Consider the following 132,136-nt stretch of genomic DNA (forward strand, 5'->3'; position numbering starts at 1 on the left):
CTGGGTATCAACCAGGCTGGGATTCATTTCCAGTTTGGAATCCAAATTTGTGTTGGTGCTTGGATACCGTGGGACAAATAATTTTTGATGAAATGTATCAGAAATGTCATTAAGAGCCACATCCATGGGAAAAAGTCATCAGGTTGAATGACAATATTACTTCAGGGGAGAGGATTTTTGGTGGTTCCTCACCTTCCCTGCCAGCAGAAGGTGCTTGCAGGGTTCTCTTGCAGCTCTGCCAGGAACACAGAAGCTTCCAGAACCTCTTGGAACAGCTCTTGGAAGTCCAACCATCAAACCCCTTTTGCTTTTGCCTTAAAAGCTTTTGAGAGCTTCTCCTTGCTGCTGCTTCATCTCTTTTCTTCTGGGACCTCTTTTCTTCTCCCTGGTTTGCTCTGAACAAATGGTTCTTGATCTGAGGGGTCTGCACAGCCCTGCTTAACCTGCAGTGATGGGGAGAGCCCGAGCTCTTGCTGGTAAAAATAATGACAGGGACAGCTCTGATTTCCAGGTGTGCCAAATGGCAGCTTCCAGTGCTGGCCCTGACCTTGTCCCACAGGAATAAATGGGATGCACTGCTGATAATGGATGGGATTGGGGTTTGGGAGCTGACTGAGAGCCCTTCACTTTTATTGCCCGAGTTCTGCCGTGGCCTTCCCTCCCCAGCATTGTTTTACTGTGTTGACTGAGGAGCAAGATCATAAAAGCAGCAGTTAAACCCTGCATCCTCCTTCCTGATAAGACTTTATGGCCATTAATTTTCCACTTATTTCATTTTCCCAACTTGGCTGTGTTAATTTCCTGTAGGTTTTCTTTCATTCTCCCAACAACAAAAAAAGGTTCTTTTAAAGTGACAATGAGCATTGCCTTTAATTTGTGTTCATGAATTTTAAATTGACTCAATGCTTGCAGTATTTGAGATGTGCCAAGTGTATGGATTTTCCTCTATCCAAGGAATCATGAAGAAGCATTTCTTTGGGCAGAATATACTGATTGAAAATGCATTTTGATTATTTTTTTAAATTTATTTATGCTATTGCTTGGCTAAAAAGTGGGATTTGCAAAGCCTGGTACAGTTTCCCCATGAACATTTTATAAGGCCACTTAAGCCATGAAATATTATCTTTATCCTTGCCCTTGGCAAGGGCAGGGAGGGGAGGATGCAGGGGAATTCAGGAGACGTTCACATGCAGCAGGACTTGTGACTATAACTGGGCAAAGGGAGATCTCTCAAAGGCTTTATTCTGTCAAGTGACCCAGAAATGGGCAAGAGCACAGAAAGTGGATTTGTCAGAGGAAAAACTATGGGAGTAAGCTGGCAGCAAATATGGAAAAGGAGAAAAAACTAGGATGCAAAAGTCCTGGATGCAAGAGAGTGCAGGTAATCCAAAAGGCTGTTGGTGAGTTCCAAGATGAATTTGCAGCGTTCCCAGCTCTTGGCTGCCCATTTCAGTTGTTTGTAAAAGAGATTCCCAGCTATGGCTGGAGTTTTCAAAGGAGCCTGCTCTGGGCTGTCAGTGATGTTTGGAATATTAATTCCTGCAGCAGTTAACTCCAGAACCATTGGACTGTTTTGCTGTACAAACTCCCCTTTGCCAGGGAGCCTAAGAGGGAGAAAGGAACATCAGTGCCATGGAATATTTCATATTCCTGCCTGGCAGCCCTTGGGCTGATGAGAGGTGATGATTTTGTGCTTTGTGCTCTGAGCTGAGCACAGAAGGACCTTGGCCCAGAAGGGCTGGCGTTCCTGGAGCCAAGGCTGCAGTGGAATTTGGACACTGCAGTCCAAGAGTGAAGTTCTCCAAGCCCTGCCTCGTTAGTGAGGTGCCAGGCACAGCTGGGGTGAGTGCCAGCCCCTGCTCAGAAGCACTGCTGGTTCCTCCTTGGGAGGAGATCCCATGGGATCACTGACAGCCCTGTGGAACCTGGGAGGAGATCCCATGGGATCACTGACACCCCTGTGGAACTGGGGAGGAGATCCCATGGGATCACTGACACCCTGTGGAACCTGGGAGGAGATCCCATGGGATCACTGACACCCTGTGGAACCAGGGAGGAGATCCCATGGGATCACTGACAGCCCTGTGGAACCTGGGAGGAGATCCCATGGGATCACTGACACCCTGTGGAACTGGGGAGGAGATCCCATGGGATCACTGACACCCTGTGGAACTGGGGAGGAGATCCCATGGGATCACTGACACTGCTGTGGAACCGGGGAGGAGATCCCATGGGATCACTGACACTGCTGTGGAACCGGGGAGGAGATCCCATGGGATCACTGACACCCTGTGGAACTGGGGAGGAGATCCCATGGGATCACTGACACTGCTGTGGAACTGGGGAGGAGATCCCATGGGATCACTGACACCCTGTGGAACCTGGGAGGAGATCCCATGGGATCACTGACACTGCTGTGGAACCTGGGAGGAGATCCCATGGGATCACTGACACCCTGTGGAACAGCCCTGCTGTGGGCAGAGGGGTGGCAATGTGATGGCAGAGGCAGAACACACCCTGGATCTGGAGGTTCTCTTCAGCCCAGAGTGGCCTCTTCTAAATCGTGTGGAAAAAATGATCCCTGGGCTTGTTTCTGCTCTGGTTTGTTGGAGGTTTTGGAGCTGGCATTGGCAAATCCACCAGGTCAGCAGTGCCCTAGCAAGTGCTCTCTGCTGGGACAGCAGCAGTGACAGCAGGGAAGGGAACCTGCTGGCCAAGGGCACAAGGAATCCCTCCAGCTCACCTTCACCTGCCTCTGGATCAGCTCCATGGAGAAAGGGAACAGCCCCCAAAACTGCCAAGTCAACACTTTTCACAGGAAAAAAATTCACTTTGTAGGAAAAAATGTGCAGGAAGGTGTTGGCAAGGTCCTGACAAAACTGGTAGTCTTTCCTTAAATCCAGTTGAGCCATCAGACTGCCAAGGATTCCCAGCTGGGCCAACACTGATGGATTTTTCCAATTTTAAATCTCCTCCACTGCACAGAGGTAATGAAATTGGGCAGACACCACGAGATGGGCTGGCACAGGAGCAGGAAACTGGGAATGCAGTCAGAGTTTAATATCCTCCTTTTCACTCCTCCAACATTCTGACACTTCCACAAAGTTGCTCCCAATATCCATTCTCTTGGCATAATTCATGCAAATCACATGCAGGATTAAAGGTTGAGTAATTAACATGATCTAATTGCTGCAAAATAATAATAAAAACCTCCTTAATCATTTATTTCTATTGTAGCTGAGCCAAGAAAATCTCCATAAACAAGGCAAAAAAACCTCAGCCAGGGAACCTGGAAAACAGGAAGGGGATGGATTTTTTTCACTCTGAACATGGAGAAATCAGGCACAGCACGTTGGGTGACAGTTCCTATGGAAACCTTTTATAACTGAACAGCAGAACATTTGAAAGGCTCATAAATTTTTTGGGAATGTTTCTCTTGTGTTACCTCCTTTAGGCCAGTTTTCCATATTGAACACTTTTTTTTTTTCCATGTGTAACAAGTTTTTAAGGACAAAGTATTGTGGGGGGTGCTGGAAATTGCAGGCTGTGCTGGCAGGGAGAAATCATGGGCTGGTTTATCTTCTCCAAACAAATTGCTGGTGCCATGCCTGCTCCCTCCCAGTCCATCCCAGCTCCTCAGTCACTCCCAGCAAATTTCCTCCAGGTTTATGATTAGCCAGATCCAAGGAGCAGGAATGGAGAGGTATGGATTCACCCTATGGAATGCTTTCACCCCCAGCATGATGATTTCCCTGGTTTGTGGTGGTAAATGATTTTGTAATTCCCTGTGAATTGTCACTGACAGTTCCCAGTTCCTAGAAAATGGGTGCTTTTGGGGAATCTGAGACTGATTTATTTGGAATTCCCATTTGCAGCACATTCATGGGCTGGCCAATAAAAACACTCCTGGTAAGAATGTGGGGCTGGACCTGCTTTTGCCAGGAATCCAAGTAACATTTGGATGTTTTTTAATGCTAAAATTGCCAAAATGCACTTGGTTCCAATAAGTAATGACTAAATTTGAAGCTGAATGAGGAAAAATAAAGCCTGTGTGGGAAGAATGGTGATTTAAAGCAGGACATTGATTCAGGAGAAAGTGTTGCAGAGGTTCCCCTGTGAATATCTGGGCCATTTATTGAGAATTGTATTTGTTTGGTCTCATTTTCCTTTGTTCTCAGTTATTATTCAAGAACTTGTCTTTGCTTTGTGGCGTTTATTTTAATATTTACTATTTTTTTTGCTGCCTCTAAACACAAGCACACAGATCTGCTAATGATGCACGAGGCAACAAAGGTTTGAAATTCTGCTGCAGAGACCACAGGTCCCAAAATAGCCCATGACAGCAGAGGCCAGCAATGATTTCCTTGCAGGAGTTACTCACTGTGGAAGCTCCAGCTCTGAACTCTCCCACCTTTCCACTGTTTGCTTGCAGGACTCTGAGTTAGAGTGGAAGCAAGGAGAAGCTGCTCAGCAGGCTGATCCTGGGAGAATCCATCATTCCCAAACTCAGGAGCAGCACATTCAGAGCCAGCAGGTCCCACTGCAAATGTTTGGCAGAGTTTTTGTGCCTGGGTGGAAGAGCAGGAGTAAGAAACATCCCAAGTTTGGGCATGTCATGGAATGGTGCATGAAGAATGCCAGAAGTGTTGGAATTTGCAGGGAAAAAAGGACAAATTAACTCATTTTGGCACCTCTGGTGTATTTTGGATGCAGTGTGCATTGTGGGTGATCTGGGTGATCATCACCAAACGAATTATTGGTGTTGAAATGAAATCTGCAACTTCTGGATCCAAAACCTCAGTGTGTGAATGAAACAAAAGGAGCAGCTGGAGCAGGAAGAGCAGGGACAAAAGAGAGTGCCATGGATTGTGTGTTTGACATGAGGTGTGACGGTAAAATCCATTTATCTGATGGAATGTGCAGCAGCTGGTGGGTCCCACATCCCCCTGCAGGAAACATTGAATTGTTTGATTTCTATTTCATTAGGCTATCACTTACCTCAAATACCTGGCAATGTCAGGTGGGGCTTGTGTTCAAGAGATGTTCTCAGTCTTGGCTTTCACTTGATGTGCACAGATCTGAGTTTGTTTGTACTTTGGGATGTAGAATCCCAAAAAACCCCAAAATCCTGGACTGGTTTGTGTTGGGAGGGACCTTAAATCCCATTTCATTCCAGCCCTGCCATGAGCAGGGACTCCTTCAACCAGCCCAGCCTGGACAATTTTGCCTGACTGCACCTGTAATTCCAAAAAAATGTTTAAATTTACAATTACAATTCTAATTCATACTCATTCCATAAAAATTACAAAATATATATGGCTGGTATGATTCAAAGCTGCAGAAGCACAGGGAAATTTATCTTTTTAGGAGAGCTACAAATGCAACTGCTGGGGTTGAGTACATTACTCTTAATTAGCAGGGATATTTAATGAACTAAATTAAATTATTACAAGGTGGTTTATCAGTTGTGCAGCAGCACAACTGAAGTTACTGTTCTATTTTTTAATAATAGATTTAATTTAACAATGTTTTTTGCTTCTGCAGCAGTATTAAAACTCAATGAAAGTATTTTAGAAAATGGGAAACTGTTTAGATCAAAGCATAAACATGGAGGGTTTGGTTTGGAAGCTCCAGAAAAGGAGTCAAAGTCATATAAATATTTCATGGAAGCCTCTAATCAACAGGAGGAAACTCCTAAAGGAAATACCTGCATGCCTTGGCTCAGCCTCCTCTTCCTCCTGGAACAGCTCTGGTTTTGGGAGGCTGGGATCACCTGCACATGAACACTGGGGGGAAAAATGAATACTTTCACCTACAAAATACAATATTTTAAATATCTATCTCTAACCAAGAAAAAAAAGTATATTTCTCTGATATCCTATATATTCCTATTTCCTCAAGTTTCTCTGGAACTGTTTACTGCAGGAATTTTGTTTGTGCCATTAATACCAAGCTTCATTTCTGAATTCTTTCAGCAATGCACTTTAAATTTGAATGACTTCAATTCAGGGACAACTGCAACCCCTCAAAAATGACCAAAAAAAGGCAAATTTTGAGGAGACAATTGCTGTAGGTAGAATTAATGAGCACTGGTTACAGGTGAAGCAGTGTCCACCTTCAAAGTGGAAAATTAATGGTAAAATTAATTACTCTGCTTGAATTTCTTTATTAGCATAACTGTATTTTATGATGTTTGAGCAGATCCATAATTTCTGCTGTAATAGCTTGATCTGGTGATAATTTTTGAGGAGTTATTTCATGTTTCAGTATTCCTAGGAGAAAAGTGTTCCTTTTTTCATGATCCCAGAATTATTTACATCCCATAACCTATGAACCCTTCACACCTCTCATTTCCAATGATTTTATTAAAAAGAATGCAAATATTGGAAAAGAAGGAACATTACCTGTTTGAGAAACAATTAGTAAAAAGGAAGCCCTTGAACAGAAGCTTGTCAGCTGTCAATTTTTAAATAATAAACCAAAAATCCTTTTGATTACTTTTAGTTTAAAAGTTCATTTTAGAAATGAAAAAAGTCCAAGATACTTTGTGTTCTTAACTTGTTTTGGTTTGGGCTAAGGCAATTTCTAAAATAATTTATTTGGTGGAGTTTTTTAATCTGTAACTGATAATTAAAATGGCACCTTGAACCTAGTCAAGAATTATCCATCAGAATTAGATTTTCTTGATAAGAATTGTTGCAAACACCCAATTTAACTTCAAGTGTTCTTCCAATTTCCTTTTTAAGACTCTTTATGTTTCAGGTCTGGTTTCTCTGTTGCCTGTTCTTTGTGCTTGGCCTCGTGTCTAAAAATGGCTACAAAAATTTAAATTATTCTTCACTCATTTATAGCAATGATGACAACGTTAAGAGCTAAATTTACTGGGCTGTAAATGACATTGCAAGGGACTGTGCTAGAGGAAAAATGGATTTTCCAAAAGAACAACCTATTTTATTTTTTAAAATGGGTGCTGAGTGAAATGTTTATATGGACAGAGACCTCATGGAAGGGGAAATTTATTTTATAGTGACAATATGAAATATTGTCCTTCTGTTGTGATGCTGGGCTCCTTTTTATGGCAGGTCACAGCCCTGTGCCTGTCCCTGTGTCACCAGCACAGCAGCCCAGGTGCTGTTTTCCCCATTTGCATGGATTTTAATCAATTTGCCACATTCCTGGTGAGGAATAAACCTGGGACAAGATCACTCTGGGTCCCTGTGCCTGCTGATCTCCAGTGGAGTTCTTGGGTTCTCTTGGGATTTTAGGTTGGACTTGATGATCTCAGAGGTCCTTCCCAGCCTGATTCTGTGGGACCAGCTTTATTTTGTTGCTGTTCTCTATTTCAGAATTTCCCACTAAACTACTTTCCCACTTTCCCAGCCTAATTGATTCTGTGGGATCAGCTTTATTTTGTTGCTGTTCTGTATTTCAGCCTCTCCAGTGGATCTGTATCCAGGGAAGGGGGCAGTGATGGGGATTTGGGGAATGATTGCTGCTGGCCTTGGCTTCCATCAGGATGGATCCTGGGGCAATTCCCCTCACAAGAGAGCCCCCAGCTGTTCTCCAGAGCACTGAAATCCTTCCCAAAAATCTGTCTGGAGATAGGTTACTGAGGGATGAAGTGAGGAGAAGGGCCTGAGGGTGCTGGTGGACAATGAGCAATCCCTGAGCCAGCACAGTGTCCTGGGGGCACCTTCAGGAGGAGCATTCCCAGCAGGTCAGGGGTGATGCTGGAGAACAGCTGGGGCTCTCTTGTGAGGGGAATTGCCCCAGCATCCATCCCGATGGGGGCCAAGGCCAGGGCATCGTCCCTCTTCCTCACCCAGCAGCAATCATTCCCCAAATCTCCATCACTGCCACCTTTCCTGGGCACAGATCCAGCAGGTCAGGGGGGATCCTGCCCTGGGGACACCTCTGGGTGCTGTGCCCAGCCCTGGGGACACCTCTGGGTGCTGTGTCCAGCTCTGGATCCTCAGCACAGCAGGGACAGGAGCTCCTGGAGCTGAGCAAGGGCCTGGAGCATCTCGGTGCCCAGGAAAGGCTGAGGGAGCTGGGGCTACTCAGCCTGGAGAGGAGCCCCATTGAGAGGGACCTCAGCCCTGGGTGTCCCTGTGTGTCCCTGGCTGTCTGTCCCTGTCTGTCCCTGTCTGCAGGGAGGGGCAGAGCATGGCCCAGGTTCTGTCCCGGGCCCCAGCGCTGGCACCAGAGGAGCGGGCAGGAACCGACACCAGGGAGTTCCCCTGGACAGGAGGCAGAATTTCTTCACTGAAAGAAGGGTGACAGATTGTCCAGAGAGGCTCAGGAGTCTCCTCACTGGGGCTACTCCAGACCCGTCTGGACACAATCCTGTGCCATGTGCTCTGGGATGACCCTGTCTGAGCACGGCGCTCGGACCCGTTCTGTGAAATTGCCGCTGCGTCCCGTTCATCCCGCACACCCCCCGGACCTCCGTTACGGGCAGCGCCGAGCCCGCCCCCAGCCCGCTGGGCTGTCCCGTGTCGTTCCGGGGCTCGGCGGGCCGGGGTCGGGCAGCCGTGAGGGGCCGGGCCCGGGGGCTCCCTCAGGCTGCCCCGGGCGGGGCAGGGCGGGGGCGGCCCCAGCGCCGCGCTCCCCCCGCGGTCCCCGGCGCGCTGCAAGATGGCGGCGGGAGCCGAGCGCGGCGCGGCGCTGCCCGCGGAGCCGCCGCCGCTGAGCGCCGAGGAGGTGGCGAGGCGGCTGGCGAGCACCCGCCGCGAGCTGGGCAACCGCCGCAAGATCCTGCTGCGGAACCTGCCGGCCGAGAGCAGCAGCCAGGTACGGCCGCCAGCGCTGCCCGCAGCCGCCCGGCGGCGTGGCGCGCTCCCGCCCGCGCCTCAGGCGGGGGCCGGCAGCGGGGAGGGAGGCGCGGGGCAGCCCCGGGTCCCCCGCGGGGCTCGGCGGCCGCGGGGCGCTGCCTCCCCTCAGAGCCGCCCCTCACGGCGCCGGCTGCGTGGGGCGGCTTTGTTACCTGCGGAGAGCGGCTCCGGCTCGCCCGTCCACGCCTTCACCGGGGGCCACGCCGGGCTGGCCAGGCTGCACTCCCCGGGGAACGGCGGGGTCGCGGCTCGGGCCGTGAGGGAGCGAGCGGGGCTCGCTGTGGGGTGAGCGGGTAACGGGAGCGGGGCTGGAGAGGCGGCACCTGTGTGCGCACAGGTAGGGAGGGCACTGCAGCACAGCCGCTTTCCGTGCGAAATCTGGAAGAAAAAGCTTCCAGACTGGCTTTTTTTTTTTCATTATTATTGTGAGGTGAGCCAGACGTAGAGAGGGAAAGCGGTTTTCCGCAGTCTGACGGTGGTTTAGGAAAATTCCGCTCAAATTGCTGCTGTTGGTAGATGATCGCTGAACTCTTCAACCGAGTGCTGTGAGTCAGATGCTGAGGTGATTTAGCTGCACAGTCACTTCAGCAGCTCCAAGCACTCAACTTGATGCACGAGTATTTAAAAAAAAAAAAAAAAAACAAACTAGAAAAGTAACAGCGCCTTTTGTTCTGCTCTGCTGATGGTGTGCCTCCCCCCTGTGTGAAGCACAGGTGGTTTTAGTACCTGCGGCTGAGAGCAGCACGTGCAGACTCTCAGTTTCTGCATAGAAAGGGACTATTCATTTTGGAGAGGCTCTGGGGCGCTCGCAGTAACCCGAGCCGCAGCGCCCAGCTGGCCGCTGCACTTCGCGTTGTTTTGTTCTCTCTCGGCGTGTCTGGCCCGGCTCTAGCAGGTTAAAAGTTTGGAGCTGACAGCTTTGTTAGGGTGCTTTGGGCACCTCTGTTGATAGCGGCCCGATGAGCTGATCTACAGCAAACTCGCAGCTTGGCGAGCGCTGCTAATCTTCGTCTCTTCACGAAGCGGCGGTGTTGACAGAGAGGCTTTGCTGGTGTGTCACCAGATGCTCGCCCTGGATGGAGCACTCTGTGACACTGTGACACTCCGGGTGTGTCCCCTGCTCCCCCTGCATGGGCTCCCATGTGGGAATTCGCCTCTCAGGTTTGGCGGTGCTTGCTCAGCCCGTGTGAGCTACAGGGAAATACCAACGTTAAGGTCAAGTTTGGCAGCCACGGAGTCTTCTGGAAGTTTGCCTTTTTGTTTTGAGGGCTTCAAAGCAGCGCTTAGATGCCTTTTTCTCCTATGTGTCAGATTCTAATGTTGCCCTGGACACCGTGTACAGATCCTGAAGTGCACTTTATAAACTGTCATTTTTATTTTTAACGTTGATGAGCTGCTGGTGGTGGTAACAAAGGCAGAAGAACTGTGCTGTAGAGAGAAAGTTTCTGTCCTGGAGCAGTTTTGGAAAGAAGGGTGTTTGTGGTCAGGCATGTTAAGTCTACCTGTGTATTCGGCTTCAAAATTACTATGAAATTTAACTTCTTTTTTGTTGCCAGTTAACACCCATGGTAAACACGGGTTTGTCTTCTCCTTGCAGTAATTGGTGAGCCAAGTAAAATCAGATAAACTGTTTCTGACCTGGCCAGTTTTATTCACTGTCAAGAGGGAGATGAACATCACTGAAATGCAGCCAAGTCTCCCAAAATAGGTTTTCATAAATGTAACTATTCATCTCTGAGCGTTGGTGTGTTGGCTTTGCTGCCATTTGTTGTTAAGTGAAGAGTGAGGCCAAGATTTACCAAAATGGTTTTGAAATGAAAAATGATTGTTTTGCTGATAGAGAGAGAGATTGGTGGAGATACTCAGTTTTGCCAGAAAAGTAGGAAAAAACTAATTTTATTAATATGAAGTTACATAACGAATATGATTCCTCTACCAGTTGTAGCTACATATTAACTTTATTATTGTACTTGTAATCTTCAATTACCTTTGGAGCCCCACCTGTGTTAAACTAAATTTAAAAAAATAAATTACCCTTGGGGCCACAGAAGAAATGTCCCTTGGCCATGAGGTTTCTGAAGCAGAAACAGGTTTAGAAACCAGAGCTCACCCTGCAAATAGATGCCTGCAGGATCAGTGTTCCTTCAGGCAATTCCCTCACTACAGCCATGGAGAAAGGATTTTTTGTGGCAGATCTGTTTTCCATCTTCCCTGCTCTTGAGGGCAGAGTCTGCATTTGCTGTTCAGCTGGCAAGTCAGTGGATGCTGAACTCTTCAGAGCTGCCAGCTAGTTCCCAAATTCACCCTCATGGGATTCCTTCAGCACAGTACCAACGTGTGGTGTGGTAATGACCCAGCAATGGCCACAGGCTGCTGCTGGCCTTTGTAACTCTTCAGGGCTTTGGTACCTGCAGCAGTGACTGTGCCTTAAAGGCAGAATTCAGAGCTGGGGGATCATGGGAGGCTTCCCTGTCTCTGCATGGAGCTTCCCTGGGATACGTGCTTGGAGCAGGGGTCCACTCTGCTGCCTTGGCAGGTCCCACTGCTCCAGTTCTTGGTGCCAGAGGAGATATTTCATGTTTCATGTCATACAAATACTGGGATGTGTCCTGTGCTCTTGCAGCAGGCACTTAATGGCTTCATTAGGGCAGGGCAGGGATGTGGGATGTTCTGCACCAAGATCACCCCTGGGTGTCAGTCCTCTGAGGAGCAGCAGGCACTGGCTCTGTCCTGGTGGCACTAACAGCCTCTGATGTGGTGCTGTGGTCAGGCTGATGCTTGCAGAGCAGTCTCTGCCAGGAGACTTTAAAAGGAGCGTGGTTGTGGTGACGGCTTTCATCGTGATCCGCCTGGCGCTGCACCGGGGATCTCTTGGCTTGCCTTGTGTGTGCATCCCCCTGAGCCACATCCCTGATCCGTCATCCGCTCCAGCAGCAAGGAGCACGGCCCCCTGCGATGTTGTGAGAGCAGAAATTGCAACCAGAAGGTCCCAGAACAATCCTAAAGCTGTTCCCAGTGCTCTGCAGGAAGGGCACTGCTCTGAGCAGAGGGAGGGAAGGAAACACCACCTCCTTCTCTCCTTTTCTGCTAAAGAGATGCCAAGAACATCAGGATGACCGGAGTGGAAGTGAAGTTGTACCTCACTGAACAGGAAGTTTTGTTTTGAGTTTGTATTGGTTTTACCCCAGCCAGAAAATAAGCACCACACAGCCACTTTTTCACTTCTTCACTGCCCTGGTGCTGGGGAGAATCAGGGCAAAAGTAAAACTTGGGAGTTAAGAACAGTTTAACTATTGAAACAAAATAAAACATATCTAAAATTAGTATAACACTAATAAAACTAATATGAATTGTAATAATTAATAATTAATTTGTAGCCAGATCTCCAGTGTTCTGTGCCAAGATCAGCTGCCCAGCAAGGGCTGTTGGTTTTTTGCTTCCCCTTTTTGCAGAGAAGATGCTATGGAAGATGCAATTGCTGCCAGCCATTTTTGGGTTGATTGTGTTGATTATCCCTAAATGCAAGCATGTTGCAGCTCTACAAAATAAATCTGGTGGAGGGGATGCTCTACTTTAATGTAGAGCATGCAGCAAGTAGGGCTGGGTAATTATTTTTACACCCCGTGGTTCTGGGGTGGGACAGAATCAGAGAACAATGAAGCACTGAGATGTTGATCCAAACCTGCTGCAGTCCACCTGGGACAGGGATTTATTTGGCATTTTGGAACCTCGTGGACCCATCCAGTTTTCTCTCTGCTGTGTGTTCCTGGTCAAAAGCCAAATCCCTGCTTAGCATGGTGCTGTTTCTGGTGGGGTTGTGGCATTTTTCCCCCTTTCTCCCTGGATTAGCCATAATTTTCCCTGTTAGATGGAAAGCCTCTAATGAGGTGTGATGGTTTGAGGAAGTGCTCTCTCAAATCTGTTGGATGCCAGAGCTTTAAGTAGAGGGGCCTTTGTGTTCTCATTCCTCCTCTGTCACACTGCCTGAACATGAAAGGCACATTGTGGAGAGGGAGCTGCTCTCATGCCTTAAGATGGAATTTTAAATTTTTCTTTATTACTTTGCTTTTGCTTTGAGCTCTTGCTCTCTCAAGTTACTTCTTTCTATGTCTTTTCCCTCTTTCATTTAGCTCTCACACCATCCAGTATACCCAGGATGATGGAATTAATTTCCAGTCCCATAAAGATCCTCTTAGCAACACTCCCAAAAATCTCTGGAAGATCAGAGGAAAAAGTCTTTCATTCCATGAGAAATTGTTGTTTTCCTGTCTTCACATTTTCTTACATTACTTCACTAAGATCTTTGAGGGCTCTGATCTTACAAAAGTGAGAATCAATTCCCAAACACAGAGGTTTGCCCCAAAAGCAGTTTATGGCCTGGAATGAATGCATTTCGGGTTTCCTGGTTTGGGATTGTGGAGGTGAAGAGGGAATGAGCTGGGCAGGAGCTTTGGGACGCTCCCCAGTGCTCGCTGTTCCTGGCGGGTTTGAGCCCTGAGCCTCCAGCCTTGTCCCCCTGAGAACTCCTTACCTCAGCACTGCAAACCACCTGGGAACCGGGAGGGAAGAGCTGTGCTGAGCCCAGTGTCTGAAATGTAACTTTTTAGGGGATTTATCCAGCAATTAATGACATTTCGAGGCCCTCCTACCTCTCTGATCTCTGATGGTCAAAATTGCACTTTGCATCAGTCCTTTTGTTTTTTATTAACCTCTTGTTGGTGCTGAGTGCTGCACTTGCTCTCCAGCACAGCTCTGGGTTTTCCCTTTATATTATTTAAACTGTGTCCAAATTTTCTTCTTTACTACTTATTTATTTAATATCTGCAGTGAAATCCATGTGTCATGTCATGAACTCACATATTTAGCAGTCTAAAATCTGAATCAAACGAACACCCTGTTATATCATCTTGTAAATGCAAAGCTTTTTTTCTGAGAAGCTCTCATTTTCCTACCCTGCCTGCACAAATGGAACAAAGCCTTTTTCAGCTGGGAGATGATTTAAAACTTCTTGCTTAGCCAAGTAGCTACTTTAAACTTAATTGATTCTTATTTCAAGGATATTCATGTGAAGTTCAGGCCTTCAGCTGCTCAGTGAGAGCCAAGTTATGGACCAGGCTTGGAGAGTGTTTATATTGGAGACTTCCCTAAAGCTCACTGCAGACATCTGGCCAGGCACCCTCAGAATTGTTAAATATTCTCTTGCCAGAACAGCACAATTATTACATTTCATATCAAGTCTAGTTTTGCTTCCAGAGAGAGAACAGTGCTTAGATTTGGTGTGCTGTAGGCTTTATATACATTATTATTTATATCTTATGTATTGTTCCAGGTGAGTACTGAGAATTTCTTGGGTACTTTTCCCTTACACTGTGACAGTCTGGGTAGGACAAGCTGCCTTAATTAGAAATAAACCACTGAGCTTTGCTAATTTGATAAATGTGCCTGTGAATAAGTCCCTTTCTAATTTGTGTTTAAAACAATGCAGGTACTAAACACAAAGTTTGAGGTGCAGATCTCAAATTGATAATAAAAGCTGAAAACTCAGGTTGCCAGTTTTTCTACCCAAGAGAGGACAGGGCAAGAACTGTGGTATTTCATGACCACATTAACAATAGTAAATAATACACTTCTTTAAAGGATAAAGGGTAATTTCTCTTAAACTCCTTTATTAGATTTGATTTTGCTTTTCCTGCTAATTTGCACGTACAACCAATTATTTCCTAATTACAATTTTAATTTGTATTGATGACAAGATTATCTGCTTTAAAAGTTTTAAGGGGCTGTAGAGTGGCTATGCTTTATTGGTTATATTTCTGTTATTTTCTATATATTCTGTATATCTACATCTATCTGTCTATCCATTCTGTTATTTCTATATATTGGTTATATTTCTGTTATTTTCTATATATTCTATATATCTCTATCTATCTATCTGTCTGTCTATTTATCTATCTATCTATCTATCTTCTGTTATTTCTATATATTGGTTATATTTCTGTTATTTTCTATATATTCTATATATCTCTATCTATCTGTCTGTCTATTTATCTATCTATCTATCTATCTATCTATCTTCTGTTATTTCTATATATTGGTTATATTTCTGTTATTTTCTATATATTCTATATATCTCTATCTATCTATCTGTCTGTCTATTTATCTATCTATCTATCTATCTATCTTCTGTTATTTCTATATATTGGTTATATTTCTGTTATTTTCTATATATTGGTTATATTTCTGTTATTTTCTATATATTATCTATCTATCTATCTATCTATCTATCTATCTATCTATCTTCTGTTATTTCTATATATTGGTTATATTTCTGTTATTTTCTATATATTATCTATCTATCTATCTATCTATCTATCTATCTATCTATCTTCTGTTATTTCTATATATTGGTTATATTTCTGTTATTTTCTATATATTATCTATCTATCTATCTATCTATCTATCTATCTATCTATCTATCTATCTATCTATCTTCTGTTATTTCTCTATATTGGTTATATTTCTGTTCCAGGAGCACAAAATCCTGGAATGGTTTGGGTAACCAGCTGGGAGAAGCTGGGGGTGGACCACAGGCAGGGAATACAATGTTTAAACCAAGAGGGGATTACAGGGGAGGAGAACAACTTCAACAAACCAATGGGGCCTCGAAGGATACAAAATGGATGGAGAAGTTTCTAGAGAAAGGGGCAGGCTTGGGGAGGGATTGGTGTTCAGTGGGAGGAGGAACAGGGGAAGGTCTTTGGGAACCTGGACACCTAGGGCAGAACTGACAACACAGAGGGGAAGGAGCAACCCATTGAGAATAAAATGTGCCATAACAGTACAAAATAGGAGGGGCTGTACTGTAAAACTGCCTGCTAGGACTGAATTACAGTCAGAACCTCCCACCAGAGCAGGGGCGAGCAGCAGCAGTGGGAGCAGGCAGCTGCTGTTTGTTTGTGCCGTTCTCACGGAAACATCCCCGTGCTTACATTCCTCACAAGGGAGCGGGGTCACAGCAGAGATCTACCTGCCTTGGCTGACCCCAGAGCAAGCATTCCCTCCTGGCCCGGCCTGGGGAGCTGCAGAGATCTACCTGCCTTGGCTGACCCCAGAGCAAGCATTCCCTCCTGGCCTGGCCTGGGGAGCTGCAGAGGATCCACCTGCCTTGGCTGACCCCAGAGCAAGCATTCCCTCCTGGCCAGGCCTGGGGAGCTGCAGAGGATCCACCTGCCTTGGCTGACCCCAGAGCAAGCATTCCCTCCTGGCCAGGCCTGGGGAGCTGCAGAGGATCCACCTGCCTTGGCTGACCCCAGAGCAAGCATTCCCTCCTGCCCCGGCCTGGGGAGCTGCAGAGGATCCACCTGCCTTGGCTGACCCCAGAGCAAGCATTCCCTCCTGGCCCGGCCTGGGGAGCTGCAGAGGATCCACCTGCCTTGGCTGACCCCAGAGCAAGCATTCCCTCCTGCCCCGGCCTGGGGAGCTGCTTGGAGCACCAGGATCAGAGCTGTCGTTCCCATTGCTTCCTGACACCTCTGCCCTGAGCTGTGGGGAGTGAAACTGGGAACAGCAGCACAATGGGAGCTCTGTTCCTTCTTTTCCACCAGACCCGAGTGCTGGGAGATGCTGGAGGTGAAGTTTAGAGAGGTGCCTGGCTTAGCAAGCAGAGAAATCTCAGTGTAGCACACAGATATTTACAGCTGTTTAATGGAAAGGAATACACGTTTCCTTGGAGTTTGCAGGCTGTGTTTTATCTTTGTAAATCCTCACAAAATGTGTTTATGTGAGAAATGCTTTCACTGAAACAATGCCCAACCCCAGCTCCACAGGTGAAGGTCTCAGCCCTGCCAGGAGCCCACAAGCACCAGAACCTTCCTGGAAGAGCCCTTTGCACAAACCTGGCAGTGTTGGCAGCCCCCTGTGGGAGTTGGTGTTAAAACCTTTACCAGATTTCTATGCTTAAATCAGGCTTTATTTTAAATCTCCCTTACATTCTCATCAGTTTTTATATGAGATCTCATCATTATCCCCCAGACTTGTTCAGTAGGGGCTGTTTTCCTCTCAAAGTTTCAGGGGAATCATGTGGAATCATCTGATGCACAGATGACTTTCAGAAGAGTGTGCAGAGCTGTTTGAAATCCAACTTCCTGCTACCTAATCATCATAGAAAACTTGCAGTGGTGCTCTTGTAGAATAATACAGGAAATCAAAAGGGCAAATATGTCCCTCTTTTGCTGAGTGGGACAGAAACAAATTTTTGGAGTCTTCAGGGGCACAGCACAACAGAACTGCCAGAAGTGTACAGAAAGTGTCTTCTCAGTCTCTTGTGTCTGAGGCAGAACCATCTCATTGTTGTTTGAGAGGTGTCCACACTCTCATCCCCTGCCTGGCTGGAATTCTGGGCATATCTTGCATTTCAGAAACCCCATCCTTATCACACCTTATTAGAGGACGTGTGGTGGCTGCAGAAATGCTGCCATATTTTATTAATGCAGTATTTGACAGCTGTTAAACAGTGAAACCAGAGATTGGTGCTCTCCTGACTAAAAGGTGTGCACCTGATACCCCTCACAGAGAACCCAATTAACCTTTAGGCTCCATATATTCAGTTACCAAACTGGCAGCTCCCCTCAGCTGCTGGAAATCAGCTGCAATTCAACTTTCAGACAAAGCTGCTTGATTATTTTGCTTGCAGAAATCACCTTGCACTCTTGTGTATGGGATTTGTCCAGCTAAAATAATGTAAATATCCAGGTTATTACTCCTGGTTTTTCCTTGGGGTGGTGAGTGCTCAGCTCTGCTTTCTCATCCCTGAACTGACAATAATTTGTGGGGTTTTTGGGGGATGTGCACCTTGGTTTTTTGGAGATAGCTGTAGCAAACTCCTCTTAGACTTGCTCTCAGCCACCCCTCCTCTCTTCCCATTAATTAGTGAGAGCAAATAACACTCTTGGGGTTGATTCTCTGTTGAGCGGCTGTGCAGTAATTGATAGAGGATACTTTCCAGGGGGTGCTCTGGCCACAGTTATCTGCTGGGTGAAAGAATATCCATTATTAAGGGTGAAAATCTATTAAAGTGAACTTGAGCAGGACACCAAAGCAACTGTTGGGTTTTGGGGCAGCATTGTGCCCTCAGTAAGTTTGGTGATGTGATGCTGCCAGTGTTCCTTGTCCATGTGGCATTTTAGCTATGCCAGTTGTACTTCAGAGAAATGGAGAGGGTTTTGCTATTTAATGAGCTGTGATGTTATTTGTCTTTATCAAAAGGCAGTTACAGGACAGCCTTTTGTGTTTATGTCACCCCAGAGAATGAAAAGCAAATTAATCAAATTCTGCAAGCCAGTTTTTTATGGGAGATTAAAACATCGCTGCAGCAATGTGTAACCAACTCCTTTAAAAGCAAATATTTGATAGTGTTTCTATGGTGAAATTTTCTGTTTGTTGGGAAAGTTTTTGGTTTTGTTTGAAATGAGGATGAATTTATCCACTTGCTTGGTTTGGGGACTTATTTATGTGATGTTATTTGTACTCTTCCCTTGCAGGAAATCCATGACTTGTTTAAAGATTATGAAATCAAGTACTGTTATGTGGACAGGAATAAAAGAACAGGTGAGAACTTTAAATTTCATTTATTTCAGTTCTGTGAAGGACATCAAGTGCTGTGTGTGACATCATGGACTGTCACAGCTTGTCTGGCTCCCTCAGTGCCTTTTTTGTCACCTGCTGCTGAAGCCGGTGAAAGCTGGAAACTTTGTGGTGTTGATGTGATTTTTGGTCCCCTCTGGTCTCTCTCAGGAGCATTCCTCAGCTCTGTCCCTTTGGGACAGAGCTGACCCCAGCTGGCTGAATTCCTTTGGAAAACTGGCCCTGAGGCCTCTCTTGGGACAAACCCAAGGTGCCTGAGAGGAAAACCTGCCCAGCCCCATCTGCATTTGCAGTTTGCTCACATCAGGGAGCACTTCTGCCCTGCCAGGGTCACCCAGCGCTGTTGCAGGGTGTCCAGAGAGATCCCCATCCCTTGGGATCCTGGGACCCCATCTGGGTGACCCTGCTTGAGGAGCAGGAGGTCCCTGCCACCCTGATCCAGCATGGGACTGTGTGAAATGCCTGTGGACTGAAAAGCACAAAAAGAGATCTGTTAACCCCAAAGGGAGAGCTTGTGGATGTTGTCATCAAAGAGATTCCATGGAATCTGTGATGTGTGTATTCCACTTCAGTGGAATATTTAATTTACCAAAGAACGGTCTGCTAGTAGAATATTTAATTTGGTAAAGAGCAGTCTGCTAGTAGAATATTTAATTTTGTTCCCCAGATACAGAATTGGTTGGGTTCCAGGTAGTGAAGTTGTGAGCATTGCAACATAGTCACTTTTTGAGCTAATTGCTCATGATGTTCAATTGATAATTGAACAGATTTTAGGTATTATCTATAATAGATATATTTATTTGTTGGATCTTTGGGGTGAATCTGTGGTTTCAGGGGAGGGAGAGGTCTGCTAGTATAATATTTAATCTAGTAAAGAACAGTCTGCTAGTAGAATATTTAATTTTGTTCCCCAGATACAGAACTGTGTTGGGTTACAAGTAGTGAAGTTGTGAGCATTGCAACACAGTCACGGAGTTAATTTTAGTTAATCACTGCTCATGATGTTCAGTTGAGATTTTCGGTATTATCTATAACAGATACATTTACCTGTTGGATCTTTGGGTGAATCTGTGGTTCCAGGGGAGGGAGAGGTCTGCTAGTATAATATTTAATCTAGTAAAGAACAGTCTGCTAGTAGAATATTTAATTTTGTTCCCCAGATACAGAATTGGTTGGGTTCCAAGTAGTGAAGTTGTGAGCATCATAGCGTAGTCACTGAGTTAATCACTGCTCATGATGTTCGGTTGAGATTTTCGGTATTGTCTGTAACAGATACATTTACCTGCTGGATCTTTGGGTGAATCTGTGGTTCCAGGGGAGGGAAGGTGTGGCTGCAGCCCAGCTGGGGTGGGTGGCTGATGTCCCCGTGCTCGCTCTCTCCTGCAGCGTTTGTCACGCTGCTGAACGGGGAGCAGGCGCAGAGCGCCATCAGGAGGTTCCACCAGCACTGCCTGCGTGGCAAGGAGATCTCGGTGCAGCTGCAGCCCACGGATGCTCTGCTGTGCATCACCAACCTGCCCCCTTCCCTGGGCATCGAGGAGTTCGAGGAACTGGTGCGTGCCTATGGCAATGTGGAGCGCTGTTTCCTGGTGTACAGCGAGCTCACCGGCCGCTCCAAGGGCTACGGCTTCGTGGAGTACATGAAGAAGGACTCTGCTGCCAAGGCCAGGCTGGAGCTCCTGGGCAAGCAGCTGGAGGAGAGCACTCTGTTTGCACAGTGGATGGATGTGAACCAGCTCACCACAAACCTCATTCACTCCAAGTGCCTTTGTGTGGATAAACTGCAAAAAGACTGCGCTGATTCCAAGGAGCTGCTCCAGGCTTTCTCCCTGAAGTACAAACCTGTCTTCTGCCAGGTAGGCTGGCTTCCTGTCTGATGGAAAACCAGGGCTGGGATTGCAGCATTGCCTCACTTCACTCTTGCTGTCTTCCAGTTTATTTTTCCTATTTAATTTCCTATTTTTCTTATTTATTTTTATTTTCCTATTATTTTTCCTATCGACTGTTGTGCCATCTGCACAGTGATGGGAGCAGTGATGCTGAACTGCTCTGGGTGAGCAGTGTGATCCATGTTCTCTGGGAATTCTGGGATTTCTGAAGGATATCACTCCTGAACTGCTCTGGGTGAGCAGTGTGATCCATGTTCTCTGGGAATTCTGGGATTTCTGAAGGATATCACTCCTGAACTGCTCTGGGTGAGCAGTGTATCCATGTTCTCTGGGAATTCTGGGATTTCTGAAGGATATCACTCCTGAACTGCTCTGGGTGAGCAGTGTATCCATGTTCTCTGGGAATTCTGGGAATGCTGTAGGATATCATTCCAGCAGTGCTCTGGGAGTGCAGTGTGATCCATGTTTCTGGGAATTCTGCAGGAAATCACCACTCCAGTGAAATGCCAGCAAAATGTTTGGAGGACATCCCTCTATATAATTTATTGAAAATAATTTGGTTTTTGAGAGCTTTTGAAGTAAATATTACTGAAAGTTTTATTGCTCAAAGACAGCCAGAGTGTATGGATACCACAAGTGCAACAGTTCAGATGATGCAAAATGCATCATATAATTAATATATTAGTATTTAACATGTTTTTCCCTCACTGAGGAAGGCTTGGGTTCTTGGCTGTTGTCAGGGATGGAAGTGCCACATCTTTTGGAAAGCTGGGAAGCACAGAGGTGGTGGATCCTTGCAGAGGTTTCCTTCTCATCCCTGTGACTTGTGAGAGGAGGCCACAAATCAAAGTGGCACAGATAGACCACCATTGTAGTCACACAGATTTCAGTGGCAGGGCTGGTTTTGTGTTGGTTTTGTCCCTTGAGTCTCTGAAAGGCTGCTCAGGGCTCAGCCTGAGGGATGAGCACCCAGATTCCCAGCCCAGGGAGCAGAAATCCCTCAGGATCTGCAGCCTGACCTCCTGCAGGCTTTCCCTTCCTTAGGGCTCTTTCCAGCCCCAGCAGTCTGTACCTGGCCACAGGAAATCCTCACACTTGCCTGATCCAGATCCACCAGGAGATGAATAAACTGGAATTAACTCTTCCCATTCCTGCCTGTTTTGGTCTGGAGCCTGGGAATGTATCTGCCTTCAGCCTCACCTCACTGATGCCTGAACTAAGGAGTTTTAGCTCCCATTATTTTCCTCCTGTAAGAAGGTATTAAGTGCTGGACTCAAGTCTCCTGCCCAATCTTTGTTTCATTAGCTCAACAGATTGATCCCTTAAAGTCTTTTCCTTCAGGGCTTTTTTTTTTCCCAGCTGTCAGATAATCTGGGGTTGTTATCAGCTCCCCCAACATTTTTTCACCATCCTTTAAAAATTCTGAGCTTCAAAGAACAACAGACTTCTTGGGGAAAGATGAGTTTCACTGACTGGCAGTTAGAAGCACTCAAAAATTGACTTTTTACCTTTTAAATCATAATAAATCTTGGGTAATACTTGGTGTGCGTGAGGAGAGTGTCTGCATTAGGTCAGTTCCTATAAAATACAGGAGGGTGGAGGTAGGAAAAGAAATAGTTCAGATTTGATAGGTGAAAAAGGGAAGAGAATGGATGCTAATTAATTAGGGGTTTATGAGTGAGACAGCCTGAAAATTGAGGGCAAAGAAAGGAGGAGGAGGAGGAAGACCCAAGAAAAGGTGGAAAAAGCAAAGAGGGGGGATGTGATTGGTAGAGACAGAAAAACTGAGAGAACAGGGAAGCAGAAACCTCAGTTTGGGGAGAATTTCTACAGAGAATGACTGAGAAAAGTTGTTTTTTTCTGGAAACTTTAGTGCAGCTCTTGTGGTGCTGCCATGCCTTAGTTCTGCTGGGAGCTCATGCAATATTTCATCACAATCCTTTGCCCAAAATTCTTACCTCAACTCATGAAATAAACTTTGGGTTTTTTCATCTTACTGCAAAGTTACCTTTTTTTAAAAAATCATTTTGATTTCTCCTCTACTGACAACAGAAATGTTCTGTCAGGAGGAGCTGAAGCTAAATACTTGCACATGGATATTGGGAAAAATGTGTTTTGTCCTTTGTTTCAACAAAATGGACCAGAAAACCTCATTGCTTTCTTCTGTCAACTTTAAATTGTCACTAAAAGGTCTCCAGCCTGATCTGGAGAGGAGTAAAGAGCTTTTTTCAGTAGCTGTTTACTTGAGGAGTTGAAAAGTTCCTGAATTCTTTGCAAGGATATTGGTGGCTGCACTTGGGACATGTTAGGGGAGTTTTGAACTGTGTTTCATTGCAGCTGAAACTAAAATACAAATGTTCCATAGCTTTAATCCCTTCTTTTCAGCAGTACCTCAGGTCTTTGCTAAACTGGTATCAAAATAGGAAAATAAAATGTGTTTATGTATGAAATATCTGTTCTGCAGAGCTGTGCCCAGAAGCCAGGCAGTAAAGCTCTGACCACCCTCTTTTTCTTCCAAATCTTTGACATTTATATTTCAGTTGTCAGGGGAGGTTTGTGGGGCTGAGCTTGTTTTTATCCAGTGCAATCTGGAGGAGGTTTTGTCTCTTCCACACCAGAGCTGGTATCAGTTTATCATCCCCATTCATCTGGGGACTGGAGATTTTTGCCTAAGCTTCATCCCTCCCTTCCCAGCCTGTTTTTTTGTTTGATTTAAATCTGCTCATTCTCTCCCAAAGTCTGCACACAAAGGCCAGGGCAGTGTTTGCCACGTAAGCCCTTTTCCAGTCTGCTTGATTGATCAGTCTGGCATCTTCTCTTGGCATTCCCCACAGGCACAGCCTTCCCCTGCTCCCAAAAGGCACCAGATCCTGCTGGAATTTGCATTGTTGCATGTTTCAGCAGCTGTCATGCACCCTGGTGAGCAGCACTTGGAATATGGCAGCCTGAAAAAAATGAAGAAGAACGAGTTTATAATTACCCTGCAAAACAAAACTGGCTGTAGCATCCAGCTGTATTTACAGTTTGCTTCTCATTGCTGCTTTGTTGTTTGAGTGTGTGATAAATGCACTCCATGGCTGAGGTGGGAATGGAGGAGATAATGGAAAGGATGAGCAGGTAACATGGAGAGGTAACCATGAGACTGTAAACATGAATGCCAAATAGATGAAGATGTGATTTCCAACTTATTTCCAGTGTTTATAGAAAACAACCTCATCCTTTGGGGGAAATACTGACCTTGGTTGTGTCAGCTGTGCAGGATCTTGCAAGGGACAGGTGCAACATTGCAGGGCAGCTGCTGGAATTCCCATTTTCCATGGGGGCTGGGAGCTGTTACTGCTGGAATTCCCATTTTCCACAAGATTTGTTGTTGATGGAATTCCCATTTTCCATGGAGTGCTAGGACCTGTTATTGCTGGACTTGCCATTTCCCTGGCTCTGGAGCTGTTCCATTGCTGCAATTCCCCTTCCCCTGCCTCTGGAGCTGTTCCTTTGCTGCAATTCCCATTTCCCTGGGATCTGGAGCTGTTTTACTCCTGCAATTCCCATTCCCTGCCTCTGGAGCTGTTTTATTGCTGCAATCCCCCTTCCCCTGCCTCTGGAGCTGTTCCATTGCTGGAATTCCCATTCCCTGGTCTGGGAGCTGCTCCATTGCTGCAATTCCCCTTCCCCTGCCTCTGGAGCTGTTCTATTGCAGGAATTCCCATTCCCTGGGCTCTGGAGCTGCTCCCTTGCTGGAATTCCCATTCCCTGCCTCTGGAGCTGTTTTTACTCCTGCAATTCCCATTCCCTGGCTCTGGAGCTGTTCCTTTGCTGCAATTCCCATTTTCCATGGGCTCTGGAGCTATTTTACTCCTGCAATTCCCATTCCCTGGCTCTGGAGCTGTTTTATTGCTGCAGTTCCCATTTTCCATGGGCTCTGGAGCTGTTTTATTGCTGCAACTCCCATTCCCTGGCTCTGGAGCTGTTTTATTGCTGCAATTCCCATTTTCCATGGGCTCTGGAGCTGTTTTATTGCTGCAATTCCCATTCCCTGGCTCTGGAGCTGTTTTATTGCTGCAATTCCCATTTTCCATGGGCTCTGGAGCTGTTCCATTGCTGCAATTCCCATTCCCTGGCTCTGGAGCTGTTTTATTGCTGCAATTCCCATTTTCCATGGGCTCTGGAGCTGTTCCATTGCTGCAATTCCCATTCCCTGGCTCTGGAGCTGTTTTATTGCTGCAATTCCCATTTTCCATGGGCTCTGGAGCTGTTCCATTGCTGCAATTCCCATTCCCTGGCTCTGGAGCTGTTTTATTGCTGCAACTCCCATTCCCTGGCTCTGGAGCTGTTTTATTGCTGCAGTTCCCATTTTCCATGGGCTCTGGAGCTATTTTACTCCTGCAATTCCCATTCCCTGGCTCTGGAGCTGTTTTATTGCTGCAATTCCCATTTTCCATGGGCTCTGGAGCTGTTTTACTGCTGCAATTCCCATTCCCTGGCTCTGGAGCTGTTCCATTGCTGGAATTCCCATTCCCTGGCTCCTGAGCTGTTCCCTTGCAGTTTGCCCAGGACGAGGACGGCGGCAGCGGGGACTTTGCGGTGCTGGAGTACGAGAGCGCGGAGCAGGCGGAGAGCGTGCGGGGCGCCATGGACGGGGCCACCATCCACGGCAGGAGGCTCCAGGTGTCCTTCTGTGCCCCTGGAGCCCCGGGCAGGAGCACCCTGGCAGCCCTGATAGCAGCACAGAGGATGGTGAGATCCCTGGGAGGATATTTGGGATGGGCTCCTCACACCTGAGCTGGGAGAAGGAGCCGGGCTTGGGGAGCATTTTGGGGTTTATCAAAGCCAGCTTGGAGCACCTGGGACAGTGGGAGGTGTCCCTGCCATGGCAGGATGGGGTGGGATATAAGGTCCTTCCCAAGCCAAACCAGTCTGGAATTCCATGGGGTCAGCACTGTTGGATCTCTGCCCATGATAAAGAGCTTTAACCAACTCAAACCATTCTGGAATTCTGTGATTCTGTGGAGTCAGCACTGTTGGGTCTCTGCCCATGGTAAAGAGCTTTAACCAACCCAAACCATTCTGGAATTCTGTGATTCCGTGGGGTCAGCACTGTTGGATCCCTGCCCATGATAAAGGGCTTTAGCCAACCCAAACCAAACCATTCTGGAATTCTGTGATTCTGTGGAGTCAGCGCTGTTGGATCCTTGCCCATGGTAAAGAGCTTTAACCAACCCAAACCATTCTGGAATTCTGTGATTCCGTGGGTCAGTGCTGTTGGAACCCTGCCCATGGTAAAGGGCTTTACCCAACCCAAACCAAACCATTCTGGAATTCTGTGATTCTGTGAAGTCAACACTGTTGGATTCCTGCCCATGGTAAAGAGCTTTAACCAACCCAAACCATTCTGGAATTCTGTGTTCTGTGAAGTCAACACTGTTGGATTCCTGCCCATGGTAAAGAGCTTTAACCAACCCAAACCATTCTGGAATTCTGTGTTCTGTGAAGTCAACACTGTTGGATTCCTGCCCATGGTAGAGGGCTTTAACCAACCCAAACCATTCTGGAATTCCATATAATCAGCCCAGTTCAGGCTCCTTCCCAAGCAGAGATGGCCAGGAAGAAGATTAATAAATATCCATAAAATCACACAAAGTTGCACCCACGTAGCTCTGGGATTTATTAAATGTAATCTCCTGTAAGAGAAATCATCCCGGCTCAAAACAAAAGTGACTGGGAATGAGTCATTGGACGAGCTGAAACTTGGTTTCAAACAGAGAGGCAAGAATTTGTCAGCTTTAAGATAAATTTCAAGGCAGGAGAAATAGGTTCATTTCATGCTCGAGGTAGAAGAAAGCTCTTTACACCCACATGTCTTATCACATTGTTTCCTAGAAAATTGGATGTGATCAGTGTTCCATGGAGAGGCAGCAGAGTTCCCTCTCCTCAGCCTGCTCAGGCCACAGCTCTGTAAGATGATATGGTGCTCATGGCAACGTTCCTTATTCTCCACTACTGATAACTCTGGGGTTAAAGGAAAAAAAGAAATGTGCTTGAAATTTTGTTGGAATCGTTTGTTAGGTGTTTCATTTGAGGGGAAAAAAAGCAGGAAACAGGGAAGGAAATGGTTTTTCTGTGTCAGATGAAATGTGTACATTGCCATTGGAGTTTGAAATGTATTCATTGCTTTTTGTTGCTTCTGACACTTTTTCTCTCTTCATTGGAGATGAGGAACAATAGGAAAGGTTTGCTTCCAGAGCCAAATCCAGTGCAGATCATGAAAAGTTTTAATAATCCAGCAATGCTGCAGATGCTGCTGCAGCCCCAGCTGCGTGGCCACGCTGTTAAACCTGGTAAGCTGCTCTGAAATAATGCAAAACCAAGCCCTGTTCTCAGTGCTGCAAGACTCTTGCAGGGTAATCAAGTAGAAATAATATTTAAAATCTGTGCAGACCCTGTTTCAGTGTGTTTGTGCAGGTAATTTCACTTTTTATGAAAGCAAAAGCAAGAGGTGCTTTGCTACACTCTTGTGTGTGGGTAAAATTCAGTGTTCCTACAAATACCCTTGTATGAACTCTGTAGGCTCTGAATATTCATCTTAGAAATGGGTTTAGAAAGAAATGTCTTTTGCAAGGCTTGGTTAAACTTAAATCTGATTTTAGATCTGAATTTTGCAGCCTGAATCTTTCTCCTGTTGCCAATGTAAATCTTTATTCTTTTGGCTGCTGCCACAGCTGTGCAGAGTATTTATTATAGCATCAGCCAGAAACATTTCTGTGTTCTAATTAGGATGTGAATAAACATAAACCCTAATTAATCACAGTTCAAACGGTGAAAGTGCTCAGAGCAGGAACAGGTGATGGGGAGAGCTGAGAGTGTGGCTACAAAGAAACCCAGAAATGGGTGTGAAGTGACCACTTCAGGGCAGAAACACTCCAGCTAAATCTGAATTAAAAGCACTTCAGACAAAGCTGAGCCAGCAGTCAGCTCAGCAGTGAAACTCTCAGGTGTGGAGGAGCTCTCACATTCTGTAATTTTACATCAAAAGGTTTCATAACCTTTCCCAACCTAAACGAGTCCCTTGTTCCCTTGCAGTGACCTTTGTACAATTGGAAGTTATCTGGAAAGCAAATTAAAAACTGCAGGATAATTCTAAAGACTTTTACTTGCCTAATTTGTAAAATTCACCAATTTCTTGTGTGTTTCTTAAGCAGTTCTTGGAGCATCTGCAGGCTTACCTCACCTCATAAATTCAGCAGTTGGGCCACCTTTTTTGCAGCTGAATAAAGTTCATCAGGTATGTGACAAAAAAACTGTCATCAAAAGAAGTATCTGTGGAGAGATTCTAAAATTTTAAGGAATTTAAAGCTAAAATGAAGTGTTCTTATTTGAGCTCTAAGGAAAGCTATGAGATGGGGAAGCAGGCAGTGCTAACTGTCCAAAATGCAGTTATTTTATCTAAATTTTGGACTTAAAACCTGCCAATGTAGGCAAAACTTGTCATTACTGGCAGAAAAACCCTCTTTAAATGAGCTCTCAAGGAGCCTGGCACATCCCTTTCCCTAGGAGCAGCCCATCCACACTCCTGGAGGGACTTTATGGTTTATCTGATTCAAATCAATGAGTTCAGCAGCCTTGGCTTCATTTTCAAGCTTGCAGGGACCCAAATGTGCTGCATGTGCCATAAAAAAATAGAGATTTGCTGATGTTATTTCTTACTGATGAATCCCCCAAATTCTCCTGTAACTCCAGATGGGCACCAGAATTCCTGAGAGAAAATGGGAAGGATCTCTGGGATGGGTTTGTGCTAGAAACTGAGAGAGAGAAAATGCACCCACAGCCAGAATTTCTGCCTTGAGCTGAGCTGCTCTCAGGGGCCAAAAATTGAATTTAATATTCATGGTAGGGATTTACACAAATACCTACAAGGGACTGGAGTCCATCACTTGGCCTTATTATTTCTGATATTTCAGAAATTTCCATTTTAAAAATAAAATCCCTTCAGCATCAATTATTCCTGCAGCTCTTTGGACAAACACAGGCTTAGAGATCTTTAAAAAGACCCAACTAAAATGCAGAAATATTCCCTTTGTTATGTATATTGAGCTCTTCTGTTTTTTCTCTAAAAACTGGTAGGTTAATATGTTAAATTTAATAAATTCTGCTTAATTTTGCCCTATATAAAATATACATAATTATTTGGGTTTTTTTAAACTGAAATTACATTTTCAGTTGGTCTGTTTAAGTTCCTGCTGCTCTCTCTGCAGCCTGTACTTCCTTGGGAGGCACTGGGAGTGTTTGGTGCTCCCAGCTGGAGCCAGGGATGTTTTCCACAATTAACAGTGGGATTGATGATGATCCAAAGGTTTTTCCAGTGGTTTTTGCCTTGGGAGAGCTGCAGCCAAACAACTCTGTGTTTTCTCTGTCCAGAGATTTAAAAGTCTCATCTCCTTCTCTTCCTGGGAGCTTCCTGTCATTTCATGAGCTCCAAACCTGAATTTTAGAAGTATCTGATGATCCCAATTTCTTCTCTAAGGCACATTTTTCTCTTCTTGGTGGTTTGTTTTGGGGTGTTCTCTAAAGCCAGAGAACCAGGTCACTGTTTTATTTATTTGTTTGTTTATTTGTTTATTTATTTATTTTGAAATTCAGTGTTGTGACTGAAACCCCTCCCCAGTCACGCTGGTTTAGCTCCCTGCAGGTCTCAGGTTTCCCTTTTATATTCAGGGCTTTGTGAAGTAACAGAATGAGAATAAATATTTTAAAATAATCATTTAAAAAGGGTTCAACAGAGAGGATTTGAAAGTTATTCACACAGTAATTTTTCAACTTGAGGTATCCTGATTTTCAATTTGTTTCTCTTTATTTCTTTTAATTATAAATTATCCTGCCCCAAAATAATGCATTTTCAGCTTCCTCAGGGATGTTTTCCTCAGTCATCCAGCAATTTGTTAAATCTTGATTAATCCAGAGCCTTTCCCCTGAGGATTCTGACCAAACTGATTTTTCCACTCTTCTATTTCTGAAAGTTTTGCAATTGAGCCACTTTGCTTTGTTGCTGGAGCCAAGTTTAGAAGGAGCAGCCCCTGGCACTGGTGACAATAACCAGCCCTGCATCATTTCTCCTGGAAATCACTGAGACAATTCAAATAGATGCATAACTGATCTAGATATGGCCCGTCTTTGTTTGAAAAACCACATTTCTGAGCCCAGAAAATCATATTTTAGTCCAGAAGATCATATTTCAGTCATGAAGGGTTTTTTCTCTAAGGAATTCAAGCCTGCCACCCAGACACAGCCAGGGCTTGGAAATATTTGGGAGATGTTTTGCACTCTTCATCCCCTGGGTTTGGTGATAAAAACAATAAAGGGTGAACTTGGCATGATCACAATGTCCTGTCTGTTTATTTTAGTACAACAACCTATAGAATAACCTGCATTTTACTGGCAGATGATGCTGCCAGGCACTTCCAGGCCTGTAGCATAAATCATGATGTCTTTTAAGGTTTATTTTAAGCCTCAGAGCTGGCCAGAGCTCACAGTGTTGAATATACCAGTGCAGAGTCTGGAGAGGGTGCCCCAAAGTTATTAATTCAGTGGCTCAGTTCTGGTGGCAAACTGATCCAGAATATTCTGAATGAGCAATGTGAATATTTTATAGACTTGCCAATGTGCAGGCACTGTGATTTGTCAGGTTTTAATGCCTCTGGGGTAGGATTTCATGTAGATTGTTGTGGGGGGAAACATATCTGGGTATTTGGCTGAAGCAAAAGGAGTTCTGTGGAGGAAATTATTGTCCTTAACTCAAAATGTTTAATTTCTTCAAACAGTGCTGTGTGAAATGTTTCTGTGGCTGGCAGCTAACCCTTGTTTTACTCCTTTGTCAGAGCTCACTGCTGGGGAGCACGTCCAGCCTGCTGCTGCAGAGCCCTGCTCACCTGCCCCTGCCCCAGCAGCAGCTGCTGAAGATGGAGAACATGCAGGCAAACAGTGTAAGGCCATCCCTGCAGCTCTGCTCTCCCTGAGCACCCTCATCATCCCTAAAATAAATCATTTATAGCATCAGGTGCCTGTGATCTTAAAGTTCCCTTCCAACCCAACCCATTCATGGTTCTGTGATCCTTCAGCGGAGCTGAAGAGGGTTGAGAGTGTGGAAGTTGTAAAAAAGTAGCTGTGAGCAGATAATTTTAATGATTTACACAGTTTTCTCTTCTTCCTTTTAGAAACCAGGTTTGCTGGGAGAGCCTCCAGCAATGCTGCTGCAGACAGTGCTGGGCATAGGGGTGATGCCAGCAGTGAACTCAGGCCTGGCAGCACGAGGAGAAGCTCTCAAGTGTAAATGACATTTCATTTCATCCCACACCACTAGAAATGCCCAGCTTCACATTCTGCACCTGGATTTCTCCCTGTGTAGCAAAAGCAGCTGGTTAAATACTCTGCTGGCTCAGTTATTCCTTTTTTGGTACACTTGGAATATGCTTTTATTTAGACGTGGCATTTTTTGGGGTTTTTCAAAGCAGGTAAATGGGAGTTGCTGGAGAGGCACCACAAATTTGCTCTTTGCCTTCATTTTATTAAGAAATGAGTTTTAGCAGCCAGTCTGTGACAGGTGTCAATTTGGAATGCAAATTTCTGTGCCACTGATGCCCTCAATATTTATGAGGAAGGATCAGTTGGATCCTGGGGTGCTCACCTGGAGAGGAGAAGGCTCCAGGGAGAGCCCAGAGCCCCTGGCAGGGCCTGAAGGGGCTCCAGGAGAGCTGCAGAGGGGCTGGGGACAGGGATGGAGGGACAGGACACAGGGAATGGATTTAAGCTGGAAAAGGGGGGATTTAGGTGAGATATTGGGAAGGAATTTGTGATTGAGAGGGAGGAATAGAATTCCCAGAGCAGCTGTGGCTGCCCCTGGATCCCTGCAGTGCCAAGGCCAGGTTGGACACCCTGGGACAGTGGGAGGTGTCCCTGCCATGGCAATGGATGATCCTTAAGGTCGCTCCCAGCCCAAACCATTGCAGGATTTTCTGCTCTTGTTTCCTCCACTGCTCCCTGTGCTCTGCAATCCTGGCCTTGCTCTGAGCCATGGCAGTGACCAGGAGCAGGGAAAAGGCATCCAGGGAGGGCAGAAAGCTCCTCCAAATACCCAGGTTGTCATTTTGAAGAACATTTCCAGTTTTCAGTGAAAGAAATTCTTCCCAAAGCCAGCTGAGGTGGGGTTTCCCCCTGTGCTCCCATCCAGCATCCTCCAGGATGTTGTTCCCAGTTTTTCTTTGAAAATGCCAGGAAGCACTAAGAAAGTTATCACAGGGAATGTTTAGAAAAGTCAGAGTTTTATTGAATCAGCTTGAAATGGAGCTGTTTGCCTGTGGGATGGGGAAGGAACAAAAAGCAGTGCAGTAGATCTGGAATTGTTCTCCTCCACCCTCGTTAACCCCACAACAAACCCCTGTGTAATAAATCCCACGTAACAGCAAAGTTTCTCCATTTATGGCTGCCTGCAGCATCTAACCCAGCTCCCATTCCAGCAGCAGCAGCGGGGATGGGCGTGCTGCCATTCTTCCCAAACCAGCACATGGTCGGACAGGCCCTGCCCGGGCCCAACGCCGCCGCTGCGGACAAAGCCGAGCCAGCTCCGCCCTTCGCTGCGGCCCTGCCCGGCCTGCCCGGGGCGCTGCCACGGCCCGCCAAGGCTGCGGGGCAGGGCAAGGGCTGCGAGCCCGGCATCGGGGTAAGGGCGTGCTGCACACACACTGCTCCTCTCTCTTCTCTTCTCTTCTCTTCTCTTCTCTTCTCTTCTCTTCTCTTCTCTTCTCTTCTCTTCTCTTCTCTTCTCTTCTCTTCTCTTCTCTTCTCTTCTCTTCTCTTCTCTTCTCTTCTCTTCTCTTCTCTTTTCTCTTCCTCTCCTCTCCCTCTCATCTTCTTCTCTTCCTCTCCCGTCCTCTTCTCTTTCCCTTTCCTTTCCTTTCCTTTCCTTTCCTTTCCTTTCCTTTCCTTTCCTTTCCTTTCCTTTCCTTTCCTTTCCTTTCCTTTCCTTTCCTTTCCTTTCCTTTCCTTTCCTTTCCTTTCCTTTCCTTTCCTTTCCTTTCCTTTCCTTTCCTTTCCTTTCCTTTCCTTTCCTTTCCTTTCCTTTCCTTTCCTTTCCTTTCCTTTCCTTTCCTTTCCTTTCCTTTCCTTTCCTTTCCTTTCCTTTCCTTTCCCTCCTCTTCGTCCTTCCGCCACTTCCTTCCTCCCTTCCTTTCCCTCCTTCTCTCTTCTCCCCCTTCCCTCACCTTCCTCCTCCTTTCCTTTAACCCCTCCTGTGTCCCCCCTGTACAATTCCCTTTATTTTAACCCCTCCTGTGTCCCCCCTGTACAATTCCCTTTATTTTAACCCCTCCTGTGTCCCCCCTGTACAATTCCCTTTATTTTAACCCCTCCTGTGTCCCCCCTGTTCAATTCCCTTGCTCCCAGGAGCATCCTGGGGACACGTGGAGCTCTCAGCACTGGTGTTGATGGGGACAGAACAATGCTCTCTCTCCTTGGTGGTCCAGCTGAAGGAACAAAGCAGCTCCTCAGTGCTGCAGGGCTCTCTCCATGTGTCTGCCTCACAGGGCTGGATCGTGGAATTGAACATTTATCTCAGGGCACTGTCTCCTCTAAAGGGCAAACATTGAACTTGGGCTCGAATTTCGTGATTCATCAGGACCAGTTCTGGTGGTTGGGGCCTGTGGGTTTCCAGGTGCTTGTGTGTTTGTATATAAATTTTCCACTTTCAATTACCAGTTTTTAAAAATATTATTTATTCCCTCGAAGGTGAAGTGTGAGACGATGATGGAATGGGATTTAAGTGGTCTCATTCTTTCAGAATTTTTTTCTGCCCTTAAGAAAATTTACCTTTTTAATATATAAATCTAAAATAATTTAGAACAACGATAATATATAATATATATTATTTTCTTATAAAATAATAAATAATAATTTTAAAGTACATCAATACTTAAACATTTTGGGGAAACATGGGCTTAATTCATGATTGTCCTGACATTTGGCCTTTATTTTCTTGTGTCTCCAAGTGAAAAGATTTGATTTTGTCTTGGCCTTGTACTTAATGTTCACTCCCTGCATCTGGAATTGCTCGAGTGATTATTATTCCTTCACTTGCATATAAAAGGTTTTCTTTTGTTTGTTTGTTTTGTAATATCCTTTAGGAACTTGCAGTCTGAAGAGAAACATTCCTACAAAAACTATTTGGAAGAAAAAAGTGTAGTCAATGTGTCCAGATTGCTGAAATAAAATGGAACTTTTGAAGGATTGACTTCAAAAGTTTCATTTTATTTCAAAAGGGTTTTTTTCATAGGACTAAGCTTTTCCCAAGACCCTGCTAGGCCACTGAACTTTATTTCTGACCAGTTTTATATGAATTTAATGCAAACTGTCCATTTTTCAGACTCCCTTGAAGAAACAGACTTCTCTGCTTGGGGAGCCCCCAAAAGAAATCCGCCTGAGCACCAACCCCTACTTGAATTTGGCAAGTGTTTTGCCTGGCATCTGTCTGCCAGGTAAGCAAACATTCCATGGATTTCATTGCAAATTTCCACAGCCAGAGCATGGCAAACATTTCTCCTGTTTGCCTGGTAAATCCAGTGCCCACAGCATTTATCCTCAAGGGAATCTTGTAGTATCTCTCAAAACTGAAAGTCACTTATCCTGATGGTGCATTTGCAGAGGCTCACAGACTTCTAGAAGCCTTTCAATTATTAGTAGCACTGATAATTTGGGGCACAAATCTCAGTTTTAATCCTGGAATAGAACCTAATTGGTGTTTTTTACAAGCCAGGTGTTGATCCAAGCTCTGTTTTTGTGTTCCCAGCAGCAATTGCCAGCAAAGCCTCCAGTCCTCCACAGCAGACCAGCCTTGCAAACAGTGTCGTGGATGCTGCTGTGTCTCAGGGAACTGCACCACAACATGCAATGGAAAACTATTTCAGTTATTCCCAGCAGCCTGGGGAGTACCCACAGGTAGGAACAATCCCACAGCTCAGGGTTCTCCCAGAGCTGCTCCTTGTTTTCTCTGAGTGTTCTTCCTGAGTCTCTGCACTGACACTTTATCTGATCATTTCAGTGTCCAGAGCAGATTTAGCACAAAGAACATTCCCTGCTGAAAGCACAACCCTTGGAAAAATCGTTTCCTGAGAGCCTGAACTGTGGGCACTCACTAGAAATGACTTCTCAGCACTCTGCCTTGACTTTTGTCTCTCTTCAAAACCAGGGGTTTTTCTCCTTGCCTTCCCCAGAAGTTTTTAAGTCCTGAACTTTGGCTGGATCCCAGGCAGGGAGCTGCAGTTGCTGCACACTTGGGGATGTTTGCCAGCTGCTCTGAGGCGCAGGATGTGCTCGCCATGTGCAGATCAGAGCCTGGCCAGGAGCTGCAGGCCCTGCAGAGTGCTCAGTGCTCAGAGCCAGTTCCACAGGACACTGGCAGAGAACACCCCCAGATTTGCATTAACCATCCTGAGTCTGTGAAACTGTGGCTGTGGTCAGAGCTGAGAGCTGCCTCTCCCCAGGGACACACAGACTGTCCTGGGCTGCTGGCAGGGACAGCTGAGAGCCCACCCTCCTGGCAGCAAGGGTTTGGGGTGGGGAGGGGATCTCTGAAATAGAGAGAGCAGCCTGGCCACAGGGTGGGGGACAGGGTCACTGCACAGGGCTTTGCCAGGGGCCACACAGCCTTGGATCAGATCTGCTGCTAAAGGGGCTCCAGGAGAGCTGAGAAGGACTGGGGACAAGGCCTGGAGGGACAGGACAGGACAGGAAGTGGCTCCCACTGCCAGAGGGCAGGGATGGATGGGATAATGGGCAGGAATATCCTTGGGAGGGTGGGGTGCACAGAGAAGCTCCCATCCCTGGAGGTGTTCCCATAACAGGAATTGTTGTCCCTGCCTCTCTGCCAGGCCAGAGGTGCCTCCTGTGTGTTTTAAGCACTTACCATAATTTTAACTGTTTGATTTGAGCTTCACCACTGGTGCTGAGGGTGTTTTGGTGCTTCTGGGAGAGCTCTGGGCTGTGAGGATTGTAGGCAGGCATGGGAGAGGGTTTCTGCTCCTCTCTAGGAGGCTGTCCAGCAGTGGTACCAGCATTATGCTCAGGCACATCACTCTACCCAGGCCAGGGTGGATGGCTTAGAAAATGAAGCCTCTGAGGTGAGAAATAATTTCATTTTCTTGCTGTCTCCACTGGCTGTTGCTCCCATCAGCTTTTGGACACCTGCTTTGTGTGTTGGCACAGGAATGAGGGGCTGCAGAGGGCACTGCATGGGCACTGCTGCAGGGCAGCACCCCCAGAGTCACACCCAAAACTCCCCTCTCTAAAATCCCACCACCCAAAAGCATGGAATGCTCAGCAGTGGGTTAAAACACTCCCACCAGGAACAGCACACCATTCATGGCATTTCCCAGTGCTGAATCTCCCACATTGAAGGGCTGGTTCTTGCCCAAGCTGAGGGTTTTGTGAGCAAGGAGAAAGAAAGACACTTTTGAAAGGAATGAAACAAATTAAAGCATCATCCAAACCCCACATTTTGCTCCAGGAATTGCTGCACCCCCGAGCTGCTGTGAATTGCACCTGTGACTGAGGTATTTCCTTACCTGCTGAGAGCTCATCACAATAGCAGAAAAAAAAAGAATTATTAAACCTTTTTTCCTTCTACTTCATGGATCCCTTTCTGGATTCAGGAACCTGCAGGTGGATCTTTCCCAAACTACAGCACCTGCCTGCAGGTGGTGCCTTCCTTTTTGAGTGGAGCCTCGGGAGCGCAGGCGGGCTTGCAGCCTCCTCCAGCCAATCCCTTAAAGCAGGTGAGAGGAGGAGGAGCAGCGCCTGCAGCCGCTTCTGCTGCCCCCGGGTGGAGCCTGCCCTCTGCATCCCTGCTCCACACAGTTCCTGCAGTGGGAGAACAGCTTGGGCCAGCCCCAGAGCCCTGCAGAGCCTGAGCATCGGCTCCTCTCTGTGCCCCAAAGCCACGCGCAGAGCCAGGCTGGGGTTTTGGTGGCAAATCAAGTAGGAAGAGAGGAGGAGGAGGAGGTTGGCACTGGACTGAAATGGGGGTTTGCCTGACTTGCAGATGGTTTGCACTGGGATTGGATTTCTGAAGTAGGGAGAGCAGCTCAAAACTGCCTGGGAAGCAAATTAAAAAACACAGGATCAATCTTAAGTTTTAGGATGAAAACTAGTCCTTCTTCATAAGTTTAAATAGTATAAATAATAGTATAAATAGTATAGATAAAAATGTCCACGTTGCTAGCCACAAGTAGTTAGTTATTCAGTTAAAAATAAAGTATCATTTCTTTAAAAATCTTATAAAGAAAAAAATACAACTCAATTTTTAGTTCATTGAAATAAAGTACTACAAAACTCACAACTATAACATACAAACTATAACATAAATTATAATGTAAAGCTAGAACATAAATAAAAACTAATATCTCAGGATCTCTGCTGCTCAGAGTGACCCTGAGATGTGTTAGAAAGTCTCTTCTCCCAGGCCAGTGGTCAAAGAAGGAGTCAGAGCTCTTCAGTTCTCCGTCTCAAGGTTGTTTATTGTATCTTATCTATAAAATAATTGTTTTTCTCTCCTGTCCGGCCGAGGTCTGTTCAGCAGCACAGACAGAGGCACTCTGCCTGCCCCAGGGTGGTGTTATCTTTTTATGCTACAAACTACATGTGCAATATTTACCATAACTTCCCAATACCCATCACCTGTGTCAGACAGTGAGCTTCTACTCTAAACCAATCCCAAAGTGCCACCATCACAGCAGGAGATGGAGGCCAAGAAGAAGAAGGAGAAAGGCTGGACATGCCCAGATCCCTCCCTCTTGCCCCTGAACCCTCATTCTAAAAACCCAAAAAAAATTACTTTTCACCCTCTAATAAGTTTACTGTTACTCTACTTAAACTTTCGTGATTTTGTAATTCTTCATACAAGGTTGGTAATTGTTTTTCCAAGGGCTAAATCAAAGGCACAGGGTCTTGGGCTCTGTGCTGAGGTCTCTGAGCTCCCTGGGCAGGGGCTGGAGCCCTCCAGAGCAGCCAGAGGGATTTGGGGGTTCTGACACTAATGAACATCTAAGTTCAACCCTAGAATGGCAGCCAGTGAGCAGTGACAGTGCCGTTGTCGCCCGCAGGTGGCCCCCAAGCGCAGCTCCTCGTTCCTGGTGTCGTGCCCCGAGCCCGGCCCCGCGGAGCTGCCGGGCCCCGCTCGCTACGCGGAGTCCTCGCTGAAGAAGAAGCGCGTGTACTGAGCCACGGCCCCAGGCTGCCCGGGCAGCTGGGATCCCTCTGCAGGTATTGCCGCCTTAACTCCCCTCCAGGAGCTCCTGCTGAGCGGGGTGAGTGTCCCCGAGCAGCCACTGCAAGCACACAGGTGACACAGGGGGTGGCCGCTCTCGCTTGGACAGGAGGGGACAGTGCTGGCTTTGTCACCTGTGGACGGAGCACAGGACATGGGGAGCTGGGGCAGCTCCAGCTGAAAGCAATAAAAACCCAGAGGAAAGAAAGCTGTTCCTTTCTCCAGTCCTCAGCCTGAGGAAGTTAAAAGAGGAAGTCGTGATAGTAATTATTTTGTATTTTTTTAACTCAGAATGTGGGGGTTTTTTTCCAACTTTCCTTTTTCCAGGATTAAGAGCTCTGCATTTACAGCCTTTCAATTTTTAATATTTCTTCTTAATCCTGGAATGGAGCGATACCAAATGGATTCCCAGAGCCTCAGTGATGTTCTCAATAAATGCCTGTCCAAAGGGAGATGCTGTCCTGGGCTGCCTTGGAATATCCCCTGAGATTTGGAGAGCTGCTCCTTGGACAGTGGAAAATCTTTGTTTTTACAGCTTTCCCTTGGAGGAATTAATTCCCAGTGTGAGGCAGCCTCCTCCTTCCACAGGTGTGGGACAGCTCTTCCTGGGCCACCCCACGTTGTTTCCCACTTTTGAGTGTATTTTCCTTTTAAAGACTTTTTGTATTTTTAGCTTCTTACCAGCTCTGCCTCGAGCTGTTCTCTTCTGCCCTTGGAGCTGGAGATCAGCAATCCTTCCTTTTGAAAGCCCTCAGTGGCAGCAGATGAGGGCCAGCCCTCATTCCAAGGCTGTGCTCCCTGGAATCCTGCTGCAAATCCATCTGGACCGAGGTCACTGAGGCCAGGAGCCACCTCCTTCTCCCTTTTCTTTGCTAGAGAACACTGAAGCCATTTTTCAATACTGATTTTTTTAAATTAAAAGTCTTAAACTTTTGCCTTTCAAGCTTTGGGATGTGACCAGGATCCACATTTTCAAAGCTTAAAAAAATCCCAAGCAAATTCCCTCTTCCCTCAGCTGCTGGAAGTGCTCCACAAACAGGAGCCAGGAGCTTTTCTGGGATTCTGCCTGTATGTATTGATAAATTCACTTGTAATATTTTGTTTCAACTGTTTGTATATGCAACTTTCTCAACTTGTTACACTTTTCAATGAAAATAAATTGTTGGTACTTACTTCAAGTGGATTTTTTTGTGGGAGGAAAACAGCCCTGGACTCCTTTAATCAGGTAAAGTAGGAAAAGGTTTTAAAAGAACACCATACCTATGGAAATGCAATTTAAAAAACTTTTCCTCTGTTTAATGTATGATTAAAAAGGGAGGCACATGGAGAAAAAAAAATTTATTAGACTTGTTTGTATAAAGAGTAACAAAGTGCTTACAGATTAAATTCAGCTTCCTAAGTGACATACAGAAACAATAACACTGTAAAAATAAATCTGATCTCCTTGGAGCTCATAATTACCATTTTTATATATATTTATATATATATATATATATATATAGACCTCTTTCTGTTATTGCCAAAACTGGAGGATCTCTTCAGAGCATTTTCCAGCTCCAGGTGTGGTAGGAAACATGATGGCAGCAGAAGGTTCCAGTTAAATCACTCATGGGCTGAGTCAAAATGTTCCTTAAAAAAATGATTGGAGGGGTTCCCAGTGCCTGGGACAGCCCAGGGTGCCCAGGGCTTTTCCTTTAGGGTAATCCTGGGTGCCCAGGGCTTTTCCTTTAGGGTAATCCTGGGTGCCCAGGGCTTTTCCTTTAGGGTAATCCTGGGTGCCCAGGCCTTTTCCTTTGGGATAATCCTGGGTGCCCAGACCTTTTCCTTTGGGATAATCCTGGGTGCCCAGACCTTTTCCTTTAGGGTAATCCTGGATGCCCAGGCCTTTTCCTTTGGGATAATCCTGGGTGCCCAGGCCTTTTCCTTTAGGGTAATCCTGGGTGCCCAGACCTTTTCCTTTGGGATAATCCTGGGTGCCCAGGCCTTTTCCTTTAGGGTAATCCTGGGTGCCCAGGCCTTTTCCTTTGGGATAATCCTGGATGCCCAGACCTTTTCCTTTGGGATAATCCTGGGTGCCCAGGCCTTTTCCCTTTGGGATAATCCTGGGTGCCCAGGGCTTTTCCTTTGGGATAATCCTGGGTGCCCAGGGCTTTTCCTTTAGGGTAATCCTGGGTGCCCAGGCCTTTTCCTTTAGGGTAATCCTGTGTGCCCAGGGCTTTTCCTTTGGGATAATCCTGGATGCCCAGACCTTTTCCTTTGGGATAATCCTGGGTGCCCAGGCCTTTTCCCTTTGGGATAATCCTGGGTGCCCAGGGCTTTTCCTTTGGGATAATCCTGGGTGCCCAGGGCTTTTCCTTTAGGGTAATCCTGGGTGCCCAGGCCTTTTCCTTTAGGGTAATCCTGGGTGCCCAGACCTTTTCCTTTGGGATAATCCTGGGTGCCCAGGCCTTTTCCCTTTGGGATAATCCTGGGTGCCCAGGGCTTTTCCTTTGGGATAATCCTGGGTGCCCAGACCTTTTCCTTTGGGATAATCCTGTGTGCCCAGGCCTTTTCCTTTGGGATAATCCTGGGTGCCCAGGGCTTTTCCTTTAGGGTAATCCTGGGTGCCCAGGCCTTTTCCTTTGGGATAATCCTGGGTGCCCAGGCCTTTTCCTTTAGGGTAATCCTGTGTGCCCAGGCCTTTTCCTTTGGGATAATCCTGGGTGCCCAGGGCTTTTCCTTTGGGATAATCCCCTCCAGGTTCTGGGCATGGGCTGGGTTCCTTCCCAGCTCCAGGAATTCCTTCCCTCAGCTCCAGGGATGCACATTCACCCCTCCAGGGGTTCACCCAGGCTGGGGGCTCCAGGGGAAGAATGTGGGAGTTGGAGTTAGGAAAAGCAAATTATTTATCCCAAAATTTGGCTTCTCACTGAAATGCACAACAGTGCCCATGCCTCCACGCTGCTGGGGTGGTTTTTATGAACACTTTTCTTTAAATACCTGTAAGAGCTCAGGACTGGGGCCTGCTGAGTTTATAAAGAGCTGAAAATTTCACTTCCCCTGTATTTTTATGCCAAAGTTGTTTTGTTCGTTACTAGGATTTAAGTGCATGTGAAGGATATTTTGTCAGCCAACTTTATAATTATTAATTGAGCCCTTTTAGAGCCACTGGCTGAGGTTGGAGCTGAGAAATGCAGTGGATTTTCCCAGCTCACATCATCCAGCAGGGCAATTCCAATTGTGGCACAGCCAGAATCAGAGCAGGATAAAACTGCCCTGCAAGAACAGCAGCAAAGGGAGCTGGAGCTCATTTTGCCCAAACTTTTTAAATTCTTTTAATCCAACTCTTCAATCTGTTGGCAAAAGAATCCTTTATAACCACATCAGCCCAGCCAGAGTACAAATTACAGGAGTTAAAAAAAAAAAAAAAAGTAAGAGCCTTGGGCATAGAGAGGTTGCTGGGCATTTAAAGTCCTGACAGGATTAAAAAATTATTTACATTTTACTCATAATTGTTTCAAATCCTTGGATCAGGTTGTGGAAGGTGGTGCGCTCGTCGTGTTTGTAGATCCAGCACTTCCTCATCAGCTGATCCACCTGGCAACAGAACCAGGGACAGTTTTAAAGGCATCAAACATTTCTTTGGGTTTGCCAGTGAAAACAGTGGAGCAAAATCTCCCTGAATGAACAGAAACACCTCAGGTGCTGGGCAGGGTCAGCAGGGACCTGAGCAGGGGCTTTGGGCAGTTCCACCTGGGGAGCTGCACCCCAGGAATTGCCAAAATCAGGAGAATTCCCAAGGAATTTCCATGGACCCAGGTACTACAGCAAGTCCCTGCTCCCTCTGAAGGGACACCATGGACTTGGGAATGCTAATATCAAAAACATCTTAAAACAATGCTTGGAAACCTTGGCAGTGCCTTTCCCAGCACTCCTGAAGGTTCTCCTACCTGAGTGGCCAGGGAAGTGTCACCCCTCTGAGGCTGAACCTGTGTCCAGCAGGGACAGATGGACAGACCTTCCTTCCTCCATCCATCATCCATCCATCCATCCATCCATCCATCCATCCATCCATCCATCCATCCATCATCCATCCATCATCCATCCATCCATCCATCCATCCATCCATCCATCCATCATCCATCCATCCATCATCCATCCATCCATCATCCATCCATCCATCCATCCATCCATCCATCCATCCATCCATCCATCCATCATCCATCCATCCATCCATCATCCATCCATCAATCATCCATCCATCCATCATCCATCCATCCATCATCCATCCATCCATCCATCCATCCATCCATCCATCCATCCATCATCCATCCATCCATCCATCCATCCATCCATCCATCCATCATCCATCCATCCATCATCCATCCATCCATCCATCCATCCATCCATCATCCATCCATCCATCATCCATCATCCATCCATCCATCCATCCATCCATCCATCCATCAATCATCCATCCATCATCCATCCATCCATCCATCCATCCATCCATCCATCATCCATCCATCCATCCATCCATCCATCAAACATCCATCATCCATCCATCCATCCATCATCCGTCCATCCATCATCCGTCCATCCATCCATCCATCCATCCATCCATCATCCATCCATCCATCCATCATCCATCTATCCATCCATCATCCATCCATCCATCCATCCATCCATCCATCCATCATCCATCCATCCATCCATCCATCCATCCATCATCCATCCATCCATCCATCCATCATCCATCCATCCATCATCCATCCATCCATCATCCATCCATCATCCATCCATCCATCATCCATCCATCATCCATCCATCCATCCATCCATCCATCCATCCATCCATCATCCATCCATCATCCATCCATCCATCATCCATCCATCCATCCATCATCCATCCATCCATCCATCCATCCATCCATCCATCCATCATCCATCCATCCATCCATCCATCCATCATCCATCCATCCATCCATCATCAATCCATCCATCCATCCATCCATCCATCATCCATCCATCCATCATCCATCCATCCATCCATCATCCATCCATCCATCATCCATCCATCCATCATCCATCCATCCATCCATCCATCCATCATCCATCCATCCATCCATCATCCATCCATCCATCCATCCATCCATCCATCCATCCATCATCCATCCATCCATCCATCCATCCATCCATCCATCCATCCATCCATCATCCATCCATCCATCATCCATCTATCCATCCATCATCCATCCATCATCCATCCATCCATCCATCCATCCATCCATCCATCCATCCATCATCCATCCATCATCCATCCATCCATCCATCCATCCATCCATCCATCCATCCATCCCTCCATCCCTCCATCCCCATCCCTCCCTCACCTCCTCAGGACAGGTGGGTGGCCGTGGCAGTCTCTTGTCGTCCTGCAGGACCCTCACCAGCCGTGCCACCGTCATCTGTCCCTGTGTGGGGCCGATCATCTTCAGGAATTCCTGTGGGGACAGCGGGGTCAGCTGGGAGTGCCTGACCCTCTGCCAGGACAGGCCTGGGTGTTTCCCAGGGTAATCCTGGAGGAAGGTTCTCCCCAGGGAAGGGGTGGAAGGAGATGAGCGTTAAGGTCCCTCCCGCCCCAAATGAGCCCGCAATTCTGTGATTGTTGCTCTTGTTGCCCAAACCAGTAATCATTATTTTAAATGAAGGGATTGAAGCAGCCCTGGGAGCTGTTTCTGTCCCGGCAGGCACTCACGGCCATGGGGCTGCACTCGGAGTCGCAGTAGGTGAGGAGCTCATACAGCGTCACCCCGAAGGACCACACGTCGGAGGCGATGTAGAACTTGCTCTGCAGCAAACACTCCGGGGCGTACCTGGGGACACGAGGGGACAGCGTCACACCCGGGGACCCAGCCCTGCCCACACAGCCTGAGCAGCTCCAGAGACACAGCTGTGTTCGTGAGCCTTGCACATAAATTAAACAGTAATACATGAGGTGTGTTCCACAGTGAGGCACGGTGAAAGCAAGGAGACCCAACCCAAAATAGCGGGGAAATGTGAAGTGTGGGAAGAAATAAACAGCACAAGAGGTGAGTGAACAGTTCACCAGGTGCCTTTTCCTGGTGTATCTCCTGGTGTATCTTTACACCACAAGAGGCCTTTTATAAAACCAGGAGAACCCCGGGGAGTGCAGGAGCAGGGGGGTCCCTGTGCCCAGGCCGTACCAGAACACGGGGCTGTCGCGGTCATCCTTGACAGTGTAATATTCCTTGTCTGTCTCGATGGCCTTGGTGAGCCCAAAGTCCCCAATCTTCACCCTGTTCTCACTCTCCACCAGGACATTCCTCGCTGCCAGGTCACGGTGCACGTACTGACAGGAGCCCAGGTAGTCCATGCCCTGAGAGAGGAGAAAAGAAGCCTTTCATTTCCTTCTCCTTTATTCCTCCAGTACTTTAATCCCTTTTTCTCCAGTTACTGCTTCCTGACCGTGCTCTGCACTCTCATCTCCATCCCTTTAGACTTCACCTCGCTCCTTTCCTCTTGCCAGCACATTCCAAGTGCTGCCCTCCCTCCTGATCCTCATAACCTCCCACAGGAACATTTCAGAGTAAACTTTGGAACCTCCTCATCAGTCCCCAGCTGATCCTTGTGCCACTGGCACCCAATGCGTGGGAGAGATTGCTTTAGGATTCTGATCCTTGGGGACAGAGCAGGAGAATGGGTTTGTTGCTGATGTTCTCCATCCCCCTCACCCAGCTGATGGAGCTGCAGGCTCAGGCCCAGCTCACCTTGCAGATCTGAACTGCATATCTGAGCAGCTGCTTGAGATTGATCTTGTTCTTGTTCCGTGGGAGATACTCCTTCAGGCTCCCAGAGGGAAGGAATTCCATGATGAGTTTAATCCCACTTCCTCCTAGAAAACAGACCATGTTTGGTTTGCAGACCCTTCTCAACAGCTTTGGTACAAGCCCAGAGCACCAGCAGCATTTTAAACCTCCCACAGCTCATTCCCATCATCCATCCCTGAGCCAATGCACAGGGAAATCTGCTCCAGGCAGGACATTTATAAATTCTAAAGGAAAACCCATATAATTGTTAATATTCTGCAAGATTTACCATCTTCTGTGCAAATCCCCTTGTATTTGACGATGTTGTCATGATAAAGATTCCTCAGGATTTCAATTTCCTTCTTGAGGTCAGCGATGTGATTCCCTCCACTCTCTGGCTTCAGGGATTTCACTGCCACCTGCTCCCCGGTGTTGTCACCTTCTGGGTCATACCTGCACAGCTCCACCTTGCCAAAGTGGCCCTGGGAGGGAGAGAAAGGAGCCTCCTTGAGGACAACGCTCAGACAGCGACACCCAGGCACTGATTTGGGTGTCTGTGACACAGCAGGGGCTGTGGGGACAGCCAGGCACTGATCTGGGTGTGTGTGTGACACAGCAGGGAATGTGGGGACAGCCAGGCACTGATCTGGGTGTGTGTGACACAGCAGGGGCTGTGGGGACAGCCAGGCACTGATATGGGTGTGTGTGACACAGCAGGGGCTGTGGGGACAGCCAGGCACTGATCTGGGTGTCTGTGGGACACAGCAGGGGCTGTGGGGACAGCCAGGCACTGATCTGGGTGTGTGGGTGACACAGCAGGGGCTGTGGGGACAGCCAGGCACTGATTTGGGTGTGTGGGTGACACAGCAGGGGCTGTGGGGACAGCCAGGCACTGATCTGGGTGTGTGTGGGACACAGCAGGGGCTGTGGGGACAGCCAGGAGCACTGGCTGTGGTCTGGGGGTGACACTGCTCTTACCTCCCCCAAATCCCGGATCCTTTTCAAGAACCTCTTCTCAAAGAGCGTGGGATCCACCTCGGTGACGGGTTTCTTCTCCGAGACAATATCGGGATCTGGGGGGGGAAACGTCCCAGGTCAGATTCCTGCCTGGTCTGACACTCCAAGGCATCCTCGCTCCATTCCCACTGTCCCACCTTTCCCTCCTTAGATCCCACCTGCTTTGTGACAGGCAATTCTCCATCCCTCATGCCAGTCTGGATCTGCTTCCACACCCAGATTTCTCTGGGTGACCTTCCCACCCTGGAGCAGCTCCTCAGCTCCCACAAGGTTGGAAGGAGATGCTCCTCAAGGTCCCTCCAGCCCAGGATTCCATGATCCCTCCCTCAGTGTCCCAGGCCTTACTCTGCTCCTCCAGTTTGTTGATGTCCCTCATGATGGCCCTGAAGAAGGGTCTCTGGTGGGGGTCGTAGTTCATGCACTGCTTCATCAGGTCTGCCAGCTCCTTGCAGGACGGCGTGGCCAGCACAAAGTGCCCCTCGTAGAACCTCTCCTTCTGTGGGAGCAAACACACATCCCAGCAGTTTTAACTTCCACAGCTCCCACTTCTGAGCTGGGCACTGGCTGGGCTCCAGGATCTCTGAGGTCTCTTCTGACCTGAGCAGTTCTGTGATTCTACATCAGAGGATGTGACCATGAAATCCTTATTTCAGTGTGGGCATTGCCAAGGAAATCCCCCTGCTCAGCTGGAACTTGGATCTTTAGAGAATTCCTCTTGTGCTGGGTCTGGAGCAACCACTTAACCCATGAAGTGTTCAAAATGTGCTGAATTCACTTTCAGGAATCATTTCCTGCCAGGTTTTCCCAGTTATTTATGCACCAGGAAATGTTTGCCAAGGACACCCTGGGTGCTCCTCAGCCCTGGGAGGTCCCAGCTCCAGGGACAAGGCTGGGATGGGCATTCCCAGCCCTGCAGAGCTGTGGCCACAGGCAGGAAGGGCACAGCAAGAGGGACCCCAGTTCTTTAAACTGCACTGAACAGCAGCAGTGTCCCCTGGGAGACCCTTTGGAATCAATCCAAAAGAAACAAGAGATGTTTGGGAAAATCTCACTCAGCTTCTAACTGGACACAGGGATTAGAAATGCTGGGAGAACTGGGATTGTCCAGTCTGGAGAGGAGAAGGCTCCAGGGAGAGCCCAGAGCCCCTGCCAGGCCCTAAAGGGGCTCAGGAGAGCTGAGGGAGACTGGGGACAAGGGATGGAGGGACAGGACAAGGGGAAAACTGAAGGGCCCAAGAGGATGGACCCAAGTTTGTGTAACAGCTTTACCTCTGCTAAGGTCTTTTCTTTCAGAGGAGTTTCTCCATTATAGCAGATTTCCCACAGGGTTGTACCAAAGCTCCACTTGTCTGCAGCAATGCTGAGGTTCTTGGAATCTTCAACACACTCAGGAGCAATCCAGGGGATCCGCTCGACGCGCTCTGGGGTGAAAATCACAGGGAGAAAAACTCAATTATCCTTGTCTGAAATAAACTGGAGCTGCAGAACTTGTCCTGTTTCTTGATTCTCAAATTCCTGTTTGCAGAAGGATTTCACAGGCTCGTGCCTGGAGCCATCCACAAACAGATTCCTTCTGTCTCATCTCACTGGACACAACATTTTGTAAGAGAAACGAACGCTCTGAACAGCCACTGAGTATGTGCAGATCCATGAAAGATGATTCCTGATACACACAAATACAGTGTATTTGTATGAAATGCCATTCCTGGCCATACCTTGCCTGGAGAGCACTGTGATGGGGATTCCTGGGTCACTGAGCTTGATGAAGGGCCCATACTCGCTATCAATGCCCTCTCTGGCCAGCAGGATGTTCTTGGTGCACACATTGCCATGCACCAAATCCTTGTCCTCCTACACAAAAGCAGGGAAAGAACAGTGAGAGGGATGTGAGAGCTCCAGGATTTCCACACCACAGGGATCTCTAAAGTGCTCCAAGCTGAAATCCAAAATTAGAACAGGGAAGAAACTGGAGCTCTGCAAGTGCTCCAGGATATCCAGACCACAGGGGATCTCTGAAATATACTGAGCTGAAATCCAAAATTACACCTGGGAAGAAATTGGAGGAAGAGAAGGAAAGGAGCAGCAGGGAGATGGAATGTTCCCATTATAGGACTTTTCCTGATGGAGAAATGTATTCCCAGCTAGGCCCCAGTGCCTCTGCCAATGTGTCTCTTACCAGGTAGCTCAGGGCACTTGCAAGTTGTTTGGCCACTTTGAATTTCCATGGGGTTGTGAGAAGTTCACTTTTCTTATGCATGAACAGATCCAGAGGCCCACATTCAACAAACTCTTCCACCATGATATCTGCAGAGGAGGTGCAGAAAGTCAGTGCTGCAATGAGTTGTTTGGAGTAATGGAATTTGTGTTCACACCTCCCAACCCAATGGAAAATGTTGGAAAATGTTTTTATTTCACTTTGCCCAAGGTTTCTTTCAGTGCTCAGGGTCCAGATTAAAAGACTGAGGGGCTTTGTATGACAAATGAACATTAAACCTGCAACCAGGCATTCCAGAGGTGGAATTTTAATGCACAGAACAGCTCAGAAAAATCAGCAACAGGCTGCCCCGTGCTCTGGTACCAAAATTCCTTCAGCATGGCCCTGTTTAACGCCCACATGTAACTCCAATTCCTTTCCTGAGTCTGGAAGAGCTCAGGCTGGGGCATTAACCAATTTGTCTTTTAATTTTCTAAAGCTTTGCTCTCCTTCTGGTGCCCACCCCACAACATTAGGAATGCCTTGGCTTAGAGAACTCACATAAAGGTGTATTTATGGTATACATTTACATTTTTTATGTGCATATTTATATTTTACATGTATAAACAAAATGTATACATATAAATGTGTACATGCTTTATATGCATCAATATTACAAATATACATTTATTTCATACGAATGAATGTATATTTGCAGTAAATGTAATAAATTTAATTGTGCAAATTTCACGGGGTGCTTTGTATGCACACTGCCCCTGCCCCTCTGGCATTCCAGCCTTAGGGAAGGCTCAAACACAGAATTGGAAAGGGAAATTCATTGGGAGAATTATTTAGAGCTGCTCTGCTGTCCCAGCTCCACCCTGGGAAGTTCCTGAGGCAGCAGCTGCCAGCCATGTCCCTGTGTCCCTTCCACGTGCCATTCCCTGTCCCCATGTCCCTCCTAGGTGCCATTCCCTGTTCCCTCTAGGTGCTAGCCCTGTCCCCGTGTCCCTGGTAGGTGCCATCCCTGTCCCTGTGTCCCCCCCAGGTGCCATCCCTGTCCCCATGTCCCCAGCAGGTCCATCACTCACTCTCCAGGTCGCGCACGCAGACGCCGTGCAGGAGCACGATGTGTTTGTGGGACACCTGTCTCATCATGCTGGCTGTCTCAAAGAATGCCTGGGGAAAGGGCAGAAACACCTCCAGCTGCTGCTCCTGAGCTGCACCCGTGAGCCCAACCCACCCTGAGCAGCAGGAACAGCAGCACAGAGCCCTGGGTCAGGCACACACAGAACAGCAGCACAGACAGCCCTGGGTCAGGCACACACACACAGAACAGCAGCACAGACAGCCCTGGGTCAGCACAGACAGCCCTGGGTCAGCACACACACACACAGAACAACAGCACAGAGCCCTGGGTCAGGCACACACAGAACAGCAGCACAGACAGCCCTGGGTCAGCACACACAGAACAGCAGCACAGACAGCCCTGGGTCAGCACACACAGAACAGCAGCACAGACAGCCCTGGGTCAGGCACACACACACACACAGAACAGCAGCACAGACAGCCCTGGGTCAGCACAGACAGCCCTGGGTCAGGCACACACAGAACAGCAGCACTTTAGTTCTATCTCCATCAGGTATCTGAAAACAAACCTAGTTGTTTTCTAAATCAAAATAATACTTAAGTCACTTTAGCTTAATAATTTAACTGCATTAATATAATTACTGAATTTGTTTTTAAAGAGAACTTAGAAAATTGTTATTTAGACATAATTTTCCAATTCTCTAATTTAAAATTTATCAACTGTTACAGACTCTAAGATAACATACAATGCTTTAATACTTGATAATTATCTAATTTCACATGTGTTATCGATTATGTGTATTATCTAATTAATTCCTAATTACTATTAGTTTCTTCTTTATTACACATATTATTTTACTCTGACGTTTCTTTATACTTGTAATTAAAAATGTTAGTAATAACAACTTATGTCATTATCTCACATATCTCTATATAATTTATAAAACAAAATTAATCAATATTTTATGGCTTACATTAAAGAAAAGACAGACAAAAGAAAAAACTTGCCAAGGAAATGTCCCTGTGGCTGGGGTCCAGGACTTTGAGCAGGACTCGGATCTCTCTCTCGTTCTGATACCCCTCGTTCTCATCATCCTTGAGGCTGAGCATCCCTGAGTAAATCTGGGTCCTGGTGCCTCTCCCCAGGTGTTCTCCCTGAGACACAGCAGGGGTTTGTCAGGCAGGAAGCAACAAGATTTACACAAATATTTACTGGAATCTGCACTTCTTTCTGTCTGATCTGGCTACAGACTGAAATTGTTCCTGTGAGAAGCCAATGACTGGAGCTGCTTTTGTTCAGTGAGCTTGGGGCCTCCTGCAGGCTGCCCCAAAGCAGAGGCTGGGCAGAGCTCCAGAATAAAGCAGGGATTGATTCCAAGGATCTCCTCCATGGACCCACCTTGGGCAGCACCAGAGCCCAGCCAGGGCTGCACCCAAGATGAACCAAAATGGCCCCAAAATGCACGAGCGGGCACGGGCTCTGTCCCTGGGATCAGCTCTGCTCCATTTGCACCTTGCAGTTCATTGTCCCATTCCAGCTTTAGCCCAGGCAGTCCCACCCTGCTTGTTTTTCTCTCTCCAGCCCACGGGGTTTGTGCTCTGGGGCTGAGATTTGGGTCATTTGTCCTTGGTGCCCAGCTGGAGCAGGAATTGTTTTGTCTCCCTGCTCTGTGCACAGAGCTCAGCATCCCTGAATGTGAACCCAGACCCACACAGTCTGAAAAGAGAAAAGCCAAACCCTGAGGTATCAAGCTCTGAGCATCCTCCCCATGTGAATCCCTTGGATATTGCACCTCCACATCACCCAACAGGTTCCCTGGGATTGAGCACTCCCAGACTAAACAAAAGAATAAACAACAGCTGGGGCTCTTATTCACAAAGTGCTGCTGAGGTGATCTTTAATGTGTTTCCAAAAGTGAGAGGAAGTAATATTTCACTGCAAGGCTTTGTTTGGGGAAGCAATTTCCTCCAAAATAACATCCTGCCTTGGGATATTTTTGCAGGATGCTGACTGTAAACACCAACCCAAACCCAATCTCTGTCTGCAGTGATGCAACTAAAAAACCCCCAATATCTTTTTATTTCACAGAAGCAGCCAAGGGCATGACTTAAGAGCTCTTTTGGCAACATTAAATCTGATTTAAGTGTATTCAAGGCCCTGTGTGTTTGCTGAGGTTCATTCAGGTTCATGAATAAGTAACTACAAACAAGGGGAAATTTGAAAATTTGGGGTGGCTAAACACAGAATTCTGACTGCTCAGAGCTTTTGAATACTTCACCTTTTTTATTGTATAATATTGTCTCAAACCTCTGTTTCTCTGGTAAGTCAGGCTTTAAAAAATACACCCACAACAAGCCAGCTCTTAAGACTCCCTTTAAAACCCCTGTTTTCCATTAGAAAACTTAAATATCAATTTCATTTCCAGTGAAAGGCATCACTCCTGAGCTCCTCTTTGTCCACACAAAGCCATACAAGCAGCAGGATTCTGCCAGCAGAGGCCTAAATCCAAACAAATCAATAAAAACTAAATCAAGCTGCAGCTGCAGTTTGCTGAGGGGAGCTGGGAGGGGCAGCTGGGCTGGTTTGGGGTCCCTGCAGGGCTCAGGGACAGCCACACTCCTGCCTCCCAGGGCAGCTCAGCACCTGGGGATTTTGGATGAGTTAGAGATGGGACCTCTGAGCTGCTTCAGATGATGGGATTTATTTTTCTTATCTTCTCCACAGGCAGGAAGGGTGAGCTGGGCTCACATCTTCACTGCATGGCTCAGAGGGTCACAAGCCCTCCAGTCACGATCCTTTTAAGGGTTTATTAACCAATAAAACACTGCCCACAAGGATATTTATGCTTTTGACCCAATCCTCAAATATATGGTCCTATGGACTCCTGTGAGCTTTCTTAGCCAATCATGTTATAGCAAACCTGCAATAGCAAACCTGCATTCTAAACTCCTTGTTACACCTGTAACTACTTTTATTTTTCCTATATCTTAAACTGAACTTTCTTTTATTTAGCCTAACATGTCTCTGCTTTAAAAATACACATTTATTTCAAAAATCCACATTCTCCCTTCTGGCACCTCAGTTTGGGAGCCATTCCCAAGGTCTCAGGCCAAACCCTGGGTTTGATTCCAAGCTTTAGATGACCCCCCAAGGCTCTGGGGCTCCCTCGTGCCCCCCCAGGCTCCCACCTGCACGATCTCCTCCTTGCGGATGCGGTGGAAGCTCAGCTGCCCCATGGGATACACTGGCTGCCACTCCTGGGCCTTCTTGGTGGCCACCAGCAGGTTGGAGATTTCTGCAAGGCAGGGGCAGAAAATATCCTTAAAGCTTTCCAGAGAAACTGCATTCCCCCCTCCCAGTACCAACATGGATGGAACAGCATTAAAATCCCAAAAAAAAGGGAAGGAAAGAGAAACTTGGCCTTGATTTCTGCTCCTCATTTGACAGAGAAATCACTAAAGCACAGTTTCATGTTTATATTTAAATGCAGAGTTATTATCAGCCAGATCAGGGTGATTTTGAACAACTGAACAGTTTTTTCTGCACAAAGACTGAAAGAGAAAATACCTGTGCTGCACATGGGATAAAATGGAATAAAACATCCTCCATCCCCTCCTGCAGCAGGGCCATCTCCTCTGCAGCGTGCAAGGGGGAATCTCATTTCCTCTTCATCCCCTTCCAAACTCCCTCTACTCTGGCAAGCACCAGCAGTGCTCCCAGGGCACTGGGATTCAGCTGGGGATGGGGCATGAGCAGAAGGAACAGACTCAAAAATCCACTTCCCACTGCTGCAGGGCAGATGCACAAGTTCTGCACATGAATTCTGCCCTCCTGGCATTATTTACTGGGACTGGGGTGTGAGTGGGCATCTGGCCTTCCTCCTGCTGTGAGCAGAACCTGGCACTGGGGCTAAATCATCCTCTGGAATTCTGGAGTCACCAGGAACCACCACACCCTGCTTCAGTCCTGCATCCCCTGCACTTCTTTGTGAATATCGGATGAAATATTCAAAAAGAAGGAAAAAAAACCCACCAGGGAAGGGACAGAACAGGGAACATGCACTGAATCCTGCTGCAACCAAAGCCAGGGAGGAGCTGAAGTGGACAATCAACTCCCTGACCCATTTTATTTCATTTTATCCCAAATCCAGCCACCAAAATGAAATCAAAATATCAGAAGTGCAGCGTGCCCCTGCTCCAGAGCCTGACCCACGCTCTGGGTGCAGAGTGAGAGCTCAGGGACTCTCCCAAAGCCCAGAGCAGCAGGTGATTGATGTGGCTCAGTTATTCCCCTGCTCTAACAGGAAACCATTATCAGCTCAGCACAATCACCCCACTGTGCTTCCTCTGTCACCCCAAACCCAGTGCAAGGCTCAGAGTTCATAGCAAACAGCTCCAGAGAGGGCTGGCAGCGCCCAACAGCTGCCCCATTGTCCCTCAGATGGCACCTCACAGATGATTTCCTGCCACCAGGCTCTTCAGGACATCAGTTTAGGGACCAAAACCCTTCCCTGCTGCCTGGTGCAGATGAGTTATTGAACAGCAGCTCACAGGGAGAGCAAACCAGGAGATCCCAACCCTCTTTTCCCCTCCTCAAACCTGCTCACGGCATCTGACAAAAATCCTCCCCAGAGAAAGAAAAATCTTTAAATTTTTTTAAGAGCTTCACACCAGGATACAGCACTAAAAATACACTAAAGGAGTCTGGAGATTGATCCCTTGCAACAAGAAAACCCTGCAAGGTCAGGCTACCTCTGGGTCTGGGCTGGCAGCACCTCTTGAGGGTGAAGCTGATGTTGTCTGTGCGCAGGATCTGCCCCTTCAGGTGGTCCATGAGGTCTTTCAGGGATGCAAAGGATTTGTTGGAGCCATGGAGGAAGTACCCCCCCTTCTTCACCTCGATCTGGAAGTTCTTGTAGGGGCCTGAGTTATTCATCACCTGGGAGCGGAGGGAAAAGAAAGGAAATAGGATCACTGGAGTGAAGGAATTGTTTGTAAAGCCATCAAAGCTTCCCAAAACTTTGGCATCACTGCAGCTCATCCCCTGCTCCTAAGTCAAGGTTCTCTAATCAAACTGCAAGAGCAGAAAAAACCCTAAAATTCCTGGAATTTTCACTCCCAGGAAGGCTCAAAAAAAGAGCAACAACATAAAGATGCAATCAAAGCTCAAATTACAGCTTTTTTTTTCGTTTTTCTGCAGAGCCTGAGGTTATGCAGAAGCATTGCCTCTTCTGGAGAAATTTTCTCTTTGTTTGGTCAAGAATTGCAGAATCTGGAGCAGGGTTTCAAAATCTCAATTTAAAAATAGCAAAACTTCTCTCCCCCCCCAGACTGCTCAACGAGATTTCAGCTGCTGTTGAGATCCTCCAGTTTCACTGGGGAAGGGCTGAACTCCTGAACTTCCCCATCCCAGGAGCTCTCAGGATCTCCCCTCTGCAGCTTTGGGTCACCTCCCCCTTCCCCCTTTTCCAAGACAAAATTCCTTTCTCGTTTTACTGTTAAAACAGAGAGCTGATCATCTTTTTTTAAAAAAAAATCTACAGGAGATACACCCAGTATCAAATATCCCTTCCTGACTCACCACTGATTCCATGACCATTTTTTGCTAAGAAAAGGATTTATTTTGTTATTATTTATTATTTGTTATCTATTATTTACTACTTCATTTATTATGTATTATTTAATTTATTATTTATTATTATTCTTGTGTGAACACTTTAAATATCCTCCCAAAGCACCAAGCCAGCTGCAGGCTTCCAGCTGAGGATGGTGTGGGAATAAAATCCATGAAAGGAATTAAATCCATGCCCAGAAAGGCTCCAGGGAAGCTGAACCATGCTCAAGGCAAGGTGAAGTGACAAATTCTCCATGTCAGGAGTTTAAAATTCTCTATTTTCATCATGTCCCTGCACAGTCTGACTGGGAGGAATGGAGCTGCTCTGGATTTAATCAATCCCATTTGGAGAGAAGGCACAAAGGGCTGGGAGGAAAAGCCAATTCCCTGCCCGGAGCTCAGGGCGGGTGCCCTGAGGACAATCCCCCTCCCCAGGGAGGAGATTCCTGCTGGGAGCAGATCCCTGCCTGTACCTCTGAGCCCTCCAGGCAGGTGACAGTCATCAGGATGTGGTTGAAGTTGGTGCAGCTCCACCTCAGCACGTACATGCCCACCTCGTTGCCCTCCTGCCTCAGCTTGTTGATGGCATATTCCGTGCTGGAAGGGAATGGAGAGGGAGAAATACAGCAAGGAGCAGCCAAAATTCTCATTTTGGGGTGGGACAGGAGAGCAAACCTCTGTTTGGGGGGTAACAGCAACCTAGAAATATTGATTTTGTTATTAAAGTGGGATTTAAGGGTGCATGGCTCACATTGGGCTGCACAGAGCAAGGGAGGAAGGATTTGATAAAGGGAATTCTGCATCCAGCACTGTGCAGGTGAACTCCTGGATTTCTACAGTTTGTAGCTTAAATAAAGGGAATAAAGTGAATAAAGGGAATAAAGGGAAATAAAGGAAAATAAAGTGAATAAAGGGAATAAAGTGAATTAAAGGGAATAATAAATAACAATAAAGAGAATAATAATAAAATTTATAAAACAAATTAAAATAAATAAAATAATAAATAATAATCAAAATGTTCTCAATAAAGGGGAAAGCCATAAAGGTTGGAATTCTGCATCCAGCATTGTGCAGGTGAACTCCTGGATTTCTACAGTTTGTAGCTTAAATAAAGGGAATAAAGTGAATAAAGGGAATAAAGGGAAATAAAGGAAAATAAAGTGAATACAGGGAACAAAGTGAATTAAAGGGAATAATAAATAAATAACAATAAAGAGAATAATAATAAAATTTAAAAAACAAATTAAAATAAATAAAATAATAAATAATAATCAAAATGTTCTCAATAAAGGGGAAAGCCATAAAGGTTGGAATTCTGCATCCAGCATTGTGCAGGTGAACTCCTGGATTTCTACAGTTTGCAGCTTAAATAAAGGGAATAAAGTGAATAAAGGGAATAAAGTGAATAAAGTGAATAAAGGGAAATAAAGGAAAATAAAGGACAATAAAGGGAATAATAAATAAATAACAATAAAGGGGATAATAATAAAATAAAAATAAATAAAGAAAATGGATAAAATAATAAATAATAATCAAAATGTTCTCAATAAAGGGGAAAGCCATAAAGGTTGGAATTCTGCATCCAACACTGTGCAGGTGAACTCCTGGATTTCTACAGTTTGCAGCTTAAATAAAGGGAGTAAAGAGAATAAAGGGAATAAAGGAAATAAAGGGAATAATAAATAAATAAAAATAAAGGGAATAATAATAAAATAAAAATAATAAATAAAAAAAATAATAAGAATCAAAATTTTCCCAATAAAGGGAAAAGCCACAAAGGTGGGTGGAGGGAGGAGAATTCTTTTAGGTGTTTAAAAACCCAAGGCTTTGTTCATCCATCCAAAGACTCCTGGGGTGAGTGTAGAGACACTTCCACTCTCTATCTAGAACATTCCCATGTGTCCATGGAGAAAACTCTCAGAACACTCCTTTAGTGCAGAAACACTGAGTTTATAGATGAGAAAGAAAAGAAACACTCATTTTTTCCTTTAATAAAATGAAATTTTGGTAACCACCACTCACCCAAACCCAAATTTCCTCAGTGGATTCACCATGAGAGGAATTATCAAAAACAAAACCCCAAAATGCAGAAGGGACTGACCAGATGGGCCCAAAATGCAGAGGAACTGACCAGATGGGTCCATGAACCCCAAGATGAAGGAGGGACTAACCAGATGGGCCCAAAACCCCCAAAATGCAGGAATGACTGACCAGATGGGCCCAAAATGCAGAAGGGACTGACCAGATGGGCCCATGAACCCCAAGATGAAGGAGGGACTGACCAGATGGGCCCATAACCCCAAAATGCAGAAGGGACTGACCAGATGGGCCCATAACCCCAAAATGCAGAAGGGACTGACTACATGGATCCATAAACCCCAAAATGCAGGAGGGACTGACCAGATGGGCCCATAACCCCAAAACGAAGGAGGGACTGAGCAGATGGATCCATAAACCCCAAAATGCAGGAACGACTGACCAGATGGGCCCATAACCCCAAAATGCAGAGGGACTGACCAGATGGGCCCATAACCCCAAAATGAAGGAATGACTGACCAGATGGGCCCATAACCCCAAAGTGCACAGGGACTGACCAGATGGGCCCATAACCCCAAAATGCAGGAGGGACTGACCAGATGGGCCCAAAATGAAGGAATGACTGACCAGATGGGCCCATAACCCCAAAATGCAGAGGGACTGACCAGATGGGCCCATAACCCCAAAATGCAGAGGGACTGACCAGATGGGCCCATAACCCCAAAATGCAGGAGGGACTGACCAGATGGGCCCATAACCCCAAAATGAAGGAATGACTGACCAGATGGGCCCATAACCCCAAAGTGCACAGGGACTGACCAGATGGGCCCATAACCCCAAAATGCACAGGGACTGACCAGATGGGCCCGTAACCCCAAAATGAAGGAGGGACTGACCAGATGGGCCCAAAATGAAGGAATGACTGACCAGATGGGCCCATAACCCCAAAATGCAGAGGGACTGACCAGATGGGCCCATAACCCCAAAATGCAGGAGGGACTGACCAGATGGGGCCGTGGCAGCCGTTCTTGATGTTGTGCTGGATGAGGGGAGGAGCCACGTCCGTGCACAGGTAGTGGTGGGCGTCTGCAGTGAGCCTGAAGTAGCCATCGACCAGCGAGGTGAAGGACAGCGCCTCGGCGTGCGAGCCCAGCCGCAGCTCCTGCCGGCACAGCCACAGCCATCAGCACAGCTCCTCACGCACAATTCCGCTTTAAAACATTTAACATTTCCTCCCAAAACCTTGGGGATGTGTTGGACCAGCTCATCCCTTGCTCTTAAGTGAAGGCTCTTCAACTGAACGGCAACAAAGCAGAAAAAAGCCTAAAAGTCCTGGAATTTTCACTGCCAGGATGAGCAGCAACATAAAGATGCTATCATCCAACAAAAAAAGGTTTTTTTTAAAAAGTTCAAAAATATTTTATTCCATTATCAGTCTCGTTGAAGGGTGATACATAAGAGATGCAAAACTCTACACCTTTCTATCAGAATCTATTTCCTGGTTACAACACCTTATAAATGTTTTTATAAATTAACTTTTGCCACATAATGCTGCTAATACTTCTAACACCAATCACCTATATCTTTATGTATATTTTATTTATATTTAACACCTATCACCTATATTTTTACCTATATTTAACACCAATCACCTATATTTTTACCTATATTTACCTATATTTAACACCAATCACCTATATTTTTACCAATCACCTACATTTTTACCTATATTTACCTATATTTAACACCAATCACCTATATTTTTACCTATACTTTAACCTATATTTAACACCAATCACCTATATTTTTAGCAACATTTAACCTATACTTTTATCTATATTTAACACCAATCACGCATATTTTTGTCTATATTTTACCTATATTTTTACCTATATTTAACACCAATCACTTGTATTTTTACCTATATTTTTACCTACATTTAACACCAATCACCTATATTTTTACCTATACTTTAACCTATATTTAACACCAATCACCTATATTTTTAGCAACATTTAACCTATACTTTTATCTATATTTAACATCAATCACGTATATTTTTATCTAAATTTTACCTATATTTTTACCTATATTTAACACCAATCACTTGTATTTTTACCTATATTTTTACCTACATTTAACACCAATCACCTATATTTTAACCTATACTTTAACCTATATTTAACACCAATCATATATTTTTACCAACATTTTACTTATGTTTACTTATACTTTTATCTATATTTCACATCAATCATCTATATTTTTACCTATATTTTACCTATATTGAACAGAAATCACCTATATTTTACCTATATTTTTACTTATACTTAATACCAATCACCTATATTTTTTCCCCACATTCTCCTGCTACAATGCATTTTTCACAGCTCTAATTCTCTAAAATATCTGGTGTTTTTGCAAGGCCATCTTTTGAAACTTATTGAAACTTGTTTCTAGTTCATTCTCTCTCAACAATGCCATCTTTATTCTATGGCATTCCTAATCAGCACACTTTATCTCAGAGTTTGCACACAAATGTATAAAACTGTGGGAGCTTTCTGTCAGGTTTTGAAATCCTTTAAAATCCATTTTCCACGTCTCATCCTCTTTTTTGGTCTGTAAAAACTTTTTGATGGTCTCATTTATCATTGGCTGCACACAGTGAAGTGCACAAGGCACTATTACTGATATTAGTAATACACTATATTATAAAATATTGGTGTCAGGACACCAGGAATGCTGCAGCATCACTGGAATATTTGGATTAATGAGGAATATCCATCAGCCACTTCTGGCTACAGGAGGTTGGGATTTAGTGGCCATTCCCTGCCCTCCCTGTCCTGGCTCCACTGTCACAAATTCTGGAATTCCTCATGGAATTTGTGAGGGAAAATTCTGTGCCAGTGTGGACACAGCTGCATTCACCCACTTTGAGCACCATTTTTGCTGTGCCCAGTGTCAAGTCCAGCACATTTGGTGTTATTTACACTCAAAATGTCCCTCAATTGTCACCTCGTGCCCAACCCCAGCCTGGCTCCCCATGGAAGGGAAAGGATCCATCCAGGGAATTAAGTGATCCAGCAGGGAATTAAATTATCCAAAAGGGAATTAAGTGATCCACCTGGGAATTAAGTGATCCAGCAGGGAATTAAATGATCCAACAGGGAATTAAATGATCCAGAAGGGAATTAAATTATCCAAAAGGGAATTAAGTGATCCACCTGGGAATTAAGTGATCCACCAGAGAATTAAATGATCCAGCAGGGAATTAAATGATCCAGAAGGGAATTAAATTATCCAAAAGGGAATTAAGTGATCCACCTGGGAATTAAGTGATCCACCAGAGAATTAAATGATCCAGCAGGGAATTAAATGATCCAGAAGGGAATTAAATTATCCAAAAGGGAATTAAGTGATCCAGCAGGGAATTAGTTAAATGATCCAGCAGGAAATTAAATGATCCAGCAGGGAATTAAATGATCCAGAAGGGAATTAAATTATCCAAAAGGGAATTAAGTGATCCACCTGGGAATTAAGTGATCCAGCAGGGAATTAATTAAATGATCCAGCAGGAAATTAAATGATACAGCAGGGAATTAAATGATCCAGCAGGGAATTAAGTGATCCAGCAGGGAATTAAATGACCCAGCAGGGAATTAAATGATCTACCAGGGAATTAAATGATCCAACAGGGAATTAAATGATCCAGAAGGGAATTAAATTATCCAAAAGGGAATTAAGTGATCCACCTGGGAATTAAGTGATCCAGCAGGGAATTAATTAAATGATCCAGCAGGAAATTAAATGATACAGCAGGGAATTAAATGATCCAGCAGGGAATTAAGTGACCCAGCAGGGAATTAAATGATCTACCAGGGAATTAAATGATCCAGCAGGGAATGAAGTGACCCAGCAGGGAATTAATTCAATTAAATGTCCCAGCAGGGAATGAAGTGACCAGCAGGGACTCCAGCCCAGGCTCCAGGGAAGCTGAGGCAGCCCCAGTGAGGTGAAGGCACAGAGTCAGTGTGAGGGTTTGAAATGCTCCCCTGAGCCCTCCTGGCCATGCCCACCATCCTCTTGTTGTCCTGCTTGTTGATGCTGACTGTGGCCTCCTTGATGACGATGTGGGTGATCTCAGGGAAGTAGGAGAAGCTGTTCCACGTCTCCCGCAGTTTGTGCTTCTCCTCCTCCTTTTTGCCTTTGCCATCGGATTTCTTCTTCTTCTCTTTCTCTGTCTGGACAGGCTGCAAAGGTATTTGGGATAAAAGCTTCAGTTAAAATATGTTTAGCACAGTGGTGTTGCTCTAAAATAAAAATTCATTCTAGAATAGCAATATCAAATCTTTATTTCTTCTTCTTCTCTTTCTCTGTCTGGACAGGCTGCAAAGGTATTTGGGATAAAAGCTTCAGTTAAAACATGTTTAGCACAGTGGTTTTGCTCTAAAATAAAAATTCATTCTAGAATAGCAATATCAAATCTTTATTTCTTCTTCTTCTCTTTCTCTGTCTGGACAGGCTGCAAAGGTATTTGGGATAAAAGCTTCAGTTAAAACATGTTTAGCACAGTGGTTTTGCTCTAAAATAAAAATTCATTCTAGAATAGCAATATCAAATCTTTATTTCTTCTTCTTCTCTTTCTCTGTCTGGACAGGCTGCAAAGGTATTTGGGATAAAAGCTTCAGTTAAAACATGTTTAGCACAGTGGTGTTGCTCTAAAATAAAAATTCATTCTAGAATAGCAATATAAAATCTTTATTAGTTAGAATTATAGACAATGATTATTATATGAATTATAAAATTAATCTTAATTATAGAATAATAAAAATAATTATTTGTTAATTAGGTTTATATAGTTGTATAAATTATAAAATTAATCTAAATTATAGAATAATAATGTAAAATATATAATATAATGTATTGCAAGACAGTTACTCTAAACCAAAAATTCATTCTAGAACAATAATATAAATTAATTACTTATTAATTAGAATTTTAGAACAGAATTATTGTAAAAATTATAACATTTAACTCCATTATAGAGTATAAAATACAGAATATAATGTACTGTAATACATTTACTCGAAACCAAAAATTCATTCTAGAATAATGATATAAATTATTTATTAATTAGAATTCTAGAATAGAAATATTATAGAAATTATAAAAATAATATAAATTATAGAATAATAATATAAATATAATAACATGAAATATATAACATAATGTACTCTAATACATTTGCTCTATACCAAAAATTCATTCTAGAATAGTAATATTAATTATTTATTAGTTGGAATTATATAATAATTATATCAATTATAAAATTAATATATACAATAATAATATAAAATATAGTATGTAATGTATTGTAATACAATTACTCTAAACCAAAAATTCATTCTAGGATAGTAATACCAATTCACGATTTATTAGTTAAAATTATACAATAAAAGTATTATATAAATTATAAAATTAATGTATAGCATAATATAATTATTATAAAATTAATATTAATAATATATTAATAATATAATATATAGAATAGAATGTATTCTAATGCCTAGAATAAATGTATTTAATTCTGGGATGTTTTTCACGGGGTCTTTCATTTTCCTGGTAGAAGGGCTGCCCACAGAGGTTGTCCAGTGCTCAGTCCTGGATAAAATTCCTGAGCCTGGTCTGGTCTCCAAACTAAGCCTAAAAAGGGGTTGGGCTGGAACTCCCTGATCCTCTTCCAACCTGGACAATCCTGCAATCCTGTAAAAGCCCCTCCAACACAAAGCTGTGTCCGAAGCCCACAGGCACCTTTCAGCAGCTGTCCTGTCCCCAAATCCCCTGAACTGCCACTCCTCAGGGTACTCACACTTGGCTTGAGCCTCCACTGGATGCCGTTGTTCCCTGTCACCATCACCTCGTACTTCTCGTGGTCTCCACAGTTGAATTTATTCATCTCATTCTCAGCAAAGATCAGCAGGAACGAGGTCTCAAAGATCTCTGCCCCATAATACTTGGTCAGGACCTCCATGGTGGATAAATATTTCACCTTCAGGTCCCGGGGGGAGACGCTGTTGTTGCAGATGGTTTTGTTGTTGAACTCCTTGAGGAAATGCTTGAAAACGTTATTGATCCGAATCCTGGTCAGGAAATTCCTCTGCCTGATGGTCCTGTTCAGAGTCTCAGGGATATAATGCTTGTAACTGGGAGGAGAAGCAAGGGATTAAATTAAATTAAATTAAATTAAATTAAATTAAATTAAATTAAATTAAATTAAATTAAATTAAATTCCTCCTGGGAGAGCAGCAGAGGCAGCAGGGACAGAGGGTGGATCCCAGCTCACCTGATGTCCTTGGGGAGCTCTGGCAGCTTCACATTTTTCTTGATGGCATCGTGGGAGATGGCCAGGACAGCCATCCCCAGACACTCATTCTCTATCTCATGGACCTCCTGGTCGTTTTTGGGGTCTCGGATGGGTGCCAGGCCCTTCACTAGGTCATACTGGCCCTGAACAGAACAAAAAATCCCAAGTTACCCAGTTGGTCTTCCCCAGAGTTTGTCCCTGAGCCAGGAATTCATCCCAGGATCCTTGGGCAAGGAGAAGTTGGAAACTCCTGCCCTTCTTTTATACATCAGCCCACCAAAAATTCATTTTTTAAAAATGAACTACAGAAATCACCATCCTGGCCCCTTTTAGTACCTTCAATATTTATTTTCTGCTCCACAAAACCAACTTTGTGCCTCTGCTTTATCCCTGCCCTTCCCATCCAAAGCATGTCCTGGATTCATCTCCAAGCCAAGCCCTGCTCTGGGACAGCCTGGAAAGTGTTTGGTTATCAAAGAGCAAAGACATTTCTGTGCCTCATTGCTTTAATGTTTCCCTGGAATTCTCCTTCCTTGTGGTTCCCAGTGTGAAAATCCTGCAGGAATTCTACTCAGAACCAACAGTAAATGGGATTTCCTCTGTGCATTCAATTTGCTCTTTCATCAACCTGAATTTTCTCATTTTTTTTGGTGAGACCTGACAGCTTCTGGTTTGAAAAATCCTTTGGAAAGCACAAGAGGAGAGCAAAACTGCAGAGAGGTTATCAATCTTTATCACCACGGGGTTATCAGTAAATGTTTATCAATCTTTAACACCAACCAGTAAAAAAACCTCATTAAAAGGACCCAGCCCTGCCAGATTCCCTCTGCTGCTGCTCCTCTCCAGCCCCAGCTCTGGGCAAATGTCCCACAAAAGGTGACTGAGAGCATTTAGAAACACAAATAATTCACTTTAGAAGAAAATATCTATAAAAATAAAATCATTTCTGGGTTGGGAAAGAGGATTTACTCCTCCATGCAGCAAATCCTCTCCTCTCCACCAGGCAGCAGCAAAAAGAAAACCCTTCCAGTATTAACAGGATACATAATGTGTGTTTTAGGAGCCTTTTAAAGCAGAATCCCCCAGTTTTTATGGGACAAAAATCCCATAAAATTTTGATTTATGGGAATACAGCATCAGAGAGAATTCCAACCTGTGCAAACATGTATTCCAGGGAATTGGCATCCAGGATGGGGGTCCCCTCTGGGGCCAGCTTCTTGTCATAGGCCTTGGCCCTCCTGGGGGAGTGTCTCCACACCGAGGGCTCGCTCTCGCTCGTCCCGTGCCAGTTGGTGAAATAGTATCTGCCAAAAAAGCCAGAAACTTGAAAAATGCCTTGGGAAAAGCCTCCATTTCTACAAGATTATCTGGGTTTTGAGAAATAAAGCAGTTCAAAGCAAGAATTGGTCAAATTTCTGCCCAAATTTCAAGGTTAAGTAGTGCAACATTCCAGCACGTTCCTGGCCTGAGGAACTGGGGGAAAATATACAGTTATTATGAATTATTAGGGGTTTGTTTTTTTTTTTTTTTTTTTTTTTTTTTTGGTTAGAGAGATGGAGCACCTCTCCTGTGAGGAAATACAGATTTGGGAATGTTCACCTGGAGAGAAGGATCCAGGGAGAGCTCAGGGCCTGAAGGGGCTCCAGGAGAGCTGCAGAGGGACTGGGGACAGGGATGGAGGGACAGGACACAGGGAATGGCTCCCTGTGGGAATGGCTCCAGAGGGCAAGGATGGGTGGGACACTGAGAATTGGGAATTCCTGGCTGGGATGGAATCCCCAGATTTGCTGTGGCTGCCCCTGGATCCCTGGCAGTGCCCAAGGCCAGGCTGGAGCAGCCTGGGACAGTGGGAGGTGTCCCTGGGATGGGATGGGATGGGATGGGATGGGATGGGATGGGATGGGATGGGATGGGATGGGATGGGATGGGATTTAAGGTCCCTCCCAGTCCAAAGCAATTTGGGACTGACATTTATGAAGCCCCAAATCTCCAGTGTCAAGGCTGGAGGGGCCCAGCCTCAATGCAAAGTCAGGATCTTCAACAAAATAAAAAGAATATTTTTAGTTCAGCTCTTCTTAGGCAGGAACTCCAACCCAAAACTGAGCCAGAAACTCCTGACAAGAACCAGAGGAGCCTCCAGGACTGCTGGGGCTGAGGGCTGGAGAGCAGAGCAAAGCAAACCCTGCTGAAACCCAGAGGAAATGACTTTGCTTCCCTGTTCTCCTGCAGAAGAGGAGTCAGAATTAATAACTGCAATTCTTCTGTTATTTCCTGAAAACAATCATGGGCAAGGTCTGTGCATTGTTTGGGACTGAGAGGAGACTCTGCTCCTTTCCCTAATTAACTGCTCTGATTAACACCACAAGAACAATTGGGGCCCCATTGTCTGAGGGATGGGGAAATCAAGGGGAATCTTTTCCTTGGAAAGCTCCAGGGCTTCCTGGGAGACATTTTGGGGATTTCACTTCCACAACAGGAACAGGAACATGAATTTCCCCATTCCCAATGAGCTGGGGAGGGAATTGTGCCCCTGAGCCCCAGCCCTCCCTCAGAGCATCTTCCATCATCATTCATCATTGGCTTACATATCTCTATAAAATTTTACAAAATAAATTTAATCCATTTTTCATTATTGCATATAATATTCTAAATATAATATAATATAATATAATATAATATAATATTCTAAATATAATATAATATTCTAAATATAGTATAATATAATATTCTAAATATAATATAATATAATATTCTAAATATAATATAATATAATATAATATAATATAATATAATATAATATAATATAACTTATATAATGTTATATGATATTGTATTACATATTACATTATTTATTATATAATATCTTATTATAGATTATATTATTTATTATATTATATAATATTTTACTATCAAAACCCATTCTTTGCTTCCAAAATTTAAAAAAAATTCCTCCAATCCCTACAAAACCCATAAGTTTACCTGTATTTTAACAAATACAAAATCTAAGCACATTTCAATAAAAAATATAAAGCTGTCAAGTAACAAAAACACTAACCACTCCACAAACAAAAAATACACCCACACAAATACAGATTGCATAAAAATTACAACCCTTGTATTTCACCCACCTATATAGTTATATAAAATGTATATAATTTTATATAATTTTTTATAAAAGTTTATATACATTTGTAACTTTATTTATATAGTTTATAAATTTTATAAAAATTTATAAGCTTGAAGTTCCTTTATAAGGATAAAAATCAGTAGTATTATAATTTTTTTATAAAATAATAAGTAAATAAAATATAAAATTCAGTCAAATATGTATACAACAAATAATTAGCAATGTTATCAATACAGTATTCATAATTCAAACAAGAGGGGGAGATGTTAAAACTCTAAGTATTACAAATTTTAAACTTTCTTTACTAAGAAAACACAAATCCACAAAATACCACAAAAATACTACAGAAACCCACAAACTACTACAAAAATACTACAGAAATCCACAAAATACTACAGAAATACTACAGAAAGCCACAAAATACTACAGAAATACTACAGAAATCCACAAAATACTACAGAAATACTACAGAAATCCACAAAATGCTACAGAAATACTACAGAAATCCACAAAATGCTACAGAAATACTACAGAAATCCACAAAATGCTACAGAAATACTACAGAAATCCACAAAATACTACAGAAATACTATACAGATAATAGAAAAATACTGTGGAAATCCACAAAATACTACAAAAATACTACAGAGATCCACAAAATACTACAGAAATCCACAAAAATACTGCACAAACCCACAAAATCCCACAGTCTGCCTCCAAAACCCCTCCAGAAAGGAACTGGATCCCTTTCCCACAGCAAAACCCAAACCCACCCATGCAAGAGTTAAATTGTCCTCCTCTCTGAGCAATGACGCCAGGATATTACAAAATCCTGGGGTTTCTCATTTTTAAAAAAATGCAATAAATAGAACTTGAGGCAAGTGAGAAAACCACAGGGAACTCAGAGAGTTTCTGTGAAAAGTCCTTTTAAACATCACCAAAATGCAGCAGCATCTGGCACTGATTTAGGGCAGGGGAGGAGAAATTCACACAGAAAACAAAAAGTTCTCAGCAGAGGGAGAAAAGTCAAAGCCCCACAAACATCTCAGCCCAGGCACATTGTTCATTTTAGAGATTTCATTAAAAAGGACATGACAAAAACCTATCAATGTAGGCAAAAATAAAATTTCATTTCTGAATTGTCATGTACAGTTAATCCACTCCTCTATTTAAAAAAAAAAAAAAAAAACAAATTAAATTTTTTAAAAATTAAAATTTCCTTTTTGAATTATCATGTATATTTAACCCACTGTTCTATTTTAAAAAATTAAAAATTAAATTAAAAAATTAAATTTCATTTCTGAATTATGATGTACAGTTAATCCACTGCTCTATTAAAAAAAAACAAATTAAAAAAATTAAGTTTAACATTTAATTTTGTTTTTACAAATTCATTTCTGAATTATCATGTAGAGTTAATCTATTGCTCTTTTTTTATACTAAATTTTTTTTTAAATGAAAACATTTTAAAAATTTAAAAAATTCATTTCTGAATGATGATGTACAGTTAATCCATTGCTGTATTAAAAAATTTAAATAATTTTTAATTTTTTTTTAAATTCACTTCTGAATCATCATGTAGAGTTAATCCACTGCTCTATTAATTTTTTTAATTAATTTTTTAATTTAAAAATTTTAAAAATTTTTAAAATTCTTTTCTGAATGATCATGTACAGTTAATCCATCACTGCATTAAAAACATTTTAAAAATTTATTAATTTTTTTAAAAATTCATTTCTGAATGATCATGTACAGTTAATCCATCACTGTATTAAAAACATTTTAAACAATTTTTTAACTTTTTTTTTTTTTTAATTTCATTTCTGAATGCTCATGCACAGTTAATCCACTGCTCTGGAACACTTCAAATGGAAATTCATAAAAGCACTGACACAAACCCAGTGGTTTAGAGCCAATTTTTCAATTAACTTTGACCTTGCTCACTCCCAGCTTTGTGAAAACAACTTCTCGTGCTTTTCCAACTCTTTTTTTTCAAGATTAAACCCCAAAGATGCAAAGAAATCAGGAGATGTTTGAAGCTCCTGCTGCTCATGTCTCCTCTAAGCTGTGCAAACCCAGCTGCTGATTTTGGTGTTGCCTCCCTGCTTCTCCAGGGAGCTCAGAATGAATAAATCCCATTTTCCAGGTGTTTCCTTACCTCATGCGATAATGGAGCCTGAAGGATGACTTCTCCTCCACCTTGAAGACCTGGTTTGGTGCATACCAGAGCTTTTTGTTCTCATCATACAGAGCAAAGAGGTTGTGGCACAGAGGGGACACAGCTGGCACAAAAACACACAAATGGATGAATCACAAAGCTCCAGGGCACATCCACGCCCCAAAACACAAAAGCATAAAGCAAATATTGGATCATGAAAAGAAACTGATACTGGGATCAGCCTGAAACACATATTGGGGAGGAAAGGTTGAGGTGGAGCTGTCACCTGGGTTCAACCCATGGGGTTTGGGGTGGATTAAACAGAGAGTGCTGCTCTTAAAGTGATCCTCAAATCCTGATTTTGCCCAAAGTCTAAGCTCCAAAGAAATTACTTAAAACCTTCACTTTGTTCAGGTCACAGAAAAGAGAGTTTTACCAAACCCACAACTCTGTTCTCAATTTTATTTTGATAATAAATTCAACCCCCAGAGGTGAAAGGAGGTTTTGGCAAACCAGCAGAAAGCTTTGGTGGTTCCACAGAGAAAGCTTTGGTCTGTTCCAGCTAGGAACAGACTGTGACACCAACGGGCTGATCTGATTTAACTCTGCATTTACTCCATCCCAGATCTCTTTGGGATGGATGTTTCCTCCATCCCTGATCTGTTTGGGATGGATGGTTACTCCATCCCTGATCTGTTTGGGATGGATGTTTCCTCCATCCCAGATCTCTTTGGGATGGATGTTTCCTCCATCCCAGATCTCTTTGGGATGGATGGTTACTCCATCCCAGATCTCTTTGGGATGGATGCTTACTCCATCCCTGATCTGTTTAGGATGGATGTTTCCTCCATCCCAGATCTGCTGGAATTCCTTGTCCCAGCTCTGGAGCAGCTGCACCATCTGTGGGTTCACAGCCCCCAGAGAGCAGCTCCTGCACACCAACATAAATAGGTGGGTGTTAAATACCCCTCACTTCAATCTCTTAAAGAACAATATCAGCACTCCTTTGGTGAGGTTTGTCCTGCAGATTTCCATCACTTCACCCATTCCCATGGAAGAGGAGCAATTAGGCAAATGAGCTGAAGGGGATTTCAAGAATCAAAGAAAACATTTGAGACCTGCAGGAAAATTCCTGCCCAGTTCCCCCATTCTCACCCCACAGCAGCTGGGTAAGGTTTGGTGTTCCATGGGGAAAGAACCTCAGAACTGTAAATACAAAATCCCACTGGGCTGTGAGATCAAAGAGAGATGAAATCCACTTTTCCTGTGGAATTCCAGGTGTTTGCTGAGCCCCAGCCCAGAGGGAAGAGCACAGCACAGCCCTGCCACGTGAGGGATGCACACGAGGTCAGAGCAGCTCAGTGGGGATTTACTGGGACAGGGAGGCTCTTCCTTTGTCTGCCCCACAGAGGATGCCTGACTGGCTGCTGCCAGGCCCCTGGGAGCTGAAATGAACCCAAACACTCACAGCACTTCTGGGCAGCCTCAATGCACAGCTCCTCCGAGGTGAACTCCCCGCTGGAGTAACAGAGGGGGGCTTTGTCCTGCAGGTAGAAGAGGATTTCCAGCCCCTGGTGCTGAGCCTCCAGGTTGAGCTCATTTCTCTTGGTGCTCCTCATTTTTGCACAGAAAGCCATGGCTTTGCAATCTTCTTTTACGTTGAGATACTGGGAGTGCAGAGAAAAGAGCAAAGGGAAACGTGAGGGGAGTTGGGATTGTCAGGACACAAACCCATCACTGCTGGCTGGGCACCACCATCCTCCAAACCCTCAGGTGAGGATTTATCCAAAACCAGGTGAAAACAGGAAAAAAGAAATGTCAGTGATTATTCTGGTTCTGGGAACTGTGCTCCAAACCATTCCCTCCTCTTCTGGTGGTGCCACAGCTTTCCTGCAAGGTTTCTCTCCTCAAAGCAGAAATAACTTCACATCCTTCAGCACCACCTTGGCTGGAAAACAACACTTGAGCCTGAGTGATTTAAACAGCTCATTTGATGTTTCCTTCTTTAAAAAATCAGCTTCTATTTTTACAGCCCCTTAACAGCAAAATATTTCTCATTGTTTTCTCCCCTCTCACCCTTTGTGTTTGAAACTGCTGATGGTTTATGAGTCATGGTGTATTTTATAAGATTTATTGGCATTTATTTTTTATTACTACTTCTCTGTCTCTCCAGGAGGAAAGGGTAGCACTAAGTAGGTTTAATGCAACAGCTTTTAGATTGCCAAGGATGCACAACAGGGCAGCTCTGACTCAAAAGAAAATTGGTTTTCATACCCAGTGCTTAAATAGAAAGAGCAGAAAGTTATTTGAGTTATTTGGGTTCTTTGTTCTATGTTTTTCTAAGCTTTAAAAAGCCCAAACCACCAATTTTATAGTTTATAAAATTAATCCTCCCACCAAAAAAACAATAAAAAATGAACCCCCAAAGCCAACACACCTGCATTTATATGCCTGTGGGATCCTCTACACAACTGAAATGGGTCTTCACTCTCCCCAGGAGAAGCTTCACTCTCACTGAAAAAAAAAGGGAAAAATAAACATTATCAGGAATGGCTTTGTACAGCTGGAGGCACAAATGAAATGGTCAGGCTGATAAAATTCCACCTGCAATCCTAGGGAACAGATTAATAATAATAATTAATAATAATGAAAATTATGATGATGATGATGATGATGATGACGATGATGATGATGATAATAATAATAATAATAATAATAATAATAATAATAATAATAATAATAATAATATAACTGTAATAATAATAATAACTGTAATAATAATAGTAATATAATAATAATAACTGAGACTAATAATAATAATAATAATAGCCGTAATAATAATAGTAATATAATAATAATAGTAACTGAGACCTGGATCTGGCCTCAGCCAAGCCAGCCCCAGGAACCACCCAGGAGAGGAGTTTGGGCACACCCACTGATCCCTTCTGACACTTTGGGGGCACAGCCTGAGGAGCAACCAAAAGCCAGGGAAACCTTGGTTATTCCCTGGATTTCCCCCTGTTTTCAGTCTGGAATTGTTCTCCTCACAAGCCTCAGCTGTGACACCACAGGGACATTTGCCTCTGTGCTTCACCTCCTCCATGCCTTCATTCCTCACATTTTTCAGCAGATATTAATTCCAATTTCATCAGATATTAATTCCAATTCTCCCCTGCTCTCTGTTTTTCCCTGCCCTCCCAGATTATCATTTAAAATGTGCCCAAACTAAACCTGACAGTGCTGCTGCTTTGGGAACCCTCACCATCACTCATCTGAGGCTGAAGGTTCCTCCTCTTCCAGCCTCCCTCCCTCCTCCCCATCCCTGCCAAAATGTGTTTCACATAAATGGGTGTTTATTATTTTTGCTCCAGCAATGTGAGTTAATCTGACCTAGCAGACTTCAGCAAATATTGCTTTAAAAGCCTGAGGCTCAGTCTGGGAGACGTCAGACAGAGCCACACAACTTCCCTGGTGCTTGGGAAGAGCCAAAAAAAGCCTGATCCCATCCCAGAAAAAAAATTATATTGGAGAGCCTGGCACACATTCCCAATTAAGTTGCGTTTTTCTGCCATCTCTGCCACTTGAATGCTGAATTTGAGGTTCCAGACTCATTTTCTTGGCAATAATATGGGGAACAAGAAATTGAGAGTGTGATTTTTGGGATATGCCCACAAGCCAGGAATTATTTCTGAACAGCACCATAAAACTGAAATGCAAAAGGTGAAATATATTAATATGAATCAATATTATAATAATATTGTTTGCATAATAAATAATATTTATAAACATTTTATATTAATTTTATTTCCACACAGCACTGTAAAATTGAAATTAAAAAGGTGAAATATATTAATATCATTAAAATGAATTAATGTTATATTAATATTATTTATATAATAAATAATATTTATAAATAATTTTAATATTAATATTATTTCTGCACAGCACCATAAAACTGAAATGTAAAAGGTGAAATATATTAATAGGAATCAATATATTATTTATAAAATAAATAATATTTATAAATAATTTTAATATTAATATTATTTCTGCACAGCACCATAAAATTGAAATGTAAAACGTGAAATATATTAACCTGAATCTCATTAAAACCCCCTTTTAAATTACATATAACTGAAGCTCAATAGATTTTAATGTCTGTGTGGGCCTAATGTTAAAAAGATGGTCCAGATGTTTTAAGATGTGAGGGGGAATATAAAACCACTGCCTTTTACAGATCCATAAATCAAACTTCTTGTTTTTCAACAGGGCAGCTTTGCTTTGGTTAAAAGCTCCTCCTCTTGGTTTTAGTCACAGCAATTCCCAGAATGCTGAAACCTTAAAGTGCTGCTTCATTTACAAAACCTTCTGGGTTTGAACCAAACAAACCACCATCCAACCCATGATTTATTATTTCCTAATGGGCTTCCCAGACATTCCCTGCTCATTGTCAGGGATTCACCTTTCAAAAATGCATTTTCATCTTCCACAAAGGCTCCTTCGAGCCAGACAAATTCCTGCTCTGTCTGAGCATCCTTCTCCACACCTACACAGTCAAATGCTTCCTCTCTGAAAAGTGATTTTTATCCTTTGCCACTGTCTCAGAGCCCCACAATTGTTATTTGTGTATTTTTTGTCTCTTCCCTACCCCAAGGGATGTGCTCAGTCCCTGCTGCATTTGCTTTTTTCAGGCATATTTTAATTTCACTTCATTTCTGTTTCTCCCAGTGGAAGGAGCTCTTTGTGATGCATCCTTCAAAATATTTTTGGGAATGCAGGATGGCTTTTCTTGAGCTCCCACTCCCCCAGCAAAGGCTTTTCCTGCTTATTTAAAATCCTGAGCCACCCATGGCTGGCCAAGGGAAGCCAGGTGAGGAATTATACATTATCCAGAGCCCTCAAAAACTTCTGATATCACAAAGAAAAATGAAATAGGGGGAGGGAAGTCTAAAGGTAGGTTGTTAATTAGTTTGGCCATTAATATTAGGATATTTGAGAGAGAATAATATTTGGTAAAAACTCAAGTTCCTGGCTATGATTTGCTACTTTTGAAACCCAGCAGCTCCAGCATTTTTAAGGAAAAAACCAAATGTACAACAGTATTTGTTAAACACCACCTTTAGACTAAGAAAAGGCAGATGAAGAAATTAAATATTTTTGAAACTCTGTGCAGATCTCCCTTGGGCCAGAAGGATGCTGCTCCCCCAAGCCCACAGTTCACCATAACCCAGGATATCCTGGAAGCCAAATGCAAAGATGGAAGGTCCATTGCAGGGGCAAAAGTCCCTAAAATACGAATGCAGGAAAATCCCAGCTAAAATGTGACCAAGCCAAAACTCACTCTGAAGCATCATTTGCAAGTTCTTCCTCTTTTTTGCCATCTCAGCCAATCTAGTTTCAGGTTTCCTAACCTCTTAGAGACTGAAAATTTAGATACATGAGCACATGCTATTTGTTTTCCACAGGATTCTCTCACCAAATGAACATTTAATTTGTATTAATTATTTATTACTGTGTTTATTCCATGCTTTTACTCAGAGTGATCACATCACAGGCTGTTTATCCCAAACCAGAATTAACAATTCCCCTTGGGTTTTTCTGTGCAATCCATGCTGTGCTATGACTGATCCACGCTGTATAATTGTGTTTTAAAACAGGGCCAGGAGGGCACAGAATGGAAATTTTCACCAGGAGTGGTCCATGTGCAGTGAAGTTCTCAAGAACTGAAAACCGGCCAGCTTCACTAGTGTCACACTACTATTAACAGCTATTAAATATTTCCATTTTTAGCTCTCCAGCCCTGAAAGCAGAGGAGCCCAACTCCTGGTGTGCTCTGAGTGCTGCCCAAACCCAGCCCTGCCCTGCTGCACCCTGAGGACTGACCCTGCTCCTTTCCTGTGCCTTTCCAAGGCATTTTCAGCCACTTCTCTGAACTCCATGACGTGTCACCAATGTGGGAAAAGGTTTCCCAGCCCTCTCAGAGAGCTGGGTGTTCATTTCCCACCTTTATTGTTCTGCCTGCAATGGCTGGGGCAGATGCAGGAGGCACAAAAACACAAAATGCCATTTTTTTTCTGTATTACCTGCTCCTTCCAGCCTGGTTTTCCTTTGGATACAGACTGGGCTGCTATAATGGCCAATTTTTCATGGTTGGTCGGGTGGGAAGTGATGTTTAAAGGTCACACCCTGTCTGCAATGAGCAGAGGCATCTTCAGCTATGTTTTTATATCTTATAAATGTGTGCTTAATTCTCTTTCATCCCCAATTTCTGGTATAATAACTTTAAATGATACAATTCTTGGGGTTTACAACCAATTATTCTGTTTTTGTACAGTCAACCCCAAGCACTTCTCTGCTAAATCCAAATCAATTTCCTTGGAGGCAAAGGAAATTTATTTGGGTTTAGCAGGGAAGTTCAATTTCCATGAGGCAAAGAAAGCCTCAAGAAACCTTCACAGAAACCTTCCAACAACAACCTGATCTTTCTATAATTAAGTTTCAATTAGAGAATTAATTTAATTTGGTAAGTTTTTCCTCACAACTATCTAAAACCAGCTTTATTGCTCAGGCTGATGCTGACGGGGCTGAAGGGGCATTCCAGCGCTAAAGTGATTTACATGGACAATTTGTTTTTATTCCTGCCTGGGACGCGGCATTAATGATCCTTTTCCTTCCTTGATGTTCTCCTCTCTGCTCCCATGCCCAGGCAGCTTGGGGCTGAAGATGGGATGGGAATTCTCTGGAGAAGAGCCACGGCCCCTTCCCAGCAGAGCAGAGCAGGGCTCCGGGAAGCGCGGCCCCTTCCCGCTGATTCCAGCGTTTCCTGAGGGCACCTCAGTCAGACCTGTGCAAGAGCTTCCAGGGAAACCATCCTGACACACATCCCAGGGGTTCCTCACAGGAGAAAGTGTAAAGGGCTCTGCAGGGCTTCTTCCTGAGGCCTGACGTGGCACCGACCCCAGCAGGTCACTGCAGCAGGATGTGGCAGCGCTCTGGAGAAAAGTTAAACTTCCATGGGATGAAATTAATGGGAATGAGGCACTGGGAGCGGGAAGGGTCATGCACAGCAGCCCTGCTCACACACAGAGAGGAGGGCTCAGCACACCCCAGCCCTGCTCACACACCCCAGCCCTGCTCACACACCCCGGCCCTGCTCACACACACAGAGGAGGGCTCAGCACACCCCAGCCCTGCTCACACACCCCAGCCCTGCTCACACACACAGAGGAGGGCTCAGCACACCCCAGCCCTGCTCACACACCCCAGCCCTGCTCACACACACAGAGGAGGGCTCAGCACACCCCAGCCCTGCTCACACACCCCAGCCCTGCTCACACACTGCAGCAGCTCCAGAGCGTCAGTGCAGCACACACTCAGCAAGAGCTGGATCCAGGGAATGGCTCTGCCTTCTCCAAGAGAGCAGAACACGCTGCAGTCAGGGTGCAGATCCATGGAATGGGAAGAGTGGAGAAGAAGGGGGAATGGAAGAAAACCCACCCCAAAAGGAGCCATGTCTGTGCTGACTGGGAGACCAGAGCAGGCCAACATCACCACACAGATGGACACGGAGACACTGGAGCAGCCCCTCACAGGGTTTGTGTTCCCAGCCCCATGAGGCTGGAGAGGGGCTGAGAACACAAACCCTGTGAGGAAGCCCTGAGGGAGCTGGGGGGGCTCAGCCTGCAGAAAAGGAGACTCAGGGGTGCCCCCATCACTCTCACAGCTCCTGGAAGGTGCCCGTGCTCACCTGGGGCTGGGCTCTGTCTGCAGCAGCACTGACACAGCCAGAGCACACAGCCTCGAGCTGCACCAAGGGAAATACAGGCTGGAGAGCAGCAAAAGCTTTTCACAGAAAGGTGATAAAGCTCTGGAATGGCTGCCCGGGGAGGTGGTGCAGTCCCCATCCCTGGTGTGTTTAACAAAGCCTGGATGTGGCACTGGGTGCCAGGGGTGAGTTGGGGTGTGGGGCTGGGTTGGACTCAATGATCTTGGAGGTCTCTTCCAACCCAGTCATTCTGTGATTCTGTGAACTAACTCTGTGTGGACACAGCCAGGGCAGGCTGGAGCAGCTTTCCTAAGCAGCAAAAGCCACCAGGAAGGAGGTGAGGCAGTTTCATTGTCACACCTTCCACATGCAGGTCTGTAACTGGAGAATTCCTCCCCTCTTTAACCAGGAAGGAGCCAGAGAGGTCACTTCATCCTGTTCTCCTGAGCCTTAAGATCTCAGAGATCCCATCACGCTGAAATGAAGGATGAGGAAACCTCTGGGGACTTGTTATGCACCTACAGGCTCCCAGAGCTCCAGGTTCCCCTAAAAGCCAGGCTTTAATAAGCCAGAGTCCATCCCACCTCACCTTACTCATCGAACAGGATTAATTTACTCCATGTGTGCATGTGGAGAAGGGATGATCCCCAGGTCCCAGCTGTGCCATCCTGGCACCAGTTCCACTGGGTAATTCCTTAGACGATTCCATGTTGATTTTCTTAGTTTTTACAGAGATAAGGTAACTGAGAGGCATTTTAAAAGATTTTATTCCATTAACAGTCTTGAGGAATAGTGAGACACAAGAGATATAAAACTCTCAGTGTTTACATACAAATGTCCAAAACTGTATCAGCTTTCTTTCAAATTTTAGAAATTCTTTAAGAATCCATTTCCACAATTCCAAAGGAGCTGTGTGTACCCCACTGCTCCAAAACAACCTCCATGACCCACAGGTGCTCCTCAACAAGGGAATCCCACATTTCACCAGTTTTTAAGGAAAAAGCAAGCACACATTTATTACATCAGCACCCAGATTTCTGATGGTGCCTCAGATCTTGTAAGAAACAAACCAGAACAAGCAACCAGCTGAGGTCCAGCAAAGCCAAGGCTGGTGAGAAACGTTCTCAGGGTGTCCTTTCTGCAAATGAGGAGCGATGGAAGGAGCTGCTGACTTACCCAGGATATCAGTGCCAGCCCTGGCAATGCCCAGCTCTCCCCCATCCCACCCTAACAGAGCTGGAAGCAGTTCCTCCAAACCCCCCCAGCCCGAGCAGGTGAACTTCTCTCAGGCTTTGCTTTCTGAGAGTGTGAAACGTGCACAGGGGCTGGGCTGGGTGACCACAGAGCTTGCACAGGTCCCTCCTGCTGGCTCGTGGCCACCCAGCTCACAAACCACGCAGGGTCACTTCCCTCCTGCCCGGCCCCTTCCTGGACAGCAGCTCCAGATGCTCTTCCTGACCTTTTTCACTTTCATGTCTTAGCACGAAATGGAGACTCACAGCCTGGTTCCCTCCAGCCCTTCTTGGCTGGGCAGCACTAAGTGATCACTGTGAGCACAACTGCTCACCCCCTACAACACCCCCAGCACACAAGCACAGATTTGGGGTTGGAGGGACCTTACAGATCATCCCATTGCTGCCCCTGCCACCGTGCATGAGATCACCAGGGTCAGAGAAAGAACAAGCAACAGGGGAGGGCTTGCAGCAGCAAAATTCCTTTTGAACGGAGAAGAAAATTTCTCTAGGACAGCAGCACCATCCTGCACTGGAGCTGAGCTGCCCAAAGCTGTGAGGGCATCCCAGCTCCTCCCACACAGCAGGAATTCCTGAGGGCAAGACCAACCCCAGCTTTCCCTCAGAAGAACAAACTGAAACAGTGGCACCTCTTACACTCAACATCTCAAAATAAATGTCACCCACCTGCTGCCATTTAGGTCCCTCCCAAAGGCCTAAAGAGGTTCTGACTTTGTGGTCAACATCTCGTGTGAGAAGGGCAGGGCCCCCGAACCCCCAGATCTGGCAGTCATGTGCTTCCTGTGGTGGCTTTGCACCTCAGTAAGACTTTTTTGATGGTTTGCCTTTTTCTTTTTTTGTTTGGTTGGTTTTTTTCTTTTTTAAATGTGGTGAGAAGATATTGTTAAAGTTCATTCTGAAGGGATCAAAGTTTAAAACGAGGCCCAAACAACAGCAAACAAAACTTCACCAGTTTTGTTTACCTGTTAAGAGCAAACCACCAACCACCAAAAATATCCCCTAACCAATAAACATTCCTGCTATAACAGAGTTGAAAACCACGAAATTCCATAATAAACTTGGGATTTATTACTGACATCAAGAGAAATTAGATCTTCAAACCCCCTCTCTGTGCTCCTCTTTTATTAAGTTAAAATTCTGCTCTAATGCTGGTAGCCCTCATCTGTATTTAGTCACAAAGGTGCACAAGATATTGTGAGGCTCAATGGAAAATGGACAATATGAACTTTTCCAACCCAAAAACTTCCCAAGTGGAGTTATTGGGCTGCACTGGGTTGGTGTGCATAGAAAAAAATGTTTTCAGTTTAGAAAAGTGGGTGCAGAATGAGCAGCTCAAGCACTTCATGCTAAAAAATGGACAACCCAAGGAAAAACCAAATACCACTGAGACATGATTTTTAATATAAGTGGAAAATACAATTATTTATTACCCATCTGTTGGGATAAACACACACAGCAATTTCTCTTTATGATAATCTAATCACCAGAGAGCACCTGCACTCATGGCTGGCTGTAAAGACATTTATCCCCCTTGGTCAGGGGAAGGAAGTGGCACAGTTAATGGACTTGTCTGGACCAAAATGAGGTTTGCAAGTCCTGGGACTGAGAAGGGATCCTCCATCTGCATCTCAGCTCACCCCTTTAAACTGCAGGCTCAAATGTGGATGAGTGAGCCCTCCCCTAGGACATGCTTTGGTTTGCCTGCAATTACTTTTGTATTTTCAGGCTTTAAAGAATCCTCGTGTTGCCTACTCTGAATTCTCATATTGCCACCTTCAAAAAGAGGAGCTAAGGCCTAAATACCACCTGGAAAGATGACAAAGAAATGATGTGGTTCAGATCTCCCCTTAAATTGATTTTCTCTGATCCCAACTGCAACAAAGATTGGGAAAAAACCACTTTTAATTTCTCCCAGCTGAAGGCTCTTTTCTTCTCCAAAAATCACACACAAGGAAACTGGAAGAAAACACTTGAAACAGAAGAAGCCAATCAGTGAGAGCCCAACAAAGCCTTTAGAAAGTTGTCTCAGTAAACAACTCAAGCCCTGCCAAAAGCCAGGATGCTTGTGCTCCCTTCCGTGGCCAAAAGCAGAACTCTGGCTCCTCTGGGACACCAAGGACACTTTTCCCAAGGTTTTCTAAGGATTCTCCTGCAGAACATGAGCAGCCAGCTGCCAGCTGCTGCAGTTAAAGTCTTATCTAACAGCTGCTCTCTGCCTCGGCCGGAGGAACACCCTGTTGTTTGTCTGGTATCAGCTTTATCTCTGAGACAATCCCGTGTTTGAGCAGAGCTCTGCCACCAGCAGCAGGAAGGAACCTGCAAATCCAGTCCTGTCCTCCAGCACCACCCCAACAAACCTCAGTGCTTCCAGACACCCTCCACACCATTACAGGCTCTTTGTGCAACCACCCAAAGTTGTACCAATGGTTCTCAACCATGAACTTTCACTGCCAGTTTAGCTGAGAATGCTCCGCCACAATTCAGAGTTGGCTGGCGTGAGTCTCTGCCAACCACGAGCTGCAGCCCAGCATCACCCTGGCAAGCAACCCAAATATTTACCCTCCATTCATTCAACCCCTTGGACAAACACACCCCCACTATTTTTAACTAACTGCCTAAATAGGAGTCAACTTCACATATTTGCACCTGAGAATTGTGTCAACAGTGGTTCAAAGGTGGTGAGACGTGAGTGGCTTCAGAGTACAACGATGAGCAGTGGGACTTCCTTTCCTTTCCTTTCCTTTCCTTTCCTTTCCTTTCCTTTCCTTTCCTTTCCTTTCCTTTCCTTTCCTTTCCTTTCCTTTCCTTTCCTTTCCTTTCCTTTCCTTTCCTTTCCTTTCCTTTCCTTTCCTTTCCTCTCTCTTCTCCTGTAATGGATTTGAAACTTCATCCTGCATCTTGCACACTCCTCCTGTCACTGAGGGTTTGTCCCAGAATGCCCAAATTTGCCTTTGCATCCATCACAGACTCTGCCACACTTCACACCTGGCACAGATCTGACCCCAACAGCAACTCCAGCCTAGCACCAACAACTTTCCTGCCCTAGAAAGCCTCACACCTGTTCCAGGTTAACACTCCAAACAAACTCTTCTATGCACTTCTGGAAGGGCTGAATCATCCCATTTTTATTTACCATTCACTCGTTTCTCTCTTTTTAGGAAACATTTGCTTGTGCCATTTCTGCAGTGGCTGCCTGGTAACTCCAGGTCTTTGACTCCAGATTCATTGTCCTATCAGTCTTATACCATGCAGAAAAACTGAAAAAACCCAACTTTGAACATATAGTCTATATTTCAGAATTCAAAGTCAAAAATTATGAGAGGAATGTGAACTCTATCTGCATTCCCAGCACTGTCTGAGTGTTATGAAAACTGATGGGAGCTCAATTTCTTGCTTTGGCCAAGAGCAGTTTCATAAGAAAGTTAGGGGCCAGTTAATTTTTCAGTCCAGCTGTGATTTTATTCCAGCTCTCCAGAAGCCCAAAGCAGCAAACCCTGCCCAGCTGCAGCTCTGCCTCCCTGTCTCAGGGATGCAGGAGCATTTCCCTGCTGCTGGAGGGATCTCGGCCACACAGGCACAGGGAGATAACAGGAGTGATCCCAGCTGTCCCAGTTTATCCCCATCCAACCCTAGAGAGGCTGCCTGGCACAGGGGCTGGGCAGTGCTAAAGGATAAAGAAGGGATTTATTAAAAGCCCTCACAACCTGGGCAGTGCGAGAGCCTGGCTGGGATGATGCCTCAGGTTTGGCTTTTCTATTTTCACACTCTGTGCTGCTTTAGTGTGTGGGGCTGGGTTCACATTCAGGGATGCTGAGCTCTGTGCACAGAGCAGGGACACAAAACAATTCCTGCTCCAGCTGGGCACCAAGGACAAATGACCCAAATCTCAGCCCCGGAGCACAAACCCCGTGGGCTGGAGAGAGAAAAACAAGCAGGGTGGGACTGCCTGGGCTAAAGCTGCAATGGGACAATGAACTGCAAGGTGCAAATGGAGCAGAGCTGATCCCAGGGACAGAGCCCGTGCCCGCTCGTGCATTTTGGGGCCATTTTGGTTCATCTTGGGTGCAGCCCTGGCTGGGCTCTGGTGCTGCCCAAGGTGGGTCCATGGAGGAGATGCTGTGAATAAATCCCTGCTTTATTCTGGAACTCTGCTCTAGGGCAGCCTGCACAAGGTTGCACCCTAAGGATGGTGGGCACTGCCAACAGCAAAGTTGGTATTTGTTCATTCCATCGTGGCTAAAACCTTACAATGTTTCATTCACATATTCAACCATGGCCCTCTGGAGACAAAATTCCACCTGGTGAGGTCAATAAACACCTCTAGGCTCTACCAAGCTGCTCCTGCTGCTTTTAAAGTCCCATTAATCCCTGTAGGTGCAGAGGCAATGCTGTGAGCACCACACTGCAGCACTGCTGGAAACATCAAGCACGAGAATTATGCCCAGACCTTAAAAGCTCAGAAAAAACAGGACAGAAGACATCACTCCTAATTAATTAAAGGAGCTGCTGCCATGGAAAGTGGCTTTAAGAGCTTACTACAACTCTTAACTACCTTTCCTGTAAAGAGCTTAGTACAGTAAATGTGAGTAAGCAAATATTAAAAATAGCTAAGCTGGGCCACTGTTGCTCAATGGCTTTTAGCACTGACTCAGACAGGGGTGACTCATCCCCAGGCTCATCCCAAATCCCTCCTGCTCTATCTCTGTCCCCAGCAGCTCCTGCTCCACTCCCTGGACACCACTGGCCACTCTGAGGAGCTCCAGGACAGGAGGGGTCATGGAAACACCACGAAAAATTCACCAGGATTTGCTGCTCCTTCTTTCAGACTTCAAGTATCACTTTGGCAAAGATCATTCATGGGCTCATGCTGCTGAAATCCAGTATTAAAAAGGACTTAAAATTAGGGGTTGTCACGCTTAATTCACTCTCCAAAAGTTTAACAGGCAACTCCCAAACATTTGGCTTCAGAAAATAATTTCTGACCCTCTCCCCCTTAACTGCAGCCACCATGAACTACTGAGTTGCCCTCTAAAACATTGAATTCCTGAGTTACCCTCCAAAACATTGAATTCCTGAGTTACCCTCCAAAATATTGAATTCCTGAGTTACCCTCTAAAACATTGAATAACTGAGTTACCCTCCAAAACATTGAATAACTGAGTTACCCTCCAAAATATTGAATAACTGAGTTACCCTCCAAAATATTGAATAACTGAGTTACCCTCTAAAACATTGAATAACTGAGTTACCCTCCAAAATATTGAATTCCTGAGTTACCCTCTAAAACATTGAATTCTTGAGTTGCCCTCTAAAACACTGAATTCCTGAGTTGCCCTCTAAAACACTGAATTCCTGAGTTGCCCTCCCAGACCATGCCCAGAAATCCCAAAGCTGTCATCACAGACTTTCTGAATGCAGGATCTCTGCCCTTTATTGTTTGAACCCCACAAAAAATCAGAAAAACCCCTCTTTGTCTTATTTACAGGAACTGATGGTCACATAGAGGGAATTTCCACAGAGTTAAGTTGGTAATTTTTATACTTTGACTCTACATTTACCATGAAAACAGAGAACAGAAAAGCCTTTAAAAAAATCTTCATGACAGATGTAAAGTTTAATAAAGATTAATAAAGCTAATCAGCTATCAGTGGTATATAGACACTAGAGACAGCAATATGTGATCTTGTACACAAAGATTTTATGTACACAAGTAGGTCTCCAGAACTATTTATGTGCTTAAAAATTGTATAAACCAAAGTCTTTGCCAGAATTGCAGTGATATTGAGACAATAATTAAATTAAATTTAATAAATAAAATAAGTCATGCCTTAAAAGAGATCATAAATGGCAAAGGGAAGAAGAGAGAGGCCAGGGGGAGCAAAGCAGAGAGTTAATGTTGTAATCATGTAATTAATCCTCACATAAACCCTTCAGAAGTTACCTCAAGTTTTTATTGCATCTTCCCTTCAATGCCAAAATAACAAATTTGTTTTGAGGATGAGTGGTATTTTTTTGGACATCAAGAGAAAAAAATACAAGAGGAAAAATCCTAAAACCTTTAGGAAAAATATTTAATATCTTCTGGATATTAATATATTAATATATTAATATTACACTTGCACTCCTCTATTAGGTACCTATGAATGAATTATTAATCTTTTCTCCCCATTAGGCTGTGCCAGCCATAAAAAAATTACCATTTTCTGCTCCTTTTTTCCCCAGAAAAAGCAGAACATCACTAATTTGGGTGAAGTTTTCACCTTAACTCATAAAAAAGAGAGGACAGATAAATGTTAAGCCCAGCCTAACTCACTTATAAATTATTAAAAGCCATTTGCCTTTGTCCAAACTAAGAAAACCCAGCAGCAACAAAGTCCCAGCTCAAAGTGTCAAGTCACAAAAACAGGAACTGGGGTTTTGTGTTTCCCCTTTTGAACTTGATACCAGAACTAACAAAACATTTTGTGCCTCAGACACCATGAGACACGAAATTTTCTGAATTTTTTTTTCTTTTTTTGGAGGGGGGAGGGTAAATTTAGAACTCATTATTTGCTGCAAAAACTTGGGTTTAATTTTAACTGAGCTGTGAGTGTAGCTTCACACCCCCTCTGGATTTAAATTTTTTTATGCCTACAAATGAGGAAAGAGAGGAGTGAACACAGCTGGAAAAGAGTTCCAAGGGAAATCTGTGAATCCCACAGCCAGGAAATTTGGAAAGACAGAGGAAAAGAAAAAAAAAATTAAAAAATAGGAGAGAGACAAATCTGAAGAATTTAAATCACCAATCACACCTTTCCCCTTTTTTATCCACTGTGATGAAACTGGCTGGTTTACAGTCACAATTCCAAAGCCTGGATTTCCAACCCAAAATCTATGGAAAAAGAACTTTTGTGAAGCATCTGGACATTTCCTGCTTGGCCCCAAAGCTGCAAATACAGTGCAGCTATTCTGGCAATAAATATTTAACTGCAGTGGGCAGCACTTCCTACAAATCCCACTGTGGGAAGCAAATTGCCCTGCAAAGCACATGGAATCCTGGAGAAAATTATATATATATATATATATATATATATATATATATATATATATATATATATATATAATATATATATTATATATATATTATATATATATAAATATATATATAATATATATATATAAAATAAAAAATAATAGAAAAAGAAAATTATATATATGTATGTGTATATATATATATATATATATATATATATATATATATATATATAAAAAAGTATTTATAATAACAAAGATCCTGGAGAAATAAAAGCAGAAGGTGCCCTGTGCATGCACAAAACTGAGGACACCAGAGCCCAAGTTTTCAGCTCTAAATTCTCTTCTCCATAAAGAACTTCCTTTTTTCTGGCCTTAAAAACAACCCAGAAATTGAACTGTAAGTTATCACACAGGAATCTGAACAACAAAACCTTCAATTTCTTCTTGTTGTTGGTTCACCCCTTACAAAAACAAGCAATCCCACATCAGGCATTTCCAGAATTGACAGAAACCTCTGGATTTTTGGGAGGTTCAGAAACCGCTGTGATTCCCAGAGCGTTGTTATCCCATGAAAGCTGACTCAAAATGCATCAGCACATTAAAAACAAAAATAAATCAAAATGCTTGAATAGCTTCAGAATTCAAAGACCTGAGAGAATATTTTAGTACACATTAAATAAATATTAGGGACATGAAGCAGATCTCTGTGTTGAAAAGTTAATCACAGACTTAACAAGACAAAACTTATAGCAATCAGTTTTAGGATAAAATATCTGTAATTCCTGCAGTAACCTGGATGTATCAACCCCCTAGCACTTTTCTTAAGCAATCTGAGAATTTCCATATGCACCTCCCAGAGGGCAAATACCTGAATTTCCAATCCAAATATTGCCCTGGGTGTCACAACCTGGACATCTGACCACAACCATTTCTGCCTTGGTATTTATGTCACAAAGCCAAATTGGTTCGTTTCTCAAATAGAAATGCACATAAATTATATTTAACCAGCAATAAAAAAGCCAATGTTTATTTTTATGCATTTAACAGTGGTTATCTTTATATAAAAGATTATTTGCAATTAAAAACTGCCTGCTGCATCTCTCCACACAACTCCAGACACATCTTTCCATGTAAATAGAAAAAAAAGGAGTAATTTTCTCCATTCTTAAAGGAAAAAACCTCAACAAATCCATCAGTGCACAGTCTATTTTTGCCCCCCTTCAATGCTCAGTGTACAATTAATATCTGACATTTTATTGGAACAACATGCAGAAAACATTCCCATGGGCAAATTCACCTGAATTTAAAGAAAAAAACCCATAATCTTGTTCTACAAAACCAGCATGAGGAGAATTTGATTCCCAAGAACCAAAATTTGCATGGCACTATTTCCTCATCAATCAGAGCAAGGAAATCTAATTCCACTCAGAACACTGGCTCTGTACATTTTTATTTTGATGATATTCAAAGCCTTGATTTATTAAGCACTGAACACTCCAGAAATACCATCCCACTTCTTATTTTTGTCTCAAGAAACCCAGAGCTAATGGATTGTGAGCAGAAGTCACTGAAATCAGGGCAAAGGGCTTCGTTCAGGCTGCTTTAAACTCTGTTTTCTGCCAGTTCTCATCACATGCTTGGCCTGGAACCGTGGAATGGTTTGGGTTGGGAAGGACCCATCTCATTCATGGGCAAGGGCACTTTCCCCAGATGAAAAATGCCTTTGATAAAAGCTCTGGAAAAGGCACCCTGCCATTTCAGCTGGGAACAATGGCAGTTTAACTGAGAATTACAGAAGCCAAAGCCACAATTTTAAAATCTTGTCAATTCTTTGCTGTTTACTGTAACAAACAGATGGGGCAAGGGAAGAATTCCAGATATTCCAGGAACAGCCGTTCCTTGCTGGTTATCAATAGGACTGAGACACACACATTTAATCTGGAAATAAATCAAATTGTAAGTTAAAAATGGATGTCTGAGGTGTTAATTGTATTAAAAATTATTTATTACTACAGTGCTGCATGAAAGATGTTCCAGCCTCTTAATGACAGGACTGGTGTACTAAGTATTTATTTTCTTAAGCATAAAATGACATTTTGTCTTATTAAAAGCACATCCTGATTAAATCACCATTTTTCTCTTCCTAAAACCAGAGTCTTTGACTGAGAACAAGACCAAGCTACAAAGTGAAAGAGGAAAGAACACAGTTATTGCATAATTAATTGTTCTGACCCCCACATTACTCGTGCTCACAGATAAAAACCCATCCTGGTTTATATTTTTAGGTTCCAGCTCCAGGAAACAATCAGGACCAAATGCAAATCAAAGCAGGAAAACAAACCTGAGCTGGGAGCAGAAAATGATGTGAGGCTCAAAAGGAAAACTCCAACTGAGCCAACTCCACAGCACAATTCTGGGCCACCAGTCCTGCTGAAGAGCCCCCAAAAAGGAACTTTTCCCTCCTATCCCCATTTTCTAGCTCACCCTTGACTCTGGGCGAGGCTGAGACTGATGGGGGGAAAAGGGAATTACCCAATTTTGGCCCATTTTATAATGGGATGCTCATGGAGCAGAGTCCTGGCCTAAACCCCATCCTTGAGAGTCTGAGTCTAAACTAAATGCTAAGAAAATAAGCTACGCTAACACAGAGAGATAACACACAAAGCTGCTCCCGAAGCCTTTGTGTGGGGCTTAACAAATTTGTTAACATTTGTGTTTCAGGCTGTGCCCTCCCAGCGAGTACAGACATGCAGAGAAGTTTTATGGGGTTTATAGGTACACAAAAGTGTGTATTTGTTCAGAAGATAGGGATCATGATGTCAGTTCTCCCTGCTAATTAACCACTGCCAACTTTCCCTGTCTCTGGAACTGAGCAACAGCAGGGTTTAATAAATAAATATCCTGAGACAGCCTGGGAAAGCTGCTCAATTCCACTAATTTAGAAAACTTCTAAACCATACTGAAGAGAGATTTTTTAAATTAAAGCATAACTTGGTGATTAGAACACCCCTAAAACATTTCTAAAATTGCTGTGGCTGTGAGCAGATGTACAAGAGCCTGGAGAAGGCGTCACTGCTCTATCAGTGGTGGCTATCAGTGTTTATTGGGAAAAAAGGGATTGTGCCAGGCAGCAGAGCAGGGATGGGACATTCTGAGGGACCCTGTGCACTCCTGCCAGCTGGCCTGCCCTAAATGCACAACTGCTGCACATTAAAGAGCTCCCAAAAGCTCAGCTGAAACAGGCAGGAAATCTTTTCCCTGGAAAAAGTTGTGGTTTGAACAAAAACCTTTGCAATATCAGCAAAACTATCAGGAAGAGTGGTTTGCACCTCAGCTGTACTTCCAAGGCTGAACTTGCCACAAAGCTTGGAGAAATCCAGTTTTTATGTAATAATTTCAGTGACAGGCACAGTGTGTGCAAAGCTGAGATTTCGCAGAAGCCAGGGGCCAAAAGGGAGCAGCAGAGTGGGCACACAAACAAGCCCAGCAATTTCACTGCTAATTAAACTCCATCAAGCTGTTGAGTAACAAGGACTCAGCAGCCTGAACAAGTCCTGAGGAGTTTGTTCAGCAAAGCATGAAACAAAATCAAGGAGGGGTCATGTCAAGAGTGAAGGTGAGGCAGAATACAGATTTATAGGCTGACAGGTCCTGCCTTGATCAAATAAAATTAATATTTACATAAAAGTCATATCACATGAAATAGAAAATGAAAATAAATTTGTCTAAAATGAATATAAATTCATCTAAAATAAATATGAAATTAATATAAAATTCTGATTTAAATTATAAGATTAAAATATACAATTTAAAAATACATAAAATTAATATACAGAGAGAGAGTTGGTGGTGCTATAGGAAAGGGAAATAAAGCACAGACACAGCAGCAGGCCCAGGCTATAGTGCACGTGTGGGGAGAACAATTCAGTGAAAAATTCAGTGCCTGATGGAGCTAAACTGCTCCACCTCAGCTCAGCTTGCTGTTCCTCATACAGGATTCTGCCAAGTGCTACAGAAATGAGGAGAAACCTTCTGCAACTCCAAGGATGCCCCAGAGCAGCTCTGCTGCCCCCCCACACACCATGAGCCAAGGAAAATCTGGGGGTTTTTTTCACTTAATTCAACAGCAAACTCCAAAGAACACAGAGTGATTAAACCTGGAGGTGCTGATGCCTTGTGCAGGCTGTCCCAGAGCAGAGTCCCAGAATAAAGCAGGGATTTATTGCAAGGATCTCCTCCATGGACCCACCTTGGGCAGCACCAGAGCCCAGCCACGGCTGCACCCAAGATGAACCAAAATGGCCCCAAAATGCACGAGCGGGCACGGGCTCTGTCCCTGGGATCAGCTCTGCTCCATTTGCACCTTGCAGTTCATTGTCCCATTCCAGCTTTAGCCCCTGCAGTCCCACCCTGCTTGTTTTTCTCTCTCCAGCCCACGGGGTTTGTGCTCCGGGGCTGAGATTTGGGTCATTTGTCCTTGGTGCCCAGCTGGAGCAGGAATTGTTTTGTGTCCCTGCTCTGTGCACAGAGCTCAGCATCCCTGAATGTGAACCCAGCCCCACACACTAAAGCAGCACAGAGTGTGAAAATAGAAAAGCTGAACCTGAGGCATCAGCAGCACACTCTAAGTGCAAGGTAAACAGCAGTCAATCCCAGCACGGGTGAAGAGCTGATCTCACAGCCCAGTTAATCTGATCAGCACCTCGGCTCTGAGGTGTCTGAGGCTGCGCTGGCACGGGGTGAGCAGGATTTAAACGGTGCCTTTTCAAGCCAAGCCTGTTTGCTGATGTATCTTGGTGATGTATCTGGAGCCTGGCTGAGCTGTCAGTCACATGTGCAGGAAGCTGAAAGCACTGTAGAAGCCACAGGGTTGTTGTTTTTTTTTAACTTGGCAGAAGATAGCTGTTCTTTGGTTAAAATGCAGCTCTGAGCCAGCCATCCCTACTTGTCCTTTCATTCGACATCCAAACCAAACCCAGGCCCTCCTCTGTTAACCAACCCCACAAGTACAAGAAAGTTGTTCAAGGCCATGAATTCCTCCCATAACAACTGCTGGTGTAGAACAAGGCAAGTTGATTTTTTCCACTTGGTAAAACAAAGGTTTCCAGGGGAGAATTCCAGCTACAAAGCTCTGCCAGCAATTTGCATCTCCATGGGATGCATCCATCAGGGTTTGCTCTGTATCGCCAAGAAACAACCCCCAAGTTCCCCTCAGGACAGTGAGCACAATTGGCAATGAATTGCTATGATCCCACCAAAAATCAGGGATCACACGGGTTCCTTGTCTCTGACCATTCTAGATGAGCTCTGGGCTATTCCTTGTCTCCAGAGCCTGGAGTTATTAAGAGACTCCTACAAATCAATACCTAAGTCAAATAAAAGACATTTAAGCCAAGCCCTGAGGTTTCTAACAGAAATTTCCAAGGTTATAACTCCATTTCAGAAGCACCTGGTGCCCATTACAACCTGCAGAGCCCAAAGAGACTTTTCCACCAGGAACACTGGAAGGCAGCAAGTGCTAAATCTGGGAATTGCAGCTTCATTACCAAAGTCAAATGCACCTTTCTCTTCCTTCAGCATCAAAAACAAGAAAGAAAGGTAGAAGAAAAAAATACATCATTTAATATAAATGCAACACAGATCAAGAGCAGGAAAGAGCAAAGTGGCATAATGAATTTGTAATCCTTTTTTTTCTCAGAGGGAGGGTAATTCCTGTAGCACAGAGTGACAGAGCTGTCAAAGGTGACAACACACAAAGGTGTGATACACACAGCTCAGGCTCCCTGACCTCTGGTGCTTGATGAACTTTTAAACTCTCAGCCCCAGCAATTTCAAAATTATTGGTGCCTGCTTTGCTGTACTTTGAGGAAAAGTGAAATACAGAAGTGTCCAGGAAGTGAAAGGTTATTTCTTGTGCATCCTCAGTAAACACGAAACACCGAGTGCACAAGAACACATCACACAAAGTGACCTGCAAATGCCACCTTGCAGCTGCATCTTGGATTTTGAATTCAAAACCCCAGCACCGAGGGCAGCCACCCCTTTTTTCCATGCAGGAGGCTGCCAGCTTGAGATAAAAGGTGAGAGTTTGAGATCCTGGGGAGTAAAAAACCAACCCATGCAAAACAGATTTAAATACTAAAGACTGAGCCTAATGCAGTACTTAAGGTGGTACCTTTAATTCTTTTTTTTCCCCTTAAACATGTGATGCTTTACAACTAATTTATCTCCACGAAAAGATAAAAATCAAACAGAACAAGGCACAGAAATATAAAAAGCTGCTTTGCATTTGTTATCATACTTTAGTAAAATGCAGAGGAGAGCAGAGCCAGGTATTTATGGATGGCAAGCACCAGGAAGTCATTTAGACTCACCAAGGGCCAAGGCTTTAAGGCTTGTTTTGTTTATTGTATCTCTCCGTGCTGCTGGTGGCTCAAAACGAACATAAAAGTCATCTCTGCCAAATTGATTTCCTGAAAATCTGAGTCCATACACAAACAAATTGTGCTCCCCCTCCTCCCTCCTGTCCCAGTCATGGAACGAGCACTGTCTGCTCCATTTTCCTTACCTAAAAAAAAGTGGAAGGTTTAGATCTGTCCTTTTCCTGACAAACAAGGTGTCGAGGGCTTTCCCCAGATTTCCTAAGCTGAACAACAATTTTTTCCTGTTCCAAATGGTATCAGTCAATACTAGCTCAGTGCCAGCTCCCAGCCAGGAAAATGGTCTCAAAGATCTGAAGACCAATAAACTCATTTTGAGAGAATATGTACTACGTTAAAGGGTTATTATTAGGAGTATCTCTAATACAATTTAATATTTCAATATCCTGCTAAACTCCAGCTGGGCCCCCTGATGAGCAAGACAAATTCCATTCAGTCCTGGAATAGCTGGAAGAGACAGGAAACACTCAAGGAACAATCTAAACAGCACTTGGAGTCCAAAACTGCTACAAGTTTGAACTATATTCATATTCCGGGGCTTCAACAAGCCAAAGCCCCTCTCAGATCCATTCTATAAACATGGGAGGAACGTGCAAATTCCCTTTAGGAGTTTTCTCCTGGAAGGAGGAAGAGCAATTGTCAGATTTTTTGTTCAAAAAGAATTATGCCTTTGGGAAGTGGGGCCAAACTCTTGACTCACAGAAAATCCCACACAATTCAAAATTCAGAGAATACTGCATTAAACACTGGATTAATTCCCTTTATTAGCACAGCCTCCCTTATGCAGCAGACATGCTTCAAAGGAGTAGCAGTAAGATCTATCATAAAGCAAAGCTACCAGAGAAATGGATTAATGACAGCTGAGTTTCCCAAAGCAAATCCCCTTGTAAAGGCTCCTTCTTGCTATTTCCAGAAAACTGCACCAGATCCAAACAGGACCAACAGCAACAACAAACCATTTCAATTTCACCATTTTCCTACTCTCTGCTTATTTCCACCTTACTCTGCAGCTTGGTTCCTCCTCATATAAAAACTCATTTTTTAATTCCCTCAGGTTTTCGCCACTACCTTTCTCCACAGTTCAGGATAATGCATAAATCCACTGCTTTTCCCTCAGCTTCCAGCTCTTTTCCTTTATTTCCTAAATGACCTTTTACAACCCAGAGGGAGGAGAAGGAAACCTAAACTAAGTTAAACAGAATAATTTAATGTGCCAGCAGTTTCAAGGCATTACCATGATCCCATCACACACGTTAACATCACTGTTATCAAACCGCCCACACTGTGCAAAAGGCATTATTGATTTGCAGAGTAAGTGCTCCAGACTTTACTTTTCCATGTGGAGGCTGCTCTCCCAGTTTCCTGTAGCTCAATTTTTCTGTCAGTTATGCAACTTACGTTACATTTATATAACTAGCTCAAGGAAAAAAAAAAAAAAAAAAAACAATAATTACTCCAGCCAGCAAAACTATTTGCAGTTTTATAAAGCCCTTCAGCATGAAGAAAATGGTCATGGCATGTTCCTTAAAAATCCACCTGCCTGCAACAGGCCAGGACATTCAAACCACTAAATTATACTTCCTCCTCTCCACTTTCAGTCAAGAGAAACTTGCAGCCATTTTGCCCAAGAAAACCATCAGCAACTTCTTCTTCCCGCAGTTTTCTGCACTGATTCAGTTTTTTGGAAGGATCCATATGAAATGAATCCTGGATGGGAGCCCCCAAGTGCTGCTAAAGAAATCAAATGAGAGAAGAACCCCGCCTTCATCTGTCACTTCTGCACAGAAGCTACAGCAAGAGATGGAAGCGGCAACTGAGCTGCCAAAACCCCAAAATGCTGATTTTTTTTAAAGCTCCACTTTCCTTCTTGATGAGGCTGAAGCATTTCTGTCTCACCCTGCCAGCAAAACCGAGCTGCATCAGGCCATGAAAAGTGTTATTGCAGGCAGGCTCTCAGCATTAACTGCCTGAATTACGTGCTTGAACTGTAAAAGCCATTTTCTATCAATTTAGCAAGTGTTTGCCATCACCAATACCTGAAATCTAATTGCATATTAAGTGCTTCAAAGGTCTGGAGCAACTCTGAGTGTGTTTACAGGAATAATGCCTGAATTGCAACCTGTCAGCCAGGCTGAAAGAGAACAACGTGGATATCGCCAGTTTTCCACCCAGAAGAAAACACTTTATCATTTTTAATTGCTGCTGGACACCAGACAAACCAGGAACCGAGCCCCAGCTCGATGTTCCCTCCACAATCTGGCTTTTCTCCTTCTTGGGTCAGAAATCCTCCCAAGAACCCTTTTCACACCTCGATAAAAGCAGTCCTAAGGGTTTGCTGTTATGTGTGAAAGCTTTGGTCTCTCCAAACAATGCAAACACCTTTGTCTGTAAGGAATCAGAGCAGCTCTTTCTGCTGTGATTCACACCCAACACAAGGATTATCCATCTGGCTGCTGGATTCTGGAGCTCCCTTCCTCATTTCGAGCCTCTTCCTCAAGCCAGATCAGGCATCAGAAGGTGCCAAGGAAAGTTCAGGTGAAGAAAAATGTTTGTTTCAACTCCAAATCCAGGGAGCAGGGGGAAAGGGATGAGGCCGGCACGATGCTACCTGTGAAAATAGAATTTTTTCCCCCTCCACACAAAAAAGGGAAGCTGATTTCTCTGAATTGTCTTTATTTGCAAGACTAAACAACTAAAGAAATGTCCATCTAAACTTCTTCAATTTATACCACTTGTAAGAACCCTGCCTTACTTCCAGCCATGAAGAGGTCAGGCAAAAGAATAAAACTAACTTGAAATTGCAGACTCTGTTTGACCGAGGGGAAAATGAGTTTAAAAGGAATATTGATTTTACCCCCTGAGTGACTGTTCAGGTGCACTTCAACTTTTTGCTTTGCAGCTGATACATGTCGGCTTTTCAAAGTTTTTCCATTAAATATTCCTGATTTTTTTAAAAATTAAAATCATTGAAGAGACAACTTGAACAGACAGAAACAGCTCAACATTTAGAGAAGTTACCTCTAAGAAAAAAGCCACTTTGCAATTAATTCTGAACTAACTGTGCAGTGCACAGCCCTTCAGAAGTTCACAAGCTTAAAGATCGTTCCTGTTTTGTGTTTATATTCTATTGCTTTGTGTTTATATTCTATAGCACATTCCATTATATCCTAAGTTTAGAGCCACTCCCCGTGGTTTTTTACAAGCTTTTTCACATCACCTTTCCCAAAGGGCAGAGCCATGCTGCGCCACCAGGCCTTGGGACAGCTTGCAGACACTGTGACACTCAGATCAGTAACATATTTAACAAGTGAATCACCAAAAATGTACTGACAAAAACATTTGTAGCATCTGCCTACGATGACAAACTTGAACATCTCAAGCCTGGCGGGTTTGTGGCTCAGCCTGAGCTGGCCCCGCATTTCAAAGCACCTGTGTTGCTATCACCTAACACAGACCCAGATCAAGGTGCAACTTCCTGTGTGTTTTAAAAACAAGTGCAGGAGGAAATGCCTCCCAGTCCCCTTATAAGGGCAAAACTGAACTTGATAGCGAGCTGCAGCACCCGAATAAAGCAGCACCCAAAGAAATCCACTCCGCTCGGGAATAAATGTGCAGGAATCTTCCCCGAGCAAAGTTGGGTTCTTTGGAGTTCAGTTTAAACACTGACACGGCTTGGAGTTATTTCCATCTGCCTCCCCCAATAAATGAATCACAAAATAAAACAAATCCCGAAGTTTTCTTGCATTTAGCATTCTAGACATGCCTCAAATTATGACTTCTCATTGCTAATCCCTTGGAACAGACAGTGCATCCTCCTCAGCACAGGGCCTGTTTAAACAGAGCTGGATCCATCCTCTCCTGACACACTGAGCTGTCCTTCTACCCTCAATCTGCATTATTAGCAGCAGCCTTGATGTGCTTCAGATTTATTCTGGTTCTCCTCTCCTCCTTCATGGGTTTTAAAAGTCCCAATTCAACACGGTTACAGAACCATAGATTGGTTCGGGTTAAAGAGACCTTAAAGATCGATTTAGCTCCGACTCGCAGCCATCATCCAACACAGCAATTACTCTGTCACACACACACAGAGCAGAATTCTGGTTTAGGCATCTGCAGAAGGTGCAGAGCCGGCACACCTTGCCGGGCTCCCTGCTCCTCATCCCTGCGCGTCCTTTGGGGTGATGGATGCAGCCACGGCTGGGAAGGAGGGAAGGGGCAGAGGGGTGGCAGATGCCCCCAAGTGTCCCTGTGCACAGAGAAACAGCCGCCGGACAGACAGCCGGACACCATCAGCTGCCCGGCAGTGGAAGGCAGGCATGTCCCCGGCACAGAGAGCTCACGGTCAGGGCTCACCCGGGGCTCCCAACTCCTCCACACCCACCGGCGGCCACAACCGGAGCAGTTTCACTGCTGTTCCCCCTGCCGCCGGCCCGGGGCCGAAACGCGGCTCTGACAGCCGTGCCTGAGCGGCACCAGAGCACCAGGGGCACCTCCATCGGCACCCTCTGGGACACAGGGGACCCGGCGGCCCCGCTCCCTCTGGGACACAGGGGACCCGGCGGTTCCTCACGGGCACCGGCCCCTCTGGGCTCAGGGCCCGCAGCCGCTCCGCAGCCCGGGCGCGCCCGCCGGGAGAAGCCCACGCCGCCCCCGCTCCGCTCCGCTCCCCGGGAAAGGCGCCCGCCGCCCGCTCCGCCCTCCCCGGTCCCCCCAGGCCGGCCCGGGGCCGCGGCAGCCCTGGCTGGTTCCACTCACCGCTGCCGTGGCGCTCGGCGGGACGGGGCGGCGCGGCCCCGCAGGGCCGGGAGCGGCTCAGTGCAGGCCGGGCCGAGCCGGGCCGGGCGGTGCGGTGCGGACAGCCCGGGCCGGGAGCGGCTCAGCCCGGGGACGGCCCGCGGCGCTCGGCGGCGGAGAGCGGAGGGCGGCGGTCCCGGCACGGCGGCGGACGCGCACGGAGCATGCGCGGGGCCGGGCCCGCCCCGGGGAGGTGCCTGGGCCCGGCTGAGGCACCGCGGGACGGAGCGGAGCGGGCCGGGGCGGGAACGCTCCGTGTGTGGGAGCGGCCCCTGTGTGGGAGCGGCCCCTTGCAGCCCGAGCCGTACGAGCGTTCTGTGGTTACCGCTCGGACAGTGCCGCAGCTGCAGGTTCTTCCCCACCCCAGCGCCGAGGCTGCGGCTGTCACCTCTGCAGATGCCCAGAGTTTGTCACGGGGCTGTTTGAGCTAGAGAATTACGGAATCACAGAATCATTGAGCTGGGAAAAGCCCTCCAAAGTCACCGAGCCCAACCAGTGACCCGGCCCAGAGCGCTGAGTGCCACGTCCAGAGATGGGCACTCCAAAGCTCCTTGCACAGCCCCTGCCGAGGCCTGAGCACCCTTTCCATGGAGAAATCCCTGCTGCTGTCCAATCTAAACCAGCCCTGGCACAGTTTACGACCACGTCTTCTTGTCCTATTGCTGCTTACAGAAAAATCCACCCCTCACCTGGCTACAAGCTCCTGTCAGGTGTGTGTGGATCATCTTTTACAAACCCACAACCTTGTTTCCATTCTCACGCCGATGCGAGCGAGGCAGTGTAAACAACTCACTGAAATGGGGAGATGCTCACAATCCTCCCGTCTGCACAGAAAAGAAACTGTTTTTTTCACTGCGGTTTCAAACTCTTGTCAAAGTCACAGGAAACAGCACAAGTGGAAGGAAAACGCGTAAGAAAATGATTCAGTTCAACGAAATCATTCGCCCCTGCTTCCCACACATCACACGTATCTGGCATTTTCTTCTGAGAGAAATCCGCTGCTGCCTTTTGGGGGAATTGTCCTGAAAGATTAATAGGTCATTAGAAAACCCATTCTGATAAATATTTCCCGTCGGTGTAACTCAGACTGAGCACACCGACACCATTTTATCAAGGCTTTCTGGCGTGTGGCAGCACCAGGTGTGAAAGGCCCCTCGCTGTTCTGAGGTGTTTACACACACACCTCTGCAGCTGCTCTGCCCCGGCTCGTCCACCTTGCGCCTCAGCAATCCCGAGTTTTGTCCCTTTTCTCCAGGAAATGGAGCTGGGAGCAGCTGGGAGTCAGGTGCTGCTGGCCCGGGAGTGCACATGTCCAGGTGGTTGTAATTTACAAACTGGAGAAATAACACTGATTCCATTTTTCCCGTCTCCTGAGAGGAATCCAGCCAGCCCTGTTTCCACAGCTGTCAGGGAACCAGCAGGGTGGGATTTGGATGATTTTGCACCATGATAACCTTTTTCCTCAGCTACATGGCCACTGGGTCTGGATTAACCATGCGCTGTGGGAAAGCGCTGGAGCCTCAACCTGTTTCCATCACTTTGGTCATCTCAAGAATAGAAAAGAGCCTGAGGCTGGAAGAAGAGAGGTTAAACAATGCAAATCACGGAATCATGGAAGGGTCTGGATTGGAAGGGACATTAAAAATCATCTGATTTCATACCCTGCCACTTTCCACTGTGCCAGGGTGCTCCAAGCCCCATCCAGCCTGGCCATGGGCACTGCCAGGGATCCAGGGACAGCCAGAGCTGCTCTGGGCACCAGTGCCAGGGCCTCACCTCCCTCCCAGGGAAGAATTTTTCCCTAACTATTGCACTTTTTTCTTTTTCTGCTTTGGTCGGGGTCAGGATTAAATGCATAGAGATGCTATTTCATGTTCAGACTCAGATGTTTATTAATTCTTATCTATATTGTAGTCTAATTTGTGACTTCTACAGCAATTCACTGTCAAGCCACAAAATGGCCTCACATTTATCTTTATAAGGTATTTTAAGGAAAAACTACCTAATAAAGAAACGACAAATTATTTTTACTTTTAACCTAATAACTAAACACTCATGATCTGCAATGTGGATTTTTCTATCTAATGACAAAATACCACCTACACTCATGAAGGAGAAGGTGAAGAAGAAGAACCAGCCACCACCTTAAAACTTCCCTCTTGCCTTATATCTATTACTGTACTCTAAAACTTTAAACTCTAATTTCCCACCATGTGATGTTACACACTTCTGTTCAAACTCCACCCCCACAATCCCAGTTCTGTCATTTAATTTTGGAAGCTTCTCCACTGCCTCAGTGTTCTCTTGGGGGTCAGTGCCTGCAGCACAGAAAGTCTGAAATTCTCAGCACCCAGGGTTCCAGCACCTAACATCTAAGATATGTATGGATGTGCCATGGTTCCCAGCACTGACCTCTTCTTGTTACCTTTTCCCCACATTTTACCTGCAGCAGCTGCTTCCAACAATTCTCTTTCCTTCTCACCAGCCCTTTCCATGGCTTTGCCTTGATAAGGATTAAATCATTTTTCTTGGTGGGTTTTCATGCTGAAAACCACCCCAGATCTGCATTATTTGTGCCTTACAGGCACAGCAACTGATGCTGCAAAGGTTCTTAAATCCTGGAGCTGCCCAGCCCAGCCAAGGTTGTGACCAAGGTTTGCATAAGGGGCTTAGCCTGGGGCTGCTCGTGGAGCAGAGCAGCTTTACCTCTGCTCCATCTAAATCCATGCCCAGAGCCCAGGATCATGTCCAGGAATGACCCAAAGGCCATGTCCTTCAGCCAGAATTAAATTCACACACCTCACTTTAAAAAATACTGAGCTGCTCTGGCACTTGGATTTCACTGAAATTGTGTGCTCAGTCTCCCAGTCCTGTCTGCTATGTGAGCTTTTGCCTTCTTTTCCTTGATTTTGGTTGTTCTGTGACATGAAACTGGGATGAAATCAATGTGCTTCTAAAAATTCCTCCAAGAACTATGTTAATAACAGGGGGGCATTTCCAGCCTATACCCAAAATTGTCTGTGTTTACCACAACATTCCAGCCTATAGGAAGGATGCAATTTTCTATTAAAACTCTTAAAGTGGTTTTCTCTAAGGAATTAATCATCTGTAATTGTGGCTTTGTTTCTTGCTTAGAAAGAGAACAAGCTTGCAAAGAGCTGCAGAAAAGTAAATAAAGAAAAATAAACCTTTTTTTCCCTCTAAGTACTGGGGTGCAGCAGTGACACATCTGAAGAATTATTTTGTATCTTACATCCTTCTTTATTTTCCAAATTCCAGGATGCACTGATATTCTCCACAAAAAAAAAAAAAAAAAAAAAAAAAAAAAAAAAAAAAAAAAAAGAGGCAAAATAATACAGAGCAGAGGATGAGATCTGACTGTCTTGGTATTTGTGATTTAAAAATTAAACTAAATTCCAACAAATTTCCTCTTGTAGCCTTCTTTAAAGAAGGAATGGGGATAGATACATGGACTATCCCCTCCTTGTCCACTCTGCAGTTTGATTTCAAGCTTCACCTTTCCCTCTGAAATGGGATATTTCCACTTCACTTTAAACAGTTTAAATGTTTTAAAAGCTCTTTTTTTAATGTATTTCAAACTACACTGAGGGGTATACGGTAAAATGCTTTAAATCACTGATGGCATCAGCTTGGGACTGACAGGACTTTTATATAAAGGTGATTTAACATCTCTAAGTGGTTCCAGTTTGTCATTGATTTGCTCCTGGCAGTAGCTCTGGGGCCTGGTTCTCCTCACTCGTATCAGCAAAATTCAGGAGGATGCAATGAGGTCAGAGATGAGTAAAAGGAGATGTAAAATTCCCTAACCTGTAGTAGGATTTGAAAGCATTCTGAGAACAACTCTGTGTCCTCACACGCTTCTGCAGAGCGCTGTGAAAATTAAAAATCATTTTATGAATGACATTTTTGGTTTTCCCCATGCCAGGATGCAAGGCCAGGAGGAGCAGGAGGAGGGGGTCACCCAACCAAACGCTGGGTGCTCCAAAATCCAAAGCACCCTTTCAGGTGGGTTTGTGGGTACCCCTGCCCCCCATCCCCACAGCACACCTCAGAGCCCGTGGGGTGTATAAACAGACAGCCAAGGGCACAAGTTCTTCACATCTGATCTGTCGCTGAATTTATCTTCAGCTTCCTGTGCTCACGGAACATGCGTGAACCCCCGCTGCTGACACGGTTTTCAGAGAGCTCTGCTTGGAAAAGCAAGCCAGAGAATTTATTTTGAGACCCGGGGAAGGTGTGAATTGCTTCCGAGTAATTATCTACTTCTAAACATGGTGCCTAACCCTTCATTTTACAGCTAATCATCTCAGTTTGGGAAGGAGAGCCCCTTCACGTCAGCGGTGCAGGGTCCTTGGCAGAACGGAGATTAGATGTGGTGCTGCCCTGGTTGCCGGGTGCCAGGCGGGCTGCGGGGGATTTCCTGGGCAGGCTGCAGCAGTGCCAGAGCCGTGGGTGGGAGGTGGAACAGGAGCTCAATTCCCGCTTTCCTGGCCGGGGGGATGAGTTCACTCCCTTTGCTCCCGGCTGGGGATGCGAAGGTGCTGCTGCCGTGTCCCAGCCCTGCAGCAGGCGTGGTCGTGTCGCTGCTTGCCTTCACTGACTGCTTTTCCCGTTGCCATCTCTCTGCTTCTTCATTGTTCTTACCCCAAACCAACAGTTTTATTTTCATTTTCTCCCCAGATTTCTCTGTTGAAAAATATCCCTTCTGCTGCCTCGCTGGGAAGCAGAAACTGGGTTTGTGTAGAGTTCTGGAGCAGCTGCAGAGGAGGAAGATGGTGATGGTGGCCAGCTCCAAACCCCACTTCTGGCTCCCCGTCCCCTGAACTCCGACTCATTCCACCAGCACGTTTTTATTGTGCTTCAAGCAGATGAATAAAATACATCAAGACAAATCAATAGTGCCCAGAAGCTCAAATGCATTTTCTTGAGCTCATCCACTTCCCAGCACAGCCCTTTCCAGAAGGATGAGCTTGCTGCTGGCACAGCTCACAGGTACCCACTTGTGCCTGGCTGCCTGCCAGCCACACCACTGGGGCTAGACAATGCTGCTCTCATGGACTGGCTCCACATCCACGGGGATATTTATGGATATATATGAAGATTTTTTTTCTGGGAGAGATATATATATATATATATCCCAGAAAAAGTTGTATGTGCAACAGCTGGGTTTTATAAGGGCAAGTTTGGAAATGGAGTGTGCTGGTGGGGAGGCACAAAGCACAGCAGTGACCTCAACCTGAGCAATAATTAAATATTTTCAGATGGGAAATGTCACGTTTGTCACCAAAATGATCCAATATTGATCGTGTCCCTCTCTGTCCACACAGCCCAGAGTTTGTGCACCTGGTTGAGGCATTTCTCAGGTCATGCCCAGCACTGTCCAGGTTTCCTGTCCCATTCAGGGGCACACACATGACACAGAGCACGTAGCATTCCTAAAATCTTTAATGCCTGGACAAATTCCAAAGCTCACTCTGCTACTGCTGTTTTCCTCATGTGTACTTTAGGAAATGACAATTCCTCACTCTGGGTTAAAAAGCAGCATTTTGAGGTGGGGTTTACATATTCTCCCTTCCTCTGTCATAAAGAGATTGGGAATTAAGGTTGTGTTTCCAGGAGGGGTGTTGTTCATAATGGCACAGAGGGTTCAGAAATCCAGGCAGGATGGCGAACAAGCTCCAGATCTGGAGGAAAGTGGAGGTTTTTGCCATTAAGGATGAGCTGAGTGCCCCAGTCCAGCTGTGCCGGTTGAATGGAGTCAGCAGGACCACATGGCTGCTGTGGGAAGGGAAAAAAGAGAGAGTCAGAGTCAGTCACCTTAGAGAAATGTGATGTTCTGGCTGGTCTCTGTCACCCTGGGTGGCCTTTAAATGGCACAGTCCACATTAAGAGGAGAATTGTCACAGTGCATTTGAATATGGTTTCTAACCTGCTGAGAACATCCAGATTGCAACACAAAGTCTGGTGGAAATAGCTGAAGTTCCCATTCCAGTCCAGGAAAGCCATGGAGGTGAGGAGCAGTGCAGGAATTTTCTCCCATCTCTCTCTTTTCTTCATTTCCTCCTATATTTCAGGCAGCTGTTTTAAAGGCTGTGACATTTCATTTAACTTAGCTGAGTTCAAGAGGTGAAGGGAGAAGTCCACAGTCTAAGAAGGAGCTCAACAAACCCTGTTCCTCTGATAATTTTCAGATAAAACTGCTGTGAGTTTTCCTTTAATGGGGCTGCACACAACTGCAGAAGCTTGGCACATTTACATCCAAAATTAATTAGGCTTCATTAGCAATAAATAGGTGGAAATTTTCATTTTCAGAGTCCCCTGGATCCATTTCAAACCAGGATGCAGGAGATGGGGATGTTCTACACAGGGAGGAGATTTTGCCCAACGACGTGATGATGTTATCACTCTGGGAATGTGAGCACACAGAACACGCCAAACCAGGCACATCCTCGTGGAGCTTCTCACATTGTCTCTGTGATTTGTGTCCATCTCATCCAGCACAGCCTGTGCTTCTGTGGGAGAGGGGTTAACTCATCCACTTCCCTCTGGAAGATGCTGCTCCAACACTGACACTTTTGTGTGTTATCATCAAGTCATGCTGTATTTAGAATAAGCTGCAGGTGAGACTCCCATCATGGAAAGCAGCTTTCCCTGTTCCAATTAAACCACTGATTAAACCACTGACCCCCCCTGCTCCTCTACCAGCCCATTCTCCAGGGCTCTTTGCCACCACCAGAGCCACCCTGCCTGTGCTGGTGCTGCCCTTGTGTGAGCAGCCCTGGACTCATGGCCTTGGACTTCCCAGCACCCTCAGCCCCAGGCTGGTCCAGGCAGCAGGGATGAGAGCCCTGGATGGGTCCTGGCTGCCTGGAGGGGGTCCTCAGCTCCATTCTCCATCCACACCTCCAGCAGGAATCATTTGCTCTCTGCCAGTCTTATTTTTAGGCAGGAGGAATCTGAGGCTTGTGCAAATGTTGAAACACACGTCTCTGCTGAATAATTCAGTGTGCTCTGCCTGCTCCTGGAGTTCATTCAAAGGGAGGGCAGTCCACAGAGCTCTGACATTCACTGTGGACAGGAGGTGCCAGAGGGAGCACCAACAACTCCCTGCCCTCTCCAGCCCTCCTGCCCCAGCTCTGGGCTCTCCTGGCACTGCTGTCCAGCACCTAATCTGAGCAAATTTGCCTTAATTTCAGGTGGCCCTGTGTGGCACAGAGCTGTGGGTGAGGCTGTGTCCTGAGCTGTGGGTGAGGCTGCAGTACCTGACTTAAGGAGGTCCAAGGAAAAACCTGAGCAGCTTTAAATTTTTCTCCATTTTCTGCTCTGGTTGAAAGAGGCTTTTTCCAGGGGCAGATGCACATCCCTGTCCATCATAAACCCCACAGTGCAGCTCTCAGCCTCTTGAAGTCAAAGGGGAACCTGAGATTTGAATTTTAATTTCACCTATAAACTGAAGCACACCTGGGAGCCAAACCCTTTGGAGCAGAGGGGTCTTTCCTCTGGTTCCACCCCTCCCAGAAAAATTAGAACATTTGCCCAAGATCAATTAAAGACCTTGTATAAGAGTATATTAATCCACATGTGGGTCTGTGCAGCTCTCCTGCTCCTGTGAAATGCTATGAAGAGCAAATTATGTACCAAACTCTGCAATCTTGGCTTGCTCATCTGCCCAAATGCAGCAATTACAGCAGTAACTGACACTGCACCACACTGGAACACTCAGCTCCTGCTGAGTACTTTTGTCCCTGAGCAGCCATCACATAAAGTCACAGTTTTCCTTGGTGAATCAAGCTAATGACAAAATGCAGGGTTTCCATATGACCCAACAACTCAGCAAGCAGCTGTTTCCAAAATGTGAGATACAGGCAGAACTATCTCATGGAGAAAGGAGAAGGGATGGTGTCACCCTCTGCTCACACACTGCTTTTCCCAGTTCCAGGGGAAAACAGGACAGTACAGACTCCAGCAGAGTTCATTGCACATTGTGCAGCATCTCCAGGCTCACACTGAGGATTTCCTTAATCAGACATAAACTCAAGTTGCTTTCTGGTACATCTAATATTTGCATGGGGACATTGTAAGTAGGCGTCTCGGTTTGCAAAGATGTTTAATCACGAAGGTCTGGGTTAGAGTTCAAGTTCAAGTGTCTGCACTAAGCTGGAGAAGGTCTAAATAAGCAGCAACTGAAACAGTCTGACTCATGCAGGGCACTGCTGGACTTTGAATGGCTGAGTGCTTAAAGCTCTGTTGGGAACAATTTTTATTTTAGTCCAATAGCAACAGAAGGTACATTTGGAGGGGGAAAAGGCATTTTGGGGGAAGGCAACATCTTCATCTGGTTTCAAGGGCTGCAGACAGGGGACGCCTTTAATCCTGCTGCTGTCAGAAGGGCCAGGCTGCTCCAAGCAGCAGCTGCCACCCTTAAAAGGCTGAGCTGGGGCTGGGAGCCAGAAGCAAAGCAGCCATTCCAGTGTGCAGCCTCACAGCCCTGAGGAGACATCCCAGGAGCAGAAATGCTCCTCTCCCCATGTGGAACGTGGGTGGGAAGGCAGCAGAGTCCAGACAGGAAAAGGGACTTTCCTGATGCAAGAGCCTGAGAACTGCTGGGTGAGAACAGACCCATCTGGAATGGCAGCTGAGACACAGCACCAGGAACTGCCCTGCCTTGGGATCAGTCCCAGAAATCACAGAGAGAGAGAGGGGATGGGCCTTGTTTCTGTACCCCTGGATGCAGGTTGTTTGTGTCTTGCTTCAACACGTTGGTAGGAGGAAGTGCTCCAGTGGCAAAAGAAACTCTGAGAGTTGCATTGTTCACGTGCAGCAATGTTTGGACAGCAAACCCACCAGTCTGTCCCATTCCCATATCAGTAGGAAGCTACAGGAAAAAGAGATGGACTCTCTGCCCACTGTGCCAGAGAGGGAGATAAATTCAAGTGAATGTGACTGGAGAGGGGCTGCTCTGAGGCACAGGCTCAGTTCCTGTGCCATGGCAGAGCTGAGGCTGCGCCTGTTGTGACAGGAAATGAGAGGCACCAGTCACTGGGGCAGGCTGTGCAGCCCCACAGGAGTGTCCCACACACAGCTCTGCTGCACGTCCCTAAAAACAGCACAGGTTGGTCATTAACCTCAAACCTGAGCCATGGCCAGGCAGGTGAGCAACTGTACTCCTTGGATCTGATCCAAAACGAACCTTGGATCTGCCTTTGAGCATTCATCTTGCTTTCTGTGGGCAGGAAAGGACTTGATGGTTTCCACAGGGAGTCACCAGGCTGTTCCTATCAGGGAGCACCTGGAGCTGTGCCTGGGGCAGCACCACGAGCACCTGGCTGGATGCACTGCCTTTCTGCCAGGAAAGGGATTGCACATTCTCTGAGCACCTGAAATGGTAAAGAGAGAGCCCTGGGCAGCTTTCAAACGCTCCCATGGCCAGGATTCCCCAGCTCCTCCCTCTCCTGCCCATCCTGGAATGCTGGTGGCACAGGAAGGAGCAGCACAGCAGTGCTGTGGGACAGCCAGCAGAGATGAGCACTGCTCCTTTCTGGGATAAGCACATTCCTGCCTGGAAGAGGTGCCTGTAACCTTCGGAAAGTGGAAGCTGACGGTTGACTCTGCTCAGATTTTAATCCAGAATTTAAACTCTTGGTAGCAGGATGTCTTTTTTCATTGTTTGCAGTTTCTGGTGAGACAGAGCCCTCCTCCAGAAGCAGCCTCGAGCCTCTGTCCCAGCACCAGTAAGAATTTCCCCCCTTTAAGTGACACAGGCTGGCAAAACGTTCCATGGTGGCTGCACAGCCCTGACCCCACCAGGCTGGCCCCAAAAACTTCCAGTGAGCAGCAGGGAAATGAAAAACCATCTTTTTACCATCTTGGGGCTAATCCCTGTCCTGTCCCCCGAGCAGCAGGGAAGCACAGGGCAAAGCCCTGCTGGACAAGAATTATCCAGCCCAGAAAGAATTTCTAAACACCACTGGGTCAATGACCACGCCGAATGTCAGGATGGAGAGTAAATAGTGACCTCTGCAAAGTGCTGCATCAGCCTCGGCAGCCTCAATGCCACCAGCTCCTCGGGGAAGGGCAGGAATCTGGGAAACGGGCACTGCACCGACATTCCTGCAGCTTTCCGGTTACTTTATGCAAAAATCTTGGGATTTCACAGTCCCACCACAAGCCGGCCCGCGGGGCCCCTCTGCTGTCGGGTCCCAGCACTGCAGAGTTAACTCACACGGCACAAAGATCAGCACAGGCCCCCTGAAAACCGCCTCATTTCCAGGGATTTTGATGACATCGCTGTAAAAACGACCCAGGAAATTCAGTCTCCCACTCACAGAGCAGAGAAGCCCCGAGGAAACCCTGCAAGGGGCTGTCCCCGATCCACCAGTAACTCACTGCTGGGAAGAACCCATTTCCCACCTCTAATTCCCACGTAGAGACCTCTGAGTTACAGTAACCAGCCAAGATTGTGGTATCTTAACAAAAAAAAAAATATTAAAAAGTATCTTTAAAGGGCTTCATTTTCTCTATTGCTACAGAATAATTTGTTCTGTTACCAAGTAACCCCCCCGAGGGGCCACTGTGTTATTTAATATCCACCAGGCTGCACAGGACCCTGCTTTGGGAACCATTCCTGACCACTTCCAAAGCACAAGCATTTCTGGAAGCCCTCCCCAGAGGAAACAGCCAATACCGAGGCAGAGTGTGTAATATTTTATTGAACAAATGTGACCTTTATGCCAAGGGCTCCAGGTGAAAGGAGCACACTCCAGTGGAGCAGGACGCCGTGCGTGGTGGCTCTGGTGGCCCCAGGGTGCCGTGAAGCTCAGATGGCTGCCATCCTTCAGTTATCACAGTACTGTACCTTTACAAGAGACAGCATCAGCACTGTGATAACTGAGCCAGGGCAGCCTGGCAGTCATTGGCCCCTCCGTGGCACTGCCGAGTCCTCGGTGTCCTCCTCCCTCAGTGTCCCAAAAACCCCACGTCACCCCTCAGGTGAAAGCCTCAGGAGCCTTAACGCAAGTGGCTTTGCAGCTGAGGTTCACTCCAGGAAATCATCCACATAATTAGTGTTAAATCTTAATGACCACGGCGGCTTCTGAGTGGTTTTAAGCGGCAGCGCCTTGTGGGCAAATCCACCCACGCTGGCTTTAATGGAGAGAGAGCACCCACCCCTGCTCCAGGGGCCAGCCCTTCCTCCCCCTCAAACCCAGGCAGGCAGCAGCTCTTGGCTCGTGCTGCCAGGGCTGGGTGTCAGGAGCAGTGGGGACAGTGGCAGGCAGCCAGGAGAGCGGCTGGAGCCGCTCTGGGACAGCGGGATCACGGCGGGCACGGCCCCGACGGCGGCACCAGCCCCGAGGGTGGCACCGGCACCGTGCCCTGAGCCCGCCACGCTCCTGCTGCCTGCTCTTCCTTCCAGGCATGCCTGGACTGCCCAGCCCAGCCCTCACCCTCCTTGGAGCCTGGCACGTGTGTCTGCACAGGCAGCACGGCCGATCCTGCCGTGCCCACCGCGACTGCAGGCAGCAGCCTCCAGGTGCCCCAGCTGGCATTTTTAGCTCATCAAATCCACATAAAAACATTTGAAATGCACAATCCCACTAATTTGTTAAATTACAAGCTTCCATCAACCTATATTTACTGCCCTCCATTGTTTTTTTTTCCCCTTCCTTAAAAACAGGCACTTCTGAAAAGATCGTGGAACTATTTCTCCACCCACCACTTGGTTGTGCACGTCTGCAACTTTACCCCCTCTTGGCTTTTTTTTTCTTTCCTAAAACCAGGCATTCCTGAAAACATCACAAAATTATTTCTACCACCCCCACGTTGCCTGAGGGAATTGGATACATCAAGTTCTGAAATGACTTTAAGAAAACACAAGGGTTCCATGCTGCCAAAGTTAATGTGTTACTAAGTTTCCAATAAAAGTCCATTTATGATGTTGATGGAGCAGCACAAGGAGCTTCCATGTTTCCACCAGCAGGAAGCAGAAACTCCAAAACTTGTTTGTGTGTTTTTTTTTTTTTTTTTTTTAACACTCTAAATAACTCACCTGGCAAAGAGAAGGTGCTGAGATGTCCCAGAGGCTGTTTTGGGGAGACAAACACAAAACGCTGGGCTGGATCCAGCCGTGAAAACGCTGCCTTACAAGTTTGCAACTCCAGAGGGCAACGGAGAGGCAAACGTGGAATATGGGAGCAGCAGCACGCAGGGGAAAAAAAAAAAAACATTTGCACATTTTAAAACAAACTCCAAACATACATTACATAAAAGGGGGACAGTCAACAGATTATGCAATGCTGACGTCAGGCAGCACAGATGACTTCAGCATGCATCCCCAAATTTGCAGATTTGCCACAGTTTGGGGATTAATCATTAAGGAATTGGCTGTTGCTAGGAAAGCACAACAAAAACTTGCTAAAAATATTAATGGATTCTGTCCGTGCAAGGGTGGGTTTTGAAAAGGAAAGGAGCTGCATGAGCAACGAGCCCTTGGCTCTCACTCCCAGGTGCTCTCACACCACCATTGGTATTCCAGGTGAGGAATCCTACTGATTTCAGCATGGCTTAAGTGTGGGGTAGGGAATTCTACATCTCACAGGCTGAGGTGATGAGAGAAGAATCACTGCTTTGCAATTCAAGCGTGCTTTGATCACTCTATCAGGATTTTACTGCTCCAGCAGTTCCTTATCAGGGTTTTAAAGGGAGAGGGGGAACAATTCCTCCCCAGCACCCTCTGCAACAGCAGCTGCTGGAGTCACACCCGTATTCCAAGGGCTGATGCCATTTTATCTGTAGGAGCCAGCTCTTCCCCCAGTTCAAATACAGTTTGTTGTGTTGCATCACACACACACACACTGATTTTTGCTTTGCTTCAGCCAGACTAAAGCTACACAGACCTGATGCAGAAAGCTCAAGCAGGTTCTCCATTTATCTGGAAAAAAACCCACCTTTTTATAGCAAACCCCACATTAATTTTGGAGTCCAGCATACATTTTTGTTCTTGTTATTGCTAAGGCCCTGCAAATTTCCATACACTTTTTAAAAAACCCCTCCAGTTTCCAGGGTTTGCTGCCAGTTCTCACCTTTGAAACCCGTTTAAGCTGGCCTGGTTGGTTTTTAAATTCCAGTCCCACGTCCAGCCCCTTTGGGGCTGGTGATATTTTTGCAGTTGTTTCATAGGAACCAAAATTCCTTCGGCATCGCAGCGATGGGGCTGGGGACATTCCCTGCCCACAGCCCCACAGGGCTGGTCCCTCCCCACCCCTACGCACGGGCCGAGGATCTGCGGGCGCTGCGAGCCGCTCTCACCCCGCGCGGGCTCCTGAGGGGAACAAACCTCATCTCCATCTTCCCCGTCGCGGTTTGAGCGCGAATCCCGCCAGCCTGAGGAGGGAAGAAAACAAACAGCTGGTTACGGGGATGCAGCGGCGTGGGGCGGTGACACGGCCGGCGGCGGGCACGGCGGCGCTGAGGGGCGGCGGAGCCCGGGCCGCCACCGCCGCTCCTCCCAACTTCGCTGCCGGGGCGCTGCCCGAGCTTACCTGGAGCGGGGAGGGGGAAAGCCGGGCAGCAGCCGCGGACGGGACGGGATGGGACGGGACGGGGCAGGACGGGGAGCCCCGGTCCCGCGGAGCGCCCCCCGCCCGCTCGCCCCTCAGCAGCGCCGGGACCCGCCCGGGGCAGGGGGGGGGGCGGCGGCCCCGCCCGCGCAGCCCCCGAAAATGCGAGTGCGCCACGGGGCAGCGCCGCGCCCGGCGCCGCCGGCCCCGCGCCCCCCGCCGCCGGCCGCCCACCCCGCGGTGCCCGGGGCCGCGCCGGGCCGGACCCACCTGCGGGCGCGGCGGGGCCGGGGCGCGACATGACGCAGCACGGGCGGGCGGGCGGCGTGAGCGCCGCCATCTTGCGGTGTTTATGGCAGCGCCGCGCGCCCACGTGACCCGCGCCCGCTTCCGGGGGCGGCGCGGGGGCGCGCGCGGGTGGGGGGGGGGGCGGGGGGAGAGGGACGGGGAGCGGCGCGCGCCCCCGAGCGCGGGCACGGCGGCAGCCGCGGGGGCGCGCACCGGGAACGGCACGGCGTGGATACCGTGTGGGCACGGTGTGGGCACGGTGTGGGCGCGGTGTGGGCACCGTATAGACATGGTGTGGACACGGGGCTGCGCCCGCCGGGACAGTGACACACACACAGTGACACACGCGGAGTGACACACGCACAGTGACAGACACACACGGTGACACAGACAGCGAGACACTCACACAGAGACACAGTGACACACGCACACACAGTGACACAGACCGTGACACACGCACAGTGACACACGCACAGACACAGAGAGAGTGACATTCTGCACTGAGGAAGGGACACACACACACACACACACATACAGTGACACACACAAGGAACGGCACCCGCGGAGCCACACACGCAGAGGGAGTCACCCACAGACACACAGCGAGTGACACGAACGTCCACAGTGACACAGACACTCCCCGCGGAGTCACCAGCGCCGAGCAGCTCCTGGGCACGGCGGGCTGTGCACCACCTCCAGGCTCTGTGTGTGCGTGTGTGTGTCTGTGTTCGCGTGTGTGTGGATGTGTGTGTGTGTGCCATCCACAGGTTGTACCCGCTCCCCGGCCGTGCTTTCCAGCTGTACATCCACAGGTTGTACCCGCTCCCCGGCCGTGCTTTCCAGCTGTACATCCACAGGTTGTACCTGCTCCCCGGCCGTGCTTTCCAGCTGTACATCCACAGGTTGTACCCGCTCCCCGGCCGTGCTTTCCAGCTGTACATCCACAGGTTGTACCCGCTCCCCGGCCGTGCTTTCCAGCCGTTCATGCCCGTCCCGCACGCCCGCGGCCCGTGTTCCGCCCGTCCGCAGCCGGGCACCCTCCGCCCGCCGCCGCCGCCGTGCCCGCCCCGGTGGTCGCGTTCCCCCGTGGGTGCCCCCCGGCTCCCCGCGGGCTCGGCCGTGCCGGGCGTGCGGGACGTGCCCCGGGAGCCGCTTCCATGGGCGGCGCGGCTCGGGCGAGGCGGGCGCGGCGAGCCGGGATGTGCCGGGCCGGGGCGCGCCGTGCCGGGCCGAGCCGAACCGGGACCCGCCGGGCCGGGCCGTGCGGGGCCGCGGGGGCCCCGTCGGGCCGGGGGATGCGCGGGCGGCTCCGGGACTACAAATCCCAGGGTGCCGCGGCCCGAGGGGGCGGGCGGGGGAGCGGCCGCGGGGTCCCCCCGCCCTGCTGATGTGTCCGGGCGGCGCGGGGGGAGCGCGGCCGGGGCGGCTGACGCGTGTCCTGCCCCGCAGCGCTCCGGCGCCCGCAGCCGGCCATGGCCTCCAAGCTGCTGCGGGCCGTGGTGCTCGGCCCGCCCGGCTCGGGCAAGGGCACGGTGTGCGAGAGGATCGCCCGCAGCTTCGGGCTCCAGCACCTCTCCAGCGGGCAGTTCCTGCGGGAGAGCCTCGGCGGCGGCGGCGGTGAGTGCCCGCGGGGCCGCCCCGTCGGCACCGGCACCGGGAGCGGCACCGGGGGGTCCCTGCCCACGCATCCCCGGCGGGGCAGCGCTGGGACGCGGTGGGGACGCGGATGGAGATGGGGGTGGGCTGGAGACGGCGATGGATGGGATCCGTGTCCGCGGCGGGTGCACCACAGGTTGTTTTCTTGCCGTGCGTTTGGCACAGCTCATTCATCGCCTGCTCCTCCTGCCGGGGCTCTCGGAGCCGCTCGGGAGCAGCGGGATCGGGAGCCGCGGGTGCCGGGGATGTGCCGTGGCTCTGTTATCGCTGTGCGGGGCGGTCGCGGCTCCGGAGAGCCCGGTGCAGACCCCAGGGAGATGGGCGCTGTGCGGGGCTCGGGGCTGTGCTGTGATTATCAATAACTCCATCCTGTGATTATCAATAACTCCATCCTGCCCCGGGGATGCACGGCAGATGGCCGGGATGCTGCGGCATTCCCACGGCGGCACGGATGGATTGGGAAGGAGCGTCTGTCCGGAGGGAAAACCTGCCGGGAATATCGCCGGCTGCCCTGGCCGGGTCCCAGGAGCGGGGAGCGGCAGGAGATGGGCTCAGCACCCACCTGGCACAGGCACCCCCGCACTCCCGGCTTGTAGGGTTGGGCAGCGCTGCCCATCCCGCGTCCGACACCCAAACCCAAACCCCTGGAGCCGGGATGAGCTGTGCTGTGTCCCTCGGGCAGTGAGGGGCTCCTGCTCCGGGCTGGGCTCGGGAGCGGCCGTGCTGAGCCCCAGCTCGGCGGGATTGGGCAATCCCGGCGCGGTTCTTTCCCCGACGCTTCCTTCTGTCCTCCGCTAACGTGTGAAACACCGACCGGGGGGAAGCTGACTCACCGGGCAGGGAACGGTGAAACGGCCTCGGTGCAAAACAAACCGAGAGGATTCAGAAGTGATTTCTATTTTAGAAGGATGGCAAAAACAGGGAGGAAAATTAGGCAGGGTAAAGTTTTGGAGAGGTGCATGGTCCGACAAGGGCGTTGCACACAGCTCTGCGCTGGTCACTCATGTAAAAATACCCAGATTTCCTTTTGTAAATAAAAAGGACAATAATGTTTTCTTTAGAAAATTTGGGAAATCTCGGTGAGGGCTTTGGCTGAAGGACAGAAATCTGGGCTGGAAAGCGAGCAGAGGTGCAGTGTGTGGAGAGGGGCAGGCGGTGCCCACCCAGGAACTGCCACAGCCAAGCTCTGAACCACCAACTGTCCCAAACTTCACTTTTCAGTCCGTGCTCTTGCCACAGAGCTCCTCCGGGGACACTGAGAAGCAAGAAGAGTTAGCTGAAGGTGTTTTTGGTACATTCAGAAGGAAACAACACGGAGAAATGCAGGGAAAATTACTCAGAAGGAAACCAGCCGTGGTTTGGTTCATCTGGCGTGACATTTGGGTCCCACCTTTGACTCAGCCTGTGTAACAGCTCTCAGTGAGCTCGAGTTATTTGGGTTTTTTTAGTTTTTGTTTTTGTTTTTTCTGCTGTTTGCTTTGGACAAGCTGTTACATGACTGTGCTCCGGGGAAACGAGGTGGAAGCAGCTCCTCTTCCCAAGTCTGTCAGCTCAGCTGCATCACCAGCTTTGTGCTTGTGGGGAGCTGGGGCTCTGCAGAACCAACAGACCCATTACAGCCTCATCCTCCCAAAGGCAACTGTGAATGCTGTGTTTTCACAGGGATCTTGGCCTGCTGCGTCAGTGCTCCAGGGATTTTCCTGCTGGCCACTGCCAGGCATGAAGTGGTCACAGCTGAGGGTTTGGGGGGCTCCTGCTGCTGGAGGAAAGCTGAGTTCCAGCATGGAGAGCATTCCAGGACGCTGCTGGAGCTGGTGGTGGTGGTCACAGGGAACAAAGACTCATTTTTGGGGCAGGTGAAGCAGCTGAATGCATGGCTGCTGCTGCTGCTGGAGGGCTCTGAGTCGTGCTCCAGGCACATCCGCCCCCAGCCGTGAGTCCCCTAATTAGTGCCTGTCAGCAGTGGCCGCTCTGCTCCAGGGAAAGGCCTTTGAAACACCTTGGAAGACTCTCAGGCTGTGTTTTGGTGCCAGGCAGGGGTGCTGGAGGGTGGTGAGCCATTTTTCTGGCCAGCATTTGCCCCGGAACCCAGGTGGTTGTCTCTGGTGTTGGCAGCATCCCCAGGTCTCAGCAGGACCCTTCAGCTCATTTGCCAAACAACTGAGTTGCTTGTCCTGGCTTTGGCTGGGGATCTGTGGGTCTTGTGTCTGTCCCACTGCTCCCTGTCAGGTGGTCTCTTGGAGCCAGGAGTGGCTCCTGTCCTTTCCTCGTGACAGATTTCCTCTGTGAGCGTCCACCAAAGCACGCACAAAACAAAATTCCCTGGGGGATGTGGGCTGTGCATGGCCTCACAACCCTTCTCCACATCCTCCCCATGGATTGTGGCCTTTGCTGGCCACACTGGCCTGCTTGGTGGCCAGAGCTGAGCCCAGGGATGCAGCCTGACAGTCCCTGCTTTTCCATAGATCCCTGCTGCATCCCTGATCCCTGGGATCTCTCCCAGTCCTGGCTGTTGCTCTCCAGACAGAATTCACAGAATTCACAGATTCACAGAATTCATGGAATGACTGGGTTGGAAGAGACCTCCAAGATCATTGAGTCCAGCCCAGCCCCACACCCCAACTCACCCCTGGCACCCAGTGCCACATCCAGGCTTTGTTAAACACACCAGGGATGGGGACTGCACCACCTCCCCGGGCAGCCATTCCAGAGCTTTATCACCTTTCTGTGAAAAGCTTTTCCTGCTCTCCAGCCTGTATTTCCCTTGGTGCAGCTCGAGGCTGTGTGCTCTGGCTGTGTCAGTGCCCAGCCCAGCTGAGCACAGGCACCTTTCACACCCCACTGTCCACCCTGCAAGCCCAAATTTGGGGCCCCATCAGGCTCCTGCTCCCTAAAATCACCTCCTGATGCTGAGGGCAGGGTGGGTGCAGCATCTGTGTCAGGAAAAGGGTCCCAAAACTGGGGTGACAAGTGCTGTGGTTTAACTGTGGTGGTGCATTGGTGCCCCATTCACCCCCAGTGTTCCTCCTCTGTCAGCTCCAGACTGGGCTGCTGTAGCCTAAATAATGGGAGAAAAAAACCCAAAAACAAACTCCTGGAAAAGGCTTTGGACAGGGAGAAAGTCCAGGGTTGTGCTGCAGGCTCTGGAGGCTGCCCAGGGCTGTGTTTGGGAACAGCTTCTCCTCCAGCCTGTCCTGCCTGGCCCTGGGTGGCTGCCGGGTGGCCTTGGGGCTGGGACACGTCCCCTGGGGCTGGAACATGTCCCTTACAAATACCACATCCCTTACAAATACCTTACAACTTACAAATATAAAAAATACCACTCTATACCTGCAAAGTAAAACCATAGTTACAATTAAAAAACTAATAAAACCCCAGCAATTATGCATGCTCTATTATAAAAAATCCCATTACAATTAAAAAAACCCCACCTTATTATCTCAATAAAAATAGAACTAAAAATTTTTTTTTTTATAAAAACCACAAATACACTCACAGCTCTAAAAGTAACTTAAAAAATAAACAATCCCAGCCACCCCAGGACACCATCTAAAGAATCCAATAATCCCTAAAAAAATGCCAAAAAAATTAATTAAAAAAATTACAAAACTCCACATTAAACCATCAAACAATCCCTAAAATTCTCCAATATTTGTCATTCACTAAAAAAATTCAAATTCTTGAAAATTACTTCAAAATCTCGAAAATAATTAATAAAATAATTTAAAAATTTGAAACCACTACAACCTAACTCCTTTCTCCTTCAATAATCCCAAAGAAATAACCTGTTATTATCATCAGTTGTCCCCTGGGGCTGGGACACATCCCTGGGGACAGATCAAGGCCACGTGGGGGGAGCCACAGAGAGCTGGAGTCCCGTGAGTTTCAGGGCAGATTAAACCCTCAGTCATCAGATTAATGGGATTAGAGCAGGAGCTGGAAGGCTGGCTTTGAGCTCAGCACACCGAAAAGCCCTTTGCTCCCTGGAGTAAGTGCAGAGTAAAGCCTGCACCCCTGTGACCAGCCCAGCAATGGGGTTTGGTGCTATGGGGTGAGCCCCAGCTCCTTATGGGGGGCCAGGATCTCCCTCCCTGCTCAGGAAGGGCTCCCAGACCCTGCTCCCCTTTGGAATGGAGTTTTCCATGGGCTGGGGGCTGGGAAGGGGACGGCAAACGTTAAATTTGGAGTTTAAACTGCCTGGAAGGAACCCCCAGGGCTGGGATTGGGGATGGGGTGATGCTCTCTGCACATCCTGGGGGTCTGGAGAGCCCTTCCTGCAGATCCAGGGCTGTTCCTGCTGGAGAGAGGGGATGGGGCAGTGCTGTGGACGAGGGAGAAGCTGCAGGAGCTTCACACACAGAGGGGACAGGGGAGCAGCAGGGATGTCCGTGGTGGAGCCGTGGAGAGCTGTCCATCTGTCCTGGGCCGTGGGAAAGCTGCACCCCGGGGCTGTGGGGCTCTGCTGTGTTCCCACACTCCCTCCCCAGCCCCGCTGTGCCTCGGGCTGCTCTGGCCTGCAGCTCCAGGCCTGGCTCCAGCAGCCCTGCTGGGCCACAGCTGCTCCCTGGGGCGGCCAGCTGGCCTCAGGTGACAGCCAGACCTGCTGTGGCCTCTCCAGGCTCCTGGGATGGCCATCCCTGCTCAGGGTGACAGCCAGACCTGCTGTGGCCTCTCCCAGCTCCTGGGATGGCCATCCCTGCTCAGGGTGACAGCCAGACCTGCTGTGGCCTCTCCAGGCTCCTGGGATGGCCATCCCTGCTCAGGGTGACAGCCAGACCTGCTGTGGCCTCTCCCGGCTCCTGGGGTGGCCATCTCTCCTTGGGGTGACAGCCAGACCCTGTGTGGCCTCTCCAGGCTCCTGGGATGGCCATCTCTCCTTGGGGTGACAGCCAGACCTCCTGGTCCCCTGGATGTCCATCCCTCCTTGGGTGACTGTGGTGGTGTTCGCAGGGGTCCCAGGATGAGGGAAGACATGAGAATGTGGACTCCATGTTTCAGAAGGCTTGACTGATTATTTTATGACATATATTATATTTAAACTATACTAAAAGAATAGAAGAAATTATTTCATCAGAAGGCTGGCTAAGAATAGAAAAGGAATGATAACAAAGGCTGACTGAGACAGTCTGGACAGCTGACTGTGATTGGCCATTAATTAGAAACAACCACATGAGACCAATCCCAGATGCACCTGTTGCATCCCACAGCAGCAGATAACCATTGTTTGCATTTTGTTCCTGAGGCCTCTCAGCTTCTCAGGAGGAAAAATCCTAAGGAAAGGATTTTCCATAAAACATGTCTGTGACAGGTGACAGCCAGACCTTGTGTGACACCCCCTGGTCCCCTGGATGTCCATCCCCCCTCGGGTGACAGCCACACTTGCCCAGCAGCTCCTCCTGGAGCAGCCCAGCCCCTCAGCGAGCTCATTCCCTGCGAGCCTCTGGCACTGCACACACCACGCCAATAAATATAAAAAAAATCCCAAATCCTGTTTTTGTAGTGCTGCTGCCCTCAGGGCTCCGTGCTGTTTGCACAATCCGCAGGCTGCATTTTCCATCCCCGTGTCCTTGGCTTTCCCAGGAACGTGGTGACGTCTGGGAGGTGACAAAGAAGCTGTCATTGGGAAAAGGTGTTTTGTGCCCGGGGCCAGCTGGAATTCCTGCTGCACGGAGGCAGGGGGATGATCCCGGTGACTCAGCCGTGAGTCAGCGCTGCTGCCCCGCTCCCAGGCAGGTGGGATGCTGGATTCCAGCACCCTGCACTCCTGGCCCTGCTCCAGGGAGAAGGAGGCTGGACCTTCCTTCTGTGCCGGGAGAAGGACTCATCACACACAGCAGGGAAAAATCTGAGCGTTCTCCAGGCAGACTCTTTGGATTCTGGGTTAAACCTGGGAGCGTGTCACAGAATTCACACAATTCACAGAATCACAGAATGACTGGGTTGGAAGAGCCTTTCAAGATATCAAGTTCAACCCAGCCCCACACCCCAACTCACCCCTGGCACCCAGTGCCACATCCAGGCTTTGTTAAACACACCAGGGATGGGGACTGCACCACCTCCCCGGGCAGCCATTCCAGAGCTTTATCACCTTTCTGTGAAAAGCTTTTCCTGCTCTCCAGCCTGTATTTCCCTTGGTGCAGCTCGAGGCTGTGTGCTCTGGCTGTGTCAGTGCTGCTGCAGACAGAGCCCAGCCCCAGGTGAGCACGGGCACCTTCCAGGAGCTGTGAGAGTGATGGGGGCACCCCTGAGTGTCCTTTTCTCCACCAGGGGTTCCTCACAGGGTTTGTGCTCCAGCCCCTCTCCAGCCTCGTTGCCCCCTCTGGATGAGCTCCAGTGTCTCAGTGTCCTTCCTAAACTGATGGCCCAAAAACTGGACCCCTGCCCAGGCTGGTTCTTCCTTAGAACAGATGAATTCTCTCCAAGAATTGCTTACCTTGCAGAAACCCCCTCCTGCAGCTGAGGAGTTCACCCCAGGCAGGTGCAGGTGCTGGAGAGCCGGAGCTGCCTCCAGTGCAGGATCCTGGGGTTATTTTTAGAGAGGACTCTCACTTGGAGAGGGCTGAAATGTGCTGTCCTCACCAGAAAGGGTGCAAAAAATAGATTAGGGGATTGTTCATTTCTGGTGACGAATGCAATTTCAGCTGCTGTGGGAAGACAGCAGAAGGGATGTCCGTGGGGTCCTGGTCCAAAGGGAGAGGGGCTGGAGCTCTCCTGGGGCAGGAGCAGGGCTTGTCACACACAGGGACAAAGAATATTTCCATTTTCCAAATGTTTTCTTTGTGTTTCTGAGGGGCTGAAAGAAAATCATGGCAAACATCCATCATGGAGTTGTTTGAGTTGGAAAGGACCTTAAAGTTCATCCAGTTCAACTCCCTGCCATGGCAGGGACACCTCCCACTGTTCCAGGGTGCTGCAGCCTGGCCTTGGGCACTGCCAGGGATCCAGGGGCAGCCACAGCAAATCTGGGAATTCTATTCCAAGTCTTCTACACCCTCCCAGCCAGGAATTTTCAATTCCCAATCTCCCATCCATCCCTGCCCTCTGGCAGTGGGAGCCATTCCCTCAGTCCTGTCCCTCCATCCCTTGTCCCCAGTCCCTCTCCAGCCTCCAGAAGCAGCTGAGGCTGAGGAGAGCCAGGCAGGAGGCCAGCAATGTGCACTTACCTTGCAATTACCACAATTATGTTCTCAAGGATGTGATCTTGAGGATAATTTTCTTACCTGAGCTTATCTTAAGTGGAGGCTGGGAAATCCTTCAGCCCTGGGGATGGGAAGCAGGCTCAGGTGTTTGGGGCAGTCCCTACCTGTGCCCACATTGGAGCCATGTCCCAAACCACAGGAGCACACCCAGGGCTTCTCTCTCCATCAGTGTGGCTTGGCTGAGGCCCAGCAGGAGCATGCTGCTCCCAGGTACCTCAGGAATTCCCACTCCTCTACCCCAAAAGGACCCTGTGGCCTTTCCACTGTGAGCACAGCGACACTGCCAACAATCTCCCGGGCAGAATTTGAGGGGGTGCGATATTTTTGAAGTAGAAATGTCATGATTTTTTTTTTTTCCTCTCTTTTTCTTTCTTGTCTGGAGCAGAAGCTGGAGCCCTGGCCCAGCAGTACCTGGAGAGAGGGCTGCTGGTGCCTGACCACGTCATCACCCGCGTGATGATGGCCGAGCTGGAGAAGCGGCGGGAGCAGCACTGGCTGCTCGATGGTGAGTGCAGAGGGGGATCCCGGCCCCTTGGGGACATTCCTCTGTTCCCCATGGTTTGGCAGCCCCAGGAGAGAGGAGGTGGGAGCAGAGGCAGGAGCTGAGCTCTGCAGGGATGTGTCCCGCTGGCCTCGGCACGTGCGTGTCCAGCTGAGCCTTTGGCTCGTGGCCGGGAAAGGGAAGGGCAGGGAGAGGAGCTGGGTGTTCCACAGAGCAGGGCAGGGCTGGAGACACGCCGGGAAAAACTTCTTCCCTCCTTCATGTGCGTGTGTGTGCAGCAGCTCCTCGATCCCCGCCCAAAAGCCACCTGAGGTGAAGGGATGGGAGGAGCTGAGGGCAAACATGCACGGCCTGGGGTCCCTGGCCATGGCTGGAAGGAGAATCAAAAAATCCAGAGTGGTTTGGATTGGGTGAGACCTTAAAGCTCACCCAGGTTCATCCTTGCCTTGGGCAGGGACCCCTCCCACTGTCCCAGGTGCTCCATCCCCAGTGTCCAGCCTGGCCTTGGGCACTGCCAGGGATCCAGGGGCAGCCACAGCAAATCTGGGAATTCTATCCCAGGGCCTATCCACCCTCCCAGGAACAATTCCCAATATCCCAATCTCCCATCCATCCCTGCCCTCTGGCAGTGGGAACCATTCCCTGTGTGCTGCCCCTCCATCCCTTGTAAAAGATCTTTCTCCATCTTTCCTGTGGGCTCCTTCAGGTCTTTAAAGTCCCTTCCTATCCAAACCATCTGGGATTCTGGAATTCTCTGCTCCAGCTGCTCACTGGCTGTCCCAAGGAGGACAGGATCATTTCACTGCAGTCTCCCTGATGTCCTCACATCAGCCAGCAGTTTGTCCCCAGTCTGTGCTCATCAGTCTGTGCTGTCCCTTCACATTTCCCCTCATCATTCCATCACTGATCCCTGTTCTGCCACTGCCCGTGTCCCCCTGCCTGCCCCCAGCCCCCGTGCAGGGCCAGCTGAGCCCCGGGTGTCACATTTCGGGAGCTGTGGCTGCTGCAGGAGCTATTTTTTCCCGGAGCCATATGGCGGTGTCTGCCTTTCCCCGCCTGTGCCGCAGCGGGGCCGGGCCCGCGGCTCCGGAGCTGCCTCGGGGATGGCTCCGGCTCCATCCCGCTGCTTTCCAGCCGCTCGTTCCCCTCCCCGTGTCCCTGTGCCCGCCCAGGTTTCCCTCGGACGCTGGGGCAGGCGCAGGCTCTGGATGGGATCTGCCAGCTGGACCTGGTGATCAGCCTCAACATCCCCTTCGAGACGCTGAAGGATCGGCTGAGCGCCCGCTGGGTGCACCCGGGCAGCGGCCGCGTCTACAACATGGACTTCAACCCTCCCCACAGCCAGGTGAGGGCCTGAGACACCTGCAGCCCTCACAGGGGGGAACACGGGACAGGGGCCCTGTCTCTGCAGGAGCTGGGGTGCCGAGGGAGCTCTGAGGTGAGATCCTGGCTGGAAGGGATGAGAGCCGTGAGGAATTGTGCTAAATGTTCTGAGGGGTTGTGCTAAACTTCCCTGAGGAGTTGTGCTAAACATTCTGAGAAATTGTGCTTAACTTTCCTGGGGGATTGCGCTAAATATTCTGAGGAATTGTTCTGAGGAATTCTGCCCCTTTCCTGAGGAAAGCAGGACTTGTACAGACAGTGCAGGCTGTCCTGGAGAAGAGGCTGGGCAGAGTCCCAGAATAAAGCAGGGATTTATTCCAAGGATCTCCTCCATGGATCCACCTTGGGCAGCACCAGAGCCCAGCCAGGGCTGCACCCAAGATGAACCAAAATGGCCCCAAAATGCACGAGCGGGCACGGGCTCTGTCCCTGGGATCAGCTCTGCTCCATTTGCACCTTGCAGTTCATTGTCCCATTCCAGCTTTAGCCCAGGCAGTCCCACCCTGCTTGTTTTTCTCTCTCCAGCCCACGGGGTTTGTGCTCCGGGGCTGAGATTTGGGTCATTTGTCCTTGGTGCCCAGCTGGAGCAGGAATTGTTTTGTCTCCCTGCTCTGTGCACAGAGCTCAGCATCCCCCATGTGGAGCCCAGACCCTCACACTAAAGCAGCTCAGAGTGTGAAAATAGAAAAGCCAAACCTGAGGCATGACCAGGATGAGGCCTGTGGCAGCTGCAGGGCAGGTGATGGGGTGGGTGAGGTCCCTGTGTGCTCTGTGTCCCTTCAGTGATGGGTGCTGATGTCCCTGTGTGCTCTGTGTCCCCTCAGTGATGGGGTGGGTGAGGTCCCTGTGTGCTCTGTGTCCCTTCAGTGATGGGTGCTGATGTCCCTGTGTGCTCTGTGTCCCCTCAGTGATGGGGTGGGTGAGGTCCCTGTGTGCTCTGTGTCCCTTCAGTGATGGGTGCTGATGTCCCTGTGTGCTCTGTGTCCCCTCAGTGATGGGTGCTGATGTCCCTGTGTGCTCTGTGTCCCCCAGGGTGTGGATGACCTGACGGGAGAGCCGCTGGTGCAGCGCGATGAGGACAGGCCCGAGGCTGTGGCTGCTCGCCTCAGGAAGTACAAAGATGCTGCCAAGCCCGTGATAGAACTCTACAAGTGAGTTGGGCACGAGCAGAACCCCAGCAGGTCTCTCAGAACCACCACCAGGCTCTTTGTGTCCTGCCCACATCCCAAAGAGCCCTGGCAGATTTTTGGGGCCAAGCCCTGAGCCTGGACGGGGCCTCCCTTGGAGGAAGGAAGATGATCCAGAGAAATTCCCAGCTCCTGTTGGTCCTGCTGGGCTCAGCACATGGGAGGGGCAGTTTGGCCTAGATCCAGAGTGGGACATGCCATGAAAAATCCATCCAGGGCACCGAGGGGTTTGGGTGAAGCACAGGGAGGTTGGCAGGAGGGCAGGAGAAGGGAGAGACCCCAGCACTGGCTCAGATGGATCTGCTGGGACAACAGGGGAGTTCCAGGGCTTGTTCCCCTTGTGGGGCTGCCGTCCCTGGAATTGTGGGGCTGCTGTGCCCCTGGCCAGTCTTGGAATGATGGATTGCTGCAAGGTGGTAAATCTGCTGCTCAAAGGGAGTAGAAGTCCAGGTGTTTTTAAGCACATGGTGGGGACCAAAATTGCCCTTGCAGGAGAAGGGACAGAACTGCAGAATCCCAAGCAGAATCCCAAAATGGTTTGGGTTGGAAGGGGCCTTAAAGCCCATCCCATTCCCTCCCCTGCCATGGGCAGGGACACCTCCACTACCCCTGTCCAACCTTTCTTGGTTGGCATGGCTTCTCCTGACTTCTCCCACCTCTTTTCCAGGAGCAGGGGCATCCTTCACTCCTTCTCTGGCACAGAGACCAACAAGATCTGGCCCTACGTGTACAGCCTGCTGTCCAGCAGGATCCCACCCATCCTCTCGGAGGAGGAGCACTAACCAGCCCGTGCCAAGCACCAGGATCTCATTCCATCCTGGATTTGGTTCCCAGTGCAGTGCCAGGGCTGTGCTGGGCTTGGGTGCTCATGGCTGGGTGACATTGGTGGGCACCAGTTACAGCCAGGATCAGATCTTTGTTTGGAAGGTCAAGTCTGCTGGAATAAGGGGTTTTTCCCCTCTTTTGGGGCTGTGGAGCTTTCCTGCCCGTGGTCCATCCTGGATTGGTGGTGCTGACAGGGCCGTTGGTCATTCCAGGTTTGCACAGCTTTGCCATGGTGTCCTTGCCATCCCTTTCCAGCCCCAGTCCCTGGCTGAGCCCACATGTGCCATCCTGCTGCTCCACAGGACCATTTACTGCTGAGGACTCTCTAGGCTGAGGTGGTTTTTTCTATAAATTATTTTCTATTAAATGTATTTCTCAGAGAAATAAAGCTCTAGAAAGCAACACTCAGCCCAGTGGGAATTTTGGGAGCAATGTGGAAAATGTGTGTACTACAAAGCTGAGAGATGTGGGGCTCACATTTCCAGCATGAGTACACACAAAAGAGGAAAAGCTTGGAGGTGAAACTCTCCCTTGCACCCCTTCCATGGGGAGAGCTGAATTCCCTGCTGGAAAAGCTGCTGTACAGGTTTTTATGGAATGCTGTGACACTCAGCACGATCTGGGCTGGGGGTGAGTTGCACTCCTTTGTGCTTTCCTGGTTTATAGCTTTCAACATTCCAAGACAGCAAAGTCCTAAGAGTTTCTCCCAAAGATTTATCTCCACTTGTGCTTCAGTTCTGGGGAGGAATCAGCTCATTCCATCTTCTGTGCTGACTTTGTCCCCGAGATCCCCTGGCCAGGGGTCCCTTCAGCTGCTCCTGCTGTGTCCCCCAGCAAAGCGACTCCTGCCCATGAAACCCCAGAGATTTCCTTCCTTGGGATGCAGCCAGGGCCATGCCCAGGTGTTCTCCCACGATTTTCAGCATCCTTGGGTTGTGGTGGGGCTGGGCTTTTCTCAGCTGGAAGTACTGTCACTCTCTTTTTGTAGGAGGCAGTACCTGAGCAATGGGGACAGTTCTGGTCTCCTCGAGTTGCCTTATTTTATAAACTATATATTTAAGAAAAAAGGAAAATAAAAGCAAGATGTGTATTTGTAAAAGTTTAAAACAAACAAACAAACAGAAAGTGCTGAATTTTAGCATCACCTTTTGGGAATTGTGCATGGAGCTGCTGGATCTGCAGGGAATTCTGCTTCTGCCAGGGGGGCTCACAGGAGGGCAGGAACCTGGCACTGCTGGCACCTCTGGGGTTAATCAGAGCACCTTTGTGCTCCTGCATGTCCCTGGGATTATTTTTCCTTTATTTTCCCTGTGTCCCACAGCAGGGAAAGGGGATTGACCGGATCTTTAAGGGATTTTTTCCAGGTTTGAAACTCCAGCTCCTGCCTGAGTTTGTTTATCCCAGCTGAGCATCCTGGTGCTGACCAAGGATTCCCTAAAATCTGCTTCATCCTGGTGCTCTCCCCAGTGGAGCCAGAGTGGGATCCCTGCCCACATCCCCCTGCTCACCCCTGCCTGGGGCGAGCCCAAAGTGCTCCCACCCTGCTCCAGGTGGGAATTTTCCAGGTGGGAACAAAGGCATTGTCAGCTCTCACTGCTGGCCCAGGAGGCCTTTCCATGCCCTGGTGCTGGGAGGCTGCAAATCTTCCAGCTGGCAGGGAAAGCCTATTTCAGAGAGATTTGGGATTTTCCCACCACCCTGGGATGAAGGTCTGGGCTGGTTTTAGACACAAATCCCGACACAGCCAAAACCTGTCTGCTGCTTTCTTTGGAACAGCTTTGGGCAGGAGGGGAGGAGGTTTTAGGGGTTTTTTTAGGCTGTAAAAGCAGCTGAGTGCCAGGCAGAGGGGCTGATCCCTGCTTTGCCTTGTGCTGTCCTCATGTCCTGTCCTTCCCCGCTGCAAAATTCCTCCTGAAGAGAGAATTCCATGCAGCCCAGCACAGGACAGGTCTGCAGATGACTTTTCCAGGCTTCCAGCCCTATAACTGGTGTAGAAATCCCGTGGCTGTGCATGCCTCCGGCCCTCGGGCTGGAATTTTCTACCAGACCTGTTGCATTTTCCGAGACCAAACTCCAGCAGGGAATTTGTCCCTGGCTGTGCCCCTGCCGTGCTCCCCGTGGGTGTTTTACTGTGAACCCCGAGCCTTTTGTAAAGCCACAGCAATTTTTTACCGACCCGAGATACTGTGGAGGGAGGAGCCCCTCTCCCCCCAGGAATGTTGCGCCGAGTTTTCTTCCCGGAGTTTTCTTGCCAGAGTTTTCTTGCCGGTGAATCGCTGCAGCTGTGTTACTGCTCTCTCTTGAGATGTAAATAAAGATTTTCTCCTGCTGATCCCTGTGCTGGCACAGTCTGTGTGGGCAATGCCTTGCCAAGGCAGCGGGGCAGTGTTGACCTGGAGTTCCTTTGTGGGAGCTGAGGAGGAGGAGGAGGAGGAGAGGGGAAGAAGAGGAATCAGAGCATCCCTGCAGGAAGGTGGGAATTGATTTGATTTCCCTCAGGCTTTGGGTTTGGACACAGCACAGCTCTTTGGGTCCTTTATCTGATATAATGCAAAATATTAGTTAAAAAGCCAGTTTGGATGCAGCCATTTGCTCCAGTCCTCCCATCTTTAACCTGGAATTCCAGAACCCCGGAATCCCAGAATTCCAGACTGGTTTGGGTTGGGAGGGTCCTAAAGTCCATCTCCATCCACCCCCCTGCACGAAAAGTGGTTTGAATTCCCTTTTTAACTTCTCCCTGATAAAAATCCCGGGGAGCATTAGGACAGGGAGGCTCTGGCCATGTCCTGTGCCCCAGGAATCCATCACGAGTGCTGGGAACTGGGAACTGGGAATTGGGAACTGGGAACTGGGAACTGGGAATTAGGAATTGGGAATTGGGAACTGAGAATTGGGAAATGGGGATTGGGAACTGGGAACTGGGAATCGGGAATTGGGGACTGGGAATTGGGAATTGGGAATTGGGAATTGGGAACTGGGAACTGAGAATTGGGAGTTGGGAACTGGGGATTGGGAACTGGGAATTGGGAATTGGGAACTGGGGATTGGGAACCGGGAATTGGGAATTGAGCTCCCGGAGCTGCAGAGCCTCCTCCCAGTGCCACAGTTCGCTCGTTGCTGTCATTCGAGTATCAGCTCGGGGCACTCCCAGTTTGGAGCGAGCAGAGCCTCGGGAAGGTTCGGAGAGAGGGAAAACAAGGTGATAAACCAGGGAGGTGGGGGAGAGCCCCGGCGGGCCGGGGGGATGTCGCGATTCAGGGTCGTGACAACCCGCAGGTGGAGCGGGGACGTGCGGGCAGAGAAACCCGAGGAGGAAAAATATCAGCGTAAGCTGGAATATGAACTCGGTCTGAAAACAAAAGCTGGGAGGTGAAAAAGCAGAGGAATGTGAGCCAGAATCCAGCTGGGATCAAAGGCTTGGCTTCCCCCAGGGGCACCGGGGGAGCCGGGAGGGCACAGGGGACACGTCCCCACCCCACAGCCTGACCCCAGCCCCGCTGGAGCGGAAAGCAAAAGGAAACGGCCTCAAATTGCACCGGGGAGGCTCAGGTTGGACATTCGGGAACATTTCTTCACGGAAAGGGTTGTCCAGCCCCGGGTGGATGAGTCCCAACCCCTAGAGGGATTTAAAACCCCTGTGGATGTGGCACTTGGGGACATGGGGCAGTGGTGGCCTTGGCAGTGCTGGGCATGGCTGGGTTCGATGATCTGAGAGGATTTTTCCAGCCCAAATGATTCCATGACTGCAAATATTTGTTTACAGCATCACTGAAGTGTTGGTCTGCCTGGTGCCCTGGGAAGTGCCCCAGGTGTGCCTGGGTCAGCCCCATCCCCGGGGCTGCAAAGCTTGGACAAGTGACATCCCGACATCCCTGCTGGGGACAATCCAGCAGCATTTAGCATTCTCCAGAAAAAAAAAAAAAAATCAAAGGGAAAAAAGAAAAAGCAAGGAAAAGGAAAAAAAAAAAAAAAAAAAACCACACAGGAAAATGGGGAAAAAATAAAACGATGAGGAAAAGAAAAAAAAAGAAACGAGGAAAAGAGGGGGAAAAAAGAGCAAGGAAAACGGGGGGGAAAAAAGAAAAATAGAAAAGCACGCAGTCAAGGGAAAGAAAAAAAACCCAAGGAAAACAAACAGAAACACCCCTGGTGAGGCTTGCGCCGCAGACTCCAGATCCCACTCCAGGCCACATTTTAGACGGTGTGATATGTCTGCCTCCATCCCCATCCCTCGCTGAGTGTCTGTAATCCCCAAAATAACCCGGGAGCGGCACGCAGCTCGCAGCAGCGGCGGCAGCAGCGCCCCGGGCGGGCCGGAGCGGCCCCGCCGCCGGAGCCGGGCCACGAGCGGCCGCGGGACGCGCTCGGCACCGCTCCCGCAGCCCCGCAGCATGCACGGCCCCGAGCAGCCAGGTAAGGAAACCTCACCGGGGCTCGGGCAGCAGCGGGGAGAGGGAACGCGAGGAAACTGGGGGGGTTGTGCAGGGCCCGTTTGTGCTGAGTAATTGGGAAGGCGGCTGGCATCCCGGGATGGGGAGGGTTCCACGCTTTGCAGCCGGTTATGTAACAGGGAACAGGGAAGGGATGGCACCCGAAAGTGCCCGGCCGGGCAGGGAGGGCGAGGAGCCGGGATTTGGGGATGGGGACCTGGCAGTGGGGGGCTGGACACCCCCGGGCTGCGCCGGCCCCGCGGTGCCCGCCAGGAGCTCGGACACCTCCTCCGGCACCCCAAAATTCGGGGTTGCGCTTTCAGGGCTGCCGGGGAGCTCTGCGGGCGTACGGAATGGAGAGAAGGGGATTTTCCGGTTTAAAATCACAAGTGCGGCTTCTCCGCGGCCGGAGCCGGACCTGCCGCAGGAGGGGCATCGGCGGCGATGGCAGCGCACGAACGCTGCCATCCAATGCTGATCCCGGCCTTTCCCTGCCAATCCCGCGGGAAGCTGACCTTCAATCCCCCCTCTGCTGTGCCGAGGCAAACACAGGGCTGCATTGCCTCTAAAAAAAAAAAAAAATCCCTATTTCGGGCCAAAAAATAGCCGAGATCCGTAGGTAAATGCGGGCATCGCCGCCTCGGCTTCGGCGCTGCTGAGGCAGCCCCGGGCGGGCGCTCCCGGAGGGGACGGGGCTCCCCACGGCTCCAGGTAGGTGTTGATCCCCCCACGGCTGGAAAACAGCCCATCATTCCCGTCTGGCTGCTGTGCCTGTGCCTGTCATTATCGTAGTCTTGTTTTGGATACTGCCGGGGAGAGGAGGAGGAAGGAGGAGAGGGAGAAAGAGGAGGAGGAGGAGGAGGAGGGTGAGGAATGTTTGGGGCGAACCCTCAGGTCTGCAAACTCCCGACTTCATTCTCCCTCCGCAGCTGGACCAGGGCCTCCATCTTCTGCTATGCCTCCAAATGTGGATTTCTCTTAGTCATAGCCTTTCCCTGAGAAGAGAGAAAAATAAAATAAAATAAATCCCCTGAAAGGCAGAGTTGGGAGCGATTCCGGCGGCACAGGCGGCGTGACGGCAACACCGGTGCCGCTAAATTTAGCCAGCCGTGGCACAGCCGCCTTGTTTGCATCCCGGGAACGCTCCGGGCCGAGGGATGCAGCATTTTGGAGAGGCTGCAGCCCTCAAGGAGGCACCGGCTTTGTCCTTGAGCCGGGCTCTGAATTGCTGACCCAACTAATCCCCGGCGCAGCCTAATCCCGGCCCGGAGCCGCAGGTTTGGGGCAGGATTTGCTCCAATCCCTCCTGCTCCGCTGGGAAAAGGTCTGGGAGAAGGGGGATTGTAGCAGGGAGGGTCTAGGAGGTGCCAGGCAGCTTTTGGGGTGGGAGTTGGGATTTTGGGGCTCAACCACCCCAGGCACACACCCGGCCCTGCTCAGGGGCTGGAATTGCCCTCAGGGTGGGAATTGGGATTGGCACCACAACAGGGATGTGGCAAAGGATGCAAATCATCCATGGCAAACATCCCGACTCAAAGAGGGGGCTGCTCCTCTCCCAGAATCCCCAAATCATCCAGGCGGGAAAAGCCCTCTGAGACCATCGAGTCCAACCATTAATCCAGCCCTGCCCGAGCTCCAGGGATCAGGAAACCTCTAAAAACCACTGGAGCTGCCCACAGCTCCCAGATTTTTGGGAATACAGCCTGGAAATCCAGATTTCTGTGGATGTAGCTGGCAGAGATGATGTAAATCCCATAAAAATGGGATTATAGATGATTCTTCAGGGGTGCATAAAGCAGCCGTGGGAAACTCTCCAATTAAAGTGCCATAAATAGGGAAATAAAATTATACTTATATTATATATTTATATATAAAATATAAATTTATAATTTATATGAAATGATAAATAATTAATGGTTCCCACTAATAATTCTATGATGTTAATATTTTTACAAGGGGTTTAGTATTTTATTACAATTTTAAATATCATTATACCAAGCTAGAAACAGTATTTTATGAGCTCTCACAGTCCCAAAAGTGGATGAGGCCCTGCGTGATGGACACAAACAACATATGGATTTCTTTCTCTTGAATAACTCCTTGTCCTCAGCAGCCAGAAATAATAAGGATGGGAATTTAGATCCCTGAATTAAGGCTGGGAAAGGGAGAGATGGAGAAATTGGGGGTGGAGGGCAAAATCAGGCAGGGAAACTGAGACCAGGGGCAGGATTTGTTCCAAATCCTCTGAAATGGGACTTTTGCCATGCAGGAAAATTTGAATTTATTCACTTCCCCAGGTCACGATTGGAAGCAAAAAAGAAATGATCCTAAAAACCATTTGAGTTCCTTTTCCAAGTGAGAGTTTTCATGGAAAACTTTGCAGGAAGCGCAGGTTGCTCTCATCCAGCCGAGGTTTCCCCGGTGTCTGTGAGGGGTGGGGTGCACCAGGCTCTCCCCCATTCCCTCCTGGCATTCCTTCCCCCCCTGCCAGCTTTGGGAAGGGTTTGGGTCCCCACAGAGCTCCCAGTGCATTATTTCAGAGTTATGTGGCTCAGAGCTGAGTCAGCACTCTCCAGCTCTGTGCCCACAGGGTTTTCCATGGATTTGGGTCTTGGGGACACCCCAGGAGAGCATTCCCAATGGGATGACCCTGAGGAACCCACCCAGTGCTCAGAGGGGGTTTGTCACCTGTCCTGGTGGAAATGGACCCCAGGAGAAGAGAGAGGGACAATCCCAGCCTGATCCCTGGCTGGGGTGTCCCCAAGGATGCCCCCAGGCTGAATTTTCATCCAAAGCCATGGAATTCTGGAATGGTTTGGGTTGGAAGGGCTCAAAGCCCACCCAGTGCCACCCCTGCCATGGCAGGGACACCTCCCACTGTCCCAGGCTGCTCCAGCCTGGCCTGGGACACTCCAGGGATGCAGGGGCAGCCACAGCTGCTCTGGGCACCCTGTGCCAGCTGAAATCCATTCCCACACCAAACTGGGTGTCTGTGCCTTGACCAACACCCCAAAGCTCAGAGCACACATGGATTGATACCAGGATGTGGCAGGGAGCACGAGCAGCCCTGTGGGGTCTGCTGGAGGAACCCTTTGGAAGTGATGCTCATTTACAAACCTGAACCCAAACTGCCTCAGCCAGAACCTGTAAGTCACCACAAGCTGAGACAAATACAATTTCAGAATATTTTATATCAGCCAGAGTAGCAAAGCTGTAATAATATCATTTTTCCTGTTAGTTTTAGGTAAAAACCTAAATTCTGGCAGGAGGTAGAACCACATCAATGGGGTTGTGTTATTTCTGGCCAACTTTCCTGTGCTACCAGAGCCTTCTGTATCTTCCTGCCCAGGGCCTCTCTCAAATATCCACCCAGGAAAATCCATCCCAGTGATGCCTGGAGTGAGAACACACCATTCCCCCTCAGGAAAACCTCACCCTGTCCCTCCTGGGGAAGGGATGGCAGCCCCAGCTGTGATCTCCCTGAGTTTTCATGGAAAATCTGATTTCCCTGAGGGCTCAGAACTACCTGAGACCATGTCCTGGCCATTCCCATGGAGTTCTCTGCTGCTGGGGCCTGACCCTGAGCTCAGCAGCTGCAGCTGATGCAACCCCAGGATGACACTTGGTTGTATAATTTTCCTCCCTGTTTTCCCCACCAGCCATTTTCCAGTGCAGACAGCACCCAGTGCCCAGATTTTCCTCAGGGTTTAACCACTTACCTCACAGTGAATGGGAAATGATGAACAAACAGCAGTTAGGCCACAAAATATCTGATTTTTACCAAAATACCTGATGGTGAATGGCTGTGCTGCCTCTGATTTTCCAACATTTTGCAGGCTGGGGACTTCCTGAGCCAGCATTTCCTATTTAATGGCCTCTTATAGATCCACTTCCCATCCCTTTCTCCTCTTCCTTTGTGAGCCATGGATGTTTTTAGCAGCTACAGCAGCCCTTGGCAGGCAGCTCTGCAGCTCAGCGTGCCTGAGGAGCCAGGCAAAGCCTTGAACACTCCCAAACCAAGTCCTGGGCTGGGATGAGTAAATTGTGGATCATCCCTGACAGCTTTTTAACAAGACTGAAAGGCAAGGAATGAAAGATGTGCTGACACAGCAGGGTGGTAAATGGGTGTGCTCTTACAGGGAGGAAAGGAGGGGGAAAAAGATATTGAGGGTTGAAATTTTGTCACATCCTGTGTCATCCAGAGCATCCTCAGAGGGAGCACTCAGCTGCAGCCAGGCCCTGAGAACTGGGCTGGCTTTCACTGCAGCAAAGGCTCAAGGCTTCCTCTGCTGAAGGTTAAATCGAGTTTAACATTTAAACCCAGCCCAGACCATCTCAGAACCTCCTTTGCTTTTTGTTAGAGATGAACGGGACAGGCAGAGCCACTTTGGAATTGCTGAACGTCGAGGGGGTTAAGAAGGGGTTGGATCATTTGATACCCCTTTCTCCACCTGGATCCCCACAAACCATCCCAGATTTTCCCTGGAACATCACATCCCACCCTGGGAATGTGCTCTGCTGTCACAAGGCTGGGACACCATTCCCTGGTCCACAGGGAGGAACCACGTGGCCATCCCCAACTCCAGGCCAAACCCCACTGGTTTATCCCAGCACAGGTCTGGAAACTGTTGGAGATGGAATTCCTGGCTCTGGAGCCACATCCTGGGGCTGTTCTGCTGCCACATTCCCAGAGCAGCACAGGGGGATTGTCATGGTTTGACCAGACAGGTGTCTGCTAAGGAGGGCAGGAGCCTCCCCTGAAATGGAGAATGGAAATCCCCACCCTCCAAATTATTATGATTTTGAAAATAATGGGCTCTTAAGTAAAGATGTGGGAATGGGAATAACAGTTATTTACCAGGAAAATTAAAAATACAAATGCAATAGTACAAAAAAAAAGAAAAAAAACCACTGCCAGAGTGAGAACAGGAGCTGACCCCTGTGTCAGGGTGGTGGCACAGTCCCATGCCATGGTGGTGGCACAGTCCCATCCCATGGTGGTGGCACAGTCCCATCCCATGGTGGCTCAGCCCTCCTGCAGTGCCAGCTGTGGTTCTGCTGCAGCAGGGATCCTGCACAAGGGGGGAGTTTTCCTCTGCAGCTCCAGGGCTGCTGGAGATGGGCCTGGAATTCCTCTGGGAATGCAGTGGGCAAAGGCTGCTGTGGTGCCCCAAACCTCAGATTGTACCCAGGTAGGAATTTCTTGGCCCCTCCCCTGGGCGGAGCATCTCCCCATGGGATGATGGGATTGGATCAGCCATGCAGGGACACTCACTGGCCATGGACAGAAGATAATTAATAATTAATGGCCCATGAACAGCGGAGATCTCCTGGAGGAAGGATTGGCTGTGGAAGAGATAAAGAAAACTGCCCAATGAACCTCTGTTCATTTATAACTGCCCCACCTCTGACAGATAGAACACACAATTCCATTTCCAACCTGAGACAGGGATGGATGCTCCTGGCACTGCCCAAGGCATGGATGAGCCCAGGTGAGAGGACAGGAAAGGTGATCCCTGTTCTGCAGGTCACTGCTGGGAGTGTCCCTGCCCTGGCAGGTGAACTCTGAGGTCCCTCCCAACCCAAACCATTCCATGACCCTGTGATTCTGTGCCTCCACACCTGGGCATGGCCACAACTCCCCTTTGTGCAGGGGGAATTCAGCATCCCCAGAAGAGAACTCCAGAACAAATGTTTGGTACGGGGGGTTTTAAAGGTATCGCTCCAGGTATTCGATTAATTTTCAAGCTC

The 132,136-nt window shown here is 47.2% G+C and overlaps 3 protein-coding genes across 5 annotated transcripts; 2 read left to right on the top strand and 1 right to left on the bottom strand.

Annotated features, from left to right (window-relative positions):
- Positions 1-8,627: 8,627 nt before the first annotated feature.
- RAVER2 (ribonucleoprotein, PTB binding 2) lies at positions 8,628-38,783 on the top strand. The gene is made up of 14 exons (XM_058808830.1): positions 8,628-8,793; positions 18,374-18,440; positions 19,863-20,332; positions 24,908-25,099; positions 26,574-26,700; positions 27,562-27,644; positions 30,235-30,339; positions 30,571-30,682; positions 31,870-32,072; positions 33,771-33,882; positions 34,194-34,342; positions 35,434-35,523; positions 36,055-36,177; positions 37,504-38,783. The coding sequence occupies exons 1-14, from the start codon at positions 8,638-8,640 to the stop codon at positions 37,618-37,620; spliced, it is 2,106 nt and encodes a 701-aa protein (XP_058664813.1). The 5' UTR covers positions 8,628-8,637; the 3' UTR covers positions 37,621-38,783.
- A 207-nt stretch (positions 38,784-38,990) lies between these two features.
- On the bottom strand, positions 38,991-95,467 carry JAK1 (Janus kinase 1). Of its 3 annotated transcripts, none has more exons than XR_009274944.1 (26): positions 95,300-95,467; positions 70,510-70,586; positions 69,541-69,739; positions 68,073-68,196; positions 63,941-64,091; positions 62,767-62,930; positions 62,293-62,626; positions 60,500-60,673; positions 57,428-57,585; positions 54,860-54,983; positions 53,525-53,711; positions 51,962-52,068; positions 49,781-49,927; positions 48,775-48,862; positions 47,666-47,793; positions 47,205-47,340; positions 46,759-46,910; positions 45,835-45,985; positions 45,451-45,545; positions 44,762-44,954; positions 44,434-44,558; positions 43,870-44,042; positions 43,401-43,518; positions 43,036-43,146; positions 40,082-41,243; positions 38,991-40,048 (listed from the first exon to the last, which is right to left on the bottom strand). XR_009274944.1 is itself a non-coding variant. In XM_058808973.1 (25 exons), exons 2-25 carry the CDS (start codon positions 70,513-70,515, stop codon positions 41,142-41,144), a joined length of 3,447 nt encoding a protein of 1,148 aa, XP_058664956.1. In that variant the 5' UTR covers positions 70,516-70,586; positions 95,300-95,467; the 3' UTR covers positions 38,991-41,141. The 3 variants fall into 3 exon arrangements, 1 of the variants encoding a protein (XP_058664956.1); XR_009274945.1 differs by having other exon boundaries at positions 38,991-39,386; positions 39,519-41,243; XM_058808973.1 differs by having other exon boundaries at positions 38,991-41,243.
- A 15,208-nt stretch (positions 95,468-110,675) lies between these two features.
- On the top strand, positions 110,676-124,232 carry AK4 (adenylate kinase 4). Its single transcript, XM_058808613.1, has 5 exons — positions 110,676-110,820; positions 118,444-118,563; positions 119,733-119,905; positions 120,976-121,094; positions 121,798-124,232. Exons 1-5 carry the CDS (start codon positions 110,676-110,678, stop codon positions 121,910-121,912), a joined length of 672 nt encoding a protein of 223 aa, XP_058664596.1. The 3' UTR covers positions 121,913-124,232.
- The last annotated feature ends 7,904 nt before the right edge of the window (positions 124,233-132,136 follow it).

This window comes from Ammospiza caudacuta, chromosome 7 (assembly GCF_027887145.1).
Source record: "Ammospiza caudacuta isolate bAmmCau1 chromosome 7, bAmmCau1.pri, whole genome shotgun sequence".
NCBI classification, from domain to species: Eukaryota; Metazoa; Chordata; class Aves; order Passeriformes; family Passerellidae; genus Ammospiza; species Ammospiza caudacuta.

Coding starts and splice junctions, on each gene's coding strand:
- RAVER2 (XM_058808830.1), top strand. CDS start 8,638: ATGGCGGCGGGAGCCGAGCGCGGCGCGGCGCTGCCCGCGGAGCCGCCG. Junction 25,100..26,573: donor TGATAGCAGCACAGAGGATG/GTGAGATCCCTG, acceptor TCTTCATTGGAG/ATGAGGAACAATAGGAAAGG. Junction 33,883..34,193: donor GCCTGGCATCTGTCTGCCAG/GTAAGCAAACAT, acceptor TTGTGTTCCCAG/CAGCAATTGCCAGCAAAGCC.
- AK4 (XM_058808613.1), top strand. CDS start 110,676: ATGGCCTCCAAGCTGCTGCGGGCCGTGGTGCTCGGCCCGCCCGGCTCG. Junction 118,564..119,732: donor GCAGCACTGGCTGCTCGATG/GTGAGTGCAGAG, acceptor GTGCCCGCCCAG/GTTTCCCTCGGACGCTGGGG. Junction 121,095..121,797: donor CCCGTGATAGAACTCTACAA/GTGAGTTGGGCA, acceptor CCTCTTTTCCAG/GAGCAGGGGCATCCTTCACT.
- JAK1 (XM_058808973.1), bottom strand. Junction 44,559..44,761: donor GGGGATTTGCACAGAAGATG/GTAAATCTTGCA, acceptor TCTGTTTTCTAG/GAGGAAGTGGGATTAAACTC. Junction 43,147..43,400: donor CCGAGTGCAGCCCCATGGCC/GTGAGTGCCTGC, acceptor CTGTCCCCACAG/GAATTCCTGAAGATGATCGG.